The sequence below is a fragment of the Puma concolor genome, chromosome B4 (assembly GCF_028749965.1).
Source record: "Puma concolor isolate L17-30 chromosome B4, mPumCon1.1.hap2, whole genome shotgun sequence".
Classification (NCBI taxonomy): Eukaryota; Metazoa; Chordata; class Mammalia; order Carnivora; family Felidae; genus Puma; species Puma concolor.
The window spans coordinates 21,458,788-21,602,966 of record NC_141673.1 but is presented as its reverse complement, the minus strand read 5'-3'; the positions used below and the strand labels follow the sequence as shown (position 1 = coordinate 21,602,966).

The 144,179-nt window shown below is 36.7% G+C and overlaps 1 protein-coding gene and 1 pseudogene across 2 annotated transcripts; both read right to left on the bottom strand.

Moving 5' to 3' along the window:
- Positions 1-26,150: 26,150 nt before the first annotated feature.
- BLTP3B (bridge-like lipid transfer protein family member 3B) lies at positions 26,151-139,916 on the bottom strand. Its single transcript, XM_025926661.2, has 21 exons — positions 139,627-139,916; positions 95,194-95,356; positions 93,103-93,141; positions 91,895-91,986; positions 85,246-85,435; positions 84,532-84,672; positions 82,976-83,146; positions 77,891-78,071; positions 75,833-75,916; positions 66,779-66,961; positions 66,127-66,245; positions 62,708-62,849; positions 58,513-58,706; positions 55,404-56,902; positions 55,054-55,229; positions 54,214-54,353; positions 53,404-53,554; positions 49,408-49,661; positions 49,077-49,185; positions 31,463-31,656; positions 26,151-29,652 (listed from the first exon to the last, which is right to left on the bottom strand). The coding sequence occupies exons 1-21, from the start codon at positions 139,668-139,670 to the stop codon at positions 29,533-29,535; spliced, it is 4,386 nt and encodes a 1,461-aa protein (XP_025782446.1). The 5' UTR covers positions 139,671-139,916; the 3' UTR covers positions 26,151-29,532.
- On the bottom strand, positions 101,417-105,444 carry LOC147578955 (ubiquitin-ribosomal protein eS31 fusion protein pseudogene; annotated as a pseudogene). Its single transcript, XR_015253398.1, has 2 exons — positions 102,260-105,444; positions 101,417-102,029 (listed from the first exon to the last, which is right to left on the bottom strand). The product of XR_015253398.1 is annotated as a ubiquitin-ribosomal protein eS31 fusion protein pseudogene (transcript).
- Positions 139,917-144,179: the final 4,263 nt, after the last annotated feature.

The following is a 144,179-nucleotide window of genomic DNA, read 5'->3' as shown; positions in this document are numbered from 1 at the left end:
TTGAAGCTACTTTTTAAAAATTCAAATCCAAGTTAGTTAACATATGGTGTAACAATGATTTCAGGAATAGAATTTAGTGATTCATCACTTACTTATAACACCCAGTGCTCATCCCTACAAGTGTCCTCCTTAATGCCTCTCACCCCTTTAGCCCTTCTCCCCACCCAACACCCTGCTGGCAACCCTCAGTTTGTTCTCTGTATGTAAGAGTGTCTTATGGTTTGTCTGCCTCTCTGTTTTTATATTGTTTTTGCTTCCCTTCCCTTATGTTCATCTGTTTTGTATCTTAAATTCCACATATGAGTGAAATCAGATATTTGCCTTTCTCTGACTGACTTATTTTACTTAGCATAATACACTCTAGTTCCATCTATGTTGTTGCAAATGACAAGATTTCATTCTTCTGAATGCTGAGTAATATTCCATTGTGTGTGTGTGTGTGTGTGTGTGTATACACCACGTCTTCTTTATCCACTCATCTGTCAGTGGACATTTGGGCTCTTTCCATACTATTTTTGATAGTGCTGCTATAAACATTGGGGTGCATGGGTCCCTTCGAAACAGCATACCTGTATCCCTTGGATAAATACTTACTAGTGCAATTGTTGGGTCGTGGGGTAGTTCTATTTTTAATTTTTTGAGGGACCTCCATACTGTTTTCCAGAGTGGCTGCACCAGTTTGCATTCCCACCAGCAGTGCAAAAGTGTTTCTCTTTCTCCACATCCTTGCCAACATCTGTCATTGCCTGAATTATTAATTTTAGCCATTCTGACAGGTGGGAGGTGGTATCTCATTGTGATTTTGATTTGTATTTCCCTAATGATGAGTGACGTTGAGCATTTTTCATGTGTCTGTTAGCCATCTGGATGTCTTCTTTAGAAAAGTAAGACTTTTTTTTTTTAAGATTTTATTTCTTGGGGCACCTGGGTGGCTCAGTCGGTTAAGTGTCCAACTTCGGCTCAGGTCATGATCTCACAGTTTGTGAGTTCAAGCCCCGCGTCGGGCTCTGTGCTGACAGCTCAGAGCCTGGAGCCTGCTTCACATTCTGTGTCTCCCTCTCTCTCTGCCCCTTCCCTGCTCATGCTCTGTCTCTGTCTCAAAAAAAATAAACATTAAAAAAAAAGATTTTATTTCTTAAGTAATCTCTGCACCCAAAGTGGGCCTTGAACTCACAACTCTGAGAGAGTTGCACACTCTCGGAGATCTTGGAGGGCTCAGTGGACTGAGCATCTGATCTTGATTTCAGCTCAGATCATGATCATCATCCCACAGTTCGTGGGATCAAGCCCCACATTGGGCTCCATGCTGGGTGTAGAGCCTGCTTTGGATTTTCTCTCTCTGCCCCTCCCCCACTCAAACGTGTGCACACACTCTCTCCCTCTCTCTCAAAATAAATAAACTTAAAAAACAAACAAAACACACACACACACAAAAAAAAAAACCAGATCTCCTGACCAAGCCAGCCAGGCACCCAAACTGGTTCAAGTCTTTAACCACAGATGAATTACATCCATGGATATAAAACAATACTAGATGATGTAATGAATCATTGTCAGTAATTTTGAGAAATGGAGAACAAAAGAATTGCCAGAATACTGAAGATGCACAGATGTTTCCATTTTCAAAACATAAAAAAATAGATTCCAGAAACAAAATGCTAATGAGCATGATATTGAAAGCTGGAAAAATTATAGAACAGATGAAGCGTATAGTTTATCCACATTTTTTCAAGTAATCACTAGAAAATAAAATAGGTTTTACACCAGCCTAAGTTATTTAAATTGCACACTGAAAATGGCTAACACGGATCCTGAATTATTGTAAACGGGTATTAAATATCTTTTTTAAAATAAAGCAACACTTGGGGTGCCTGGGTGGCTCAGTTGGTTGAGCGCCTGACTTCGGCTCAGGTCATGATCTCGCAGTTTGTGGGTTGGAGCCCGTGTCAGGCAGCTCGGAGCCTGGAGCCTGCTTCCGATTCTGTGTATCGCTCTCTCTCTGCCCCTCCCCTGCTCACGCTCTGTCTCTTTCTGTCTCAAAAATAAATAAAACATTAAAAAAAATTTTTTTAATAAAATAAAATAAAGCAACACTAAACTTTTTCTGATAACTCATATAATGGAAAGAAATGAAGTAAAAAAAAAAAACAGAACCTAAGAAAAATTATTTTCAAAATATGTGTAATTCTACACTTAAGAAACAGAAAATCTGAAGGTGCCTGGTGGCTCAGTTGGTTAAGCATCTGACTTCAACTCAGGTCATGATCTCATGGTCCGTGAGTTTGAGCCCCACATCAGGCTCTGTGCTGACAGCTCGGAGCATGGAGCTTGCTTCGGATTCTTTGTCTCCCTCTCTCTCTACCCCTCCCTGCCTCACGTTCTGTCTCTATCAAAAAATTAATAAACGTTAAAAAATTAAAAAAAAAAAAACAGAAAATCTGGATGACATGGACTTTCTCAAATTATTGGAATTAATGCTCCCTACTCTGTGCATGATAGGACTAATGACACTAAGTATAAATGGAGACATACTCACGTGGAAGTTGAATATATGAGTTTGAAGTCCAGGGGTAAAGACAGGGCTAAAAATATGAATTTGGGAATAGTCCATGCATTTGTGGTATTTAAATCCATGAGACTGGAAGAGATCACCTAGAAAGTGAGTATGGACAGGGAAGACCAATGACTGAGTCTTGGGATTTTTAGAAATATAAGCAAAATTCATTAAATAAGATTGAGGACTGGCAGCCAGTGAGGTGAAGGCAAAGACATAAAGAGGGTGGGTCCTGAAAGCTACCTAAAGCAAGTGTTTCAAAAGGAAGAAATAACGGACTGTGTCAAATGCTTCTGAGAGACCAGACAAGGACTGAGACCGGAAGCAAAGTGGAAATAGGACAAGAATAGGTTCAGTGGGACAAAGCCTAATTGGAATTCAAGATAAAATGGGAAGGGAAGAAAAAGAGACAATATTTTAAATAGTCTTCTATAGAAAGGAGCAGAAAAAATTAGCATAGGCTAAGGGAATGTATGGCCAAAGAAAGTCTTTCGTTTGTTTTTTAGATTTACATGTTTGCATGCTAATTAATATAGAAAGAAAAAGTGATGATGTAGGAGAAAGATGAAAACATTTCAAAAGAAAAAGTTTTGAATGGTAATAGTATCCAGTGCACAAATTAATAATTTAGCCAAAGTTGGCAACCTGCATGATTCACTCAGACAAGGTAGTGTATATAGGCACAGATATTGTTCGAGTCATAGATTTAGGGGGCTTTCAGGTTCAGAGGGTATTTGGTTTTTTCTGAAAGCAGACATTGAGACAGAATGAGGAACCTAAGGTGACAATTGGAGAGCGAATCCTTTTTTTTTTAAGTATATTTATTTTGAGAGAGAGAGAGCATGAGTTGGGGACGGGCAGAGAGAGATGGAGAAAGAGAATCCCAAGCAGGCTCTGCACTGGCAGCACAGAGCCTGATGCAGGGCTCGAACCCATGAACTGTGAGATCATGACCTGAGCAGAAACCAAGAGTCAGATAACCAACTGAGCCACCCAGGTACCCCACGGAGTGACTCCTATGAAAGGAAAAGACATGGGTCAGGGGGGAGCCTTCAGATGTGATGTAGGCTTCTGTGATGCTGTCCTGACAATCTCTGTCAGCCTCACTCTAGAGTCAAGATTGCTCATTAGAGGAGTCCCACCTTGGATGGAAATGGGTAGATCCTTGCATACTGTCTTTCTCTATCACTAGCTAGGGGCCACTCAAAAAGCCCATGGCCTCAAGTTGAAAGCTGAAGTGGACACTGAAGTCATTAGTAGCTGGAAGCTATCAGCCAAAGACATCCCTAGAAACTGGGTAACATGTTCTTTCTTGAAGGGGGATCTGAGTGAGTACATGACACAGAATAAGACAATATAGAAATTCTCTTTTGATTACCTTGATCTTCACAGTGAAATAATAAGCAAAGACATGGGCTTCAGTGGGAGAAGAGGAGAAGGAGTGTTGCAGTTTTGTGGAAAGAAGAGGAAGCATGAAATAGTTGAAGAGCAAAACTATGAATATGCAGGAATTAGTAAGCAGCACTGACGATCTAGTGGTGTTTGGTGGCTATAAATTTGCTTCAGGAAAAGAAGCAAGAATTATTGAAATAATTGGAGAAAACGTTTAGTATTAGACTTGAATCTGCCAAGTTAAAAAGCCAAATGTCAAGAAAAATAGAAACCAATGATTACACATGCTGTAGAGGCTTTTTTTTAATTTTAAATATTTTTAAGAAGAATTTTAACAATCAAGAAAAACAAGTTATATGTAAAGAAACAAGCATCATTCTGACCTCTTATTTCCCTGAAGAAGCAATGAATCAACATCTAAAGTTAAAAGTTGTGTGCCAGGAAAAATAGAAAACCCAGCATGATCAGTATAAACAATAAAGCAGATTTGTTATCTCACATATGAATTTCTAAGTTGGCTCTGAGGTTGGCTAATTTAGTGACTCAAGGACCTAGGTTCCTTCCATGATTCTGCTTTGCCAGTCTCAGGGAATCAGTCTTGTCCTGGGTTACTCATATTCTTGTTGATAAGATGGTCCTGAAGATCCAGGCATTACAAGTACACATGACAATACCAAGCAGAGGAAGAAAGATCTCACTGGCTAGAGTTGTGTCACATGCCTATTCTTAAACCATTCATTTTAAGGAGAATGCGATTGGCTTAGTAAAGTGCACAGCTGGGTGAAGAGTAGATTACAAACAAAACCAGAGTTCTCTTAATAAGGAAAAAGGGGAAACAGCTGTTGGGTAGGTAACCAACAGTGCCTCCTTCATGAGAGAAACAAAACATTGTAACTTGAAATTAAAAACCCAGTCAACTATCATTTTTTTATGAGAGCACACCACCCCATGCCCTTGCTGAAAAATTTTTCTGAAAATATTACAGATGATTGAAAGAAGAATAAAAACTCAAAAAGGGAAATCATGTTATGAAAGAGCTAGCAGTAATTATATAATCTGGTAAAACGAAGCTTAAGTCTAATTATTTGTTTTTAATAAGTATCTCTGCGAATTATATTGAAAAAATGAACACTTAAATTATATTTAAGCTAGGGCTTGAAAACAGAAGTGTTTAGATCAGTGAAGAATTGGGGGAAAAAACATTGTGGACAGAAGGAACAATATGTGAGCATTTCCTAAGGCTAGAGGGGAGATAAGCACAAGATAGTTTAGGCAGGAGTCAAATCATGCTAAGGCTTGGAGCCATGTTAAGGATTTGCAGTTTTATTCTAAGTATATTGAAAATCAATGATGTATTTTAAATAGAAGAGTGACATATCTGCTTTATTTTAGGATCCAAAATTACAGATTAGTGTGGGACAAGAATGGAAGTTGAGAGGCTATTATAGACAAGAAATTATGTTGCTTGGCTTGGGAAGGAGTGTGAAAATGATGACTAATTGATAAATTGAAAATATGTGTACAGAGTCAATAGGACAAACTGATGGAATGCATGTATATGAAGATACGTAGAGGGAAATTGTAGAAACAATTCAAAGTTTTGGCTGTGTGGGTGGTAATGCCATTAACTACAATGAGAACTACTAAAAGTTTAACATGTTACATGTTAACATGGGAAAAGAAGGGGAGAGGGGAACCAAAAGCTCTATTTTGAACATTTTAAGTGTGAGATGCCTGTGAAACATCCAAGTGAAGATGTTAAGTATGTAGTTGAAGTTCAGAATAGCGGTCTGAGCTGAGATATATTTTTGGAAGTCTTGGCACATATATAGAAGATACTTAAAACTACATGAAATGAAGGGTGCCTGAGTGGCTCAGTCAGTTAAGTGTCTGACTCTTGGTTTCTGCTCAGGTTATAATCTCTCAGTTTGTGAGTTCAAGCTCCACATCAAACTTTCAGTGCAGAGCCTGCTTGGGATTTCTCTCTCCTCTCTCTCTCTTTCTCTCTCTCTCTCTCTCAAAAAAAAAAAAGGATTAATTAACATAAAAAGAAACTACATGAAATGAAAAAGTATCTAAGGAAAAAAAGGAAAAGAAATCCCAGCATATATATGAGGTTGTATCAAGAAGAAGAAAATAAAAGAGATGAAAAAGGAACAGGCGATGAATAAAGAGGAAGACCAAGAAAGCGTTGGCATCATAGAAACCAAAAATAAGGACAGAGTATCCAATTGTGTCAAAAACTCAGAAAGTCTAATTAGGTGAGGCTATGCACATTTTCGTTACATATAGCAACATAGACGTTGATGGTCACAAAAGCAGTTTCAAATGAGAGTTGGTGGCAGAGGTGGAACTTCAGGTTACAATGGAACTGAGAATAAAAAGAATGTGAGGGAGTGGAGATAGCTTGTTTTAAACAGCTCTTCTGAGAAGTTTGGCCATGCAGAAGATTGGAGCAATATCTGGAAAGAGATGGGGCTCAAGGTGTTTTTGGAGACACTAGGGGTGCATGGCTGGCTCAGTGAGTAGAGCATGCAACTCTTTATCTCGAGGTAGTAAGTTTGAGCCCCATGTTGGGCATAGAGTTTACTTTAAAAAATAAAAATAAAGATGGAAGATACTAGTATATATTTAAATCCTGATAAATGATCTGATAGTGAGAGGTTGAAGATATGAGGGAGATGAGGTTTAATTGAACGAGTGTCTTCAGAAGGCTTTAAACCCTTAAACAGATTGAGAGAATGGAATCTTGATGTATTCATCCCTCAATATAGTTACAGTAGTCCCGCCTTAGCTGATGTGGATATGTTCCAAGATTCTAGTGGATGCCTGAAACCTAAGATAGCACTGAACCCTATATATCCTGTTTTTCCTATACATATATACCTATAATAAAGTTTAATTTATAAGTTAGGCACAGTAAAAGATTAACAACAATAACCCATAATAGAATAGTTGTAACAGTATACTCTAATAAAAGTTATGTGAATGTGGTCTCTCTCTCTCAAAATATCTTACTGTACTGCACTCACCCTTCTTATGATGATGTGAGATGATAAAATGTCTACATGAAGTGAAGTGAGGTGAATGATGCAGACATTGTGACAGTGTTAGACTGCTTTGGCCTTTTTTTTAAAGTTTATTTATTTATTTTGAGGGGGGGTGGAGAAGGCACAGAGAGAGAGGCGACAGAGGATCCAAAGCAGGCTATGTGCTGATAGCAGAGAACCCATCGTGGGACTGGAACTCATAAATCAGAAGATCATGACATGAGGCAAAATCAAGAGTCAGACACTTAACCAACTGAGGCACCCCAGTGCCTCTATTGGCCTTCTGATGATATGAGGAGGATCATCTGCTTCAGGACTGTGGTTGACCTAGGGTAACTGAAACCATAGAAAACAAAACTGCAGATAAGGGAAGACTACTGAATTGAGTGCTATATGTCAAGCTCAGTTCTAGGCACCAGTGTTATAAGAATTAAGAAGACAGCCAATACAACTGCCCTCAAAAACTGTGTTTTCTAAAGTGGAAGAAATAAAACATGGAAACAAGTAAACAAATGCACAAGATCATTTTGAATACTCATAATTGCTATAAAGTAGTCAACAGTAAGTCCGTGTGCTGAGAGTGAAACCATCCTCTGCAAGCATCCATCTGATGGACAGGTTTCCATCAGTGGAAACCAAATGGGAACTTCCAAATCATATGCAACCCAGGCAAGACCCCACTTTTCCTTCTCTTAAAACTCAGTCTTCACCACTATCTTCATTTCTGGGACCAAAAGAACAAATATCAAACATTCAATCCTAATTTATGCCATTCATCAGAAACCACATGCTCCTGACACATCCTTCACTCTCTAGCCATTAATCCCTATACTGTTCTATACATCACTTTTCCTGATCCCATCTTCCACCCCTCTCCAGGATCCAAAATCTTTCCACCGTTAGTCCCTCTGGAACTCAAAGTCAGTCTTCAGCAAAATCACAATTTCTTTAACATCTTCTTTATTTCTTTTACCTACTTTATCTGAAACCTGTGTCTCCCTTAAGGGCTCTGCTTCTTCTACAGCTCTTTAAACTAGTTTTACCTCCCACAGCCTTAAGATCACAGGGCCTGAAGTTGGGGGTAGGTGTTTTTCTTGCCCTTTCATAATGCTTCCAGAACGTTTTCCCTTCCTTCTCTCCTCAAAAACAGTCATCTTTAAATCTGGTACCATCTAGACTATAGCACCTATTACATATTCTTGTTGAAATTCTCTTCCAATGCCACAATTTACTTGTCTTTGGTCCTTGAATCTTTTAGCTCCTGGATCACTTCATCCTCTCTAATACTTTTCCTGTCACTATTCTTAGGGGTTTTGAGATCCTCACTGATGACCCATCTAACACCTGGCCTCTATTGTTGGTTTCCCCTCCTCAATGACATTCCTCACTTTTTGTTAGCTACTCACTCCTAAAATCATACTAGATCTTTCATCACCACTAACCCCTACACAATCTCAATTTCAAACATCCCATCCTCCAATCTCCACCTAATTTCTAGAATTGCAATGCCAACCACACTTCAATACCATTGGTATCTATAATCCATTGATTCCACCACTATTTCATTGTCTCTTATGCCCCTCTTGTCTCACTTCTCTCCACTCAGGTGTTATGTGTTGAATTGTGTCCTCCTAAAATGAATTCATTAGTGTGGGTCTTAATCCAATAGGATTGGTGTCCTTACAAAAAGAAAAATTGGAACACAAAGGGAAGACAACCATTTGAAGATAGAGGTAAAGATTCAAATTATGCTACCACAAGCCAAGGGATACCTGAAGCTGTATCAGGGTGGAAGAGGCAAGAAAGGATACATATGGAGGGGAGGAGCCAAGACAGAACAGCATGGAAGTTTTTTGTGTGTCTCGCGTCCATGAAATACAGCCAGACCAACACTAAACCATCCTACACACCTAGAAAACTGGAGGATTAACACAACAATCTGCACAACCTGAACCACAGAATTGAGCAGGTACACTGCGCAGAGAGGTGAACTTGGGGAGCGAAAAGGCACAGGAAGGGAGGTGCTTTTGTGAGTGGAGAGAGGACAGAGACGGGGGGGGGGGGGGAATACGGGAAAAGCACCCCTCCCCAAAAGCAGCTGGAGAGAAAGTGGAAAATTGGAAACAGCCACAGGGACTAAACTAAAAAGGGAAAAGGGAAAATGGAGAAAGGAGAAAGGAGAGGGTTTAAATTCCATTAAGACTGTAAACAAGGGAAGCACAAAGTCTGCAACTCCTCAGCTCAATACCTGGCAGTGCTCTGGTGGGAAGGGGGAATCCCCAGGAACAGAGTGGGGTCCAGGAGGTTCTCAGGCCACACGGGGAAAATCGGTTCCACTGCTGGAAGGACATTTGGTAGAGACTGTTGAAGCCACCTGGTCCCAGCAGACCCCAGAGAATGGCCACATTCACTGATGCTGGAACAAGGTCATTAGGAATGAAGCCTGGTGCCAGATGTGTGTTGTGATTTTCCATAATCCCTGACGCGCTGCTGCTACACTATCTCGCGAATGTTTTCTGGGACGGGCTGGCACGTGGCTGCAGTCTTAGGGCACTGGCAGCAGCAGGGGCCAGCAAGCGTTCCTGGGTGCAGCCGACATTCGGCCATCGCTTGGTGAGATCCTTCTTAGAGGGGCAGAATGGGTGAAAGACGCAGTCCTTCAGAAGTAAGGGGCTGGGGAAAACAGCCGGAAGTGAGACAAAACTTGGGTGAGAGGTACTGCCTGGGGCCGTCACAGACAGTGGAAAAGCAGGGAGTGGATGAGAGCTGAAGACAGAGGACCAGTGCGTGATTGCTGATCCGGGAGAACAGATGGGGTGGCTGGGTGGCGCCATTTTTCACCGCCCCCGCGCATGCACATGCACACCGGAGATCACTACAACAATCCACCCCAGCAGGCTAGCAGCGCCATCTAGAGGAGAGTGGAGCCGTTACACTGAGCCCCGCCTGGGCCAACTTCCCTCTTCAAGAACACAAGTCTCACTGCCGGCTTAATTTATGGACTATAAAGAGCTACATGGACTGACCTCTAGGGGAGAACGAAGCAATTTCAGTCCTACTTCAATCTGTTAGCAGGTTCATCTATTCAATTTTTTTTTCTCTTTTTCCTTTTTCTCTTTTACAATTCTTTTTCTTGAATACAGAAAGAGAAAAAACTCATTTTTATTTTCAATTTTTGTTGAAAATATCTGTCTTTAATTTTTATTACTATATTTTTACTTTTGTGTAAATCTTTTCAAATTCTACTTCCGTCATTTTATTTTAGTCTACTTCAGTGTACTCACCTTTTCAAATTTTCAAACAATTTCCTTTTTTTCTTTTTCTTTTTTTCTCTTTTTAATTTCTTTTCTTTTTCTTGAATGCAGAAAGGGAAAAACTTCATTTTTACTTTCAATTTCTTTAAAAAATATTTTTATTTACTTTTTATTACTATATTTTTTGCTTTTAGGTAAATTTTTTCAACTTCTGTCTTACTCCCATCATTTTATTTCAGTCTACTACAGAGTATTCACTTTTCAAATTTTCAAACGATTTCTTTTGTCTTTTTCTTTTTTTATCTTTTTCCTCTTTTTCATTTTTCTTTTTTCTTAAATACAAAAAACTAAAAAATTCATCTTTTTAATTTTTATTAAAAATATTTTTCTATAATTTTTTTTTCAACGTTTATTTATTTTTGGGACAGAGAGAGACAGAGCATGAATGGGGGAGGGGCAGAGAGAGAGGGAGACACAGAATCGGAAACAGGCTCCAGGCTCTGAGCCATCAGCCCAGAGCCCGACGCGGGGCTCGAACTCACGGACCGCGAGATCGTGACCTGGCTGAAGTCGGACGCTTAACCGACTGCGCCACCCAGGCGCCCCTCTATAATTTTTTTCTACTATCTTGTCTACTTTTGTGTATTTTAGTCTACTTTAGTGTATTCATTTTTTCAAATCCTCAGTTTTCTTTTTTTCTCTCTCCCCCCTTTTTTTGTTTGTTTCTCTAGTCTGTCAAACCACTTTCTACACCCAGACCAAAACACACCTAGGATCTAGCATCATCTATTCGATTTGTGTGTGTGTGTGTGTGTGTGTGTGTGTGTGTGTGTGTGTTTTTAATTTTTAATTTTAATATTTTTTTAATTTTAATTTTTTTAATTTCAATTTTTCTACCTCATTAATTCCTTTTCTCCTTTCAAAATGACAAAACAACGGAATTCACCCCAAAAGAAAGAGCATGAAGAAACGACAGCCAGGGATTTAACCAACACAGACACAAGCAAGATGTCTGAACCAGAATTTAGAATCACGATAATAAGAATACTAGCTGGAGTCAAAAATAGATTAGAATCCCTTCCTACAGAGATAAAAGAAGTAAAAAATAGCCAGAATGAAATTAAAAATGCTATGACTGAGCTGCAATCACAGATGGATGCAGCGGCGGGAGGATGGACGAGGCAGAACAGAGAATCAGCGATATAGAGGACAAACTTATAGAGAATAACAAAGCAGAAAAAAGAGGGAGATTAAGGCAAAAGAGCATTATTTAAGAAATTAGAGAAATCAGTGACTCATTAAAAAGGAACAACATCAGAATCATAGGGGTCCCAGAGGAGGAAGAGAGGGAAATAGGGGTAGAAGGGTTATGTGAGCAAATCATAGCGGAAAACTTTCCTAACCTGGGGAAAGACACAGACATCAAAATCCAGGAAGCACAGAGGACCCCCATTAGATTCAACAAAACAGACCATCAACAAGCCATATCATAGTCAAAATCACACAATATTCAGTCAAGGAGAGAATCATGAAAGCAGCAAGGGAAAAACAGTCCCTAACCTACAAGGGAAGAAAGATCAGGTTTGCAGCAGACCTATCCACAGAAACTTGGCAGGCCAGAAAGGAGTGGCAAGATATATTCAATGTGCTGAATCAGAAAAATATGCAGCCAAGAATTCTTTATCCAGCAAAGCTGTTATTCAAAATAGAAGGAGAGATAAAAAGTTTCCCAAACAAAAATTAAAGGAGTTTGTGACCACAAAACCAGCCCTGCAAGAAATTTTAAGGGGGATATGTATGTGTGTGTGTGTGTGTGTATATATATATATATATATATATATATATATCTCAAAAGCAATAAAGATTAGAAAGGACCAGAGAACACCACCAGAAATTCCAAGATGCTCTACAAGCATCATAATGGCAATAAATTCATATCTTTCCATACTCACTCTAAACGTCAATGCACTCAATGCTCCAATCAAAAGACATAGGGTAACAGAATGGATAAGAAAACAAGATCCACCTACATGCTGTTTACAAGAGACCCACTTTAGACCTAAAGACACCTTCAGATTGAAAATAAGGGGATGGAGAGCCATCTATCATGCTAATAGTCAACAAAAGAAAGCCGGAGTAGCCATACTTATACAGACAATCTAGACTTTAAAATAAAGACTGTATCAAGAGATGCAGAAGGGCATTATATCATAATCAAGGGGGTCTATCCACCAAGAAGACCTAACAATTGTAAACATTTATGCGCCAAATGTGAGAGCACCCAAATATATAAATTAATCACAAACATAAAGAAACTCATCGATAGTAATACCATAATAGGCGACTTCAACACCCCACTCACAGCAATGGACAGATCATCTAATCAAAAAACCAACAAGGAAACAATGGCTGTGAATGACACTCAGGACCAGATGGACTTAACAGATATAATCAGAACATTTCATCCTAAAGCAGCAGAATATACATTCTTCTCCAGTGCACATGAAACGTTCTCCAGAATAGACCACATAATGGGACACAAATCAGCCCTATGTAAGTACAAAAAGATCGAGATCACACCGTGCATATTTTCAGAACACAAGGCTATGAAACTCGAAATCAACCACAAGAAAAAATTTGGAAAGGTAACAAATACTTGGAGACTGAAGAACATCCTACTAAAAAATGAATGGGCTAGCCAAGAAGTTAAAGAGGAAATTAAAAAGTATATGGAAGTCAATGAAAATGATAACACCACAACCCAAAACCTCTAGGACGCAGCAAAGGTGGTCATAAGAGGAACGTATATAGCAATCCAGGTTTTCCTAAAGAAGGAAGAAAGGTCTCAGGTACACAACCTAACCTTACGCCTTAACGAGCTGGAAAAAAAAACAGCAAATAAATCCCAAAACCAGCAGAAGACAGGAAATAACAAAGATTAGAGGAGAAATTTATGCTATCAAAACAAAAAAAAACACAGTAGAATCAATGAAACCAGAGGCTGGTTCTTTGAAAGAATTAACAAAATTGATAAACCACTAGCCGGTTTGATCAAAAAGAAAAAGGAAAGGACCCAAATAAACAAAATCAAGAATGAAAGAGGAGAGATCACAACCAACACAGCAGAAATAAAAACAATAATAAGAGAATATTGTGAGCAATTATATGCCAATAAAATGGGCAATTTGGAAGAAATGGACAAATTCATAGAAGCATATACACTACCAAAACTGAAACAGGAAGAAATAGAAAATTTGAACAGATCCATAACCAGTAAATCAAATTAGTAATCAAAAATCTCCCAAAAAACAAGAGTCCAAGATGGCTTTCCAGGGGAATTCTACCAAACATTTAAGGAAGCATTAACACCTATTCTCTTGAAGCTGTTGTTCGAAAAAGAAAAGAAAAGAAAAGAAAAGAAAAGAAAAGAAAAGAAAAGAAAAGAAAAGAAATGGAAGGAAAACTTCCAAACTCTTTCTATGAAGCCAGCATTACCTTGATTCCAAAACCAGACAGAGACCCCACTAAAAAAGGAGAACTATAGACCAATTTCCCTGATGAACATGGATGCAAAAATCCTCAACAAGATATTAGCCAACTGGCTCCAGCAATACACTGAAAAAATTATTCACCACGACCAAGTGGGATTTATAACTGGGATGCAGGGCTGGTTCAATATCTGCAAAATAATTAACATGATTCATCACATCAATAAAAGAAAGGACAAGAACCATATGATCCTCTCAATAGATGCAGAGAAAGCATTTGACAAAATACAGCATCCTTTCTTGATAAAAACCTTCAAGAAAGTAGGAATAGAAGGATCATACCTCGAGATCATAACAGCCATATATGAAAGACCCTACGCTAATAACATCCTCAATGGGGAAAAACTGAGAGCTTTCCCCCTAAGGTCAGGGACAAGACAGGGATGTCCATTCTCACCACTGTTATTCAACATAGTATTGGAAGTCTTAGCCTCTGCAATCAGACAACACAAAGAAATAAAAGGCATCCAAATCGTCAAGGAGGAGGTCAAACTTTCACTCTTTGCAGATGACATGATACTCTATATGGAAAACCCAAGAGATTCCACCAAAAAACTGCTAGATTGATTCATGAATTCATCAAAGTTGCAGGATGTAAAATCAATGCACAGAAATCGGTTGCATTCCTGTACACCAACAATGAAGCAACAGAAAGAGAAATCAAGGAAATCGATCCCATTTACAGTTGCACCAAAAACCATAAAATACCTAGGAATAAACCTAACCAAAGAGGTGAAAAATCTATACACTGAAAACTATAGAAAGCTTATGAAAGAAATTGAAGAAGACACAAAAAAATGGAAAAAGATTCCATGCTCCTGGATAGGAAGAAAAAATACTGTGAAAATGTTGATACTACCCAAAGCAATCTACATATTCAATGCAATCCCTATCCAAGTAACACCAGCATTCTTCAGAGAGCTAGAACAAATAATCCTAAAATTTGTAGGGAACCAGAAAAGACTCCAAATAGCCAAAGCAATCTTGAAAAAGAAAACCAAAGCAGGAGGCATCACAATACCTTCAAAGACTTCAAGCTATACTACAAAGCTGTAATCATCAAGACAGTATGGTACTAGCACAAGAACAGACACCCCGATAACGGAACAGAATAGAGAATCCAGAAATGGACCCACAAGCGTATGGCCAACTAATCTTTGACAAAGCAGGAAAGAATATCCAATGGAATAAAGACAGTCTCTTCAGCAAGTGGTGCTGGGAAAACTGGACAGCGACATGCAGAAGAATGAACCTGGACCACTTTCTTACACCAGACACAAAAATAAACTCAAAATGGATGAAAGACCTCAATGTAAGACAGGAAGCCATCTAAATCCTTGAGGAGAAAGCAGGCAAAAACCTCTTTAATCTTGCCTGCAGCAACTTCTTACTCAACACGTCTCCAGAGGCAAGGGAAACAAAAACAAAAATGAACTATTGGGACCTCATCAAAATAAAAACTTCTGCACAGAGAAGGAACATCAGAAAAACTAAAAGGCAACCGATGGAATGGGAGAAGATATTTGCAAATGACATATCAGATAAAGGGTTAGTATCCAAAATCTATAAAGAACTTATCAAACTCAACACCCAAAAAACAAATAATCCAGTGAAGAAATGGGCAAAAGACATGAATAGACACTTCTCCAAGGAAGACATCCAGATGGCCAACTGACACATGAAAATATGCTCAACATCATCATCAGGGAGATACAAATCAAAACTACATTGAGATACCACCTTACACCTGTCAGAATGGCTAACATTAACAACTCAGGCAACAACAGATGTTGGCGAGGATGTGGAGAAAGAGGATCTCTTTTGCATTGTTGGTGGCAATGAAAGCTGGTGCAGCCACTCTGGAAAACAGTATGGAAAAACTTAAAAAACTTAAAAACTTAAAAAACTAAAAATAGAACTACCCTATGACCCAGCAATTGCACTACTAGGCATTTATCCACAGGATACAGGTGTGCTGTTTCAAAGGGACACATGCACCCCCATGTTTACAGCAACACTATCAACAATAGCCAAAGTATGGAAAGATCCCAAATGTCCATCGATGGATGAATGGATAAAGAAGATGTGGTATATACATACAATGGAGTATTACTCACCAATCCAAAAGAATGAAATCTTGCCATTTGCAACTACATGGATGGAACTGGAGGGTATTCTGCTAAGTGAAATTAGTCAGAGAAAGACAAAAATCATATGACTTCACTCATATGAGGACTTTAAGAGACAAAACAGATAAACATAAGGGAAGGAAAACAAAAATGATATAAAAACAGGGAGGGGAACAAAACAGAAGAGACTCATAAATTTGGAGAACAAACTGAGGGTTACTGGAGAGGTTGTGGGTGGGGGAATGGGCTAAATGGGTAAGGGGCACTAAGGAAACCACTCCTGAAATCATTTTTGCACTATATGCTAACTAATTTGGATGTAAATTTAAAAAAATAAATAAATAAAATTTAAATTTAAAAAAAGGATACATATGCCCCTAGAAGCTTTAAAGGGAGCACAGCCCTGCAAAACACATTGATTAAAGACTTCTAGATTCCATAACTGTGAGACAATAAATTTTTGTTTTAAACCACTCAATTTGTGGTAGTCTGTTATAGCAACCATATGAAACTAATATACCAGGTTAAATTATATATGGTCATATGATAAAAATTATTAAATGGTTGGGGGGGGGGGCTGAGTGGTTCAGTCGGTTATGCGCCTAATTCTTGATTTTGGCTCAGGTCATGATTTCATGGTCATGAGACTGAGACCCGTGTTGGGCTCCACGCTGGGTATGGAGCCTGTGTAAGATTCTCTCTCCCTCTCCCCTTGCCCCTTCCCCATTTGAGTGCACACATGCTCTCAAAAAGTTATTAAATGGTCAAATGATAAAATCATCCCCTTGTATACACTCTGAATTCTCTTGCTTTTCTTATTTTGTTGCACCTGGCTAAACAATAAGCCGTGATTAAATCTAATTTTTACCTCTCTCCATGACTATACCTGCATGGTAAAACCTGGCTTGAGTAAAATACACAACCTTTGGTCTCACTTAACATACATGACTATTAACTGTAATTGATCCCTAATGGTGTTTGGCAATCATATTGTATTTCTCTACTTCATTCATTCTTCCTTTCTCCTATAAAACTCATTATCTTCTCTCTCTTAACACCTCCAACTACACCTCCCTAATCCTCACTCTTAGCTAATGACCTCACTACCTATTTCAATGAGAAAATACAAACCTTCATAAGAAAATTTCCACAAGCTCCCACATCACCTCACCTACTTGCATTTGTCCCCATATTCTTTGCATTCTATCTGTGCTACTGGCTAAAACCAGTCCTTCTACTTGAGCACTAAATACTATCCTCTCTTGCCTACTCAAAGATATTGCTCCAAAAATGTCCTTTTTCTTCTCCATCATAAAAATTTCCCTCTTTACTAGATCATTCCTCATAGCTACTATTTCTCCTTTTCTAAAAAAAAACAAAAAAACCCAAAAAACTAACCAACCAACTCCCCTCCAGTTATAACCCTCTCTCCTTTCCTTCATGAAATGACATTTAATCATTTGTCATGACAGTTCTAGTTTATACTTGATTATTAATCAAATCTTGGCTTAATTATTAATGGTGCTCTTTTCAAATGTGTTCATTTGGAGTGCAATTCATATGGTCAGCTTATGTATTTTTTTAAATTTTTCTTCAGGTTTATTTATTGTTTGAGAGAGAGAGACAGAGTGTGAGTGGGAGAAGGGCAGAAAGAGAGAGGGAGACACAGAATCCGAGGCAGGCTCCAGGCTCCAAGCTGTCAGCACAGAGCCTGATGTGGGGCTTGAACTCATGATCTGTGAGATCAGGACCTGAGCCAAAGTCACACGCTTAACAGACTGAGCCACCCAGGTGCCCCAGGTCAGCTTATGTTTTAATGTAAAACTCCTTCAAAGAGTTATCTATGCTCATTGTCTCCAATTGCTCACCTTTTATCCTCTCCTGTGCACCACTGCAAATAGGTCTTGCCTCCACCACTCTATTGTCCATATTGTTCAACCTAATTGTCAATTTTCACTCCTCATCTTTTTGACCTTTGAGCAGCATTTAACATGGCCAATCATTGTCCCCTTCTTAAACAATTTCTTCACTTGGCTTTCAGGGCACCACACTGTCCCGATTTTCCTCCTGTCACTGCTTCAGGGTCTCCTGTCCTGGTTCTTCCTCACTTCTCTGGCCTCTGGACACTGGAGTGGCAAAGAGCTCAGTCTTTAAACCTCATCAGCTTTTTATTCCCTTCTCCTTTTACTTATTCCTTCCTTGTCATTCTACCAAGCTACTTAGGGAAGGAGCTAAAATCCATCATACCTTCCCCACAACACACACACACACACACAGAGGTGTGCTCAAATAACAGTAGATGGTTCCTAACTTTGTCTAAGGAAGAGGGTAATCTGTAGGGATTTCGTTTTGCTGAATGTGGGTGTGTGATCACAGATGAAATGTTCAGATCCAGAGAGGTCAAACACTCTGCTAGGCATTTCAGTAAATTGCTCAGGTCATAAAGCACAGACTCCTATTTCACTAACTGCATCCATTCCAATAGCAAATTCCCAATGGCTGCACCTTCAAATTATATTCAGTTTCCAACCACTTCTCACCGCTTCTGCTCTTTCAGCAGTTCTGTCCCTACTCCTTTCAGTTGATGTCACACAAAATTTCATCTTTATACACTGTGTCTCCAAAAATATTAACTAATAACTTAATGCATTAGTCTCTTAAATTATATAGATAAAAAATATGGAGTTACAAACCAAAATTACAATAATACTAGCTTTTAGACTGTTTTTAAAAATGTATTAGTCTCTTAAATTTTATGGAAAACAAAAAATAGAGCTACACAACATTGTTACAGTAATACTAGCTTTTATCATTGTCTATGTATTTACCCACAGAGCACAAGCAGAAGAGGGGCAGAGAGAGAGAGAGAGAGAGAATCCGAAGCAGGCTTCAGGCTCTGAGCTATCAGCACAAAGCCCGACGCGGGGCTTTAACTCACCAACAGGGAGATCATGACCTGGGTCGAAGTCAGACACTTAACCAACTGAGTCAGCCAGGGGCCCCTGTAATGTCCTTTCGTTTCAATTCTGTTTGCTTTGTTTTTAATGATGACATTCAAACAGGTAAAAGTGCTTCTGAGGATACAAACTTTGTTTAAACCTTTTGGAAACTAGTTTCTATCATGAGAAATCCATGGCCTTCGATGCAGTTATTCTACTTTTGAGAATCTATCCTAAGAAATTAATCCAACATATAGATAATTTTTGGGCACAAAAAATGTTCATTATAGAGTTATTCATAACAGTGAAATACTGGGAAAAATCCAAGTAATTAACAATGGAGCAACTGTTAAATAAATTTTAGTATATCTACTCAATGAAGTATTATATAATAATTAAAATTATAAAGAACTGAGTGACATGGGAGAAAATTTTATGATATATTAAGGAGTAAAACTATTTCGTGATTACATAAATGTAAATGCCAAGTAATCTGTACAATTGAAAAATAAAATGATGAGAACATTTTAAAAATAGCACGCTCAGAAAATATACTAAGAAGGTTATTTTAGAACTAAGTGAACAATCCAAGCAATTATGCTTAAACAACAACAGCAACAACAAACAAAGTACAAGGTTGTGATAGTTCGGATAATGACGCCCAAAGATTCACCTCCCTCCCCAGAACTTTATATTGTTTTCCATGGCAAAAGGGAGGGGCTCTGCAGACATAATTAAGGTTACAGACCTTTAAACTGAGTGACTATCCTGGATTATCCAAGTGAGCCCAAACTAATTGTAGGAGCCCTTACAAGCAGTGAACTTTCTGTAGTAGAAGCAGAATGGGGAGGTCAGGAGATGTGAAGTATGAGACGGGCCCAAGCTGCTGTCACAGAGTTTGAAGATGGAGAAAGGGTGTCTCAAGCTCATGAATGTGGGTAACTTCTAGAAGCAGAGAACAATTCTCAGATGAGAAAGATAGCCAGCAAGGAACTGGGACGGCAGCCCTAAAAGTACAAGGAACTAATCTTGGCTCACAAACTGTGCTTGGAAGCAGATTCACCCGAGACCCCAGCAAGGAATGCAGCCTTGCCGACACCATGACTTCAGCCTTGTGTGGCCCTAAGAAGTGGGCCCAGCTGAACCACACCGTTCCTAGAATTCTGACCCACTGCACTGTGAAATAATAACTCTGGTATTTTGTTATGACAGCAATAGGAAACTAACACAGAGGGTGAAATGTAGGAGATCAGTTAAAAAACAAATGCCATGAGTGCCCTATGTTTTCATATATTTTTGATCATGGAGACAACATACATACTCTGGAAGAAAACTTAATAGTATCATAGTTATCACCAAGGAAGGGCTGGAAAGGGACAAAACAAGATTGTCAAAGGCACCAAACCACTCTTAATATAACGATATGATAATGAAAGGATAAAACTGTATGGCCATCCAAGAAGGCACCGCTTGGGAATGTGGGTGGAATGAAGAGAGATTACAAAGTAGTTGTAACATATAAATGTTGAACCAACTTGTGAGCTTGCCTATCTGGACATGTAGCTTTCTCTGATGGCTCTGATCAAGTCAGTATAGTTAATACCATCATTTAACTACAGATCCACATTGTCTCCATTCTTTCTCAGGTCAGCATCCCTGTGGAAGACTTACTAGGAAGACATATGGAATCTCCCTTTCCTGGTGCTGCGTTTAAGTTATCCTGGGACTAGATTAATACAGGCAGTCTAGTTTAGATCAGGGTCGACACACGAAGGCCAAGTGCCTATTTCTGTAAAGATTTGCTGGAGTATAGCCACATCCACTCCTTTACATATTGCCTGTGGCTGCCTTCCCTCTACAGTGGCAGAGTTGAGTAGCTGTAACAGAGACCACATGATCCACAAAAAACTATCGCTAGATAGAAAAAAAATTTTATAGAAAAAAATTTTGTGGACTCCTGGCCTAATATATATTGGGCTTAAATGAATGAAGTAAATGGGAAGACTTACACTCAAGTTTAAGAAATAAATTGCAAATATACAAGATAGGAGACCTGAATCAGCAGTAATGTACTTGAATGGAAAAGTCCTGATGGTTACAAATCAGCAAAATTATATATGGAAGGGGAAAGTGCTTTAAAAACCAAGTAAATATACTCTTGGACTCCCCTAAAAAGACACATCTAAACCAGTAGTGCGGTTCTCCTGAAAGCAACCATGCTCCAATATACATACTCTTGTCTCCAAACTGTTCGCTGCCTAGAAACTTCTCTCTAGTCAATTGACACGTCTTTCAGACTTTGGCTTAGATGACATCTCCTCTCGGAATTACTCTGATTCCCCAAGGCTGGGTTACATGCACTTATCATAGCACTTAACACATCATATTGAAACTGAAATTTACTTGCCCATCTCCCTGACCAGATTGAATCTATGGGAATAGTGATTAGGAATAGGTAGCTGGTATGCTAACATCAGACCTGCTGCCTGCCATTTACTAGCTTTTAAATATGTTTTGTGTTAGTAAATCCCACTGTATTTCTCGTCAGACCACGTGGTGTTAAGTATTCAGTGTTGGTGATTTGCACTGTTGATTTCCTACTCAAATCCATCTGCTTCCCACCCTTCTGGTAGGTAGAGACCCTTTTAACCAGGTTCTCACCTTTGAGTGACCACATACTCAGGGAAGCATCCACTGGAAGTGATTAATTTTAACCAATGGTGGTTTTGACAGGAATGCGATGTATTTCAAAACAAGATATAAGGGCGCATCTGCTGAGGAATTTGGGGAGGTTTTATTTAAAAAGAAGATGAGGGAAAACACTTTTTTTCTTTCCCCCTGCCTGTGGATGAAGCTGTGTAAAGAGATTTTGCTTGGAGCTTGCTGTGGTTAACTCGTAACCATGAGAGAAGTATGAAGCTAAAATGCCCTGAAATGAAGAAGACAGAAAGATGGAAAGAATTTAATCCGTGATAACATCAATGAGCATCAGTAACCACTCATCTCTAGATGTATTGTTTTGTAATATGAAACATTAAACCACTTCTACTTAAAACTTTTAGGGAATCACTACCTTTAAAGTCGGTTTTCTTTTAAATTGTAGACAGAGACATCCAAATTTATTTAAATGTTTTAAGAGGGACTTTAGCAAACTGGGGTACATCCAAATGACAAATAATGGTAAAGTCTTTGAACAAACTGTCTTTTGAAAAATAAGGGATTATGGATGCTAAGCCTAGAAAAGAGACTTGGCAGGAGATATAATCATTTTTGTATGTGAATAAAAAATGTAGGACCAACATGTAGTACAAAGGAGATGTTCTAATTCACTAATAGGAAAAAAAATGGCCAATTAGAACTACTTAAAACAGGAAGGTTTGTCTGGTAGAATGTTTTCTCATTAGGAATTTCAGCTGTAATTTGGTGACTCCATGTTGGAAACTCTGGATTTTTTTTTTTTTAATGTTTATTTTTGAGAGAGAGAGAGAGAGAGCACCCACAAGCTGGGGACGGGAGGAGAGAGAGGGGAACAGAGGATCTGAAGCAGGTTTGGCACTGACAGCAGAGACCCCCATGTGGGGCTCAAACTCACGAACCGGGAGATCATGACCCAAGCCAAAGTCGGACACTCAACTGACTGAGCCATCCAGGCAACCCTCTGGACTGGTTTTGAGTGGGAGGCTGAACTAGAGGACTTCTAAATTTCCTTCCAACTCTTCTGCAATTTTATTCTTTGACTTAATGATATATTGCAATATTGACTGTACAAACAGGAAGGAAAAAATGAATATAAAACCACCAGTGTATATTATTTTTATTATTTGTGCTTCAATTTCTAAATTTGGTCACATACTAAAATGGTCTCTGGGCATACTAATGAAGCTACACAAAAAGTCGATCGAAACAAAATCAAGCTAAATCCTCCCTAACAAAACATATTTACAAGAAATTGAATTCTGAAGGCAAAAAGTGGGGGAGGAGACTAAAAGATACATGTAAAAATTGCAAAGTATTAACTGTACCCCCACTAAAATTATAGAAAAGGCTCATATACATTTACAGTATTTCTCAAATATCTGTACTAATGTAGCAAAAACCTATCACTTTTCATAAAGATATTCTTGGCCTGGGCATATTTTTATTGATATAAGAATTCTTTAAATTATGGAAATTTATAGAAATGGGATATGAAAAAGTTGCTGAACTTGCTCATTCCATATGCCTATTCAGACTCTTACCTTCATAACTTTTGTTTTGCACAAAAAAATCTCGTTCAATTGCAAGGGATGAAGAAAGTAAAAATAAATCAGAGTAAAGAAAGCAGCAAATGAGCACACGCACCCCAATGTTTACAGCAGCGCTATCGACAATAGCCAAAGTATGGAAAGAGCCCAAATGTCCATCGACGGACGGATGGATAAAGATGTGGTTTCTAGATACAGTGGAGTATTACTCAGCAATCAAAAAGAATGAAATCTTGCCATTTGCAACAACATGGATGGAACTAGAGTGTATTATGCTAAGCAAAATTGGCCAGAGAAAGACAAATATACGACTTCACTCATATGAGGAATTTAAAATACAAAACAGATGAACATAAATACGGGAAGGGAAGCAAAAATAATATAAAATCAGGGAGAGGGACAAAACATAAAAGACTCTTAAATATACAGAACAAACTGAGGATTGCTGGAGGGGCTTTGGGTGGGGGAATTGGCTAATTGGGCGAGGGGCACTGAGGAGGACACTTGTTGAGACGAGCACTGGGTATTATATGTAGAGGATGAATCACTGGATTCTAGTCCTGAAATCATTATTGTACTATATGCTAACTAACTTGGATATAAATTAAAAATTTTTTAAAGAGCAGCAAATGATTATCATACCTGTCTGTGCTAATTATGCTAATAAGTATTATGAAGCAAATATCTTGAATTTGGACAAAATGCTAAGTAAGATGTCATATTATTGCTATACCAATAAAATGTCTCCACTAGCAGTGAATTTCCTCACTTTCCATGTTGAAATTAGAATCTTAACAGTTGTGGGCATATCATTTAGTGAAGAATTGAATTTCTGCATTTGCCAATTTTTCACATTACATTTAAGAATTTTCATTATCAGGTGCGCCTGGGTGGCTCAGTCGGTTGAGCATCTGACTCTTGAATTCAGCTCAGGCCATGATCCCAGGGTTGTAGATCAAGCCCTACATCACTCAGTGTGGAGCCTGCGTGGGATTCTGTCTCTCTCCCTCTGCCCTCTCCCCAACTTGCGCGTTCTCTCAAATCAAAATAAATAAATAAACATTAAAAAAAACAGAATTTCCATACCAATTTTTTGCTTTGGGTTTTAACTGAAGTGAATTCCTTCCCACAAATCTTTTTCAAGTGCTTTATTATTGGAATATTGTCCACCATATTCCTTACACCGTATTTGTTTACTATGGTTACTTTAAAAATTTCCTGCTCTGATTATACTATATACCTATTTTAATTGGAATGATTTTAAATATTGGGAATGATAGGCTTTGATCATACCCCTGTATTTATTTCACTCATATCCTTCAGAGATACTTCTGATCTCTATTTATTTAAGCTTTCATTCATATACCTATTTTTTATTCTCATTTATTCTTAGTGGCATTTGTGATTCAGTATTTGAGTGTTTTGTCATATCGGCCAAAACAATTCTGCCAAATGGCTGCAAGAAAAAGACTAAATCACCTCACTGTGCTCTCCTAATCTCCATCACGCTCAAGTATTTCTTCACTAACTGAGCAAATATTTTTTCATATAAACGGTGAAGAGTTAAGAATGAGTATTGTACTTAACATTCAGTTTAGTATAACTTGTAAAGAAGGAATTGACTTTTGATAGATGACACAAGCAAATTGAAGATAAAATCTAATTTATAATAAAGTACTGCCTTTTTGTCTAAATGGTTTCAAATCTTTTAAAACCCAGTTTACTCTTCTTTTGATTTAGTGATATGTTTTCTTCTAAGAACAAAACATTATCACATATGTTTTATTACACAAGTAGGAAAAAAAGACATTAAGTTCATTTCATATTTCTTAAAATTTTTCTGAGTTTCAAATTCTCAAACCTGCCAAGACTACACAATAGTGTTAGCAACATATATGCTACATTTCAATACTGTAACAGTAACGTGAGTTTCCTCCACTCTACAAGAATTCATCAGACATCTAATATTTGGTAAAAACAATCATGCTTACATTTTTGCTTCCTTTTACCTTTGTATTTCTCAAATAAAGGTGGCAAAAAATTAAAAAAAAAACTTATTGAGTAGTATAATTTAATGAAGAAATGAGTGTTTTAAAAACATTATTTGTTTCTATATCCTGTGTTAAGTCTAGCTTTTAGTATTTCACATTTTTAAAAATAAACTGAAGCTTAGCTCAAAATTTACTTTTTTCACCATCTCTAGGAACAAGTGAGTACCAAAATGAGATTTTTGTACTTTAAGGAATTAGGCACTACTGATCCTGTGTACTAGTCAATTTGTCAAAAATCGAAAACTATTTCAGCCAGTACTCTTTTGGCCTTGTTTCCATTTTGTTTGGCTGATAGGACTGTCAGATCTTCACAGCCACAACACCATATGTTACAATCAAAGCCAGATGACATTATGGCACTCTAGCAGTTTCATGAAGTGATGTGCTAATTTTCTGTTTTGTGATGGTTTGTGATAAATCAACTACAAGTTCAGAGACTAAAAATTCTGAAGAAAACACTATCGCAAATTTCTCCATTGCCCACCTTTTTCTTTCCCTAAGGACTCAAAGTGTCTGTTCCTTTAAATAACTACCACTATTTACTTTCTACCAGTGTTCCATCTCTCCTCAATCCAACGTAGAGGAAAAACTTAATACCTAAAAAACACCCTTGATACCTCATCCACTCATTTTATTCTTTCAACAGATTTATTGAGCACCTACTATGTGCCAGCCACTGTATGAGGCATAAGGAATACAAAGTTGAACATTGACAACAAAAACACGGTTCCTGTCCTCATGGGGGTTTACAGTCTAGAGGGTCTACATTAATCAAATAAATACATATAAAATTACAAAAATGTTCAACGCTAAGTAGAGGTATGTGTTCATGTGATAACAGACAACAGTGGTTCTTACTGTGTGACCGGAATTAAGGAATGCTTCCCTGAGGAAGTGATGAATAAGTGAGATCTGAAAGACAAGTAAGAATTAAACTAGGCAATGCAACGGGAAGAGGTATTTCAAGACAAAGGAACACAAACAAAGGCTCCTGTGGTGGAAGAAGCACTTTAATTCCCACTCATTCCAGATACCTGAAGTGCAACGAAGTAACAAAGTAACTGAAACACGATGTACAATTATGTGCCAGCCACCGTTTTAATGGTTTGGACATTAACTCTTTTAATGCTCAGAATTATACCCTAAATAGTGGCTCTAACTTAAATATTTTTGTTTTCATCTTAAGAGCAAGAAAAAGCCATTAAAGTGGGTAAGAATAGGGATGGGGGGGGGGTTGCCTTGATTAAAACTGCACTTCAAAAGAGAATTTTGCCTGCAGTAGAGTGAATCAGAGGAGGGCCAGAGGAGCTGTAGGAAGACCAGTCAGGAGGCAACTGCAGTAAAGCAGGCAAAAGGTGCTGATGGTGGCTAGGGAGGCGATGAGAGGTGGAGAGAAGCCGACAAATACGAGAGATGACAGGACCTGGTAAAGAGCTGACGGTGGGGGGCAGGTAGGGAGAGGAAAGTGTCTAAGAGTAGTTCAGGGTTTCCAGTTTGGGAACCAGGGTGATGGTGGTACCATTCACTGAAATAGGAAATGTCTTGAGTAGAGTGGAGATTAATAAAAACTTGTTAAAGTGGAAGTTATTATAACTCCTTGTGACAAATACCAAATAACTACAACAAATCCAGAAAGGAGTTTCTGGTTAATTTTTCTACATATATTTTCATGCAATCACACCTAGCCATTCTTATGTGGCTTAAATAAAAATAACATTTCATCACAATTAATGTCACAGGGTGGTCTTTTGAAATTCTAGGACAAAATGAGATAAGAAAAAAAAATACAAGATACTAAGAAAATGTTTTTGATGTACATAAAATTAAAAGGCAAAACACAATTACCATTTCAGCCCGTGATCACTAACATCTCTGGCTAGAGACTCAGTGCAAATAACGTAAAAGTAAAAATAAAAAATATGGCAACTTTTTTTTTCTACTTTATGATCATTAAAAAATTCTGGTAAGTTTATCATAGGTTTACTCCTGTATTTCTCACACTGTGAAAAGGTTGGGGTTAACTTAAACAAAGGTTCTCCCACTATCTTCTAAGTAGTTTGAAAAATATACACACATCACACTTGCACAATTAAAAGTATTATATTTATCTTATAAAAAAAAAACAGATAAAAGTAAGTAAATGACTCCTTTCCCTACCTCTGGCAAAATCTGTAAATTAATGACAAAGGTAAAATAAAAACATATAATTGGGATTTAAGTCAAAAGGGCAAGTTATTGATTGTGATTTCAGTCAAGTCACTTGTTCTTTTTTAAGCCACAGGGTTTGTTTGTTTGGTAAAAGTTATAAAATGTGAGTAATACCTACCTCCCAGATTTGTTGTGAGAATTACATGAGATAATGTTTTTCAAAGTGCTTTACGAATTTTAAATCTCTATAAAAATAGTACTCACTATAAATTTAAAAAGTCCAACAAAGCATATAAGAATGCTCAAATCAATATTAATTATCATCTCTACTGTTTATATGCTTCTTGAGAAGGCCAAGTAAACTAAAAAGGAAAAAGGAAAACATCCAGCTTCTGTAACACTAAACAATTACACCACAAATTTAAAACTTCTATGGAGCAAATAAGGCAGTCCTGAGAAACTGTCAGCTCTGAAGAAGTTAATGTCCCATCAGTCCTGCTTTTGTGTAAGAGACTGCTTTTGTTGAATACCTACAAATCAACAGTACTCTAAACTAAGGATATAAGCTGTATGTTTTAAATCTTTAATTAGACCTTTGCTTTTAGTCTAAGACTACTATATAGTTTTAGATTAACATGGTTTAAAGGTGATTTTTAAAATACTCTGAGGTAAAAAATTAACAATTTAATTTGTTCTTTGCTATATCCTCAGCTCCCACAACAGGCCTGTATTTTTAAATAATGTCAATGAAAATGGATGTTACAGAAGGAAAAAAAAGGCCAGTATTGTTTTCAGTGAAATCTAAATCACTCCAACACTTAATGTAAATGAAACATGTATTTTCCTCCAAGTATTCCGATATAGGGATGGCTATGGAAGTCATGCCAAACAAAGCACCATAAGTGTTGTAATGTCATTTAAAATCTTCAAGTATCTTAAAGAAAGAGTACTCTGAGCTGTTTCATGTTATAGCTTGGATATATTTATGTTTAAGAATGTGAATTTTAAAATAGACCCTACTTAGTTTAATTCTATCAGAAATATATTTTAAATCTTTAAAAACATCTGTTTCTTAAACACTCATAAACTTTTATAATGCATGATTTTCTCTCTCATGTTGGTTTCAATCTTAACAATCCCTAGAAAATAGAATTCAAAATGTACCATTATTCTTATTATAGAAGATAATATTTATATCACAGAGACCTTTAATCAAAACTAGCTTTATAAATACAATATGTGTAAACATCTACCTAATATGTTACTACAAGAATGGTATGAAATTTTATGTATATGAAAAGAAAATTCTCTGCAAACATTCCCCTCCTTAAATAGAGAAAAGATAAAGGTAAAGAAATAATATAAATAGTATTAATTAAAATTCTTGTAGTTACAAATGCTACCAAATGTAGGGATAGTTAAATTACTCTTTTACTTCTAACATAAACTGTTTAAGGAATGTACAAGTAATGCTTTCTAAATCAGTTGGCCATATACTGTAATGCTTTGCTTTTTTACAGTTTGTGCTTTTTATTTTTACATTTGTACGATCTTTTAGTTGAAAATTATAGCTTTAACTTATACAGTTTATTAATCATTTTAAATGATTTGTTTTTCACATTTTCAAATTACTTTGTAAGTTCAGTAGGGTGATGATTTTCCAGAATTTTCAAACCCAGTCAATATAATTTATTAACTTGATTGGACTTTTCCACAGTAATTAAATAATTATAGATTTTAAGTACATAATTTTAATAACATTTAAAAGGTAAGCCTCCTTTTAATTACACTAGCCCTAAAAGCATTTGAATCTTTGTAAATAAATTATTAACAAATAGTGATAAATAAAACCAGCAATCTGTGGGAACACAATAGCTTTCCAATTTTCTTTTTAAAAAGTGCCTATAATGTGATATCAAAATTAGGAAATGACACCTTCTTTCCATTAGGCATGTAATTATTTTACAGTATGTGCTGACTTCCCCCTATCATACCAGTTTAAAAGAGGGTTAAACCCCAAAACACAAAACAACCAAAAGATTGTAATGCCCGTACCTAATACTTTCTAAACTGGCTTTGGAACAGTCACCACTTCATCACATTCTACTTCATTTTATTGTCATTTCATGAAAAGGAAAGTCTTCTGCTATTGGTAACATAACATTATAAATACAACCTCCCTACTCCACAGCTATTAATTTTAATTTTTGATTGCCATTCCTGTTATTCAACTGTCATCTTCTTTATATGATGAAGAAGAGCATCTTTTTCCAAGTGAGCCTCTGCAAGAGCCATTTTAGCTTTGGCCAATTCCTGTTTAAGAAATTCATTCTCTTCCATGAGCTGAAATGATAAATTTGGGAAGTAAGAGAATTTAATCATTTTCAGAATATACAGACTATTTACACAGTATCTAAAGGTGTGACACTTGGGATAGTAAAAACACCCAGTGCTGGTGAGAGTGGACTTAAGATGAAGCACTTTATAAATCTAATAGTGATTTTGTTTAATTTCAAATCCCCTCAACCTCTCTGTGGTTTTACACACTGCTGACCTTGCTCTTCCTTCCTAAGCCTCTCTCTTTTACCTTTTATGCCTCAGTTCTTTCATGTTTATCTCTGCTCACCCACAGGCTTTTCTTCCTTTCCTCTGCTGTTTAAGAACCCTTAAATGTTACTACTCTGTTAGATTCTGTAATTGGTCATCTTATAACTTGAGTCACTCACTCTCTTAGATGATCTCATCTATTCCTATGGGTCTATCACATAACTTGATCTAGCACGAAACTTTGTCTTGAGCCACAGGCCCATATTCTGAATATCTCATTAAACATTTCATCCAGATGGCCAATAGGTCTCCCCTCCCACATTAAGACTCAGTTGAAGTACTTTTTCCTCTTCGAACTATTCCCTAACCCCTAACTATGAAGATTTAATGATAAAACTCAGTAAGACCTTTCTCTCCTCCAAAACACATTTACACAGATACATTAATATATACATGTTTAATTTCAAAAAGTTCTCAAGACTTCTTTGGGTCCAGCTTAAGAATTCCTGCCTTAAACCAAGTTGGGTATTCCCTATACTTCTCCAATCTCCAGCATTGCACTTGCATTGCAGTATGTTATGACCATCAATTACACACTTCTATCTTTCCCACTAGACTTCAAGTTTCTTGATGGGGATGATATATTGTTCAATTTTCTATTGCTAGCTCAAAGGTGACATCCAAAAAATTCTGGTGAACAGATAAGTGAACTCATTCTTTGGTTCTAGCATAGAGAATTAAAATTCTGCTGGATATTTTATTTATAATAACAAAAATAAGAAGCAACTCAAATGTTAACAAATATTAAGAGGAAGAATTAGAAGTGATAGCACGGGGTACCTGGGTGGCTCAGTTGGTTGAGCATCCAACTCCTGACTTTGGCTCAGGTCATGATCTCACAGTTTCATGAGTTCGAGCCAGCCCATGTCAGGCTCTGTGCACAGAGCCTGCTTGAGATTCTCCCTCTCTCTCTGCCCCTCCCCTGCTTGCACTTTTTCTGTCTCTCTCAAATAAATAAATAAACTTAAAAAAAAGTGATAGTACATTCACATCCATATTACTCTGCCATTAAAATAAATATGAAGCATATGTAGCAATATGGAAAAATATTTGTTAAACCATGTTAAGTAAAAAATATATATAGTATATACATTAGAAAAATAATTATTTTGAAAAATTATGGAAAAGAGTCTGAGAGGAAAATTTTTAAAATATATATTGATAGCACTGCAGACAGTTAGAATGCATTAAAGTTGTTTAAAAATATTTTTCCAATGTTCTGAAATATTATAATACTTTCACAAACTTAAAATGAAGACATCAAAAAGAACCTATCCTCCAGGATTCTTTTCTAGATTCCAGGAACTGGTACTCTCCCACATTTACTCCTCTACCTTCTCATTAGACTACAACCTTTGTGAAGGCTGGGAATGTTCCAATCTTGCTCAACACTATATCCATGGCATCTAACACAGTGCCTGGGCACATAATAAGCACTCAATAAACATTATTTAAATGAATAAATGAATAATGTTTTGACTTTTTAGTATCTAGTATTTGTTTCAATTGCCCAAATTGAATGAGAATAAATTAGTTTTCCAATTACCTGTTCCCTAGTAAAATCAAAGGAGCACCCAGGAAAGTTAACCAACTGAGAAGGCCAAGGAACCTCTGGACTTGTCTGAGTGGCTTGAGTGATGCTGTGCTGTTCCTTCACATCATACTCTTCACTGGTAAGCAGGACTGAGTCACTTTTGACTTTGTTTTTCAAATCATTTCCAGTGTTAAGCATCTGAGAATCTGATCGGACAAATAAAATGCTCAGGTAACATTGCAAAATATGTGATATATATTAAGTTCTATTGTGAAAAACTAATTTTAGGAAATACATCTCTATTAGTATGAAAACATTATAATTAAATAGAAACACAAGTTAAGTCAATAAAGCCAAAAGCTCGTTCACTGAAAAGGTGAACAAAATCAACAAAAGTCTAGTTACACTGACAAAAACAAAAAAAAAAAAAAAAGAAATTACTAGAATCCGAAATTAAGAAGGTGACATTACTATCAACCTGACATAAATAAAAATTAAAAGGAATACTATGAACAACTATACACCAATAAATTAGATTAACCTACATGAAACAGAATAATTCCCCAAAACCCAAAATACTAAAATAGACTTAAAGAAGAAATAGACAATGCAAATACACATATAGCCGGTAAAGAGTCTGATCAAGAATCAAAAAACCTACCCACAAATAAAAAGCCCAGGCCCATATGGCTTCAATGGTGAATTATATCAAACATGGAAAGATTTAACTACAAATCTTTACAAACTCTTTCAAAAATTGAGGAGCATTTCTCAATTCATTATATAAAGCCAGACAAAGAAACCACATGAAAACTAAAATGAATATGCTTATATAAATATGAAAATAAAAATATTCAACAAAACATTAGTAAACTGAACCTCATAGTATGTATAAATAATTATACACCATGACCAAGTGCGATTTATCCCAGGAATGCAAGGTTAATTTAATATCCGAAAATCAATTAATGTAATACATCACATCAATACAACAAAAGCCACATGATCATCTCAATAGATGGAGAAAACGTCTGAAAAAATCAACACTTCCATGAAAAAAATACTCTGCAGACTAGGAACAAAAGGAAACTTCCTCAATTTGATAAAGGGCATCTATTGAGTTAATATCATACTTAATGGTAAGAGACCAGACATTTTCCCCCTAAGATCAGGAATAAGACAGGATATTTGTTCTCACCACTTTCACTCAACATTATCCTAGAGGTTCTAGCCAATGCAATTAGGCAAACAAACAAACAAACAAAAAAGTAAAAGGAATCCAGATTAGAAAGGAAAAAAATAGGGCACCTGTGTGGCTCAGTCAGTTAAGTGTCTGAGTCTTGATTTCAGCTCACGTCATAATCTCACAGTTGTGAGACTGAGCTGGGCATGGAGCCATTCTAAGATTCCCAATCTCCCTTGCCCCCTCCCCTGTTTGTGTGCACACATGCACTCTCCTTTGGGGGGGGGGGGGAGAAAAAGAAAGAAAGAAAATAAAAGAAAAGAAAGACAGACAGACAGACAGACAGAAAGAAAAAGGAAGGAAGGAAGGAAGGAAGGAAGGAAGGAAGGAAGGAAGGGGAACAAACTATCTCTATTCACAGATGACATGATCTTATATATAGAAAAAAACCCTAAAGAATCCACTAAAACACTCTTAGAACTAATGAATAATCTCAGCAAGGTTGAAGAAAGAAAGAAAGAAAGAAAGAAAGAAAGAAAGAAAGAAAGAAAGAAAGAAAGAAAGAAAGAAAGAAAGAAAGAAAGAAAGAAAGAAAAAGGAAGGAAGGAAGGAAGGAAGGAAGGGAAGGGAACAAACTATCTCTATTCACAGATGACATGATCTTGTATATAGGAAAAAACCCTAAAGAATCCACTAAAACACTTAGAACTAATGAATGATCTCAGCAATGTTGCAGGATATAAGGTCAGTATACAAAAATCAGTTGTTATTCTAAACACTTGTAATGAACAATCACAACTAAAATGAAAACAATTCTATTTAAAATGTCACCAAAAAAATAAAATACTTAAAATTTAACAAAAAATATGCAAAACTTATGCTCAGAAAATTCTAAGCTTTCAGTAATCTCTTTGACATCAGCTGTAGCAACAATTTTCTAGATAGGTCTCCTTAGGCAAGGTAAATAAAAGTAAAAATAAACTATTGGGACTATATCAAAATATAAAGTTTCTGTACAGCAAAGGAAATAATCAACAAAACTAAAAGGCAACCTATTGAATGGGAGAAGTTATTTGCAAATGACATATCTGATAAAGGGTTAGTATCCAAAATCTATAAAGAACTGATACAACTGATTACCCACCCCCCAAAACACAAATAACCCAATTAAAAATTAAAAAAAAATCCAATTAAAAAATCCATAAAAATCCAGACATTTCTCCAAAGAAAACATCCAGATGGCCTGTTCAAAAGACACATGAAAAGATGCCCAACATCATTCATTCATTAATATCTGGGAAATGCAAATCAAAACTACAATGAGACATCATCTCACACCTGTCAGAATGGCTAAAATCAAACAAAGAAGAAACAACCAGTGTTGGCAAGGATGTGGAGAAAAAGTAACCCTTACACACTATTGGTGGAGATGCAAACCAGTGCAACCACTGTAAAAAACAGTATGGAAATTCCTCAGAAAGTTAAAAATAGGACTACCCTATGACCTAGTAATTGCACTACTGGGTATTTACCCCCCCCAAAATACAAAAACACTAATCTGAAGGGATACATACACCCCTACATTTATTGCGGCATCATTTACAATAGCCAAACTATGGAAGCAGCCCATGTGTCATGGATAAATGAGTGAATAAAGTAAGATGTATACATACATGGAATATTATGAGCCATCAAAAAGAATGAAATCTTGCCATTTGCAGCAACACGGACAAGGAAGAGAATGTAATTGCTAAGCAAAATAAGTCAGAGAAAGACAAATACCATATGATCTCACCCACATGTGGAATTTACAAAAACAAATGAGCAAAGAAAAAAGAGAGAGAGACAAACCAAGAAAAAGACTCCTAACTATAGGGAACAAACTGATGGTTACCAGAGGATGGTTGGGGGGAGGGGAGCGGGAAGGAGATGTAATAGGTGAAATAGGTGATGGGGATTAAAGAGTACACTTATCATGATGAATAAACAAACAAACCCAAAACTACAACGGTAAACCATTTCATACTAAGATGCCTATAATAAAAAAGTCAGGTATTAATGAGTATTGGCAAACAAGTGAAGTTGGAACTCTTATACGCTGCTACTGGTAAATATGTAGAATGGTGCAACCACTATGGATAACAGTCTGGCAGTTCCTCAAATGGTTAAAAACAGTTACATGTCCCAATAATTCTATACTTAAAATGTATACCCAGAAGAAAAACTTATACATACATGTTTATAGCAGTATAATTCATAATAGCCCAAAAGTAGAAACAATCCAAATGTCCATCATGCAATGGATGGATAAACAATATTTAGTAAATCCATATAATAAATATTATTTGGCCTTACAAAGGGATGGAGTACTAATATATGGAACGACATTAATGAACTTTGAAAATATCTAGCGCAAGAAGTTAGTAATAAAAGGCCATAATACTACATGATTTCACTTATATGAAATGTCCAGAATAGATAGGTAAATCTACAGAGACAAAAAGTAAATCAGTGGTTGTCTAGGGGTGGAGGAGGAACGGGGAGAGCCTGCACCATTTCTGAACATATTAAATATGACTGAATTGTATACTTAAATTGGGTGAATGGTATGGTATGTAAATTATATCTCAAAAATGTTTTTATTTTATTATTTTTTTTTTAAATTTTTTTTTCAACGTTTATTTATTTTTGGGACAGAGAGAGACAGAGCATGAACAGGGGAGGGGCAGAGAGAGAGGGAGACACAGAATCGGAAACAGGCTCCAGGCTCCGAGCCATCAGCCCAGAGCCCGACGCGGGGCTCGAACTCCCGGACCGCGAGATCGTGACCTGGCTGAAGTCGGACGCTTAACCGACTGCGCCACCCAGGCGCCCCCAAAAATGTTTTCATTAAAAATTAATTTTTAATAAAAAAATTAGGCAGGAAGTATCTACGTCAACATTTTTTCTTCCTTTTTGGATCATATATAGTCAGAGCACTTTAGGTTGCATGTGAACTGAAGCCCAAATCACAACTTGCTTTTTTTTTTTTTTTTTTTTAATTTTCTTTTTTTTTTGAACGTTTATTTATTTTTGGGACAGAGAGAGACAGAGCATGAACGGGGGTGGGGCAGAGAGAGAGGGAGACACAGAATCGGAAACAGGCTCCAGGCTCTGAGCCATCAGCCCAGAGCCTGACACGGGGCTCGAACTCACGGACCGCGAGATCGTGACCTGGCTGAAGTCGGACGCTTAACCGACTGCGCCACCCAGGCGCCCCAAAACTTGCTTTTAAAAAAGAAAATGTACCTAAAACTTATATAACATTGTGAGTCAACCATACTTCAATAAAAAAATAATAAAATTTTTTGTAATAAAAAAGGAAATGTATTTGACTCTAACAGGGAGTCCAAATGATGGTGCTTCAGTCCATTACTGATAGTGGATATTGGGTTCATATGATGTCTTCAGGAGTGTCATTTTAGGAACCTGATTTTATATTTCTAAAGTCCATTTTTCTTTTCCTTTGTGTTGAACCAGTCATATGATGGCAAAGGTGGTCTCTAATGACCCCAAACAAGTTTTACAGCCTGTGACCCTTTCTCTCTTAGTGTCCTTATCAATTCACAAAACCTCAATACTTGGATCATAGTCAACTCATGTACCACTCACTGTGTCCCAAAGGCTGGTCTTTTTTTTTTTTTTTTTTTTTTTTTTGAGTGAGAGTGTGTGCACACATGCACAAGCGTAAGTGGGGGAGGGGCAGAGGGAGAGGGAGAGAGCCTCAAGCAGGCTCCATGCCCAACGCAGAGCTGGATTTCAAGATCATGGGATCCGGACCTGAGTCAAAGACTCTTAACTGACTGAGCCACCCAGCCCCCCCATCCAAAGGTGGTAGTCTTTTGATTGGTCAGGCTGGGACCTATTCCCACTTTTGTGATAGGGTCACATGATTGTCAGGTCCACCAAAATAACATGAAATGAGAGAATGGCAGTTTGCCAAATCAAATTGTATTGAGTGGACTAAGGAGTAATATCTGCTCAATATAATTTTCCCCTTAAAAAGATTCCAAGAAGAAATAATTGCCAAATTATTCTCCATGATGATTCCATCAATTTTACCCCTACTCTCTCTATATATATAAATGGAATAGTTCTATTTACATGGTTAAATGACATCAAGTTGAGTTTTGGTCCGTTCTATGCTTCATTTTATTATAGTGGTCCCAAATCAGAAACTACTTTTTATAATAATGGCTTGCATCAGTTATGTTTTTAGTAATATAACTAGAAAAAAACTACAAAAACTGTTGTGTTGGTTCAGACTTGCATACCACTCAGCTTGGTACTGACTGTAAGAGAAACTTACAGAAACTGTAAGAAAATACTATGCCACAGGAAAGCCAAGTTCTATACTCTCTAATAACACCTCTACTTGATTAGCAACTTATACTTTCATTTTCAGACTTTAAAAGGAGCAAAACTTCTTTTAAATGAAACTTGTCACAGAATGCTAATAAAGACTAAAAATAAGAGCTGAGGTACACTGACTATAGTTAGGATAATAGAGGACCCAGGACTTCCTCTATTTAGCTTATATCTCACTTCTCATGGGATCCTAAGAATAATGAAAAAACACTGACTAAACAATTCTGAAATCCATTTATTTCAATCATTGGGAGATGGATGAGGAGAAAAAAGGGGAGGAGACAGAAGGGAAGAGAAAGACATATGGGGAGAGGGAATGAAGGAATGAGGCAGAGAAGGAGGGAGAAGAAAGATGGAGAATGGAAGAGTGGGGAGGATGGGAGGAGAGGAAGAGCCATGTACAGGGTAAGGGGAGATGAAGAGGGAGAGGTAAGTGAGGAGGAGGAGGTAGGAAGTGAAAAGGAAGAAATAAAAAGGAAGAGAATGGGAGGGAAGGGGCAGGAGGAAGAAGGTAAAAAGATGAGAGGGAATGCGAAGAGAGAGAACCTGTGAATGATAGAGGTGATTGGAATCTGTTAGAGTAGAAAGATCTGTTTCCTTTTATACACTTTAAAGAGCTTCTTTCAAGTTTTTTGGACAAATTATGATGAAAAAATCCATGCCTCTCATGGATGAAATGGGCAGCTTCTTACAGTGACATACTTTTTCCCTTAGCACAGGCTCTTTCAACTTGAAGAAGCCACTCGATGTGTCTAAACTTACATTTCTTGGGGCGCCTGGGTGGCGCAGTCGGTTAAGCGTCCGACTTCAGCCAGGTCACGATCTTGCGGTCCGTGAGTTCGAGCCCCGCGTCGGGCTCTGGGCTGATGGCTCAGAGCCTGGAGCCTGTTTCTGATTCTGTGTCTCCCTCTCTCTCTGCCCCTCCCCCGTTCATGCTCTCTCTCCCAAAAATAAATAAAAACGTTGAAAAAAAAATTTAAAAAAAATAAATAAATAAATAAACTTACATTTCTTCGTTTGCAAAATGGAGGTGATAAGAATACTTGCCTTAATTATCTCAAAGGGTTCTGGTAAGAATTAGTAGATATTTAATGTAAAATAACTTTATAAATTGGCAAGCATTACCCAAATATTAATTGTTATCAGTACTACAGAAGGTATTGATAAATTTCTGACTTTAAATATAGACTTTACTAGTTATTTGTTTATTCCAATAAGAAATTTCTATTCATTTTTCTTCTCTGGTCATACAGACTCTTCAGAGTTTAGGCTTTACACCAACCACTAGGTTTCATTACTAAAAAAATCTTCCCACATTCCCAGTTAGGAACCATTACAGCAATGATTCTAGGAGTGTGTATGGAAGAGCTGCTTATCACAGACCTTTAAATATACATTGCCCCTCCCCCATTACGTTCTGATATAATCTATTGGGAGGTAGTCCCTCCATCACAATCGTTTGGGTTGAGAATCAATGCCACAATAGCCATTGCTCCAGATGGGAGACTGTTTTGATACTTTGATGCCTTAAATTTGATGCTTCTGAGTTTAGATATTTTTAAAAATCTAGCATATGCCTTTTCCTCTAATATGCCCTCACTACCTAAAGTGCTCTGCTGAAAAGACCCAATTAAATATCATTTTAAAGACAAGAAAAAATATATTCTTAAAATGTAGTACATTTAATAAGGATCAGCTTCTAGTTTTCCCAGATGTAAGAAATTAAGTACATAATATGTGAGACATGCCTTAATGAGAAAATAAAAATAGTTATTACCTTGCTTTCATTAGGGTAGACTAGTAACTAAGACGTGATTTTTTTTTTTTTTTAAATTCACACAACTTTAAAGACAAATGCAAACAGAATTTCCATATTGAACCAATCTTCATGCATATACCTTTGCCTGACCGGTGATTTACTTTGGCCTTTAGCTACTGCATTAAAATACAGCTCACAGGGTGCCTGGGTTACTTAGTCCCATGAGCATCGGACCCTTGATTTTGGCTCAGGACAGGATCTCACGATTCCAAATGTTGCAAAGGCCTCCCTGAATGGGATTTTCTCACGCCTCTCTCTGCCCCTCCCCCACTCATGCTCCCTCTCTCTCTCAAAATAAATAAAAATCTAAAAAAATTAATAAAATACAGTTCACAATTGGTAAAATATATACGTACCTAACTGTAAAATACAGATAAGAAATGTTGGGGAGAACACTCAAGGAGGAGAAATTTCCAAGCACCTTGGTTTTTTTTTTATGTTTAAATTTTTTTATTTTTTTAAGCCAACTCTACACCCATCATGGTGCTTGAACTCACAACCCTGAGATCAGGAGCCATAAAGCCCCTGGATTTTTAAATTAGTTTTTTACTCATTTTAATGTTTAATCCTATTTCTCTAATATGTGTATGCAAGTGGATTTTTTCAGATATTACAAACCTCTCATTTAAAAACAATATTGCTTTTGTCTTCTTTAGCAAAGAGTACTTATTTGGTAAGTTAGGTTCTGCATTTAGGGAATGTGAGAAATGCCAGGAATCAATCTTGAATGATAGCATTTTAGAGTGGGGAAGCATTAAAAATAATCTAATCTCACTTCATTGCCAATAATTCCCCAAGAATTACTTTAAGGATGTTTTAAAATTTATCAAGCATAAATATTTTATTTTCTGCTATACTTTTGTGTTAATGACAAACCTTATTTCACTGAAATGAGAGAAGCAGTCTGCATGAACTGTAAGGTTTGGAATCAGGTGCTATTTCTTTGAGATTCAATAAATAGAAGTTTCATGGGTATTTAAATTTTCCTGTTTTTTGAATCCATATATATATACATATACATATACATATACATATACATATACATATGTATATGTATATGTATATGTATATGTATATGTATATGTATATGTATATATATCTCCACATTACTCAAATTCTCCATAATTGATTTTTATGTACTCACTTTTAAAAAATATTTTAAAATGTACTCTGAAGCAGGTTTTCTCAGTATGGTTATACTTTTTTTTTTTTTTTTTTTTTACTGTTTATTTATTTTGAGAGAGAGAGACAACAAGAACAGGGAAGAAGGATCCCCAAAACTCCAAGATCATGACCTGAGCCAAAAGCAAGAACCAGATGCTTAACTGACTGAGCCACCCAGGCACCTCAGTATGGTTAGTATCTTAATATGGTACGATTACAAATAGGGTTGCTTTATATTTTTCAGTTATGTTGTTAGATAGATAAAAGTTTAGATAAAAGAAGTTTAGATAAAAGTTAGATAGATAGACTTGTGTTTTGGGAGGTCTTTTATCAATGAAATCTTTCTTTGGGGTCAAAAAATTTAACAGGCACTTCACCAAAGAAGATAAACAGATGGCAAATGGCATATGAAAACATACTCTGCATCATATGTCATCAGGGAAATGCAAATTAAAACAACTTATGACTAAACAGTGATTTAGAATGGTCAAAATCCAGAACAGACAATAAATGCAAGGAAGGATGTGGAGCAGCAGGAACTCTCATTCACTGCTGGTGAGAAATGGTACAACCACTTTCTTACAAAATAAACCATATATTTACCGTAAGACCCAGCAATCATGTTCCTTGGTATTTACTCAAAGGAGCTGAAAAATTATGTCCACACAAAAGCCTGCGCATGGATGTTTTGTGATAGTTTTTTTATTTATAACTACCAAAAAGTGGAAGAAACCACAATGTCCCTCAGTAGGTGAATGGATAAATAAACTGTGGTACATACAATGTAATATTATTCAGCTCTAAAAAGAAATCAGCTATTAAACCTTGGTGGGGGGGGGGGGGACAAACAGAGAGGAATCTTTAATGTATATTACTAAATGAAAAAGACCAATCTAGTAAGACTACATACTATATGATTCCAACTACATGACATTCTGGAAAAGGTAAAACTATGGAGACAGTAATAAGATTGGGGCTGCAGTGGGGAGGGAGGATAAACAGAGTACAGAGGATTTTTAGGGCAGCAAGACTGCTCTGTAAGTTATTACTAAACTGATGGATATATGTCATTATATGTTTGCCCAAACATACAGAATGTATGACACCAAGAATAACTCTAATGTAAACTATGGGCTTTGAGTGATAATGATGTGTCAATGTAGGTTCATCAACTGTAACAAAAGTATCACTCAGGTGGAAGATGTTTATGACAGGAGAGGCTATGAGGTTATGCACCTGTGGTAGCAGTGGGTATATGGGAAATTTCTGTGCCTCTGCTCAATTTTGCTGTAAACCTAAAAATGCTCTAAAACTCTTTTAAAAAACTGTCCCATTTCCCACTGTTAGTTTTAAATTTAATGTTATCTCTCATTTCCTTTTTGTTAGCTTTTGTCTGGTATATATTTTTGTTCCATCACATATTTTCAGTGTCTCTGTGTCATTTTATTTTGAAGGAATATTTTTGAAATTTGAAGGAATATGTCCTGCCGCACATACCTTGATTTTTCCCCTAACACTATCTTAGTGCCTCTGCCTTTTAACAAGGGAATTTAAACAATTCATATTTACCACAATGACTTAACTGTTACATTCTAATTTAATGTTTTCTATTTATCATGCTTCCTTTTTATTCCATTTTTAATTTTTTACCTTTTGTTAGATTAATTGGATATTGTCATCCAAGTTTCTCCTCAGTCCTAATGGTTTAAAGATTATTATCTTTAGTAATCTAAGGTTATATATACAATATTAGCACATATTATTTAAACACACATTGTTCTATCAAAGTCTAGTGTAACTGCCCTCTTAAAAGGACAAAAAAAACAAAAACAAGACAAAAACTTAAGCACAATTTTATTAACCTATTTCCCTTCCTTTTCCCCCCAGTGCAACCTCTCATACAAACGTCATATAGAATTTTAGTTACACATTAAAAACAATTTTCCTTATAGAAATGAACAAAAATTTAGGTTTAACACCAAGTTTTACTAGTTTCTTATTACTGTTCCTTACTAATTTTTCATTTTAATTAATTCTATTAAAAAAAGCTGTTCTTATTTTTGCCTTTACTTTTTAAAATTTTTATACTTAAATATTTATTTAAGTAATCTCTACATCCAACATGGGGTTTGAACTTACAACCCGAGATCAAGGGTTACATGCTCCTCCAACTGAGTCAGCCAGGCACCCCCTTATTTTTGCCTTTAAAATAAAAGTTAAGGTTTGGGGCACCTAGGTGGCTCAGTAGGTTGAGTGTCTGACCTCGGCTCAGGTCATGATTTCGCAATTCGTGAGTTCAAGCCCCGCGCTGGGCTGTCCTGACAGGTCAGGGCCTAGAGCCTGCTTCCAATTCTGTGTCTCCCTCTCTTTCTGCCCCTTGCCTGCCCATTCTCATTCTCTCATTCATTCTCTCTCTCTCTCTCTCTCTCTCTCTCCTTCCCTCCACTCTCAAAAATAAACAGTAAAAAAATTAAAAGTTAAGGTTCAAATTATTGTCCCACAGAATTTTGAAGATATTACTTAACTATCTTTTAGCATCCAATGTTGCCAATGGAGAGTATGATGCAAATAAACCTGATTTTCATCCTTTTGCTTTTCTCTCTAAAAGAGTTTAAGACTTTTCTCTTTGTCTTCAGTATTACGAAATGTCACCAATATGTCTAGGTAAGATTTGTCTTTCACTCACTTTGCTCGGCATTTAGTTGGCTCTATCAACTTGAAGGCTTGTTTCTTCCTTCAAATTTGAGACATTTCATTACTTTTTAAATTATGTTTCCTAATTCCTTTTTTCCTGTTCTGTCTTTCTGGAACTCTCTTTAGATACATGCTCTCCTTCGTGTATGTGTGGCCACCTGAACACCACTGGTCAAAAGAAATGTGTTTCTCCTACCCGATGCCCTCCCACCCTATGAATATACCTCAACATCTTTAAATATTTCTTTCCCCTAGACTTCTTTCCCTATTCCCATGGCCCAGATACCCCCTGCACAATGAACTGCGCTTTGCTAGAGCTACAGCTCCTTGCAGCTCCTTTGCCGCTCTATTTTTCTTTCACTCTTTCCCTATTGTGTGTCTTTCTTAATGGTTATCTCAATGATTTTACCATACTTTTTAAACTTGTTTTTCCTCCCCTCTCCCTTTTTTAGAATACCCTTTGTTCAGTCTTTGCTATCTGTGCTATACAAAATAGCAGCCATTTAGCAACACATGGCTATTAAAATTTAAATTGATTAAATATATGGGGCGCCTGGGTGGCGCAGTCGGTTAAGCGTCCGACTTCAGCCAGGTCACGATCTCACGGTCCGTGAATTCGAGCCCCGCATCAGGCTCTGGGCTGATGGCTCAGAGCCTGGAGCCTGTTTCCGATTCTGTGTCTCCCTCTCTCTCTGCCCCTCCCCCATTCATGCTCTGTCTCTCTCTGTCCCAAAAAAATAAATAAACGTTGAAAAAAAAAAATTAAAAAAAAAAATAAATTGATTAAATATAAATAAAATTAAAATTCACTTCCTTAATTGCACTAGCCACATTTCAAGTGCTCAATAGCCACTTCATTATAGATTATAGAACATTTCCATAAGCAGGAAGTTATACTGCACATTGTTGTCATAGACATATTCAACTTTAGCTGTGTCCAGTGTTTTTAAGCTGTCTTTATTCACCCAGACATCACAAAAGTATGTTTTTTGAATATCTACTAGGCAAGACAGTATTTTAGGAGATAGGGATAGCAATGTATCAAATGAATTCCTGCACTCATGTAACTTACATGCTACTCAACAAATAAGAAAGAATATAGTATATCAAAAGGTTCTAAATGTTCACTGAGACCAGTAAGTAGGGCTAGGGAGAAAAGGAGTGACAGGAATGGGAGAAGGATAGATGGACAGAAATCTCTAAAAGGGGGGATGTGACCAGAGACCTGCGAAAAGTAATGAACTGAGGCATGGGGATATCTGAGGTAAGAGAATTCCAGGCAAAAGTACTGCCAAGTACAAACGCCCTGAGACAGGAGTCAGACTAACAGGAATGAATGGTGCAGAGGGGGAAAACAGCAGGGGATAACAATGGAGAAAAGCAAAGAACAAGATCATGTTGGATTTCGAAAGCCACTGGAAGGACCTCAGTAATTTTAATTGGATTGCAAAAGGAAGCCAGTGGAGGGTCTTTAGTTGAGAAGTTATTTGATACAAATTAAATTTTAACAATGGTACTCTGGTTGGTGGGTTGGTAATAGTGCAGGCAAACAAAGGCAGAAGAAGAAATACAACTTAGGAATTAACCAGAATAATTCAAGCAGATTTGGAAGTGCTAGTGTTATAGATGGTAGGAAAAGGTCCAATTCTGGTTGTTTCTTAAAGCTGGTGGTTTTAGGGAGGCTATTGTTTTTATTTCAAAGATAAGACTTTTAATTTTCAAAGATTTTTAACCGATTATTTTCCATAAGAGCTTGTTCTTATTCTAGGAGTTCAAAATCCTATCACGTGTTTATAAAAGTCTCTACTTTTCTTTGGCATTAACTGTATTATTCATTTATTTCTTGCCTCTTAATTGGTTTTTGAAATAGGCATTTTGTCATTTATTTCACCCATCCAACATTAGAATTCCTTTCTTAATGTGAAGAATTTCATTGGGGGAGTAAAATTTGCTTCCTTCAATAAATGTTGGAAAAGACTACTGAAACTTCCTGATTCCTTTCCATGAGTGTGACACAGATGTTGCCTCAAATTGTACTCACCTTAGATTTCCCTCAGATACTAAAGAAGGGAAGGGAGAGAACTTTCTCTTTCTGGGGGCAACAGCGGTGACAGTAGGGGCAAGGTCAAGTACCTAAGAATAAAAGTTCAAACAGGGCTGACTGCAGAAGTTGCCGTAAGGATGAATACACAGACCAATAATGACAGTAGTAGGGGCGCCTGGGTGGCGCAGTCGGTTAAGCGTCCGACTTCAGCCAGGTCACGATCTCGCGGTCCGTGAGTTCGAGCCCCGCGTCGGGCTCTGGGCTGATGGCTCAGAGCCCGGAGCCTGTTTCCGATTCTGTGTCTCCCTCTCTCTCTGCCCCTCCCCCGTTCATGCTCTGTCTCTCTCTGTCCCAAAAAAAATAAACGTTGGAAAAAAAAAAATTTTTAAAAAAATAATGACAGTAGTGCAAAATGAAAAATCAAGCGTCCAATGTCAGGCAGTAGTGTGTCCCATCACACTAGATTACAATGTAGTTGTGGTTTGGGGGTATGGATCTGACAGGTAAATCTTGAGCCTGGTTCCCCAGATCGCCCATGATTCTAAAACATATATATTTAAGAGCTTTGTTAAATGATTCATATGTCCCATTTACCCATTTAAAGTGTGTGGTCCAGGGGAGCCTGGGTGGCTGAGTTGGTTAAGCATCTGACTTCAGCTCAGGTCATGATCTCGTGGTTCATGGGTTCGAGCCCCATGTTGGGCTCTGTGCTGATAGCTCGGAGCCTGGAGCCTGGAGCCTGCTTTGGATTCTGTGTCTCCCTCTCTTTCTGCCCCTCCCGTCTTGCACTCTGTCTCTCTCTCTCTCTCTCAAAGGTAAACATTACAAAATTTAAAAAAAAATTAATGAAGTGCGTGGTCCATAGGTTTTTAGTACGCTCTCCAATGGTACAACCATCACCACAATCACTTTTAGAACATTTTCATCACCCTGAAATTCCACTGTACCTATTAGCAGTCTCTCCCCATTTCCTTCCAATCCTGCCTCCAGCCCTAGGTACCCACTAATTTACTTTGTCTTTACAGATCTGCCTTTCCTGGAAATTTCATGTAAATGAAATCATACAGTATGTGGTCTTTCATAACTGGCCTCTTTCATTTAGCATAACATTTTCAAAGCTTCCCTGCTGTGACATGTATTAGTGCTTCATTCTTTTTATTGCTGAATAATAATCCATTGTATGAATATATCACAGTTTCCTTGTCCACTCATACCATGATGACATTTGGGTTGTTTCCACTTCTGGGCTATTATGAATATTGTTCTTGTCAACATCAACATTTGTGTACAAGTTTTTGAGTGGACCTCTGTTTTTACTTCTCTTGAGTGGAACTTCTGGGTCATAAGTAATTCTGTTTAACTTTCAGAGTTACTGCCAAATTGTTTCTCAAGCACCCACACCATTTTACAAGCCCAGCTATGTAGGAGGGTTCCAATTTCTGCACATCCTCCCACCACTTGTTATCATCTGTCTTTTTGATTAGTCACCTTAGTAAGTCTGAAGTGTTATCTCATTGTGGTTTTGATTTACATTTCCATAATGGCTAATGACTTCAAGCATATTTTCATGTGCTCATTGGCCATTTTTATATCTTCATCAGAGAAGTATCTGTTCAAATCTTTGCCTATTTTTAAATTGGGTTATGTATCTTTTTTAGTTTTGAGTTCTTTATATAGCCTGGATACCAGCCCCTTACCAAATAAATGACTTATGAATATTTCTTCCATCCTGTGGGCTGTCTTTTTACTTTGCTGACAGTATCATTTGAGGCATAAAAGTTTTAAATTTTCATGAAGGCCAATTCATCTACATTTTTCTTTTGTCATTTACACTTTTGGTGTGGTATCTGAGAAGGCTTCTTAACCCAGGGTCATTAAGATTCATTCCTATATTTTCTTTTAAAGAGTTTCAACAGGGCGCCTGGGTGGCGCAGTCGGTTAAGCATCCGGCTTCAGCCAGGTCACGATCTCGCGGACCGTGAGTTCAATCCCCGCGTCAGGCTCTGGGCTGATGGCTCGGAGCCTGGAGGCTGTTTCCGATTCTGTGTCTCCCTCTCTCTCTGCCCCTCCCCTGTTCATGCTCTGTCTCTCTCTGTCCCAAAAATAAATAAAAACGTTGAAAAAAAAATTAAAAAAAAAAAAAAAGAGTTTCAACATAGTTTTACCTCTTACTTTAAACTCTGACCCATGAAGAGTACATTTTTGTGGATGATACAGGGAAGAGGTCTAGGCTCCTTCTTGTGGTATGTTTCAGCACCATTTGTAGAAAAGGCTAGTCTTTCCCACATTGAATGGTCTTGGCACCATTGTCAAAACTCAGTTCATCATAAATTTAAGAGTGTATTTCTGGTGTCTTAATTCTATTCCATTCCAATAATCTTTGTTAAACTCCTTCTCTACTCAATTAGCTAGAGAATATTTCTTGCTTACAATCATGACTACTGCCTATTTACAATCAATCAAATGTTTGAGAATTCTTGGGTGTTTGCTTATCCCATTTTCTTGACTATGGATGTTGTTTCTATGTGCCATAGCTGACATCCAGTGATGGGGTGGAGGGAAGGGAGAGATACCAAGTTCATCAACTGGATATAAAATCATTCCCTTCCTGGGGCCTGGCAGCTGTAGAATTTACCCTCCATGTTTTAGTCTATATGCAAACCCCACTGAAGTGTGCTATTTGGTAGAAGCGCAGGAAATGGTCTCAAAAAGAAGTGTCTAGATTGTTCACCTATTGCCTCAGGGGATCTATTCTAATTTCAACATTCTGTTGGGATGCTTTTTGAGGAGAAAAATCTCCTATACTCTCTTGACACCATTTGAGTGATGAGTTTAGAAAAAGGAACTCTGTGTGAGATTCAGTCTCTCCTTTCTTTGGTCTAAGCGTTGCCCACAAAAAGGATGCATTCTATTCTGCTTTATCTACAAGACAGACCTGCCTGTTTTGGGATCTAAAGTATTTAGGGGGAAAGAGACGTAAAGCAAACTTATCTTCTTACACCTAAGCTATTTGCTCCATGTGAGCTATTTCAGAAAAGAAACTGACTTTTTTTTCCTTTATTGACCTGATGTCTTTGCTCTGGTTCCCAAATTCCAGAAGGGGTAGATTGTTAGTTAAGAGTTGCCCATGAACTGATCCTACCTTAGCAACAGTCCTCTTTTAGATGGGATTATGGCTCCAGATTCTTCTGGTTTTGCCTATTTGGCAAAGTACTCTGATTTTGTGCACTTACAAGGATTTTTTTTTTTTTTAATTTTTAACAGTTATTTATTTTTGAGAGACAGAGGCAGAGTGTGAGTGAGGGAGGAGCAGATAGAGAGGGAGACACAGAATCTAAAGCAGGTTCCAGGACCTGAGCTGTCAGCACAGAGCCTGACATGGGGCTTGAACTCACGAACCATAAGATCATGACCTGAGCCAAAGTCAGATGCTTACCCAACTGAGCCACCCACGTGTCCCAAGGATTTCTGATCCTCTGATGGCACTTACTTTTCTTACTGTATGACTTTATTCTTCTTTTAACATATGTCATTTCATGAGGTCTGATAGATGAAATAGATGCATATAACAGCTCCTCATATTTCACTCTCAAGAAACTACTAATAAAGTGAGACCGGAATACCTAAGTCAACCAAGCCAAGCTCTTTCCTCTACTCTACATCACCTTGTAAGATATAGCCCTTACACTAGAGACCTTAACAATCTTGTTACAATGGAGACACTAATTCTTACATTGAGATAAAAGTAAAACTAAATACATAGCAATATATTATAAGTAATTAATGTATAGAGAATAAGTAAGTACCCAAGAATTATAAGAAGTTACACCAGGTTATAAAGAACAATTGATTGAAAAGGAGGAGCTTGAGACAAACTTGAAAGGAAACATACAATTCTAATGAGAAATAAGAAGGCAAATAAGAACATGGAGATGGAAAAGTGCACAAAAAATTCTGTTACAGGAAGTACACCAAGTTGGTTGAGTTATATATAAAAGAATAGTGGGAGATAAACCTAAGAAAGAGATCAAGAAGCCCAAGTAAGCTTAAGAGCCATGTAAGACCATAAAAACCTGTGTCACTTTCATTCAAAATACATTTGTAGAACAGGTATTAAAGCCACTGTAGATGAGTTATTTTTGAGGTAAAAGGTCCATACATAGATGATATTCTATTCTAAGGTAGTGAAATTGTCCCCCAATCATCTACTACCACATATTTCATATCTATAAACAGGAAGTACAAGTAAACAAATCAGCATATCAATAACTTTAAATCTCAGTAGGTGTTCAATAACAATGTTTTTCATATATACCTCTGATATGAAAAGAACCATCATCATTTCTCTCTACCACAAGATGGTCAATATGAACAGTTACAGGAGCTGGCTCAAGGGATATTGTACTACTACGAGGACTGTCGTCCTGTAAAAAAGAGAAGCGGTATCAGCATGTTGTTATTAAAGTAAATGATTTCTAATTTCTATGATTCTTTTCATTATTCCCCCACAAAGACCAAAAACTCATATCAATAAATGCTAATAAGCACATATTATAGAGAAGACACATTCTTAAGCATGAATTAAAGTCCCAGTCGGCAAAGTGAACATTCACAACACGAAAATATATAAATACTTATTAACATACTTTTAAATTTATTTTTGTGTTAGAAACTTGTATCTTCATTGGCATCACGGTTGCAACAGTTTCATCTTCCAAAAAATGTTGAATATTAGTAAGCGAAGATGTAAAAAACTCTGTGCTAAAGTTTTCTATATGGCATTGCAAAAATCCATTTTTTTCTGCAAGCAAAGAGTGTATTACAGCACCAGGCCCACTCTCAAATCTCAGAGTAATCTCAGGAGAGGATTTGGAATGAATTACAGATTTATGATCCGAACCTATGGAAAAAGAACACATGAAAATCATAACTTGTAGCACTATTCAAAAACTCTCAATTATTTGTCATCAGACATTATTGTCACTTTGTATAATGTTAAAGCAATAATATCTTAAAGTTTTAATATTTATCTTTCATTTACATGATATTTACAGTACATATACAATATACCATACACAGCCCTTCAATTTTTATAGACCTTCCATGGCACTTCTGTTGACCTATCTATATTTTCTAATGTTTTGGTGCCATGAAAACATATACCATGATATAAATCTGATATGATGCACACCTAAGATACTTAAAATGTCTGAGTGTGTACCTATCTATTCATTTATAATGTAACAGACAAATGTGATAAACAGTCATGACACTTAAAGCGACACTTAAGCCATTTCTTAAGAAATAACAAAAACGTGAAGTTCTGTACCTTCCTCATTAAAATTGGGTCCTTATATAATTAGAAAAGTAAGTAGACAAGACCTCAATAAAATGTCTCTATTAGAAAACAATTTTAAAACTGAAATTAAAGCAAGGGAGATATATATTACATTTATGTTTATACTGATTTATACATATATATAAACATAGTATACATGTATTTATGCCTTGGCCTTGTTCCAAAAAAGACTTTGAGTTGGCTGAGATAAATACTAAATTCAAAAACAAATTTTATCATTTCAATAAAGACTCATAGAAAATCTGATTTTAAAAAACAAAAGTTTTCAGTATGACCACTTAAGTGAACCTACCCTCACAGCAACTATTTTGTTTGTATTACGCTACCTAGCTCCAAAAAGAGTAAGAGGCAAAACGTTCATGGTATAATCATATGAAAAATAAGTAAGCAATGGAAAAGGACAGAAGGAAAAAGGTAAGGATGGGCAGTAAGATTAATGACTCCAAACACATTATTTACTTTTTCTGTGCCACAGGTGAACCAAAAATGAACTTTCTAGCAGCAAAGAGAAAAATGTGATCAGTTTCACAATTTACAGAATCGATGAATTAAAAAAAAAACAACTAACTGTTCTGGAAAAGTCAGACTATTGAAATATCAAAGTCACCAGTCTCATGGGTCCTTGTAGGAAGACCTACTAATTAAATTCATGATGGAGTGTTTATTTTCCCTCAGCATGGATGTGAATCCTTTAGTCCTATAAAGGCCAAATTTATACATATTTGTGAGGGGGAGGGGATGTAAGAAAATAAACATACCCATATTTATACATCAAGGATAGATCTCCATACACAATTCAAAGTGGAGAGTTGTTTCTGTAACTTTATTTCAGGTACAGGATAACGTTTAATTAATGTTAGTACTACAAATCGACATTCAAAATAAATAAATAATATACAGGAAGAGTTCAAATAAAATTCTAAAGCATTCTTTAAATAATTAAGAAGATTTTCTTTTTAAATAAAAGGCAAAAGCCACAAATTGATAATGGTCAGTGTTCTTTCCTATATCAAGAAAAATAAGAGTTTATTAACGTCTATTTAATAATAAGGACAATTAGAAACAACTTTGTAAATGTGACTTTGTTTTGCCTTTCATCTGTTTATCCACGTATCTACACACACACACACACACACACACACACACACACACAGAATGAGAGAGAGATTACCTACTCAGTCTAAGGAGCTGAGAGCCAGAAATAATTTCAAACAAAAAGAATATTTATTTGGAGCAGAGATAAAACAAAATCTTCACTAGTCAAAACTCACTCCTCTCTTCTACCTCTTATGCCATGAAATTATTATATTAAGGTCTTCCTACTAAAGGACTCCAAAATCCACACATTATAGAAAAACAAAAACAAAATCAAAAACAACTTTGCAATTTTAACTGGTCATGTCAGAGTGACAGCAGATACAAACTGTAGGTCAATCTTTATTCGCATGGTTTATTAATGTTTTAAATGTTCAAGCTAAACTAGTTGTTTCTCCTTTTCCTTTTATTTCATTTCCCCTTGCCCCTTTCTTTTCCTTTGCTTTCTTCCTTCTTGTTTTTTAGAAAAAAAATTTTTTTAATGTTTATATATTTTTGAGACAGAGAGAGACAGAGCATGAACAGGGGAGGGTCAGAGAGAGAGGGAGACACAGAATCTGAAGCAGGCTGCAGGCTCCAAGCTGTCAGCACAGAGCCCGACATGGGGCTCGAACTCACAAACCCTGAGATCATGACCTGAGCTGAAGTCGGAAGCTCAACCAACTAAGCCACCCAGGCGCCCTGCTTCCTTCTTGTTTTTTATCTTTAAACAACTGAGGCAGTTGAGAAAAATAAGGTATTAGCACTGACTATATGATCCATACATACAGGACATTTCAAAATGATTTCAGTAAGGAACAACATGAAACAAATTAATAGGACATGGTACTAACTGACCCATAAAAATAAGTAAAAACAATTGAGCAACTGGAAATAATTTTAAGAGTGTACAATTTGAAAACTGTTTTGGATTTGGGAATAGAACAGGATCTAAGTTTTGAAATTTTGGTTTTTTGCCCACTATGAAACCTTTCCAATTGTATATTTAGCTTCCACTAGTTTGCATGCTTTTGGGATTGATACTTGCCAACAGGAAATTCTTGAAATTTCTTAACAGCTACATTGTAAACTGCAAGGCCTATACATAGAAAAATGCCTGGAGACAATTTTTTTTCTATGATGCTGATTTAAAGACAAATGGCACATTTACCTGCAATTCCCAGGATGTGAGGTGATAGTATACTTATTTGATACCATGCAGGACTATGTATTTCAACAATATATGTATCAGATACAGCATTCTATATATATAGCAAAGAAAAATATTTACAGCTCAGTGGCTTTTTAAAAGAATTAAAAATTTGAGCAATGTCATTTTATTTTATTTAAATTTTTTTAACGCTTTTTTATTTATTTTTGAGACAGAGAGAGACAGAGCGTGAACGGGGGAGGGCCAGAGAGAGAGGGAGACACAGAATCTGAAACAGGCTCCAGGCTCTGAGCTGTCAGCACAGAGCCCGACGCGGGGCTTGAACTCACAGACCGTGAGATCATGACCTGAGCCGAAGTCGGACGCTCAACCGACTGAGCCACCCAGGCGCCCCTGAACAATGTCATTTTAAATGCTTAATAGAACTATTCTAATAAGTTAATTTCTTCAAATGACTGAAAACCATGAGTGGTAACTCCATATAAACTTTGAAAAAGGGATAGTTTTATGTGGTTTCCTCTTTATACACTGCATGTTTTGTTGTTCCTATCCCCCTACGTTCAGATGAATGTGTTGATGTTAGAATGAAGGACCGTAAGAACATGACATACGATTTTGCCAAACACCAGGTATCATGTCAGACTCAGGAAATGTTTGCTTACAAGCAAGATAATGGAATGTAAAAATTGACATTTATTCTAGCATAGAGCTAAGTTTGACATTCTAGGATTACTTTATTATTCTTTTCATACAGAAAAGACCTGTTTTCTTAAACCAATTATCTCAAAGAATGAGAAGACTAAAAACGATGGCACTTAACAAAAGAAACAAAAAGAAATTAGAGAATACATCCTCAACACATTACATCTCTAATAACAATCAAAATACTTTATGAAAATAAGGTAAGCTAAGAAAACAAATCTCTCACATTATTATAAATAAATGTAATTTTCCTTGAATTTATTTATACCAAAGACAGAACTGCTGAGGAGTTATATGTAAAAAACACAACAAATTTAAATCATATTAAAGTCTTACCTATTGGACGATTACAGAGGTAATGTCGAAGACTGATATTGCCTAACTGATCTGGTGTCACTTGGTCCACTTGAAGACAGATTTCCATATCTTCCCCTCGGATGTCAATTTCCCCATTAACACCAGTAATTTTAAACACCACAACTGACATCTAATAATGATTGCATAAATAATATTAGCATACCAAGTAATTCAAAACAAAATTTAAGAAATAACACAGGAAACTACTAAAATCTCTAAAAATACAATAGTGACCTAATAAAACCAATAATATACTTGTGATCAACAAAACCTGGTTATTACATTACAGTGACAAACTTCAGCTTCCTTTCTTCCTATTCAGTCAAGAGATGAATTTTTTTAGGTCACACAGATAACATTTCTGTGTGAAATTATTTTCATTGAAAGCTGAACATATTTTCTAAGTCATCTGTAAGAATATTTCACTGGGTGGAAAGGACTTATAACAAACCAGTAACATATTTCTTTTGTAGAAAGTTCCTCAGAAGGACTGACTACCATCAACCATCAAACTTGTTTTCAAAGTGTATTTAAATGCAACTACATAAAGGTCAAAAGGTAAAAACCTCCCCTCCACAGTACGAAAAAAAACAGATTTAGAAGAATGAAATTCAGAGAAAAACAATTCAGTAAGAGGGAAGGGAGAAGTGTCAAGAGTAGAACGAGCAAAGTGAGTCACTCACTACTATGGCAATTCACTTTACATAATTATGTCATAAAATCTGTACATATTTATCTGAAATAAAAGTGGTGGCATTTCTCTTCATAGAATCTCTGTGAAATGATTACCAGGTCTTGATTTTCTTGAGCACCCTCTGAATTTGTACTGATGGCATCTGGAGAGGTTTCACCAAAATTCTGTAGATTTGCACTGGCATTTGCACTCTCCGTTAGGCTCTGGTAATTCATAGTTGAGTTCTTTTTAATACCTGAAATAATAAAAAAGTTAACTAACAAATTAAAATCAGTCTTATACAAACGATCCGACAATGTTAAATTTAACCAAAAAGGGCTATCCTTCAAATCTTTCTTAAGCAAAGGCTTGTTTAAAAGACAATAAGCAAAGAAAAATTAAATTGTAGTTAGTTTAGCAAATAATAAGAAATAACGTCCACAATAAAATGTTAGAGATACTAAAGCCTTAAATGTAGTATGAAAAGAACTCAAAAACACTGAGCACAGCCTTCACATTGCTGGTGTGGTGCTGGCATAGCGGGTTCCTGGTCAGCCAGCTATGCCTCCCTCTCTGCCGTCCTACTTTGAATAACCCCGGTCCAACCACTTCATTTCCCCTTTCAGTACCACTTCTAATTATCTCCTACCTGAAGTTAATGTCACTACAATCAATGTGATCACCCTCTGTTCTTACCTACCTGCCTTAATTTTTCAGTGTGCTGTATTTCATTATTTCTCAAACTCTGTGGAAAAAGACAATCTTAAAAAAATTTTGTGCCCATCATAGATCAGTATCTTTTAAAAATACCATAAAAGTGAATTATTAGAAACAGTGGATTAGAAAAGCCCAAGTCATACAAAACACAGTTTGTTTTAAGTTATTACACAGTTAACCCTTGAACGCTTCTAAGATTTGATTATTTAATATGAATTATTAAACTTGTATTGCTTTACCTTTTTCCAAAAATATATGAGTATCACTTCCATCACTTTCTAACAACTGTTCTTCCAATATCATACTGTCAAGTGAAATGGTGTCCAATGAGGTCTGTGAGGGGCTTCTTTTCATGTTCTTATAAGAAACACAGAGTGGAGCCAGGTTGGGTGGAATCCGTTCCTTAGGCTTTCCACTGCTGACAAAATTATTAGAAAAACATCACATAAAACCCATTCTTCTATGTGTTAACTCTAATGTCATATTTTGTCAGGAGGTTTTCTGTCCAAAAACAAAATATGCCCCCCACCACATACATACATACGCCCAGAAAATCAAAAACCCCCAAATTCCAATAGTATGTTGTTACCTGAAAGATGACTGTGATTTAAGTGTTCTAACCGTGGGTGCTTCTTCTTGATTGATTTCTAGGTTCTCAGAGAGTGAAACTGTTTCTGGAAGCAAATCTTCAGCTTTAAAGACTGACTCTATGGTTTCATGTCCTTTAGTAGTTAAATTATTTGAAAGTATGTTTTGATTACCATCATTATCAAAGGACAGCAAACTTGAATCTTCTCTGTAGTTTAAGACACTATTTGAATCTGTATACAAAGAATCCTTTTTGTCACTTGTTTCTGATCCAATTTCTCCTGATCCACTTTTGCACACAATTCCACTACTTTCATCTTCACTTATTTTCCCTAAATTTTTATCTGATAAATAATCAAGAAAAGAAATACCTTTTTGCAGATTTGTATCACTAGCTGATTTAAAAAGCAAGGGATCCTTTGAAGGGACATGGCTAAGGTCAACACTCATAGATCTGTTGTCTGACATGTGATTAACAGTTACACTTCTGATTTGATTTATACCACTACTAACTTGCCTCCTTTTTGAAGACAAACATTCTCCATTTTCTGTAGGCAAATAATCAGGAACCATTGGGCTCACACTTTCAGTGACAGGAGACTTAAGAGTATTTCCTTGATCCACTGGATGTAGCAAAAGAGCCACTTCTGCACTTTTAAGTAAAATTCCAATGCAAATGGATGTCTGACTAGGAGGAGCGCCAGTCACAGCTTCTACATCTTTTCTTAAGTTCTCCAAAAGCAAAATGAGTGACTCGTGGAGGAAAAGCAAGAGCAGATACTGGTAGTGATTGATCTGCATACTGACATGTTTATGAATGTGAACCAGGACATGAACATCTGCATCTGATGATGAAGAGGAAAATCTTAAAAATGTATCTGAAGATTTTGGACTACCATTTGTCAAGGGCTCAGATTCTGTACTATAATACTCTTTCAAGAGCTTCTTCCGCTTCAATCGTCCAGTCAGATCACTAGATTCACTTTGTGATGTATTTAGAGATACCTGATTACAAGTCTGCAGCTCTTTTTGTGACAGGGCATACCTTGTTGGTTGGCAAATCCAGATGGAAAGAGGGAAAGAGTCTATAAAATTTATTGGCCGCCCTTTTCCACTTTTCATCCCTTCATAATCTATCCAAAATTGAGAAAAGTACACAGCCCAAACATCTGTGGCAGCAGAAGTTTTGAGAGTGTGTTTATTCAACTTGGGAATAATATTTCCTTTATAAACTTCATGCATTTTAGTATCTTGTTCATGAGCATGTCTCTGGAAGATTGGATGCAACAGATTAAAATTGTCACCAGATTTGGGAAAGCTGGTATATGCTTTACTGAAAAAATCACAATCTTTAAAGTCTTGAAACAAAGCTTCTAGATCAGAATGTCGACAGTTTGGACAGTGCCTTGTATTTGTGGCAATCATTTCAGAACTCTGAATAGAAACTGCACGTGGTTGATCTTGATGACATTCAGATTTCATTTCAGAAGGAATGACAAACTATAAGAGAAAAAACATTAATCTAGTCTAACTTACAATTCCATACATCTTGAAGATAAAATAATCAAGAACATAACTTAGCTCAGGAATTCTTTTTGGTATATCCCACCAAAACACTACTTTCTTATCCAAACATAATATATGAACTTTCTCCCCACAAATCTTTTTATTAAACCAAGTAAAAAGGACTTAACTAACCACTAAGAAAAGAACAACTTTAAACAAAATTAAAACTAAATCAATATTACTAAAAGCTTACTATGCCTTGAGAATTAAGTGTTAAGTTTGGAAAAAAGAACTTTTTGTTAAGATATTTTAAATTTTTTTTTTTAACGTTTATTTATTTTTGAGAGAGAGAGAGACAGAGCATGAATGGGGGAGGGTCAGAGAGAGGGAGACATAGAATCTGAAACAAAGATATTTTAAATCCAGGAGATGTGGGGGATAACTGGATGGAATGACTGGATAGATGCCATTAGAATCACTTTTCTCAGATAAAACTATTAAGAAAATAAACTTAAGCATACAGGTCAAACTATTTACTAATTTTTCAGAAATAGTTACTCTCAGTCCTTAAAATATGTTTTTTTTGTCCTTAAAATACTGGTTTTAAAACTGTGCATATTGAGAAAATATAGAGATTACACAACTGTCTTAAAGTATAATTGTGATTTTATAAAATTCATCTTTTTATAATTGAACATAGTAAGACTTTTAAGAAAATCTTTAAAACATTTCTGCAATGAAATTTTAACATTTATGAATAACCCCATTTTACAGAGAAGAAATTAAAGGTATAGAAATTTAGAGTATCACCAACAGATCCAGAAACTGAAATTTTTCATCCAAGTCTTACTCTATTTACTACACTATAGTAGCTGTTGTTTTTTTAAAAAACAAAACGAGAGGTTAGAGTGGGAGAGAGCCAAAGCATAAGAGAGTCTTAAAAACTGAGAACAAACTGAGGGTTGATGGGGGGTGGGAGGGAGAGGAGGGTGGGTGATGGGTATTGAAGAGGGCATTTTTTGGGATGAGCACTGGGTGTTGTATGGAAACCAATTTGACAATAAATTTCATAAAAATGAATAAATAAATAAAGTGTGCATAAAAAACAAAACAAAAAACCTCGCTCCTTTAAAGTTTAAATATCCCTGGGATTCAGATTATCAACTACTTGGTTGTAATACAAAGCAAATTTCTATTATCTTTGGATATCAATAACAGAATAACTGTGAACAAATAAAACCCAGATCTAATTTATAAGTTTCACTGTATTAATTTCCACTTTAAAAGAAAAATTTTATAGCTCCGGTAGGAAGTAGGGGAAAAAATACTGAGATTTAAATGTTATTTCTGCTTACCTCCAAATGGATGAGCAGTGACAAAATGAAACAGGTTAAATGGAAGATAGAGAAAGAAGGGGGAAAAATGGTCTCTTAAGGCTTTTTAAACTGAAAATCAAAATTAAAATTAAAATTTCAAAATCAAAATTAAGATTACAATAAAGTTGATTTATATTTGAACACCCATCTTAAATCCTGGAAATTACGACGTTAACTTTTCTTCTCTAAAAATGGTTTTGTTATCACAGTCACTTGTGTATATGGTACCTTTAGCATTAAGCCATCAATTCGAATATCAACATGCTCATCAGATTTTGAATTGTCATTCAACTTGTATACAGCCATAAATTGATTAAGACTCTGTTTTAAATCCAAGAGAAATTGATTTAACCATAGAATACTTCTTTCATCCACGGTAAACTGTAGTGCATTCAGTTGGCTATAAAGGTTGGGAGATGGAACTGTGGAGAAAAAAAAATTTAAAGATTTTTAATGAACAGATAGTCTAAATCTTCCCTGAGAAAAAACATTTTTAACTTTTATTCTTTTTAAATTAAGATAATAAGTTTTGAAATTTTATTTACAAAATTAAAGTGACACATGTGGATGATAATGAATACATTTAGACAGACAAAAAACATTTTTCTATGCTTCACTAACTGAAAAATATATTGTTTATTCTAAAACTATCTATAAATAGGAAACAACGTTTAGATCTCTCTTCCTAGTATCTGTAAGGACTTTTCCTACCTGAATGATAATCTGAATCCTCTAAAATAAGAGAACCGAGTCTAATGACTAATTTCTTACGAAAGTGGTGAACAGGCAGGTCTCCTTTGGGAGGAGGGGCCATGCAGTTTTATTCTCCACTTAATCCTAAGCCTAGAATACCGCTTGGTGCAAAGTAAAAATTCAAGTATCTACTAGATATAAAAGGAATATACTCCTTTTTCATAGCTCTCCTCAAATATTAGAATGCCTGGGGGTTGGATAAGTGTTTTAGTGCTAGTTTATATTAAACTAATATTCACAATTAGAGTATACACCTCTTTCTTCAATCCTTTTGTTTATACTATAAAAGCCATTATTGTTTTCAGAGCATCTTGATAAAAAATCTTCTATCCCAAACATTCAAACCTACTCACTTCTAGTAAAGCAAATAGCATGTATATCTAGATTTTTTAGACAACAATAATTTAAGGAAAATAAATCCAAGGTATAGGATATCATTAAAAAGACAGCATAATAACTATGTCCTAAATAGGATGTTTTTTTGCACTCATTCATTCATTTTCTTCCAGGAAAGATTCACTGAATGCCAACAATATTTTGTGTATGGTGTTAAGCACGAAAATAATAAAATGTCTGTAGATTTTTACTCAACACAGACACAAAGGTAGAAAAATGTAATTCAAGTCTAACAGAGACATCCAATTGGGATGTGGCAGTGCTTATATTTGGAAATTGAAAGGAAGTGGGGTGTCGAAGAGATCACATCATACTCTGGAAGGAAGGAAAAAGAAGGCCTTTCAAGTATAAAATGAGTAATGATGACAGCTACAGAGAGGACTAGAGAGCACATGTAGTCCCCAAAGCTATAACACAGAAGGAAAGAAGAATCCGGGCTGTGGAGATCTGGGACAGAGGAAGAAACTGGTACACTAAGCACGAGAAAAATCTACACATAGTAGTACAAGTACTACAAGTAGTTTCCAACAGGGGTCTACTTATGAAATAGATTATTATATGGTTATTAAAGATACTTAAATAAACCTGTAGAAACCTGGAATATGCTCATATCATCAAAGGGAAAGGATGTAGGGGCGTATAGGTGGCTCAGTTGGTTAAGTGTCCAAACTCTTGATCTTGGCTCAGGTCATGATCTACTGATTTATGGGATAGAGCTCTGTGTCAGCTCCCGCTGACCGCACAGAGGCTGCTTTAGATTCTCTGCCTCTCTCTCTGCCCCTCCCCCACTTATTCTCTCTCACTCACACTTGCTCTCTCTCAAACTTTAAAAAAAAAAAAAAAAAGAACTTAAAAGAAGGGTACGGGGGGGCGCCTGGGTGGCGCAGTCGGTTGAGCGTCCGACTTCAGCCAGGTCACGATCTCGCGGTCCGTGAGTTCGAGCCCCGCGTCGGGCTCTGGGCTGATGGCTCAGAGCCTGGAGCCTGTTTCCGATTCTGTGTCTCCCTCTCTCTCTGCCCCTCCCCCCGTTCATGCTCTGTCTCTCTCTGTCCCAAAAATGAATAAAAAACGTTGAAAAAAAAATTAAAAAAAAAAAAAAAAAAGAAGGGTACAGGATGTAAATCAAATATGCAAAAGAAACACATACATTAAAAACAGGACGAGCAATACTATACTTACTGTATGGTCTCAACTGTCCCCTCAAAACTGGTATGCTAACCCAGGGTACCTCAGAATATGACTGTATTTGAAGACAGTTTTAAACAGGCAGTTTAAAACAGTTTTAAACAGGCAATTATAGTAAAAATGAGTTCATATGGATGGGCTCTAGTATATATAGTACAATCAGCATCATTAGGAAACACACACAGAGCAAAGACCATGTGAACAGACAGCCATCCACAAGCCAATAAGAATTCTCTGAAGAGGGGCGCCTGGGTGGTTCAGTCGGTTGAGCGTCCGACTTCAGCTCAGGTCATGATCTCACACTCCGTGAGTTCGAGCCCCGCGTCGGGCTCTGTGCTGACGGCTCAGAGCCTGGAGCCCGCTTCAGATTCTGTGTCTCCCCCTCTCTTTGCCCCTCCCCTGCTCATGCTCTGTCTCACTCTGTCTCAAAAATAAGTAAAAACAAAAAAAAGAATTCTCTGAAGAAACAACCCTGCTGACACTTGATCTAGAACTTCCAACCTCCAAAATTATGAAGAAATGAATGTCTTTTGTTTAAATCACCCAGTCGGTGGTGCTTTGTTATGGCAGCCCTAACAAATTCATACATTTATGTTTTAGCAGAAGTTGTCTCTAAACTGTAGACTCGTGGCCAGTTTTTTATTTTTGGTATATTCTTTTTTTAAATAACATAACATATATTACATTTACAATTATTTTAAAAGTTATATTTTTATAAAGTTGGGTTGCTTAACAAAGAGATGAAATATAAGTACTGAAAATGGATCCCTGTACCTTTGTATATGTTTGAAAATTTTCATAGTGAAAAGTTAAATTAAACACAGTTAAACATAACCTAGCAATTCCATTCCTAAGTATCTAGGGGGCTAGGCTTTAAATTGCTGTAAGGAATTTAATGTTTTTATCAGAAAAAATATATATTATAGAATAAGATTACAATTCCTATGGCACGTGTTAATAAAAATGATAGAAATAAATAAACCTAGGTTAGAAATCAGAAATCTTGGAAACTAGTCTTCACTCTGAAGAATTACTAACTCAGTGATGCATTACTTAAGGAAAACACTTGTTTGTAAGGAGCAAGGAGGACTGGAAACAATGGGATTCTCCAGTTACAGACAAATGGTTGTGAATATTATGGGAAGGCAGTGTAATATAGCTGCAGCCTGGGGGGAAGACACATGAATTCTGATTTAGAAGACCCACATCTCAGCTGTGCCATTTTACTAAGGTGCTAAGCAAATGTCTTAACCTTTTTTAATTTTCTCACTGTTTTGGTCAGGAAGGTAGAAAGGATAAACAAGAAATACACAAAAGACTGCTGAAAAGCATCAAGATGGTGAGAATTAGATCCCAAAACTTTGGCACAAACAAGGATTAAATAATTAAACAGTTGAAGAAAAGATACCATATAAACAATGGCCAATTTTATTTTGAAAAACTATGAGATGAACTCAGATAATCGCATAGAAATTTAGCATTCAAAGAACACAAATGCATAATCATTTTCACTTTAGGACCCCAAAATAGCTTACAAATCAAAATTCATGTAATTCAATGCTCAAAGTAAAGACAAGTGCCAAAAGTTGTCCAAAATATACATTTGTGCATAAAACAGCCAAAAAATTCTCTATAGCTAAAAGAATAAATGCATTATTAATTTTTCAAAGAAATATAGAGTTTTATATAGCTGAAATATAAATAGGTTATGACTAATGGAAAAAAAATGACCTTATTCTACAAATAAACTAACTTTCATAAATTCTTTCATTTAACAAACAGCTACTAGTAAAGAAATGAGTCAAGCCTCAGGGATAAAATGAAGCATGACTACTACATGATTCCCAACATTAAGGATGCTACAAGCTAGTGAGAGAAAAAAAAATATGAACAAACAGTAAGAACATGTAAGAAATGCTATATAGAGTTATATACTAAAAACAATGAGAACAAGTGTAAAGAACAATGGGCTTTTGTTTCTTTTTTTCACATTTATAAAAGTTGAAAACTTAGCAAAACAAAAAACAAAAAACAAAAAACAACTTCCCAAGTAATGGACAAATAATAACAAAACAGGAAACTCTCTTACTTGGAAAATCCTTTCCGTCTGGATAGTAATATTCTGTGAATTCTATATAAACAGCTGACATTTCTTGTGGAAGATACAGGGATTTCTTATTGCAAGAAATCATACTTTTGGGGGAAGAACGACACTGTTCTGCTGTAGAGACCTGAAAAAATAATTAAGTATATTGAAGTAACACTGAATAAAGCTCTTTCCAAACAATTTATGCCACATGGGCATCACTTCAAACTCCTAAAAGTACTTCAAATAATTAATTAATAGTTAATTTCCAATGCAAACTTTATTATATATTTAACTTCAAATTAAATTATTTTTAATAACACCAATCAACTATTCAGAAAACCTATAGCCCCTTTGAAGTATTATCAGTTACAAAATCAACTCTTTAGTAAGGTCCTTGCAAACTTATTATTGTAAGCCTTAAAATATCAGAGTATTTCTGTTACAGAAGTAAGTAAATGGGAGAGTCAGGACACAGATCCAAGTCCTCAAGAATAGACTGCTTCCCTGGTAGGTATTTTACAGTAATTTGTTACCATAATTTATTATCATGAAAAAGTTAGCTATATACAGAGTTTTAGTCTGGGATAATAAAAAAATTACAGAAATAGATAATGGTGATGGTTATACAACTATGTGAATAAACAATGAGAATGAATGCACAATTAAAAATAGCTAAAATGTTATCAAGTCATTACATTGTATGCTTGAAACTAATAATGTTACATGTCAATTATACTTCAATTTTAAAAAATGGCTGAAATGGTAAATTTCATGTTATGCATATTTTACATTAAAGATTAACCTAAAAATAACTACAAATTCTTCTGTCAAATAGTTTGATCACTTGTTTTTTTTTAATGTTTGTTTGTTAATTTATTTATGAGAGACACAGAGCATGAGTGGGGGAGAGGCAGAGAGAAAGGGGACTTCAGGTTCTGAGCTGTCAGCACAGAACCTGATGCGGGGCTCAAACTCATGGACGGAAAGATCATAACCTGACCTGAAGTCGGACACCCAACCAACTGAGCCACCCAGGCACCCCTCACTTACTGTCTTCTAAAAAGACTATGAGTTTTAAGGTTCTTGTTACACTTTTTCACTCTCCCCTGAAAATGGTGAATTTACATAAAAAATGTATATACTAATTTCCCCCAAAGTTCAACCAATAGTTTTATCAATTTCATTTATTTGTACTTATTTAGTATATATTCAGGTATGTATCTCAAGGTTAACTTTTTTCATTCATTCAACAAACATGTATATTTCTCATATGAAGTAGACTATTTCTCTTGTATAAATTGCTAATAAAACCTTTGAAACCTTGTATAGACTTTACAAATTTAAGTCAGTTCCTTGCATTATCTAATTAAGAAGTTTTTCTTTGCATATATGGAAACAAATCCTTTTCACCTCAAAGTATCAACTTATTTTAATAGACAATAGCTTACTTCCTTTTTCCTTCAATAGTTAAAAGGTTATTAAAATTGATATAAACATACTATTTTCTTTCAGTTATTTTTATTTGTTTTGTTCTGGTGTATTTGTATATGTGGGATTTCTTTTTTTTTTTTTTTTAATATTTATTTACTTTTGAGAGAGAAAAGAGACAGAATGTGAGTGGGGGGGGGGGGGGGGGGGCGAGCAGACATAAAATCTGAAGCAGGCTCCAGGCTCTGAACGGATAGCACAGAGCCCAACACAGGGCTCGAACTCACAAACTGTGAGATCATGACCTGAGCTGAAGTCAGACACTCAACCGACTGAGCCACCAAAGTGCCCTGTGTATGTGGGATTTCTTTACTTTATTTCACCCTCAACTACTTGGGATTATGGGTGATTCACCTCTGCTATTTCTATATGAATTTATTTACATCTTCTAGCTTCAAATAAGATGCATTATATATGGAATGTAAAACAGGAAGACATTGAACAATAAGAAAATAATGCATAATCAAGGTTTCTCAAAATTGGCATTACTGACATTTGGGGCCAGATGATTCTTGGTTTTGGCACTGCTAACAATGTGCAGTGCATTGTCACAATGTTTAGCAGCATCACTGGTCTCTACCCACTACTTGTCAGCATTCTGACAACTGTCACAACTCCAGTTGTGACAACCAAAGATGTCATCAGACATTGGCAAATGTCCCCTAGGGTATAAAATCAACCCCAGTTGAAAACCACTGAGTAAAATAAAAAAAAATTCAGATAAAACTAAGTCTCAAAGCCATAGACTCATCAAAATAAACCAGAACAATTCATAAATGATAACATGTTATCTGAAATTGTTTATTTTTAAAGAATGTTATAGTCTATTATGTTGGTCTCAAGGACTGTAATATTATATCATATTGTATGATTACAGCCTGAACAATATAAATGGACAGAATTCTTAGCCATGAAATTATGTTCACAAGATAGCCAATACTCAGTTCAATAAGGCAAAAAAATATTTTAGTTTCTTCCACTAAGAGCATTGTGTAATAAGGAATGTGATCTCCTAAGAGAGGTCTGGCCCTTGTTCCTGCTTCTGGAAAGTAATTCTAAATTCTTAGAATTCCCTATTCATGGTAGATCCCTGGGACAACTGACAGTTTATGCTTACAGTGATGACTAAGAGTGAGGTTGGCCATACTTAATAGTCTTAGTAGTCTTCAGACACTGGAGGCTTTGGGTCACCTGGTATCTAACAACAACTGAGTTCATCTATGAGGGTAATACTTCATGTATATTGTTATGTATACTTCATGTATATTGTTCCTTGTGCCCTGAGGACAAGGAAGTTCCACATTTGGAACCCTCTTAGCCCAATCCAGGTTCTCTTCCTATGGCTGAATCCAATTTATATCCTTCCCTGTAATATATGTAATTCTTAGTATAAATGTGCTTCTTAGCATAACTTATTTCAGTGAATTCTATTATTTATTCCAATGAATTCTTGAATCTGAAGGTGGCTTAGGGGAGACTCCCAAACAGTTGCTGTGAGAAGTCTTGTGCAGATTTGGCAGACTGGAGGACTATGCTCTTGACCTCACAGTTTGGTTAATTCTGTATAACCATATAAACAAAAATTAATGAATGGATATCTTCTATCCTGTCTAATTTAGCCATTTCACAAAACTGGCCAAGATGTTTTTAAATAAAAGAGTGGCAGTAGTTTATAAGAGTTGCTTGCAGGGGCATCTGGGTGGCTTAGTCATTTAAGAGTTTGGCTCAGGTCATGATCTCACAGTTGTGGGATTAAGCCTCACCTCAGTCTCTGTGCTGACAGCACGAAGCCTACTTGGGATGCTCTCTCTCCCTCTCTCTCTGCCCCTGCCCCACTGTCTCTCAAAATAAATAAATAAACATTTAAAACAAAATATGAGTTGCTTGCAGAAGATGTTTTATCATGAGATTTAATTAAAAATGAATCATACCTGGTATATATTGAAATCTGCAAGTCTAACCACAACAGAACTAGACATTAACTTAGCTTTGGACTGCTGAGATAATACTGAAGGTGATCTGGAAGTCCCTTTCAGAGCCGAGTCTTTCTCTGTGGGAAAGAAGAAAAAAACTTTCAATTTATGGCAAATGATTTTTAACAATCACTTTTTTGTTAAGACAGCTACTAGAAATACACATGAACTCTAATTTGTCAAACAAAATAATATATGTGAAAATACTTTATATATAAACTGATGCAGGAATTTGTTATTATAATGATTATTCTTTTGTGTGATTATTCTTTAAACATGAGTCATACACCACATTTAAGATATTCTTATACAATAACTTTTACCAGAAATTCTTGTTAAAAAGAGAGACCTATCAGCCATTTAACAATCTCAAACATTCTAACGGGGTATTACTCTTATTGGTCATGTCAATTTAAAAAGTGCTTTTGGTCCATAAGCTTATGGTCTGAAGAAGGTGCAGAATTTTTAGACATTAATTAAATTTTACAGAAAATTTACAGAAAATATCCTATCATGATCTCACACACACACACACACACACACACACACACACACACACACACACACACACTATCAGGGGAATGCCATAATGTTGTTATAGGTAAAATACCTGTTTGTGTGTGCTGGGGAGAGGCATGTGTTGGGGATTTAGGAGGTGAACCTACATTATGATCCTTTACAGCCTGCTTAAGCATTTCAACGTTGCACTCAAATTCATGTAACAATTCGTTGGCCCATCCATTTTTTGTTTTGGTTGCATCACTAAAATACATCCAATGGTTACAACTATCTCCTGTAAAATGAATGACAGGTATTTAACTGAAAAATGCACAATTTTCATTTATTTTATTGTAGCAATGCTTCTAATGAGATTTATTTATTTCCCAAGGGTTTTTTTCTCAAGGGAGCAGTCTTCACCTACAAGAGATTTTAATCTTCCTAGAAAATTTGAGCAAAACATTTAGAATACATGCAAAGAGTGTCAAAAGGAAGTTATCTAGAGGTTTCTATCAGAAATCAACCATTGGTAGAACATGACTCAAAATTTCAATTACAAACAGTACTGCTGGTCAACCTTCACTGAATGCTCAAGTATCAAACATACCTCCATTAGAAAGAAAATACTACAGAAAATACTACCAGAAAAAAGTCCTTTCATCAAAGATTTGTTGTAAAGTGACAAATAAAACCTATCCTTAAAATGATGAGGATTATTAAAACACTTAAGAAACCAATGAAATTTCTCAAGATGGACATCAAGTCATAAAGATATAGATATATCTATACCTACATAAAAATTTTTGGAAGGAAAATAAAAAATTAGGATTATTAGGTTTCTCTGTAGCAAAAACTGAGAAAAGTAGTATGTACATAAAAGGGTTCAGAAAATATTGTGCCCACCCAGAAACGCTATCTTTGGGTGGCACCTGGGTAGCTCAGTCAATTAAGGGTCTGATTCTTGATTTCGGCTCAGGTCATGATCTGCATCTTGAGATTCTCTCTCTCCACTCATCCCTCTCTCTCTGCCCCTCTCTCTGCTTCTCCCCTGCTCATGTGCACACACACTCTCTCAAAATAAATAAACTTAAAAAAAAAAAAATCTATGACTAAGTTTCACCTTCCAAAATATGAATTATTTCTATAGTTAAAAAAACTTTACATATGTGTAAGTAACTTACAAATCAGGAATATAGAATATACAACAAAGACTTCAAACAAAAATCAAATAGTATAACCTTTAAATTCGTCAAGCACACACACAGAAATAACAAACAGAAGAAGGATAAATTTGTGAACAGAAAAATTTTATCACTTCCTTAAAGTCCTGGAAAATTCCTTAAACTTGTTTTTCTTATTTTTGTTAATTAAAAAAAAAAAAAATCCATACATCACCAAAATGCAGAGATGGGCATAAGGTCAAATTACTTAATTTGGCCATAAGCTTATATATTTTGTTTTTTATTATTTGGGAGGAAAAAACCTATCAATATTTAATTATTAAAAAGTCTATTAATGTATCACTGCTCTGCCTTTTGGCTAAGATCACATGTAAAAAGTCTATTAATGAAATTTAGAAAACACAGAAAAGTTTTTTAAAAAGTTCCTGGAATCCTACAACATGGCTGAAATCATTGTTATCCTTTTACTTTATTTCCTTTCTTGAGTTTTTAATATTAAAATATACTAATAATATACTGATTTTTAAAATTCAAAACATATTACTAACTTTTGTCACAATTAACAAAATAAAATAGCATAAAATATGTCCTCCAAATTCTGATTTTAACATTTAAATCAATAGAGTACTGCCAATTGCTAACAATTGTACTTCCTAATAATCTACATAAAACTCTATATAAAAATGCATAAATATTTTCTATGGCAATTATATCTTCTTGGTGAAATACTACTGGGGAAAAATAACAAATATTTTGGTCTCTTTTTTTCCTTAAAAAGTTAAAGAGAAAAGAAAAATGCCAGTGGAGTATGACTATGCTCACCTCATCCCATGAATATAACTAGATTACCATCAAATCACCCTAAATATCCCAGAAATTGACCTGAAGACTGGCAGAACAAATGCCACAACTAAAGGTAGAGAAAAGGCCACAACAAGGAAGCTACGAAGTGCAGTGACAGGGTTTGGGAGAGAAATGGATTGGATGGTGGCTGCTATGTTGGGGAGGGAGCCACAGTTGCTAAGAAGGGCTAGAGACAAACTCACACACAGAGGAGTGCATGGGGAAAATGAATCCCCACAGTAGTTGACTTGGAAAGCAAAAGGGACCCAATTTCATGGCTTTTGCCAACCAGCAGGGCTTAAAGCCTGGAATTTTAAAGGTCAGCGTGCTTAGCTCTTGGAGAGCTCAGAAGGTACTGGAGCACCTCTTGTGAAGAAGTCAGGCAAACAACCCGCAAACATATAGCATGGAAACAGTAATCTGAAGAGCACCTGGAGCACACGCCGGGGAAGGTATTTGCTCATCTTGTATTGTGTACCAGAGAGATAGCGTTCACAGAGAAACCCCTCTGGGAAGAAAGGAATAAGCCAGCACCATTTCCCTTCCCCATCCCTCAGAATAAGCACGGGGTAACTGGTGGGAATTAGTTTAGTGCAGACATTCGCTACCTAACTCACTTACACCAAGCCACACTCCATGCACTCCAGTGGAATTTGCCTCAGCCCCAGCAGAGCAGACCCTCTCCCCCAAAAGACCAACCCAAACCCCTGCTCACACTGTGTCTCCCTATGTGGGAGTTTTGCAGAGCCTCGGTGCCAGCTGCAATGGCGACAGGCTTCATTTCACAAGCAGACCAGAACACACTTAGTTAAAATGTGCCATATTCAGGCCAGGGACCAAACACCGCCAGTGAGAGGCAAACAGAGCCCCTGCATACGACTGGCCTGATGGATAAAGTGGCTAGGAAACAACAGCAAAGCACATGCAGCACATATTGGAGACACTCCCAGAAGCACCAGAACCTGGGGAACAGGGGACACGACAAAACAGGGCACTCCATGACCTCTGCTTCATAAGGCCATTACCCTCAATAACAGGAGATGTAGCTGACTTTCCTAACACAGAGAAACAGGCACAGAGACTTAGACAAAATGAGAGAACAGGACAGGACACGACCAGAGATCTAAGAGAAACAGATACAAGTAACAAGCCAGATTGAGAATTTAAAGTAATGATTACAAGGATATTCACTGGACTTGAGAAAAAAGGAGGACATTCGTGAGACCCTTAACAAAGAGATATGGAATGACATAGCAGAGATAAAGGGCTCAATAAACAAAATGAGAAATACACTTGATGGAATAAGCAGCAGGATGGAAGAAGCAGGGGAAAAAAATTAGTGACCTAGAAGACAGATTAATGGAAAGTAATCAAGCATAACAAAAGAGAGAAAAAAGAATTATGCAAAATGAGAACAGACTTAGGAAACTCAGTGACTCAATTAAACATAATATTATAGAAGAGAGAGAGAATGGGGCAGAAAATTTATTTGAAGAAATAAAAGCTAAAAATTTCTCTAATCTAGGAAAGGAAACAGATATCCAGATCCAGCAGGCAAAGAGAACTCTCAAAATCAACAAAAGAGATCCACATCAAGACATATTTTTTTTTTAATTTTTTTTTTCAATGTTTATTTATTTTTGGGACAGAGAGAGACAGAGCATGAACGGGGGAGGGTCAGAGAGAGAGGGACACACAGAATCGGAAACAGGCTCCAGGCTCTGAGCCATCAGCCCAGAGCCTGACGCGAGGCTTGAACTCATGGACTGCGAGATCGTGACCTGGCTGAAGTCGGACGCTTAACCAACTGCGCCACCCAGGCGCCCCTAGACATATTTTAATTAAACTGACAAAATATAGTGATAAAGAAAAAATTTTTAAAGCAGCAAGACACAAGGAAACAGTAACTTACAAGGGAACACCTATAAGGCTACCAGGAGATTTTTCAGCAGAGGCTTTCCAAGCAAGATGTCAGTGGTATGATACATTCAAAGTGCCGAATTGGAAAAAATCTGCTGAGAATACTCTTAACTAAAGGAGCTCATGACCACTAAACCAGCCCGGCCAGAAATATTATAGGAAACACACTGAATGGAGAGGAAAAACCAAAAGTGACAGTCTGAAGGTAGAAAACACAAAAAAAGCAAAAATGAATGTTTTTGTAAAAAATTAGTCAAGGAACTCACAAAATAAAAGACTGTAAAATATAAAAACATATATGTAAAGCATGGGGAGGAGAGGAGTAAGAATGGGATCAAATCTAAATGACCAAATTAATATAGATTGCTATCTGCAAAAGAGGTTATATACAAAGCTAATGGTAACCATATCATAAACCAATAATAAATATGCAAAGAAAAAATAAAGAAATGCAAACATATCACTGAAGAAAATCAGGAAACCATGAAAGAGAAACAAAAAAAGATAGGAGAAAATCATCACAAATGACCACAAAAAAATAAAATGACAATGAATACACATCTGTAAATAATTACGTTGAAAGTAAATGCACTAAACACTTCCATCAAAAGCCACAGGGTGACAGAATGCACAAAAAGAACAAGATACATCTATATGCTGCCATCAAGACACTCATCTTACACCTAAGGACACCAGCAGATTCAAAGTGAAGAGATGGAAAAACACCTATCATGCAAATGGATGTCAAAAAAAGCCATAGGAGCAATACTTATATGACACAAATCAGAGTTTAACAAGAGACAAAGAAGGACACTATACAATCAAAAAGGGGACAATCTAACAAGAAGATATAACAATTATAAATATTTAGGCTGCCAACACAGTAGCACCCAAATACATAAAACAGTTAATTACAAAAATAAAGGAACTAATTGATAGTAATACAATAATACTAGGGGACTTTAACACCCCACTTACACATCAATGGACAGATCAAGTAAACAGAAAATCAATGAGAAATAATGGCTTTGAATGACAAACTGGAACAGATGGATTTAATAGATATATTCAGAAAATTCCATCCTAAAACAGCAGAATACACATTCTTTTCAAGTACACATGAAATACTGTCCAAAACAGATCTCAATGAATTCAAGAAGACTGAAGTCATACCATGAATCTTTTCTGACCACAAGGTTATGAAACTAGACGTCAACCACAAGAAAAAATCTGGAAAGAGCATAAAAATATGGAGGTTAAATAACATGCTACTGAACAATGAATGGGTCAACCAGAAAATAAAAGAAGAAATTAAAAAGTACATGGAAGCAAATGAAAATGAAAATACAACAGCCCAAAACCTTTGGGATGCAGCAAAAGCAGTTCTAAAAAGGGAAGTTTATTGACAAATAGATCATTCTCAAGAAGCAACAAAAATCTCAAATAGGCAACCTAACCTTACACCTAAAGGAGCTAGGAAAAAGAAGAAAAAACAAAACCCCAACCAGTAGAAGGAAGGACATAATAAAGATTAGAGCAGAAATAAGTGATACAGAAAAACAAAGGAAAGAACAAACAACAAAACCACAAAAGAACAGATCAATAAAACCAGGAGTTACTTCTTTAGAAAAAAAATCAATAGAATTGACAAATTTCTAGCCAGACTTATCAAGAAAAAAACAAACAAGACTCAAATAAATAAAATCACAAGTGAGAGAGTAGAAATAACCAAGACCACAGAACAACAAATATAAGAGATTATGAAACACTACATGCCAACAAATTGTGGACAACCTAAAAGAAATGGATAAATTCCTAGAAACATATAAACTAATAAAACTCAAGCAGGAAGAAATAGAAAATTTGGAAGCAGCAAAGAAATTGAATCAGTAATCAAAAAACTCCCAACAAACAAAAGTCCATGACAAGATGGCTTCACAGGTGAATTCTAACCAACATTAAAGAAGAGTTAATACCTATTCTTCCCAAACTATTCCCAAAAATAGAAAAGGAAGGAAAGTTCCAAATTCATTCTACAAGGCCAGCATTATCTTGATAACAAAACCAGATAAAGATACCAGTGAAAAAGAGAACTACAAACCAATATCCCTGATGAACACAGAGGTAAAAATCCTCAACCATATACTAGCAAACTGAATTCAACAATACATTAGAAAAACCATTCAGCACAATAAAGTAGGGACTTATTCCTGGGTTGCAAGGGTGGTTCAATATTTGCAAATCAATCAATGTGAAATATCACATTAATAAGAAAAAGGATAAAAACTATATGATCATTTCAATAGATGCAGAAAAAGCATTAGACACAGTACAACATCCATTCATTATAAAAAAGCCCTCATCAAAGTAGGTTTGGAGGGAACATACCTCAACATAATGAACATATATGAAACACCCACAGCAAACATTTTTAATGGGGAAAGGTCAGGAACAAAACAAGGATGTCAACTCTCACCATGTTTATTCAATATAGTACTGGAAGTATTAGCCATGCATCAGACAACAAAAAGAAATAAAGAGCATCCAAATATGTAAGGAAGATGTAAAACTTCCATTATTTGCAGAGGACATGATAATATATACAGAAAACCCAAAAGACTCCAGCAAAATCTGCTGTAACTGATAAACGAATCCAATAAAGTTTCAGGATAAAAAAATCAATGTACAGAAATCTCTTGTATTTCTATACACCAATAATGAATAGCAGGAAAAAAAGTCAAAGAATCAATCCCATTTACAACTGCACTAAAAACCGTAAGATCCCTAGGAATAAACTTAACCAAAGAGGTGAAGAACCTATACTCTGAAAACTATAAAACAATGATGAAAGAAATAGAAGATGACACAAAGAAATGGAAATACATTTCATGTTCATGGATTAGAAGAACAAATACTGTTAAAATGTCTATACTACCCAAAGCAATCTACACATTTAATACAATCCCTATCAAAAATACCAACAGTATTTTTCCCAGAACTAGAACAATCTTAAAATTTGTAGGGGACTACAGGAGACCTTGAATAGTCAAAGCAATCTTGAAAAAGCAAAGCAAAGCTAGAGAGATCACAACTCTGGACTTCCAAGTTATATTACAAAGCTGTGGTAATCAAAACAGTATGATACCAGCACAAAAATGGATGCACAGATATATGCAACAGAATAGAAAACCGTCAGTTTTGAATCCCAGCTGCACGCCAAAGGAAAAACACAAGAGAGTTTTGACACAGGGCTAACTGACTTCCCTCTCTACTTTGTGAGGGCTGCCTAAATAGCAGGGGTTGAGATCCCTAGTCCGGGAATGAGAGATTGGGTGGCTTCATTTTCCCCCCAAACACCAACACGGTGGGAATTCAGAGAGCAACACAGGAGTCCCCGGGGGAGGCAGGGACCAACCTACACGAACACCCTCCCACCCTATGCCTGGCAACTGCTTATCTTCTGGGGCAGGACTGACTCTGAGCCAAGGCAGCCACAGCTGGCCTCTCCTCCAGACCATCACAGCCACCATCTCCCAGGCACCAACAGACAACTCTTTTTTTTCTTTTGGAATCAGGATCATAGTTTCTGATTTCTTTTTTTTTTTTTTGGTCATTTCCTTTTATCTTTTTTTTTTTTTTAATTAGGCTTTTTTATTCTTTTCTTTCTTTTCTCTTCTTTCTTTTCTTCTTTCTTTCTTTTCTGTTGGAATCAGCTTTATAGTTTTTTGATTGTTTGTGGGGTTTGTTACCTTTCCTTTTCTCTTTTTATGGAATCAGGCTTCACCCAACCTCTTTTTTCCCAGGTTACTTCAACAAACAAATCAAAGCACACCTAGTTAAAGGTCTAAACGCTCCAACACTGCAAGCAAAGAGCTCTGCAAAGAAATGACCAGTGGGAAAGAGCTGCCAAAACACAACAGCAAAGTACACACAGCATATACCTGAAACACAATCTGGAGTACCAGGCCCTGGACAGTGTATGACCCCTTTTTAATATAGTAGTGCTCAGCTGCAGGAATCATAACAAGCTTTTACAACACGCAAAGATAGAAACTTAGCCCAAATGACACAATGGAGGAATTCTCCCCAAAAGAAAGGTCAAGAAGAAATCACAGCCCGGGGATTTGCTTAAAACAGATATAAACAAGGTACCTGAACAAGAATTTAGAACAAGTCATAAGACAACTAGCTGGGCTTTAAAAAAGCATAGAAGACACCAGAGAAACCCCTGCTGCAGAGATCAAAGACCTAACAACTAGTCATGATGAATTAAGAAATACTGTAACTGAGATGCAAAATAAACTAGACAGTGACAGCAAGGACTGAAGAAGCAGAGAACAGGCAAAGTAGAAGATAAAATTAGGAAAACAATGAAGCTGAAAAAAAGAGGGAAATTACTAGACACAAGGGGAGACTTAGAAAACCAAGTGTTTCCACGAAGCAAAACAAAATCTATACCATATGAGTGTCAGAAGAAGAGTGAGAGAAAGGGACAGAAGCTTTATATGAACAAATTATAGCTGAGAACTTCCCTAATCTGGGGAAAGAAAGGTATCCAAGTCCAAGAGGCATACAGAACTCCCTTCAAAATCAACAAAAACAGGTCAACACCATGACATACCATAGTGAAATTTGCAAAATACAAGGATAAAGCCAAGATACGGTAGCAGCCCAAGTATCCATCGATTGATGAATAAATAAAGGAACATGTAGTATCAATCCATAATGGAATATTATCAGCCATAAAAGAGAAAGAAATATTGTCATTTGCAAGGATATGGATGGAGCTAGAAAGTATAATGCTAAGCAAAGTAAGTCAGTCAGAGAAAGACAAATACCATATGGTTTCACTCATGTGAAATTTAAGAAAGAAAACATAGGAGCAAAGGGGGGAAAACAGAGCTAAATTAAGAAACAGACTCTTAATTATAGAGATGAGAGAGGGGGTGGATGGTGGTTGCATGAAATAAGTGATGGGGATTAAGGAGTGTACTTGTCCTAAGTACCAAGTAATATATGCAGCTGTTAAATCACTATATTGCACACCTGAAACTAATATGACACTGTATGTTACCTATTAAAATAATAAAAAATAAACATAAATTAAAATAAATACAAAATAAAATGAATTAAAAAATAATAAATACAAAAAGAAATGAGATAAATTGACTATATAACTTTAAGGCAAGATTTATGTCTGTTAAAGAAATTGTTATACATACCTGCTTTGTGATAAGGGTAATAATCTATAGTTAGCTGTGTAAAAGACAGTTGCATAGCCCCTCCAGTAATACGTCTGTTTGACTCTGGGAAAATTAAAAATTTGGCATTGAGAGAAAGAGAAAGAAACATTAGCAAATATCAGAAACACTTCATGTATTGTACTTGCAGTCTAAGCCATGATTGTCTCTCTATTGTCATGAACAATATACATTAAGGAATTCAGGAAATGCAATGCAATCTAATTAGTATTACTGAGCCCCTATCATTTGCATTGTACAAAGCTAGAAGATGAGGGTACAAAAAGAGTAGAACTTTTATATTTATAGCTCTAACCATATGCCAAATATTGTTTTGTTTTAAATACTTTAGTTATACTTATTGATTTGCTCTTCCTCACAACCCTGAGATAAATACTATTACTATTATTATTATTTTCTAGACAAGTAAATTGAGACACAAACAGGTTAATTAAACAGACCAAGGTCTTACCAGGCAATAAACACAGAGCTTATTTTGAACCCAAGAAATGTTAACCACTATACTATATCATCTTGTCTTTTATTGAAGAAGAACTTGAGTCTACTAGATTAGGTAGTTGTTCAAAGTCACATAGCTATATTAAGATTAGAAGCAGATCACAACTCAGTGTAACTCCAACATAAAAATCAAATTTTAACACAGCATGGATAAATCAACTGCAAGTACAGAAAATACAAATTAAGATACAACCAGGTATGAATGAATATGATTCATTTCAGACCTTTCTGGATTTTAGAACAAATCTGTACCATGAAGGAAATACTTTGGTGGAGTAGTTTTCCCCTTAAAAAACATAATTCAGCTTATTCTATGAGGGAGTATAAAGAGTGAGAAATGTAAAAAACAAAACAAAACAAAACAAAAACTTGGAAGACACTTGTCTCTATTCTTTTGCTGATTACTTAACCTTGACCCCCCTCATTTTGTTATGTTGGTTTATTTTAACTTTTTCATTTTCCTGTCAAATCAGTAAAGAAGATACCAACTTTAAGACAAATGACACAAAGGTAGACAAAAGAAAAGACAACAAATCCCTCTCTAAACTCCAAATCTTCCTCATCTTTTCCATTCCACCCTTTTATCTGGTCACTGGTACTTGGCTGCCTTATCTGATGAAGGCAGAGTAACTTCTGCTAAATATCCAAGGTCAGTCTCAGCTTTAAAAATACAGAGTAACAATTTTCACAGATGCAGACTGTGATTCAGATCTGAGGTAGAGAGGTCAGATACAGATATCTCTGTTTTAAAGAGATCCTCAAGCTCACCAAAGTTTGAGAACCACTGTCCTAGAAGTAGGACCAATCGCTAAACCCTTCCAACACTTATGGGCCGGGGACACTCTCCAACAGAGAAAGAAATGCAAGTACCTAGATTACAGAACCACAGATTTTCAAAGTGACCAAGAAGAGCTTCCTATTTCTCCATTACCTGTGTCTATTAAATTAAGAAAAGTAAGAGAAACAAAAGCGAAAAGTAAAGAAAACAAACTTAACTAACTGGAATTTGGCTTCCTAACCAAATTTTGGGAGCATTACTGGAGAAGAGACACAAGAAATGTTAAACAGCCACATAGTTGTGTTTACATGCAAATGGGGTCAGAAAAATGCAGATAGACCACCATGTGGAAACATATGTGCAAATAATTATGAATTGAGTATGGACTAAAATTTAATGTATACATAATTTCAAAATTATTAAAAAGTTAATTCAAAGGCAAGTCTAAGATTTCATCATCCTCTAAGGATGTCATCTATTCAGTCCTTGATTTTTTAAACTTAATTTTACTGTTAGCATCTGTAGCTAATAATTAATTGTGCTGAAATACTAACTACTAAAGCCAAAAAATTTCATACCAATATATATTGCTTAAAAGTACAACTTTCATCTATGCATCTCATATGAATGATAAAATTATGACCAGTCATTGTACAAGATATATTACAAATGATAAACAATCCAGTTTCGTAGGCAATCCTAAAAATAAATCAAAGTAGTTTGAAATAAGCAGCTTTTATTACCTTTTTCTTTAGCATGAATGTCATCACATATGTGTAGATCTAGATGAGAAATCACTAAATGATGAGACGTTTCTTTAACATCAAAGTCACTGAATAGTTTCACAATTGCATCATTTAGATCAGGAGCATTTGAAGTCTGTGGTGTCTTCACTTGTTGGGTAGATGGGGCTACTGCCGAGCTCTAAAAGATTCAAAACTGCCTTATCACTACAAGTTAAATATTTGAATTTCCACAAACAAGAAAACTTAAATAAATATCTTTAGTAGTAAAGTCATGAAAAATAAGCTAATATATCTCTATTCTATCAATGACTCAATTCCACCCCAAATATTTTCTGAATTATATGGGAATAAAATTAAATCTAAAAATTGGAAAACTATACACATTTGAATATGAAACCAATGTTTAAAATACTTGAATAATTATATCTATATATTTATAGCCCTTATTTTAGAAAATATATTTATTAACTATTAAAGCCAGCTTATTCAAATAGTATTAGCTCCACATATTAAAAAAGAAACAAACGTGAGCATTGTATATATCAGTTATATACACTATTATATATCCTGTAGAAATAAATCACTTCTTTGCAAAAGTGCTTGTGATATCGTGTAGTACTGTAAGTGCCCTGATACCTCTCCAAAGTGATGTGGCATGTCCTTTGAACTTGGAAGAAGCCAGAAAGTGGAAGAGATTTATAAGAGACTGTGAGTCAAGTTCTTTTCTCCCCAAAGTGAAAAAGTATAGAATAATGCTGAAGTGTAAAGACTTATGTGAACATAATAGCCTAAAATGATTCTATATAAGTATACGGTAAGATCATCTTATCTATAAGATACAAAACTGTACATGAAAATTTGGTAATAACAGAATGAAGACCAAATTTTTCATCAAGAAGTATTAAAAAGTTTCTAATTAAGAACAATTCACTAATAAAAGTGTAGTTAGTTATGTATGAAAAATTAAAGTACATTTTGTATGTATACATATTTATACATTATCTATTAAGAACTACCTGTAAATGAATTTCAAAGTATACTCAGTTAAATGAGAATCTCTCAAAGAAAATGATTAGGACCCACAGTAATTAAAGAAAAGGAAAGATGAAATATAATTGTGAAGCCTTAAATTCTAGGGGGCTCAAGAAAAATTCTTTCACTAATTAACTGTCAAACTAATTTCCATAAGAAAAATCACTTATGTTCTTCTACTTTCACAGCCTTAACAGACTACTATTTATGTATACAATTGTACTATTTTTGAAGGAAAACATTACCCTGTATTTAACCATGTTTTTTTATGTTCTTCATCAACATAAATACTGATATACACAAAACATAAACCTTAATCTCCATAGAAACCTTTCTCTTAATGTTGTGGTAGATTCAGTTTTTACATGCTGTTTGGGGTCGGGGGGTGAGTGGGCATTATAAACTCTTTTGCCTAATGAATAATCTTAACATTTCCTGGTTTCCTGTGTATTCTTCCCTTTTAGGGAAGAAAAGGATGAAGCTAATCAAGTATTTATGATAGAAGATGGCTGTCAAGTTGTCAGACTGAGCAAAGGAACACTGTCAACTACTTTACTCTCTAATCCACTCTCTTAGTCCTCAAATAATCAGGGCATTCTGTATGATACCTAAAGTAGTTAATGTGACAATGACCACCCAAGAAAGAAACTTGAAGGTAATTAGAATGATTAAGTAACTTTACTATGAAATATTAGGGAGCAACCAAAAATAAAAATTAAAGACTAACAATATGGAAGAAAATTGTATATATCCACTTACTACACACTTGCTAAAACTAAGAAAAATGCAGGTGCTGAGGCAAAAAAAAACCTTTAAGGAAATACTTCAAAATGCTAACACTGGTTTTATTATGGTGATTGGATTACAGAACTTTGTCCTTTTTCTAGTTTCCTAATCTGTGATAATCTATACAAATATATCCACATGTTGTATAAGTAAGACCCACAGTAACATCAAAACTTTGTCTATTAGCCTTTAATTTCAATTACCATCTCTGTTATTGACACCCTAAACTACATAAATCTTCATTGCAAACTTTGACAGACTAGTGTTCATGATGGTAACACTTAAAATATTACTTCCTGTACTTCTTTATGTTCTTTCAATTTCAAAATGGAACTCATTATTACCTTTTTTTAGCCTTATCTCCCTTAATCAAACCTGCTTCCTTCTTCTGCATTCCCTTTACTGGCTAATGGAACTACAAATTATCATTTGAAAATCCTCAATTTTGCTCTTCATCCTCAACTGATGAAACACTCAGATATCTCTCCCCAACTTGGTTTGTAGATTTCTTCTTTCAAACCATTACCAGAGGTTCAAGTTCACCCCTTCTTTAGACTGGTAATCTTTCTCTTCTTCAGTCCATCCACTATAATACCACCAAGCATTATTTGATTGTCCTTTTGTACTTAAAAACTTCCAGTGACTTCCATATGCCTACAGGAAAAAGTCCAAATTCTTCAACATATAATGAATGCCCTTTACATCTAGTCACCACATACTTCTGCCTGAACTCAGGCTACCTGCCCAAAAAATTACTCTGTGTTACAGTTCAGTGTTCTGTTCACTAAACTTAAAATTAGGTTCTCCCAGAGAATTATGAAGATATCTCACTGGATAAATATTACTTACTGGTAGAATGATAAAAGGGTCACCATCAATTCTTTATTTCTTTTTATGACTAAGAAAACTATTCATATAAATAGGTAGATTGCAATGAAAATGAGTTTTACTTTAGCAATATGGCACGACTCTTTGAACTCCTTCAAGTTACATGCCAGGATTCATGAAATGATCTTTAAAAAATTATTTTTAATAATCTAATAGGTAACATTTATAGATCCTACTTCAAATGTGTTGAAAGCAAAGAAGTGGGAGTGGAAATCACCTGACTTGTTACTTTGTTATTCATTAGTCATTCACTCCAACATGAGTAACAATAATTCAAATTACCTCTGTCCTGTCACCCCAAACTTTTTAAGTTTTTCCTTAAACTGGACAAATCCATCATAGTAAGAATGAGTAAGAAGTAAGAAGGTGGCCTTTCATTTGTCAAACAAGGTAAGAGTAGTTTGGGAAAGGGAGAAGGAATCCAACGTTTTAACATAAGCAGCAGATAAAGTTTAAGAAAGAACACAATACATCAAAGTGGTATATGTAGAAGCCAATTTCCTCAAAACCTGGACAGGTGTGTATCAGAGAGGCATGTGTACATAACTCTCAAAAACACTGCTCTAGTAACACCAAACTCCTTATTTTTATCAGGAAACACCATTCAAGACACTTTGGCAGATTCTATTCCCTCATCTGAAAGATCCTTTCCCTCACCTGTGAACTTCTAATTTTTAAGACTTAATTTCATTATCCTCTTTGTGAAGCCTTTCCAAACTATGCAAACAGTTGACCAAAACTTCTCTATGCCTCTATGGTTCCTTCACTCCAGCATTTAAGCTGCACTGCAATGACTTATTTTATACTTGACTTCCTGTTATACCTTATATCCTGAGTTCCTTGAGGACAGGGTCAGACAATATTCATTTTTACATTCACAGTGTCTAGCCCTGTTCCTTATGACATAGCAGGTAGATAGTAAATAATGCCAATTTGATAGTCATAGGTGTATGCCATTTCCATGTACCAAGTGAGATCACCAACAAGCTATTTCTTTAGAAATAGCTTCAAAGAAATAGGGTTTCACAATATCCCTTGTTTTTGTTAAGAATAGATACAACACTACAGTTTTGTGTTCAATTTCAGCATTTCCACAGGGTTTTACACTTGCTGCCCTGTTCTCGCATTTCTCCCTTGACTATACCCAGGTTTTTCCTGTCTGCCCTTTATTTTTTTTTTTTTTAAATGTTTATTTATTTTTGACAGAGAGACAGAGCATGAGTGTGGGAGGGTCAGAGAGAGAGGGAGACACAGAATCTGAAGCAGGCTCCAGGCACTAAGCTATCTGCACAGAGCCCGATGCAGGGCTCGAACTCATGGACGGCAAGATCGTTACCTGAGCTGAAGTCAGTCGCTCAAAGACTGAGCCACCCAGGCACCCCTGCCTTTACTTTAGTAATTAAGATGTATTTAACTTCCTGAAAAGAGGTGTTTATAATATCAAATAGTTTTATGTCATCATTAATTCTAGTGCCTAATACAGAGCTCCAAACAAAATAAGCACCCTATATATAGAAACACCTATCTTTCATAGAGATACCATGTGTAGAAATTATACAGTAAGATACCTAAATTTTTTTTTTTTTAATTTTTTTTTTTTTTTCAACGTTTATTTATTTTTGGGACAGAGAGAGACAGAGCGTGAACGGGGGAGGGGCAGAGAGAGAGGGAGACACAGAATCGGAAACAGGCTCCAGGCTCCGAGCCATCAGCCCAGAGCCCGACGCGGGGCTCGAACTCACGGACCGCGAGATCGTGACCTGGCTGAAGTCGGACACTTAACCGACTGCGCCACCCAGGCGCCCCCCTAAATTTTTTTTTTAATGTTTTATTTATTTTTGACAGAGAGAGAGAGAGAGACAGAGCATGAGCGGGGGAGGGTCAGAGAGAGAGGGAGACACAGAATCTGAAGCAGGTTCCAGGATCTGAGCCGTCAGAACAGAGCCTGATGCGGGGCTCGAACTCACAGACCGTGAGATCATGACCTGAGCCGAGGTTGGACGCTCAACCGACTGAGCCATCCAGGCGCCCAATAAGATATCTAGATAAAAGATTCTTGGACTATGGGGCACATGGGTGGTTCAGTCAGTTATGCATCTGACTCTTGATGTCAGCTGAGGATGTGATCTCAAGGTTCATGAGTTCAAGCCCCCTGTCAGGTTCTGCACTGACGGCACAGAGCCTGCTTGAAATTCTCTCTCTCCCTCTCTCACCATCCCTCCCTTCCTCCTCCCTCTCTCTTTCAAAATAAATAAATAAATAATAAACTTAAAAAAAAAAAAAAGATTCTCAGACTCAAAGTCTTACAATCTACTTCATATAAACAACTAACCATTTCGATTTACAGGTCAAGTGTTTTTCCTCTTAAGAGCTTACCTGTGTAGGTTCAGGAGCCATACTCTTCCTTTGTTCAGTTGATTTTTCTATTGCTTCACTAAGAGATTTTGCATATTGTACCATAGCCTTCAACTGGGAATCAGTTAAAACCCATAATAAGTCATCCAATATTAGAACTAACTTTGTTGCAATAACATTGCAGTCCTTTAACTGTAAGAAAAAAAAGATTCATAAAATTAAGCCAAGACATAAAACTTACAAATGCACAATGTTTTAAAAAATGCTTAAAATGTTTGAATGAAGTTAAATATGGATCCTTCCTTCATTGACCAAATATTTACTGGGTTCCTGTACTATAGAACAAATATCTCCTTGTACTGGAGATACAGTGGTAAAAAAGACTGACAAATTCCTATACCTTATCATGTTCTGCAAGTACAAGTACTTATATAATTTAATTTTTCATTTATAGCTAATAAGTCATATAATTACCTCCAATAATTGTGCTAATTCTAGTACAGAAAGGATTAAAATTAAACATGAAATGCTATGTTAACCACATTTCACATTTCAATTTTTTTTTTAATGTTTTATTTATTCTTGAGAGAAAGAGAGACAGAGCATGAATGAGGGAGGGGCACAGCAAGAGAGGGAGACACAGAATCTGAAGCAGACTCCAGGCTCTGAGCTGTCAGCACAGAGTCCGACGTGGGGCTCAAACTCATGAGCCGTGAGATCATGATCCAAGCTGAAGTTGGACACTCAACCAACTGAGCCACCCAGGTGCCCCCACATTTCACATTTCAGAATACTGTAGTAAGCACTGTACTCTGAAATTTTTTTGAACTTAATTTAGTATATTTATTTGTGTCTAATGATACAAAACATTTTGTTGAGAATTTAACTGAGCCATGTTTTAAAAAGTCATGACTCCTTCATTAAATTTCATCACAATCTATAGAGAACTCTCAACTTCTGATATCTTGAAGTCACTATCTTCCCTACTTACCTAAATTACCATTCATATGTTAATAACCTTCTAAGGCTAGTAGTTTTGGTGACTTTGGAGGCTTTGCAGTTTACCCACAGCAAGATTCAACAGAAGAAATGAAATTACAAGACAGTTGATAATGTTCAACAATATTTGGCAACGGAGAATCTATTCAATTTATCAAAAGTAAAAATCTAGGGGCTCCTGGGTGGCTTAGTCGGTTAAGAGTCTGACTTCGGCTCAGGTCATGATCTCACGGTCCGTGAGCTCGAGCCCAGCTGTGCTGACAGCTCAGAGCCTGGAGCCTGTTTCAGATTCTGTGTGTCCCTCTCTCTCTGACCCTCCACCGTTCATGCTCTGTCTCTCTCTGTCTCAAAAATAAATGTTAAAAAAAAATTTTTTTTTAAAGTAAAAATCTAAGTATCAAACGTAGATGACTGAAAAATGTTATTACACTAGATTTTTTCAAATACTGCTTAAGGCACTATATTTCCTTTTATTTTGCTTTTAAGTATTCCTATATTTCACTTAAAAACTTATTTAAAATTTCCTCTCAATTCCACTAGTTATCACATGAACCAAAAAGGTAACCCTATTGACTTACTCTTCTTTTAAGTGTGACTCTGATTTTTGATTGGTTGGTTATTAATCGAACAGGAGCACACATAATTTCAAGATGTGAACTTTGAGTAGCATCTGCCTCTATTCGAATCATCTGCCAATTTATTTCTTTAAACGTCAAAACCTAAGGAGAACAGAGATTAGCTTCACTTAGGCGACACAGAATGAGAAATGTGTAGATCTGTAAAAACAAAAAAGCTAAATAAAATTTATCTCTTTACTAATATTCTTACGACACTCTAGATATATTCACTATGCTTTTATTTTTAAAAATTGTATAGCTGCAACAAATTCAGTAACATATCTTCCTAATTATATTAATTATTTGTAAAGCTGTTAATATTTTACTCTGAATTTGATATAAAGCACAAAAAGCATGTGAATCATGTGACCAAGAAAAACTTAAATAGGAGTTTAGTTTTGTATATTTAAAATTCAATTCTGAGTAGCTGAGAACTTAAAATGAGGTTCATTAACTCCATAAGTTGAAAGATTTATTACATAAAAACACTAAAATATGCACATTTTAAATTAAATAACTAAGAGAAATACATAGAAAAGTAGAGTTAAAAGGCAAGAGTAAATGCAGTATGTGAATCTAGGATAACTATAAGAAGTCATTATTTTAAAATGCACTCTTTTATTTATCAGTGACTAAAAGATTTTTTAAACAAAGAATGAAAAAAAAAATGCTTACCTCTCCTCTCTGTGGATCTTGAATGCGAGTAAATCTTAAATCTCCATGTTCCCAGTTTGCATTTACACTATAGATTCGTAACTGGGAAAGTTCAAAGGATGCATTGAAAGCTTTTGCTCCAATGCGGATAACAATGGAGTTTACAGAAACAGTAATTCCCTCAACGACTTTTTCAGCAAAGCCATATTCACTGGAAAAATAAAGGAAAATATAATGCACTAAAGCCCATATAAATCATTGATAAGTTATCTGTTAATATTTTCACACAAGTGTATAAAAGGACCATAATATTATTCATTTTTATTTTTAAAAATTTTCAGTAAAAGCAATAATCTAGCCTGATTGTCAACCTCAAAGGGACCTAGGGTTTCCCACACCTGATTGCATGTAAATTATAAAAATGTTGTCAAAATGATAAAAATCTTTAAGATTTCACATTACTCTATACAAATTTTTTATTTTAATTCCAGTATGGTTAATACACAGTAATATATTCGTTTCAGGTGTACAATAGAGTGACTCAACAATTCTATACACTACTCAGTAGTCATGATAAATGTACTCTTTAATCTCCATCACCTATTTTACTCATCCTCCTCCCCACCCCTCTGGTAGCCATCAGTTTGTTCTCTATACTTATGAGTCTGGGAGCACCTGTGTGGCTCATTTGGTTAAGTGTCCAACTCTTGGTTTCGGCTCAGGTCATGAGCTCATGGTACATGGGTCTGAGCCCCACATCAGGCTCCACACTGATGCTGTGGAGCCTTATTAGGATTTTCTCTCTCCCTCTTTCTCTCTCAAAACAAACCTTAAAAGAAAGTATTAAAAAAGTGTTTCTTGGTTTGTCTTTTTTAGCCTTTGCTCGTTTGTTTTCTTTCTTAAATTTCACATATGAGTGAATGCGACATATGCGGTCTCTTAAATACCGCATATGGTATTTATCTTTCTCTGACTTATCTTGCTTAGTATTATACTCTCCAGATCCATCCATGCTGTTGCAAATGGCAAGATTTCATTCTTTTTTATGGCTGAATAATATTCCAATGTACATATACATATATCACTTTTTCTTTATTCATCAATTGATGGACATTTGGCTGCTCCCATATCTTGGCTATTGTAAATAATATGACAATAAGATAGGGGTGCATTTATCTTTTCAAATTATGTTTTTTTATTCTTTGGGTAAATACCCAATAGAATTACTGGATCATCTGGTAGTTCTAGTTCTAATTTTTTGAGGAACCTTCATGCTATTTTCCTGAGTGGCTGCACCAGTTTGCATTCCCACCAACACTACATGAGTGTTCCTTTTTCTCCACATCCTCACAAATACCTGTGTCTTGTGCTTCTGATTTTAGCCATTTTGACAGGTGTGAGTAAAGGTTACTCTTTAAATGAGGTTATTGTAATTATTATCCAAAGCTGCTTATTCTCAAGTTGCCAGATATCCAGACAACTGGGAATCTATAAATAAGAGAGCTAAATTCTTGACACAAAGAAGATTACAGACTATAACTACAATATAATCTCATAATTCAGGAATAAAGTCAGAAAAAGTTCACATTTTCTAATTCAATTCAGCAAATATTTGTTGAACATCTACCATGCGCACTACACTGGGAAATAAGGAAACCAAAATATAGTTGTGGTATTCTAGGGCTTGCAAGTTCCTTGGAGACGAAAAACACATATACCCTAAGAACTGAAACATTAAGGTAGTCTATAATTAAGTGCTTTAAAAATAGAATCATCACTACACTTGGTAGAAGAAATTGCTTCATAACTAGGGAGAAATCTATCCAGGAAAGGAAAATGTATTTCCCTCAGGGAGAGATGGGAGAAAGGGAAATCTTACATTAGGGAAAAGAATGAGCGAGTGCAAAAAAGTAGGAAAGTAGAGGTCACAATGAGAATAATGAGTAGACGGGGTGCCTGGGTTAAGTATCTAATGCTTGATCTCAGCTCAGGTAGTGATCTCACAGTTCATGGGATCAAGCTCCATATCCAGCTCCGTGCTGACAATGCAGGGCCTGCTTGGAATTCTCTCTCCCTCTCTCTCTGCCCCTCCCCTACTCACGCTCTCTCTCAAAATAAATAAACATTTAAAAAAAAGAAAAGAAAAAGGGAATAATGAGTAGGACAGTATGCTTGGAATGTAGATTATCAATATATTTTGGCAGGTGGGGTGGTGAAAATTTGCCCAAATGACATATTACTTCAATTATCATCACTATGACCATTATTCCTAAATCCATCTCTATCCAGATCTCTCACTAGAACTTCAGACTGTTATGGGAATGCAAGCTGGTGTAGCCACTCTGGAAAACAGTATGGAGGTTTCTCAAAAAACTAAAAATAGAACTACCCTACGACCCAGCAATTGCACTACTAGGCATTTATCCATGGGATACAGGGATGCTGTTTTGAAGGGACACATGCATGTTTATAGCAGCACTATCAACAATAGCCAAAGTATGGAAAGAGCCCAAATGTCCATTGATGGATGAAGAAGATGTGGTGTATAAATGTATACATATACGTACGTACACACACACACACACACACACACACACACACACACACACACAGGAGTATTACTCGGCAATCAAAAAGAATGAAATCTTGCCATTTGCAACTATGTGGATGGAGCTGGAGGGTATTATGCTAAGTGAATTTAGTCAGAGAAAGACAAAAATCATATGACTTCACTCATATGAGGACTTTAAGAGACAAAACAGATGAACATAAGGGAAGGGAAACAAAAATAATATAAAAACAGGGAGGGGGACAAAGCATAAGAGACTCATAAATATGGAGAACAAATTGAGGGTTACTAGAGGGGTTGTGGCAGGGGGGATGGGCTAAATGGGTAAGGGGCATTAAGGAATCTACTCCTGAAATCGTTGTTTCACTATATGCTAACTAATTTGGATGTAAATTTTAAAAAAGAAAAAAGAAAATTGAAACAAAGAAGAAAGAAAAAAATGAACTTCAGAAAAATTCAGATGTCCACCAAATATTTCCATCTGGATGCCTCTCACACATTTTAAAGCCAACATGCGTGAAAGTGAACCTATCATCTTTGTTGATCGTGCACTTCCTTCCCCTCTACCTGCTGCTAGGCTTCCTTATTTTCTATCTCATTGAGTAAGTAAATAAACTTCCTAATCCTCCAATGACTTATCTTTTAAATCAGGTAATACTTTGAGGTTACATGTGGGCTGCATGAAATAATGCATATGAACCAAACAGCCCATGTCTTGATTCATGATACTTTATGAAACACAACTATTATTTATAGTACTAACAGTATTATATTCTTATTAAATCTATGAAAAGTCTGGGTGAAAAAACATATGAAAAACTCAGCCTCAGTATCTTCATTTGTAAAATAAAAATAATACATATTTTGGGGCACCAGGTGGCTCAGTTGGTTAAGCATCCAACTTCATCTCAGGTCATGATCTCACTGCTAGTCAGCCCTGCGTGGGGCTCTGTGTTGACAGCTCACAACTCAAAGCCTGGAGCCTGCTTCAGATTCTGTCTCCGTCTCTCTGCCCCTCCCCTGCTTGTGCTCTCTTTTTCTCTCAAATATAAATAAATAAACATTAAAAATAATTATACACATTTTCAAAAGGTTGCTGTGGTCCTTAAGTAAAATGGTGTTTGTACAATAGTTTATATAGTCCTTAGCTTGCCTTAGGTAATTTTGGTTGTTTACCTTGGGCTTAGAAAATTGAGAACTAAAGAGGAAGAACTCATCAGCATCCTAGGGAGAAGTTGCTTTAATCCCACGGACAAATATTGGTCACTTAGACAGAAATATTCCTGGAGTTGGAATGAATATATCTATAATTATTTGGGAACACCCTCTGGAAAATCCAATGTCATCTGTTCTAACCTATGCACATTAAAAAGTGTTACAACTTTAGGGGCGCCTGGGTGGCGCAGTTGGTTAAGCGTCCGACTTCAGCCAGGTCACGATCTCGCGGTCCGTGAGTTCGAGCCCCGCGTCGGGCTCTGGGCTGATGGCTCAGAGCCTGGAGCCTGTTTCCGATTCTGTCTCCCTCTCTCTCTGCCCCTCCCCCGTTCATGCTCTGTCTCTCTCTGTCCCAAAAATAAATAAAAAACGTTGAAAAAAAAAATTAAAAAAAAAAAAAAAGTGTTACAACTTTGGGAAGCCAAAGTTGTTTGGCAAGCTGGTGCAGCCACTCTGGAAAACAGTATGGAGGTTCCTCAAAAAACTAAAAATAGAACTACCCTACAACCCAGCAATTGCACTACTAGGCATTTATCCAAGGGATACAGGTGTGCTGTTTTGAAGGGACACATGCACCCCAATGTCCACAGCAGCACTATCAACAACAGCCAAAGTATGGAAAGAGCCCAAATGTCCATCGATGGATGAATGGATAAAAATGATGTGGTGTGTGTGTGTGTGTGTGTGTGTGTGTGTGTGTACACACACACACACACACACACATATACATACAGTGGAGAATTACTCGAAATCAAAAAGAATGAAATCTTGCCATTTGCAATCACATGGATGGAACTGGAGGGTATTATGCTAAGTGAAATTAGAGAAAGACAAAAATCATATGACTTCACTCATATGAGGACTTTAAGAGACAAAACAGAGAACATAAGGGAAGGGAGAGAAAAAGAATATAAAAACAGGGAGGGGGACAAAGCATAAGAGACTCATAAATATGGAGAACAAACTGAGGGTTTACTGGAGGGGTTGTGGGAGGGGGGGATGGGCTAAATGGGTAAGGGGCACTAAGAAATCTACTCCTGAAATCATTGTTGCACTATATGCTAATTTGGATACAAATTTTAAAAATAAAATTAAAAAATAAATAAATAAAATAAAAAGTGTTACGACTTTACTGGAGGATTTACCATCAGAGGCATGAAGCCTGAATCTATGACTAAGGTAGACAAGTTTCTGGTTATGTCATCCATTGTAAATTTAAAAGGTGAAACTCCAGTTTTCAAGTAAGTTTCTTCTAAGTTTGATTTATCTTCACATAGAAGTACATCTCCTCTATATGACACGGTAAAATCAAATTTCTGAACTTACAAATTTGCTAGATCATTAATCTATAGGACTATTATCAGGGCACCTGGGTGGCTCAGTCTGTTGGGCATCCAACTTTGGCTCAGGTCATGATCCCACAATTCATGGGTTTGAGCACTGCATCGGGCTCTGTGCTGACAGCTTAGAGCCTGGAGCCTGCTTTGAATTCTGTGTCTCCCTCTCTCTCTGGTCCTCCCCTACTCATGCTCTGTCTCTCTCTCTCTCTTTCAAAAAAAATAAATAAATAAAAACATTAAAAAAAAATTTTTTTTTAATCTATAGGACTATTATCAACTCACCGGTCCTACACAGAAGGCCCTCCTGTTAAATATTAATTTCCCTGTATTTTAATCTCTTAGAGACAAAATCAAATAAATCAGTGTTTCCCCAAATCGTATAGGTATAAAGAATTGTTGAAAATATATAATCACAGTCTTGATAACCATTCTAAGACCTCAAGAATCATAATTTCAAAAAAAAAAAAAAAAAGGACCCTAAGAGACTATAGATTATTGATAAGCACCCAAAGTGATTGCTACCATCAGGCAAGTCTGGAAAATGTCAAAGTAGATTAACCATAAGCCAAAATTATAAAGTACTATAAAAACATGCTGAAAGAGGAAGGTGGAAATGTGTATGCATGTGTGTCTGTGTATCTGATGTGTATGTTCATTCTATTTTTTTTTTTATTTTATTTTTTTAAGATTTTATTTTTAATTAATCTCTACACCCAATGTAGGGCTCAAACTTATAACCCTGAGATCAAGAGTCGCATCTTCTACTAACTGAGCCAGCCAGGTACCCCGTATGCATCCATTCCAAAGAAGAGTTTAACACTGGTTTTACACAGAACCTGGCACACTATAAAATGTTTAAGGCTGCCATGTTGTATAACTTGAAGAGGCACTAATCAAATTAAAATCTATGTGAACATTTTATATGAATAGGTGCACAATCCCCAAATTAGTGGAGACATCCTGCCTTAAAGAAATGAAATACAGTATGAGATCCAAATTTAATGAATACAATAAATAAGAAATTTTTTAAAGATCTATTAAGATCTAACTTTTCAGCAAAACTTTGTGAAATGGCTCTCATGCTTCTACTTTATTAGCATCTGATTTTTTATTTATCAAATCCAATTTGTATAAAGTATGAGCATTCTATATTTAATGAGTTTTAGAATAACCCAAATGGCCTATAATTTTTTTAAGGCACCAACTTAACTCTTAAGAGTCATAAAAGTTCCACTGATGCACAGAATAAATAAATGATAGGCAAAAAAACTACTTAGAGACTAAGAGACTATCTCATTTATAGAAGCTTTTGGTTGATCATTACTATTTAATATCAAGGAAAGCAAAATAAACAAAAGAGGCTAAAAATAAATTCTACTATTTTGGCAGCACAATACCAAAACTGCAAATTGTTTGATGGGAAAGGTGACTGAAATAGAGATTGTCTGACATTAGGAAATTTTATGTCCCATCACTACAGATAACAGAGCTGACCAAAGAAAAGGACTCCCTTTGCCAGTCATGCAGATTAATGGAAATAGCTTACCTTTGTCCTGAAGCAGTTGCAATTGGTGATGGGCCATTAGGATTTCGTGGTTCTTCACATGTACTCATTTCCATTATTACTTTATCCAGGGACTAATAAAAATAACATCAAAAATGTAAAAAATTAGATACAGTATTTTATTTTATGTATGTTTTGAAATATTATGTAATGCTATTTTCTCTTTCATTTCTTTAGGAACAAAGTAAACAGTAAGTAAGCAGAGTCACTTTAAATGTCTTTTAAACAAATACCAAAACAGAAAACAATGTGCTCAGTCGTTTCTCAAGGAACTTATTACCTGATTTAAAAAAAAAAAAAAAAAAAAAAAAAAAAAAGGCTGTGGGCATATACGATTATGAAAGAAAAAAACTACAAGTAGCCATATGCTGGTGAAATCAATAGATTTTACAGGAGTGCAATCTCTAGTCCCAGAATGTATAACATTATTAATTGCTAAATGAGATTATGTATTAATGAATGGGACCTACCAATCTAAGACTTGAGATTTAAGACATATAACAATTAAAAATATGAAATATGAAAGAAATGTGGAAAGACATTCCCATAATGAAAAAATTTCTTTCAAGATAACAGTTTTTGTTGAAGATCAAATGTCTTTGGTAGTCATCACTAACAAAACTTAGTCATTCTTCATTCTCTATTTTAATATAGCATTTATTATCTGAAATTATCTTATTTGTTTACTTATTCATTGTCAGTCTCCTCTATAAAAATATTAAGCTCCCTCAGGAAATGGGGAAGGTGCTCAATAAATATTTGTGGAATAAATGAATCAATAAGTAACCAAATGACCAATCTTTCTTAAATTTTCTTTAAAAAAGAAAAGTATATTAATGTGCATATTATTTAATTTGCTAGATGATTAAAATCAGGAACACAGAAAGCATAAATTAAATGTTATTTACTGCCATATATACTGCCATAGTATATCAATAAAGAGCTAAATGATACAATAAAAATATACCAACTTACAACATAACACATGTGAAAATTTAAAGACCCTCCCATTTTAAGTTCAAACTTCTCATTTAAGGGCTGAGAAAACTAAGTACTATTCAAATAAAATGAAAGCTAATTAGTGGAAAAGCCAGAAGATCATATTTCTATGAAATAAAGCATTAATATTAGCAAAGTACTTAAATCATACCATATATAAATGTTTATTTCTGAGGTAAGTCAGAACTCACCAAACAGATGGGATGTGTTTTCAATTTTGTCCATGGGATCTACCAAAGAAAAATTAAAAAAACAAAAATTGTTTTCTTTAAAATCAATCACTAAAAAAATAGCAATCAACACAGATGTTCTCTCTTTAAAAAAAAAAAGTTTATTTACTTAGAGAGCACGCCCACGCTCCCACGCGTGAGCGGGGTGGGGCAGAGAGAAGCAGGCTCTGTCCTGTCAGCACAGAGCCGAACGTGGGGCTCAATATCAGGATCGTGAGATCATGACCTGAGCCAAAATCAAGAATCAGACACCTTAACTGACTATGCCACGCAGGCTCCCAAGATGCTCTCTTAATTTAGTGATAGACATACCAAATTTTATCAGATGGCTTTTTTCTCAAATTGCAAAATAATGAACTGAGAAATTCATTCAGACTCTTAAAATCAGATGTACCTGTTTTGTATACGAAAAGACTACTAATCATTATTTTCTTGGTTATCTTTTAAAATAAGAATTTCAGGTCCTCTTAAGTTTCTTTTTTTCCAGACCTTAAAAATATGTTAACTTCTTTCTTCCTTCCTTCCTCCCTCCCTCCGTCTTTCTTTCTTTTCCTTCCTTCCTTCCTTTCCCTTCCTTCCCCTTCCTTCCTCCCTCCCTTTCTTCCTTCCTCCCTCCCTCCCTTCCTTCCTTCCTTCCTTTCTTTCTCTCTCTTTCTTTCTTTCTTTTTCTTCTTTCTTTCAGGCTCCATACCCAATGTGGGACTTACAGTCATGACCCTGAGATTAAAAAATCACATGCTCTACAGACTGAGCCAGCCAGGCACCCCTTAACGTCATAATTTAAGATTTCCCAGCAAAGCATGATGGGTGTTTTGTTCATTTAACAGTTTTTTCAATTCTAAAAGTCTGACCATGGGGCACCTGGCTGGCTCAGTCAGAAAAGCATGTGACTTTTGATCTCAGAGTCATGAGTTCAAGCTCCATATGGTGTGTGGAGATTACTTAAAAATAAAATCTTTTTTAAAAATTAAAAATAAAAGAAAATAAAATTCTGACCAATATTTTTGTAGATATTCAAGAAAAATACACAAACGAGGCTATTTATGTAAAATGTAGGTAATATCAAATAACTAATGTCCAAGCCTGCCTTACACTGAAAAATCACATCTTTATAGATATTTGGGTTTATGGAGGATATAACAAAAATTAAAGGCGACCATCAAAGGATATAGGAACCTTTCCACACTCTTTTCTTTCGAGTCTAATTTTAATTTTATGAAACAGATTACTCATGCACTATTTCTACTGAGTAGACTCTCAAAACACCTGGTCTTTAAGAGCAAGAAGTGATATGACATACGATTAAATTCAAAGGTAAGTAGGAATAAATTTTAATAAGGAAAAATAACAATAATAATGAGGAGAAATAATAAACTTAAAAATCCTCAAGGAAGAAACAAATGAGTAAAAGAAAATTTCAAATAAAAGTATAATGTACAGAGTAAGATGTGTGTCTTCATGTCTTTATTTGAAATTGTGTTTACTTACTACAAATTTAAATTGTCCCAATTAACAAATATTATGAAAAAATATCTTTGAATATGTGCCAAATTTAGTCAATTATTTTATTAATAAACTACCAGTAATGGGGGCGCCTGGGTGACTCAGTTGGCTAAGCGTCCAACTTTGGCTCAGGTCATGATCTCACGGTTTGTGGGTTCAAGCCTCATGTTGGGCTCTGTGCTGACAGCTCAGAGCCTGAAGCCTGCTTCGGATTCTGTGTCTCCCTCTCTCTCTACCCCTACCCACTCACTCTCTGTCTCTCTCTCAAAACTAAAAAAATATTAAAAAATAAATTTAAAAAAAACTATCAGTAATGTTACTTAAATGTTAGGATTAAACTTTAAACTATAAATTACTATTATATTAGCATATGACTTCATTAAGTTCACCAGACACACATTCATGCAATTATTTAAACATAGTTATTTGTCTTTTTAAATTATATTAATAAAAATGCCTTTTTATAGATCTATAACAAAATACTTAAGAAATAGGAATGAAATAAAAACTGAAAATAGAAAATGCTTTCCACAGATATCAAAATCTCACCCTAATAGATGCTTTATTACAAAAAACTTTGTTGATAGCAAGCCATGTTGGCAAATCCAACATATTCTGGAGCACCTCTTCATCCAGCTCCAAATTCTTCAATTCACCTTCTCCTTTGAGGGTACTCAGATTTATCTTGTCAGGAGATAAATTCTTAGTAAATCTGAAAGAGAATATATATTGCATTTATTTTAGTGTCAGTTATTGTACCACAGTTATTCTTGCAAATATACAGAGCATTAAAAATGTAATAGCAGCACAAAGAAACACAAAACTGCAGTGACAAGCTCTACTTTAATCCATGTTTTTTGATGCATTTTTGTTATTACTGTTTTGATCTCTTATCCATAGCTCTCTTACATAAAGCCTGCAGTATTTTCAGCATACATTTGAATATCATATTCCCATATACAATCAAACTCTGGTTCTTACTGCCTTTCAAATTTATGAATATTTAAGTAGTGTCTACTATTTCCAGGTACTATGTGAGGCAGTGGGGATAGCTCAAAGCCATCCCACATCACATTATATTCACTTTGCTACAGACCACTTGGCAGAAAGAGATATTCTCTTTCTGGCAGAAAGAGACACTCTTCTATGAACCAACCTACAAAGAAGGTTAAGGGGACTCTTTAGAAGTAGCATCAGTGTTGCTACCATTTATCATTTCAAGAACAATATCAAAAGTTATCAGTACTCCTTTTAGAATCATCCAGAGATTCCCAGCTTTAAAAACCAACCCAGATCATTCAGGAATATATCAGAGTACACAAATCTTTCTCTAAAAGGTCTCTGACAAAGAGGATCATGCAACTCTACTTGGCAGCCAATTTCAGTGTTTCCTATGTGACATTTAAAGATACCAATTATTTATAATCCTAAATTGGCTGTGCAAATACCATTTACCCTTTCTGTAGTTCAACTAAATGAAGTATAGAGTGTTTAATGAAAGTGCCAAAAGTCACATGGGAGAGTGGACCCTAAATTCTAATCAAAGAACACAGATTCTCGATGATGAAAAATGAAAATTCTTAAACCTAAGAAAAAAGATTGCAAGTAACAATAAAATTTTAAATAATACTGGACATTTTCCAAGGGTTTACTACGTACCAGGTTCTTTGTTTGCAAGCATTATTACTTCATCTAATTCCCACGATAACCCATTAGGGTCAATACTATTTTTATTTCCACTGTTTAGATGAGTAAACATAATGAGAAACTAACATATTTGCCCAATATCTCAACTAATTATGATGATAAGAGTAATAATAAAAGAGCTGAGATGGAAGTACAATGTTCAATTCACGCCCATCTGAAAGGATGATGAACTACAGGTTGTGCACAGACACTACAAATGTCAGCAAATTGGCAAAGTACTCCAGGTCATCTACACTGAACAAGTACTGTGACAGAAGGCAAATGGCACAATTGTCCATGTGGGCATTCATCCTGGCAAGATGGCCATCACTAGACTAAAACTAGAAAAACACCACAAAAGGATCCTTGAACATAAAGCCAAATCTCGCCAAGTAGGAAAAGGGCAAATATAAGGAAGAAACAATTGAAAAGATGAAGGAATAAAGTAATCTTATATTCAACTTTAAATAAAAACTGTTCAAATGAAAAAGTAAATAAATCAAACAGCCCTAAAAAATGAAAAACTGCTAACTGCCCAGGAAGTGCTTTTTTCAAAAATGAAACTACTGATAAAATTAACTACCGGGTAACAAGAGTTATCAGCCAGTCTTCTACCATTTTTTGAAACTAAATATTAAAGGAATAAGATATACAGGTTATGCCCTATACATCAACAAGAATACCTACCAATATACACATGCTTCCCATTGACTCTAAACCAGAATTTTTTGAGCCATATTTTATCTGGATTCATATTTTTTCACAGAAGGTCAACTGAAAAATGCAGAATTCATATTTAACCCATATTTGACCAGTGATGCCAGGTTATATTATACTTACCACCAATCATGTTTGGTTTAATACTATGATGTTTCCTGATAGGTTCCCACCCCTAATCATATAGGAATGCCTTGCCACTACCTCAAGGCACACTATTAGAGCTAGAAGGGAGCATTCAATGCCTACTTACTGAGAATTCACTATTCATACACATATACTGACAAGCAGTACACTCAAGAAGTCCTTGCCTTTGTGCAGTTCTCAATTCAGCTGGTAGACAGAACACCAAAAAGCATGATTAAGAGAATACAGTACAGGGCTTTAATCTAGAGCTTCTCTGAAAACAGGGACTTTTGAGCTGATATCTAAGAATGAGTAGAAATTAACTGGGCAAGGAAAAGAAGGGAGTCAGGGAAGAAAGAGTGTTCCAAGTAGTGGGAATAAAACATACAAAGGAAGGTTCTCAGGAAGGAGGGAGCATGGTATAAAATAGAACGGAAAAAAGATCAGCATCTACAATGTAAGAAGAGGGCCAGAAGAGTAGAAGATAAATCTGAAAGGACAATGAAGGGACTTGATTCTACAAGGCCTTAACCATTACATTCATTCGTTCATTCAATAAATTTTAATTGATACCTATAAATTAACAGACAATGGATATATGACAATGAACAAAACAGATAAAAATCTCTGCCTTCATGGAACTTAAGGGGGCTGGGTTCTGAAAAGAATGAAAAAAATAAGTTAAATATATAGTAAGCCAGATTCTGACTATGGAGGAAAAAAAACAAAGCAATATAGTAATAAGATAGCAGGCGCAAGCAGAGGACCTTTTAATTTTTAAAGGGATGGACAGGAAAATCCTCAGTGAAAAGATGACACGTGGGCAAAAAGATCTGAAGGAAGTGAAGGAGGTAGCTATATAAATATCTAATGAAAAGAAAGCTCTAGGCCAAGGAGAAGCAAAGGTAAAAAAGTTGAGGTGGGAACATGCTTGGCATGTCTGAGAAATAGCAAGAAGGTTAATGTGGCTACAGGAAATGAACAAAAAGGCAAGACTAAAAGCAGATGGAGTAAGTTAGAGAAATAAGAGGGGACAAATCATGTGGGACCTTTAAAGCCACTCTAAGGACTCTGGTTTTTACTATGAGTAAAAATGAAAGTGATTGGTGATTGGAGATGGTTTTAACTAGAATAGGAAACTTCAACTTTTAACGGTCACTCCACTGAGAATATATGAAAGGGTGGACATGGACAGAAGCAGGCAGCCCAGACAGGAGGTTATTGCGATACTCCAGGTAAGAGAAGATGTTGCCTTCTTCAAAAATATATGTCTTGGGGCGCCTGGGTGGCGCAGTCGGTTAAGCGTCCGACTTCAGCCAGGTCGCGATCTCGCGGTCCGTGAGTTCGAGCCCCGCGTCGGGCTCTGGGCTGATGGCTCAGAGCCTGGAGCCTGTTTCCGATTCTGTGTCTCCCTCTCTCTCTGCCCCTCGCCCGTTCATGCTCTGTCTCTCTCTGTCCCAAAAATAAATAAACGTTGAAAAAAAAAATTAAAAAAAAAAAGAATATATGTCTTGAATCAAGAAGGAAAAGTAGGAAGTGGCAGAAAGGGAACAATCTAGATATATCCTAAAGGTAAAGCCAACAGGAGCTGATTAAACAGAATGAAGTCAAGGATGACTCAAGGTTTTTACTCTGAGTAAATGGAAGGATAGAGTTGCCATTTTTCAGGGTAAAGAAAAAGAGGGAAAAATAAGTTTGGGATTAAGGATCAGAATTTAGGCTTTGAACAGTTTAATTAAGAGATGACTATTAGATAATCCAAGAAGAGATGCCAATTAGGTAGTCAGATATTGAAATCTCATTCTGTAGCTGCAGATACAAATTTGGTAATCACCAATGTTATAGATATTTGTGGTTGCAAGATGAAGACAGAAAATCAAATGGCTCAAAGACTATGGTCAGAGACCACTAAGAAGACAAGGAAATGTAAAAGAAACCAATAAAGGAGATTAAAAAGAAGAACCACTGAGGTAGGAAAGAAACCAGGTTGTAACCAGGTTTTGTTTTTTTATTAAGGTAAGAGAAAACTCAGCAAGCTTATCCACTAGTGACAATAACGCAGAAAAAAGAAAACTACTGATGGTGCAGTAAGGACAGACAATTGCTAGAGCAGAATCCTGAGAAGATGAAAGCAGATGTGGTACACAAGAGGAGGGGTTGGCTTTGAATAGTTTTGACTTTGGAAAGCATGTTAATACTCTACATACATAAAAAACAAAATGAGAAAGAATGAGAAAAGGGGAAGCATCTAAAATTGAAAGGAAACTTAAACAAATGAACCTAATTGTACTTTAAAAATACTGTAAGCATATTCAAGTGGAAGATAGGAAGAAAAGAAGGACAAAGGGACAAAGACTATCTGAGTAACTCATAAACACAAATTTGACTCTATGTCCTTATTGGTGGGCAGGATGGGATGCGTGGGTGTGTGTGTGTGCATGTGGGAAGGGTTAGTGGAGAAATCAAGGAACATCCTGACTGGTTATGTACAAGAATGTTCTTGATCTCAATGGTATTTGCAAAAGGAAAAAAGTAAAAGCACTTAAATGCCCAAGGGGAAATAATCCCTTGACTTATGATATATCATGCTACATACGTATCAGGTAATATGTGTTGCCAACCATATAAAGAAAATGCCTATATTATCATGGTGAAAATTCAAGGTTCAAAATTACAATATGATTTCAATTATGTAAAAAATGCATTAGAAAATGTCAAATATCAAGAGTACCTTTGGTTGGTAAGATTTTAGATTTCTTCATCTTTATACTTTTCCATATGTTTAAATGTTCTAATAAGTATATGCCATTTTTATAAAAACAAAAGTTCATCAGAAACCCAAAAGATAGGCCTGACAAGAGTAAAAGTGAAAGATGAAAAGATTAAAATACATGTCATTAACAAGAAATTATACCTTCAATTTAGTACGTACTAAAAGGACAACATCTGCAAAGAGCATGAGCCTTAAAGTCAGACAAGTAAGTCTGAATTCTTGTTTAGCTACTTACTGTGATACCTCTCTGCCTCAGTTTGCTCATCTATAAAATGGGGAAAATAACATGACCTCACACAATTTTAGTGAGGACTAAAGATAATATGGAAAGCATCAGGTACAAAACAGATATCCAAATAACAGTTCTCTTTTTCCTTCCCTCTTTCTATTTAGATTAAATCATGAACACATTGATTATAGTTTTAACTGAACCAATATCAAAAGTTCATGTTTATCCAAATAATACTTCAAAATAGCCAAGGTATAGAGTTAATCTTGAAAACATATTAATATTGCTCATCTATTAAACTGTTTTAAATAGAAATCAGAAGACATATTGGTAACTTACATTCACAGCTATTAAAAAGCTGATTCCCTATACTGGGTAAGCAGTGTGTATATATCAAATTATTTATCTTCAATTATTCATATTAGGCATTAATTTACATATATTTCAGTTTTGTACAACTGTTTCTCAATCATTTATTAATACGTTTCTTCCAAAAACAGAAACAGGAGAATGATTCTTCAGCAACATTTGTCATAATTTAATTGACAAAGGAAAAGAAGACCTTCATTACATGTATATACTAGGCAAACAAAGGGATGAAAACTCACAAAAGAGTATTAAGGCGTGGAAGAGGTATTTTTCTACCTATGCTTTTTCCAAGTGTTGCTACAGCTCTTTGAACTAAATTGCCATCTGAGATCCCCAGATAATTGTATTACTCTACTGAATAGTATAATTGAGAAGGGCCTGATCCTAAAGAGAATAATCTGTTATATGAAATAAACCACTACTGCTCACTAAAGAACAATTTAAAGCTCTAAACAGTTATATAAACATTTTAAAACTGAACTTTAAAAATATGGTAGAAATTTAAGTCAATGAATTAAACTTCTGAATAATTATTTATTGACTGAAAATGGAGGGGTAGGAGAAATGAAACATAACATATATATAAAACCAACATAGATGTTAACAAAGACTCAAAACAAGGATAAAGAAGAAAGCTGATTGACCTGAATATATCAAAGCCGTATAACAGCACAGAACAAAATCATAAAAATTTTAGGGCACAATTCTTACTGATTTTTTTATTTTCAAAATTCAGAAACACAGCTTCATTACTATCTACACTATTATGCCAGGCAAAGTGGTTTATTTTAAAATAAACATGTGTCCTCAACTCTTACATCAATATCCTATGAAATAAATCGTCAAAATAAATAAGTGTTTATTTATTTTCAGAGACAGAGTGTGTGTGTGAGTGGAGCAGGGGCAGAGAAAGAGAATTCCAAACAGGCTCCACGCAGTCAGTGAAGAGCCTGATGCCAGGCTCGATCCCACAAACTGTGAGACCATGATGTGAGCCAAAATCAAGAGTTGGACCCTCAACCCTAGCATGAAATAAATTTTAATATGAATGTATATATTTTATTGGTTAATTTTATGGTTTATTTTTAACAATGTAACAATTTTAAAACATACTTAAAACATGAAAACAGGCTTCTACTTCATCCAAAATTTTCTTTAATTACACATAACACGTGAAAATACATTTACTAGTTTTTTCAGTAGAAACAACAAAAATAGCTAACTAGAAAAATAAAATTTCCAAATGGAAAGAATGTGTTTGACTTAGATTATACATTTATTACATGCAAAGCACTGTGCTAAACAGACATTTATGGCAAAACAAAGTTAAGTCCATAATCAAAGATTTATAATTTGCTTAAAGTAACAGGCGATAACGCCCAAAAAGTCAAGATTTCCAGCTTTGTAACAAAAATGCCATTTACTACACAACCTCTCTCTGTTTTAGTTTCCCTATCTGTAGAATGGAGATAATAATAATACGTGCTTGGGGCGCCTGGGTGGCGCAGTCGGTTAAGCGTCCGACTTCAGCCAGGTCACGATCTCGCGGTCCGTGGGTTCGAGCCCCGCGTCGGGCTCTGGGCTGATGGCTCAGAGCCTGGAGCCTGTTTCTGATTCTGTGTCTCCCTCTCTCTCTGACCCTCCCCCGTTCATGCTCTGTCTCTCTCTGTCCCAAAAATAAATAAACTTTGAAAAAAAAAAAATAATAATAATACGTGCTTTCATGGGGCTGTTCTGAGGATTAACTGAGTTAGAACATGTAAAATGCTAGGAAATGTCCCTAATACATAGGAAAACTCAGGGAGTGTTAGTTATTACTAATACAAAGACACAGGTTAAATAAAATTATGAACACAGAAACCTTATATAACGAGTGGTGAAAATTTTTCAAAAAACTTTTTTTTGGCTTGATAAAACATGAGGTATGCAACAGATCATAAATCAAAAAGCATAAATTTGCTATAAAAGCATAAATGTTACTATAAATTTTAGTTGTGATTTATTTGAACTTTCATCAGATCCATTTTACAGCTACATCATAAAAACAAAGATCATAAAGTTTTATTAGCTAAAGCAACCTGAAACAGATTTCTGAAAAGTACCATCTCCAAGTTAAATATAGTACTTGGGGGGTAGAATCAAACACGTACAGCTCACAAGAATCTCATCATAGTTTATAAACTCTTTTCTGACCCACTTACCTACATTCTTCTACACCTACCTCTTTGCAATCATGTAATAAAACCCTGGGACATTCTTTTCAAACCTCATCAGTAAATCTGCATTTCTTGAGTTATTTACTTTGTCCTGAAATTGTTTATGGTTCCTGTTATTGTACATGTTATTAAAGATTCACATCAATTTCTACCATTCTTCTAGACTTAGTAATTGGCTGTACTACTTGACAATTATTTTCTCAAATTACAGTTTTAACTAGAAATAATCGTTAAAAAAATTTTTTTAATGTTTATTTTTGAGACAGAGAGAGAGAAAGGGAGGGAGGGAGGGAGGGGGAGAGAGAGAGAGAGGGAGGGAGGGAGGGAGGGAGAAAGAGACGAAACAAGCAGGAAGAGCAGAGAAAGAGGGAGACACAGAATCTAAAGCAAGCTCTAGGCTCTGAGCTGTCAGCACAGAGCCCAACGTGGGTCACACACCCACGAGCCACGAGATCATTGACCTGAGCCGAAGTCAGACGCTTAACTAAATGAGCCCCGTAGGTGCTTCCCCCCCTTTTCTGTCTTTTCTTTTCTTTCCTTTTCTTTCTTTCTCTTTCTTTTCTTTCTTCCTTCCTTCCTTTCTTTCTTTCTTAACTTCTGAATGGTTTAATTGCCAAATAGTTGGAAATGATTATTGGTTAAGGAAAGGTCCAAATCAATACAGCTTTTTTTTTTTAGTTCATATATTAATCCATATACAATTCCTTGTCTTATGGTTTGTTAAAGCAATAGGTCAGACAACATTTGCCACAATAATGTCTGTCAAAGTGTCTGATATTAAGAATTCCAGTACATTCATCTGAAGGGCACTCCTGATGAAGGCTACTGATTTTGCCATTTTCATCCACCTTATAGTACTTCAGGACAACCAGCTTAACTTTATGTTTTTTCTTCTTGGGAGTGGTGAAAGACTTCTCTTCCTTTTCTCAGCAACACCAAGTCTCAACACAAGATGAAGAATGGACTACTTTTGAATGTTGTAGTCAAAGTACATCCATCTTCCAGTTGCTTCCCAGGCAAGATCAGTCTCTGATGATCAAGAGGAATTCCTTCCTTATCTTGGATCTTGGCCTTTACATTTTCTATTATATCCAAGGGTTCAATCTCGAGAGTGATAATCTTCCCCATAAAAGTTTTCATGGAAATCTGCATCTTGCCAGCGGTTCCACCTGGCGGTGCTCTCGTGGGAAGGGCGAATCCCCAGGAACAGAGTGGGGTCCGGGAGGTTCTCGGGCCACATGGGGAAAAGCGGTTCCACTGCTGGAAGGACACCTGGCAGAGACTGTTGAAGCCACCCAGTCCCAGCAGACCCCAGAAGGTGGCCACATTCGCTGGTGCTGTGGCAAGGTCGTTAAGGGTGAAGCCTGATGCCGGATGTGTGTTGTGATTTTTCATAATCCCTGAAACGCTGCTGCTACACTGTCTCGCGAACTTTTTCTGGGGCGGGCTGGCACCTGGCCACAGTCTTGGGGCACCGGCAGCAGCAGGGTCCAGCAGGCGTTCCTGGGTGCAGCCGACATTCGGCCATCACTCATTCGGCCATTGCTCAGTGAGCCAAATCAAAACAACATTTATTACATCTTTAAAATATCACAAATAAGGAGCACCTGGGTGGCTCAGTCAGTTAAGCATCCGACTTCAGCTCAGGTCATGATCTCATGGTCCATAAGTTTGAGCCCTGCATTGGGCTTTGCACTGACAGCTCGGAGCCTGGAGTCTGCTTTGGATTCTGTGTCTCCCTCTCTCACTGCCCCTCCCCCACTCACTCTCTGTCTCTCAAAAGTGAATAAACGCTAAAAAAAATTTTTAAATAAAATATCACAAAAGTCTGAAAAATCATCCAGAATCTTGTTGTTTCTGTAGCTGGACAACTTAAACCTTATTCATCAGGCTGCTGAACTGTCCCTTTTTCAGAAACATAGATACTATCCAAAAATTTTCTGATATCCTTATTGTGTAACCATCGCTTGCTGAATCAGAGCAGCTGAGTTTGATACAAGTCAATGTCATTTCCTTCAAGAATTAACTCATTGTTCTGGGCTTGTGATACAGCACAAGCAACACCTGGCCTCACCTGTAGAAGTATTTTTCACCCAAGAAATTTTGGATTTCGACAAGAGAACCATTCTCCTGAATAACAACACTAATGGGGAAGTGAACACAGACATCTTGTAATGGAAGCCCAGTGTAACGCCCTTGATCATGTTCTGTACATGACTATAGATGGTGCAAACAATAGCCAGTTCTTCTCTATTTCCCCACCATTTGTCAACTCAGAGCCTCTTCTTTTACTTTCCAAGACCGAGTTCTACATTGATGTGACTGAAAAGTCCCTTCACAGGGTTCCTCTGGAGCCCTTTACAATAACAGTGCATCCCTTCAGAGTGATGTTGACATTTTCTGGAATGTCTGCGGTCTGATTGCTAGAATGGTCTTCATTCTCGCAGTAGATGTGGCAAAGAGAACAGAAATAATCATTTCCATTCTGTGATATTTCATGCTATAGCATGAACAACTAGATTTTACAAGGAATTTAACAATGCATGTTAAATTGTTTGATTATGAAACTTGTAATCTGAAGCTCTTGGGAGGACTTCAAGGGGTCCAAGATATTTTATCATATTTTCAAAGGAGACTTTTAGAGCCAAAGAAAAGATAATCAAAACCACTGCCTTAAAGAAAAAGGATTAGGGGGCGCCTGGGTGGCGCAGTCGGTTAAGCGTCCGACTTCAGCCAGGTCACGATCTCGCGGTCCGTGAGTTCGAGCCCCGCGTCAGGTTCTGGGCTGATGGCTCAGAGCCTGGAGCCTGTTTCCGATTCTGTGTCTCCCTCTCTCTCTGCCCCTCCCCCGTTCATGCTCTGTCTCTCTCTGTCCCAAAAGTGAATAAACGTTGAAAAAAAAAAAATTTTAAAAAAAAAAAAAGAAAAAGGATTAATTGTAACCATCCAGAAAATAAACTTCAATATTATAATTTGATTTTTCAATACTGTTATTTAATATAATTAACTTGTTATTAATAAACAAACACTGCTTAGGGTGGCTGTCCAGCTACCAGTGATTCTATCTTCCCAGAGAAAGGCTATAAATACAGGAGAAAGGTGCATACCTAAGACATTTTAACATACCCTGGGTACAGCTAATTGATCTAGAAGTTGAAAAGGCATCTAGGCTGTTTAATCAGATTGTTTCCTTCAGAAATTTGAAACTAAAATACTATTTTAGTATCAAGGTGATAAATAACAAAGGAGTATGACTGACAGAAAACATAGATCCAATATTTTAGAACGTAAAGGCACCATAAGGGTGCCTGGGTGGCTCAGTTGGTAAAGCATCCAACTTTGGCTCTGGTCATGATGTCAAGGTTTGTGAGTTTGAACTTGCATCAGGCTCTCTGCCGTCAGCACACAGCCCACTTTGGATCGTGTCTCCCTCTCACTCTGCCCACCCCATCCCACCCCCCACTCTCGTGCACACACTCTCTCTCAAAAATAAATAGTTAAAAAAATATATTCAAAAAAAAGTACGTAAAGGTACCATTAAAGATTCTTCTCCCATCATTGTTCCATTCTCCTAAATTGGGCCCAACTCAGACCTATGAAATAAACTAGTAAGTGAAATCACTAGCTGGTATCTCAAAACTGTGCTTCCCTACAAGGATTAAATTTTCATTGTATATGAAGACCTATTATAAAAACCAGTATCTATGTTTAAGCAAATTTAGTAGCTTTTGCTTGATTTTATTCAAAACAGTATTTCTAGAAGAGAACAAAGTACCTTAAGACTACATGTTAAGATCATACAAGAGAAGATATTCCTGGAGAGACTTCCCAAAATCTGATAGACTATCAAGTCCTTTGGATAGGAACAGTAAGTTATTAATCTGCAACTAATTACATCCTTCCATAGTCCATGGACTTCATCATGCAGACATAAAGATAACTCTACTCAAAACTAAGAAAAACAGATGAAGCTTTTCTAAGGAAACCCATATTTCCTCATTTTCTCCATTATCTAACCCCATTTTTTCACCCCAGTTACACCTTTTAATCTGGCACTCTCCTCTTAGAGTTACTTGCTTTCTTGCCCTACTCTATGCCTTATTATCTTCAGGCTCAAAAAGTGAACTAGTTATTTTCAAAAATGTTGACATAAGGTAGGTCAAGGAATACACTTTATTTCTTTTAGTACTTACAGAAACACCCACACAATTAAAATGAAAATTTCACAGAGCAATAGTTTAATACAGTCTGATATTTTCTATTCTATTTCATTCTTTCAAAAGTCATTACAACCTGCCACAGAGATTTCACAAGGCAAGTATAACTCACAGTTTAACAGAAATATATAAGAAGTACATCATGACTAAGTATGAAGATTGGTTTAACATTCAAAAATCAACCAGCATAATTTACCATATTAAAAAGTAAAATCACATGATGATCTCAATGAGACATAAAAAAGCACTGGACAAAAGTCAATAGCATGCATGGAAAAATAACTCTCAACAAACTAGGAACAGAAGAGAACTTCCTCCAAACTACAGAGGACATCTATGAAAATCCTACAGCTAAAATCATACTTAAATATGAAAGATTAAAATGTTTTGTCCCTAAAACACAGACAAGGCAAAGATATTTGCTCCTACCACTTCTATTCAGGTTCTCGCCAAAAAATGAGGCAAGAAAAAAATAAAAGACATTCTGTTTGAAAAATAAAACTGTCTTTTTTCTTCAGACGACATGATCATCTGCATAGAAAACCATACAGAATCTTTTTAAAAGGCTACAAAAACTAATAAATGAGTTGAGCAAGGTTACAGAATATAAGAGCAGTAGAAAAAAAATAAAATTAATTGAAGGGACACAGGAAACAAGTGAAAGAACTCCCAATGGCTAAAGCTGGAACAATTTGATCAATAAATTATTAGATTATAACTCAAAATATAAAATAAATATACATGAGTCCACATAGATATAAATACATGATTGAGTAAATAACTGGGAGATAAGAGTAAATCTCCCATTTGAAAATTTCCAAATAACTTATGTTTTCTCTATTTCAATCTCAGGGAAGTGGAACATAACCCTTCACTCCTTTTGTGTATGGCTGCTTTTCTTTCCAAAGTATACAGTATGGAAGTGAGCAAAAGAGTAACTTTATGGTGGAGAATCTGACAAAGGCCAACATGGACAATGTGACATGTTGATAGTAGGTACTTTTGATATGACATAATAAAAATGGCATTTTTCCTCTGTGATCTTTTTGCCAAAAACCCATAACCCATTCTAATCATGAGAAAAAACATTACACAATAATTGATTGAGAGACACTCAACAAAATATCTAACCAATCTTACTGAAAACTCTCAAGACCATCAAAATGAAGGAAAGTGTGAGAAACACCCAGGAGGAGTCTAAAAAACATGATCACTAAATATAATGTGATATTCACAATGAGACGTTAGGTAAAAAAGGAACTTAAAAAAAGGACGTTAGGTAAAACTTAAGGAAATTCAAATGAAGTATAGGCTATACTTAATAAGAATTTATAGGGGCGCCTGGGTGGCTCAGTCGGTTAAGCGTCCGACTTCGGCTCGGGTCATGATCTTGCGGTTTGTGAGTTTCTGCCCCGCGTCAGGCTCTGTGCTGACGGCTCGGAGCCTGCAGCCTGCTTTGAATTCTATGTCTCCCTCTCTCTCTGCCCTGACCCTGCTCATATTCTGTGTCTGTCTCTCAAAAATAAATAAATGTTAAAAAAAAATTTTAAGGGGCGCCTGAGTGGCGCAGTCGGTTAAGCGTCCGACTTCAGCCAGGTCACGATCTCGCGGTCCGTGAGTTCGAGCCCCGCGTCAGGCTCTGGGCTGATGGCTCAGAGCCTGGAGCCTGTTTCCGATTCTGTGTCTCCCTCTCTCTCTGCCCCTCCCCCGTTCATGCTCTGTCTCTCTCTGTCCCAAAATAAATAAATAAACGTTGAAAAAAAAATTTTTTTTAATTTTTAATAAAAATAATAATTTATAAATATTGGCTCATTAGTTGAGACAAATGTACCATACTAATATAAAATATTAATAATAAAAGAGATGGACTCCAATGCTATTGAATCCTGTCCTTTTCATTTTTTTAAATAGGCCATGAATAGCTAATTCTTAAAATCTTGTTTTTCTCAACCATAGAAAAATCTGTCATGTATACCTTATATCAAAGGGGTAAATGAAAAGTTCTAATGACTCATGAAAATTGTTTGAGAGCATAAACCCAAAGCATAACACAGAAAAATTCTTATTAAAACTATGAGAAGCCTAATAAATATCTTTGCTATAGGTCTCTCAACCGATATTACTTCTTAAATAATAAAATTTTCCAGCAATTCTTATATGCAGATTTTTGTTATTAGTAACTTAGCAGAGAACATTGTGCAGGGGAATAAACGGCTGCCTCAGAACTGCTGCTCAGAATAAATATTTACAAACCTGCCAACCTGGCACTGATTTTTTATAGAATGAATGCAAGCAAGAAATCCAAAGCTTATTTTTTTTTCACAGAAAAATATTTTTAATACAGACTTTCAGCAGAGAAGTTGACGAGTATATCCTAGTAAAATGAGATAAATGCACAGTGTTTCACTGCACTATATGGTAATCCCTCCACAAAAATAAAAATAACTGCAACAGAAGGGAGTCTGGGTGGCTCAGTCAGTTAAGCTTCTGACTTCAGCTCAGGTCATGATCTCACAGTACGTGGGTTCGAGCTCCACTTCGAGCTCCGTGCTGACAGCTCAGAGCCTGGAGCCTGCTTCGGATTCTGTGTCTCCCTCTCACTCTGCCCCTCCCCTGTTCATGCTCTGTCTCTCTTTCTCTCTCTCAAGAATAAATAATAACTACAATAGAGGAAATCACACACATAAACAATTGGGGAGATGGGATGTGAGGTATATGAAAACTCTCTGTATTATCTTTACCACTTTCCTATAAACCTGAAAGTATTCCAAAATAAAAACCTTATTTTAAAAGGTCATTTAAGGGGCGCCTGGGTGGCGCAGTCGGTTAAGCGTCGGACTTCAGCCAGGTCACGATCTCGCGGTCCGTGAGTTCGAGCCCCGCGTCGGGCTCTGGGCTGATGGCTCAGAGCCTGGAGCCTGTTTCCGATTCTGTGTCTCCCTCTCTCTCTGCCCCTCCCCCCGTTCATGCTCTGTCTCTCTGTCCCAAAAATAAATAAAAAAATAAAAAATAAATAAATAAAAATAAAAGGTCATTTAAGTTGCATATAGAAAGTTTATCTATTTTGTTGTATGTAAATTCCACTAAAAAAAATCATAATTTCCATGTGCTAGCAGCAATTGGAAACTGAAAATTTTAAAGTACCACTTACATTAATATGACAAGCATGAAATTTTTAGGGATAAATCTGATAAAGGTATATAAGACCTATATACTGTAATTTTAAAAGACATAAATAAAGGGAGAAATAACACATAGGTAGATCAGAGGACTCAGTATTTTAAAGATGTCAAGTTTCCTCAAATAGAATTATAGACCCTAAGCAAATGCCCAGCAGACTTTTTGGTAGAAACAGGCTGATTCTGAAATTTATGTAAATATATAAGACGTAGAATGTCTAACTTTAAAAAAGATGAACAGAGTTGGAGGCCTTGTACTACCAATTTCAAGACTTCTTAAAAAGCTACACTGGGGCACATCACTGGCTCAGTCAGTACAGCATGCAACTCTCAGGGGTCATGAGTTCAAGTCCTACATTGGGCAAAGAGCTTACTTATTAAACAAACAAAAAAAACCCACAACAAAACAAAACAAAACCCTACAGCATTCAAAATAGTCTGAGACTGGTGTAAAGATAGATAAATGAACAACAGAGCAAAATAGAGCGTCCTGAAATAGAACCAAATTTATAGTAAGGGAATTTTCAACAAACGTGCAAAAGCAAATCAATAAGAAAAAGCATTTTTAATAAACTGTGGGAACAACTATATAGCCACTGCCAAAAGAAAAAGAAAAAAAAAAACCTTGATACTTACCTCACATCATAAACAAACATTTAAATATAACTAGATCACAGACCAAAATCCAATAACTGAATCTATAAAATTGCTGTAAGAAAATAAAGTAGAAAATCTTGGTGATATTGGGCCTGGCAAAGATTTCTTTAACATAACAAAAACATGCACAAATCATAAAAGCGAAAACCAATACTTTAAGTTTTATCAAAATTAAAAACCCACCTATCAAAAACACTGTTACTAAAGAAGAAACCACAGAGGGAGAGAAAATATTTATGAAACGTGTTTGAAAAAGGACTTGTGTCTACAGTACATAAAGAACTCTTGCAATTCAAAAGTAAGACAACTCATTAATTAAATAGACAAAAGATTTAAACAGACCCGCAAACCAAAGAAGACATACAGATGGCAGATAAGCAGATGAAAAGATGTACAATACAGCCAGTCAACTGGGAATTGCAAATTAAAAACCACAGTAACACACCATTACTTACCACTAAAATGAGAAAATTAAAAAGACTGACAATAATGAGTATTGTTGAAGATGCGGAGCAACTGGAACTCTAATCTTACATATTTGCTGGTGAGAACATAACATGTACACTTTGGAAAGCTGTTTACCAGTTCCTTAAAAATTTATGTATATACCTATCTATAACCCAACCATTCTACTCCTAGGCATTTACCCAAGGGAAATAAAAAGCATGTATCCTCACAAAGACTTCTACATGAATGTTTACAGTAGCTTCATTTGTAATAGTAGAAAACTGGAAACAAACTAAATGATCATCAGTAGGTAAATAGATAAACACCTTGTGACATATTCAAAATGGAATATATTCAGCAGTAAGAGAGGATGCATAAAACAGATTAATTGTAAAATAATTATGCCGAGGGCAAGAGGTCAAAAAAAGGTATACTATATGATTCACTTATACAAAATTCTAGAAAATGCAAATTAATCTACATGAAATAGATTATACAATAATAAAAGATGAGGCAGGAGGAGAGGAAGGAGAAAATTACCAAGGGGCATGAGGAAACTTAAGGGCATATGTCAAAATTTATCAAGCTGTATACCTTAAATATGTGCAGTTTAATTGCATGTAAATCAATTATATTTCAATAAATCTGTTTAAGTCATATATACTTTTTTAAATGTTTATTTATTTTTGAGAGAGTCAGAGATTGCATGCATGCACACAATCAGTGGCAGGGGAGGGGCAAAGAGGAAGACAAAGATTCCCAAGTAGGATCCACACTGCAAGCAGAGCCCAACACAGGGCTCAAACCCATGAACTGTGAGATCATGACCTGAGCTAAAACCAAGTTGGATGCTCAACCAACTGAGCCACCAAGCTTCCCCACTTTTTTTTTTAAATGTTTATTTATTCGGGGGCGGTGGGGAGTGTTGGTGTGTGCAAGTGGAGTAGAGGCAGGGAGACAGGATCCCCTTTATTGCATATTACAAAAATAATCAAGATAAACTATAAATTGAGAATGCTCAAAAATGAAAGTAATTTATAATGAACACACCTTCACACACACACACACACACACACACACACACACAAACCTATGTGTACAGGTGTATACATACTTCCTAATAAAAAAGAAAATGGACTAGTTAACTTAATGAAATACAAGGAAATAAGAATTTTTAAGGGGCACCTGGTTGGCTCAGTTGGTTAAGCATCCAACTCTTGGTTTCAACTTAGGTCATGACCTCACAGTGGTAAGACTGAGCCCCATGTCAGGTTCTACACCAATCGTGGAGCCTGCTTGGGATTCTCTCTGTGTCCCTTCCTGGCTTATACATGTGCATGCTTTCTCTCAAAATAAACATTTTTTTTTTTTTAAGAATTTTTAAGGGGCTCCTGAGTGGCTCAGTCGGTTAAGTGTCTGACTTCAGCTCAGGTTATGATCTCACGGTTTGGGAGGCTCTGTGCTGACAGCTCGGAAGCCTGGAGCCTGCTTCAGATTCTGTCTCCCTCTCTGCCCCTCCCATGCTCATGCTCTCTCTCTCAATAATAAATAAACATTAAAAAAATAAAAATGAAAAAAAAAGAATTTTTAAGATATTTGAGTCACAGCTTTTTGAAAAGCATACTACTCATCATCTGAAGATATGGGCAGTTTTAAGCCAAGTTAAAAAAAAAACAAAACTGAGTAGATCCATAAGCAGCCTTCATACTATCAAAGAATATCAAATAATTTTAGAATTTTAGCACCTGAAAAGTTCCTCTAATCCAACATCTTCATTTTACAGTATAAAATGTGAAGCCCAGAAGGGTTTAAGTCAACTGCTAAGGTCACATCAAGGCAGAGCCAAGACTATAATCAAATTTGTATAATTTTAATTTAAAAGGTATTTCAAGATCAATCATCATTTCATTATCATACTGACCAATTTTCAATTCAACAATATTTAATGAACATTTCTTAGGCATTGTAGGAGTATATGGCAATTCTTACCTTCAAGTTTTCAATGTCAATTTGAGGCCTATTAAATATTTCAGTCATAAGTGCTATTTTCTTTAAAGAAACCTCTGGCGTTAATAGAAGGATCAAGTTATGCTCATAATAAATTCTCTCTTTTTTTTTAAGTATTCTCAATTTACAGAGTTTGTTTGGCTTGGTTATTTTTATAATACACATATAAAGGAAATCAACCAATCTTGTCTAGCCAATTTTTTCACATTTAAAGAATTGAACACTTTTAAAGAATGGAAAGGTTGCAAAGTTGGCAGCCTGTGAGCTATGTTTTACCCACAAGTACATTTTGTCTGTCTGCATAGTGTTTTAAAAAACCTAAATGTGTGGCTAACATTTACAATTAGCACACCTTGTATTAAAATCTGGGTTTCCTAATTTTGTTGAAATACTGGAAGATCTGACACAACGAGACATGCATCCTTCATGGCAAAAACAGAGCAATGATTATACTCTTGGATACCTTAGACAAGACATAATTACAACTTTCAAAAACCTCACAGTTTACTATTAGAGACAAGCACATAAGCAAGTCATGGCAGTCTGTTACAGTTTTACTATGTGCCAAACACTGTGTGACAGATATTACACTAAAAATGAAAATAGGGGCACCTGGGTGGCTCAGTCAGTTAAGCGTCCGACTTCAGCTCAGGTCATGATCTCACGGCTGGTGAGTTCAAGCCCTGCGTCGGGCTCTGTGCTGACAGCCCAGAGCCTGGAGCCTGCTTTGGATTCTGTGACTCCCTCTCTCTCTCTCTCTCTGCCCCTCCCCTGCTCATGCTCTGTCTCTCTCTGTCTCTCAAAAAATAAATACATGTTAAAAAAAATTGTTTAAAAAAATGAAAATAGAATAAGATGGAGGTACCAAAGAAGTGATAATCATTTGCTAAAAATACTGTTTTGGGAAGGCTTCATGGAGAAGAAAGAACTTGAGCTGTGTTTTTTAAGAGTAATGTTTCTTCCAGGTGAACAGGAGAGAAGAGGACATTTTAGGAACAGCCAACTGCCATGTTCACGGTTATAGGATCACATAAGTAGGCATGGTTGAAATACGAGGCATCATGCAGTTTGTGAAGAAATAGTATGCCTTTGAAAGATGGACTGAAGGCCAGATCAAGAAGGACTCTTGTATCCGATGCTGAGGAATGTGAGTTTCATCCTATACATCAGTATTGTTCTCACAGTGCTAAGGAGATTACTCATGATTCAACATAGCTGTGAAAACAAATAAAAAGGGAAAAGGTATAATAGCTAATTGCCCTAGTTACTGATTCAACAAAATTACTAAAAGATAATTTATGAGCTTAGCCTGATCCTTGTTCTGTTAACAGAACAAGTGGAGCCCTACTTTGCCTACCTTATGTAGTTGTTCTATTTTAAAATTTCTTTGAACAAAAAAATTCTGTTATAAACAAATTTATTTTTTAAAAAGCTTGAACATGAGCCATTAAAAATATTTTACCAATCTTTACCCATACACTACATTAACAAAACAAAGGATAAAAATCATATGATCATCTAAATAGATGCAGAAAAAGCATTTGACAAAATTCAACATCTATTTATGATAAAAACCCTCAACAAAGTGGTTATAGAAGAAATCTACCCCTCAACATAATACAGGCCCTATGACAAATCCACAGCTAACATCATACTTAAAAGTGAAAAGCTGAAGGAATTTCCTCTAAGACAATGATGCCCACTCTCACCACTTTTATTCAACATAGTATTCAAAGTCCTAGCCATAGTAGTTAGTCAAGAATTGGAAAGGAAGAAATAAAATTGTCAATTTGTAGATGACATAATACAATATATAGAAAACCCTACAGATTCCACAAAAAAAAAAAAACCTACTAATACAAACTAATAAATGAAAATTAACATACAGAAATAGGTTGCACTAATAATGAACTATCAGAAAGAAATTAAGAAAACAATCCCATTTACAACTGCACCAAAAAGAATAAAATATCTAGGAATAAATTTTATTAGGGAATGAAAGACCTACATTCTGTAAAACATTGATGAAAGAAATTGAAGACAGCAAAAATAAATGGAAAGATATTCTGTGCTCATGGAATGGAAGAATTAATAGTGTTTACATGTCCATATTACCCAAAGCAATCTATAGATTCAACACAATCCCCATCAAAACACCAATGGAATTCTTCATAGAACTAAAACAAAGAATCCCAAAACTTGCATGGATCCACGAAAAGACCCTGAACAGCCAAAACAATCTTGAGAAAAAACAAAGCTGGAGATTATCACACTTCCTGATTTCAAATACTACAAAGCTGCAGTAATCAAAACAGTATGGTACTGGCATTAAAACGCAGACACATATATCAGTGAAACAGAAAAGAGAGCTCAGAAATAAACCCACACGTACATGTTCAATCTATCTATAACAAAGAAAGCAAGAATATACAATGGGGAAAAATAGTCTCTTCAATAAATGGTATTGGGAAAATTGGACAGCCATGTGCAAAAAAATTAAACTGGACCACAAAAACAAACTCAAAATGAATTAAGGATTTGAATGTGAGGCCAGAAACCATGAAATCCCTAGGGGTGGGGGGAAAGAAAACAGATGATAAGCCTTTTAACATTGGTCTTACTCATATTTTTTTGAACCAGTCTTCTCAGGCAAGGGCAACAAAAGGTAAAATGAATATATGGCATCATATCAAGCTACCAGCTTTTGCACAGCAGAAGAAACCCTAAACAAAATAAAAAACAACCTAACTGAATGGAAGAAGACATTTACAAATTATACATCTGATAAGGGATTAATATCCAAAATATACAATGAACTTACACAACTTAATACATATATTTAAAAAAAAAACCTACTTAAAAATGAGGAAAGGATCTGAATATTCTCCTAAGGAAGACATACAAATGGCCAACAGACACATGAAAAGATGCTCAACATCACTAATCATCAGGGAAATACAGAGCAAAAGCACAAGGAGATATCACTTCATACCAGTCAGAATGGCTATTATCAAAAGGACAAAAAATAACAGGTGTTGGCAAGGATGTGAAGAAAAGGGAACCTTCATACACTGTTGGTAGGAATGTAAAGTGGTGCAGCCACTATGTAAAACAATATGGAGGCACCTCAAAAAATTAAAATTAGAGCTACCACACAATCCATCAATTAAATTTCTAGGTATTTATCCAAGAAAACCAACAACCACCAATTCAAAGAGATATATGCACATCTATGTTCACTGTAGCATTAGCCAAGGGAAGGAAGCAATCTAACTGTCCATCAATAGATGAATGGATAAACAAGATGTGGTGTATATATACACAATGGAATATTACTCAGCCATAAAAAAGAATGAAATCTTGACATTTAAAACATGGATAGACCTAGAGGGTTTTATGTTACAAGAAGTCAAAGACAAACACCATAGGACTTGACTTATATGTAGAATCTAAAAAGCAAAGCAAACGAACAAACAAAAAAGAAAGAGACTCACAGATGTAGGAAGCAAGCTATCAGACTGGAGAGGGGTTGGGGGCTGGGCAAAATAGGTGAAGGATTTTAAGAGGTACATATTTCCAGTTACAACATAAGTAAGCCATGGGGATGTAACGCACACCATAAGTACTATAGCCAACAATATTGTAACAATTTTGTATGGTGACAGATGATGACTTATTGTGGAATCGTTTTAAAATGAACTGTATAAAATTTCACTGTGATGTACACCTAAAATTAATGGAATATTGTGTGTCAATTATATTTCAATTAAAAAAATGAAAGACTTTGAGGAGAAAGTTAAGATTGTGGAGGAGTAGAGTGACCCTAAGCTTGCCTCCTACCTTGAACACAGCTAGATAAATATCAAATCATTCTGAATACCCAAGAAATCAATCAGAGGTCTTAGAGAACAAAGTTGCAAGTCTACAAGCAGAAAAAATGACCCATGGAAGGTAGGCGTTGCAGAGAGTTGATTTGGGGGAGAAAAGTGCCACAGCCGCAGCAGAGGAGACAGCCCAGATCGCAGAGGAGTGAGAGAGAATAAGAGAGAAAAAGCAAAAAAAATAAAAATAAAAAAGTGAAAACATGCACAGGGACCTGCACACGAAAACTGTTCCCCAAAACCATCGACTGGGAAAAAGGGGAGGGTTAAAATACTACCAATTTTTATAAACAGTCGAGCGCAGAGTATGAAGTTTGAGAAGTTAGTGCTGTTGCCAGGGTCACACCTAACACTGCTTGGGGGAAAGAGGGTGGAGCCCTAGAAGCTGGCTAGGCAGTCTCAGGATCTCCTGAGTGCAGGAGAAGCAGCGGTTCCCCTGCTTAGAGTGCATTTGGTAGAGGTGATACAGCCTCTCCGCACTCAAAGGACCCTGCTGGCACCATCAAGCTACCCCATTTACTGGCATGGGAACAAAGACACAGGTTGAGAGCAGCAAACCCTGGCACTGGCTGTGTTTTACAAGTTACCATAAAATCCAAACACTGTGCTGTGGCACAACTGTTTTCTGGGATAAGCCAGCACAGGATACATGGCCGCAAAACCCTCCCCCAAAGGATCAGCATGGGTCTGTTCCACTGGATTCACTGAAGTGTAGTTTTGAAACCCAGCCTCACAGGATATAAAACACAGGAGTGCTGACAGGTGGACAGCTCAGACAAAAGGTGAGGGCAGAAATCTGATGGAAGCCGGGGACACAGGGGGGCAATAATTTGTTCATCTGTGAAGGCTTCCTAGGGAGTGCCAGGCATGGGCTTCCTTATCTAAAGATGGTAGAGTGGGGCGAAGCAATATTTACCCCTCGTCAACCAGCAGTGGTGGGCCTCAGTGAGACAAAAACAGCACCACCGAATGAAGACCAGAACCACTTACACCAAGCTCTGCCCACCTGCACCCTGCAGACCCCATCTCCACTTGGGCAAGTGCACCAGAGAATCAGAGCAGCAGGCTCCTTCCCTCAGATGACCAGCACAAGCCTCTCAGAGGCACCAAGCCTACTGATCATAGAGTGCTGCAAAGCGTCAGCTCTTGGGGAAACTGGATCTAACTTCCTTTGAGTTTGTTTTATTTTTGTTTTTTGTTTTTTGTTTTGTATACAGAAAGAGTAATTTTAATTTTAATTACTTTAAATTTTATTATCCTTTTTGGGTTTTTTTTCCTATCAAGCTTCTCTTAACAAGAAGACCAAAACACATCCAGGATCTACTTCCTTTATGCTTTTTTAATTTTTAAATTTATTTTACTTTTTATTTTATTTTTTTGACCTCCAAAATAACAAGATGGAGGAATTCACCACAAAAGAAAGAACAGGAAGAAATGGCAGCCAGAGATTTAATCAGTAGAAATGTAAGTAAGATGTCTGAACTAGAATAAAACAATAATTATAAGGATTCTAGCTGGGCTTGGAAAAAAGCATAGGAGACACTAGAGAATCCCTTACTGCAAACATAAAAAAACTAAAATCTAGTCAATTAAAAATGTTATAACTGAGATGCAAACTCGAATAGATGCCACAAGAACAAAGACGGATGAAGCAGAGGAATAAATCAGTGATAAAAATAAAACTATGGAAAATAATGAAGCTGGAAATACGAGAGAAACAAAGGTAATAGATTACAAAGGTGAATTTAGAGAACTCAGCAACTTATAAAACATAATTAATATTTGCATCTTAAGAGTCCCAGAAAATGAAGAGAGAGAGAAAAAGGGGCAGAAGGTTTATTTGAACAAATTATAGCTGAAAACATCCATAATCTGGGGAAAGACAAAGACATCAAAATCCAAGAAGCACAGAGTACTCCCATTAAATTCAATAAAAGCCAGCCAAGGCCAAGGCATATCATAGTCAAATTCATAAAATACAGAGAAGGAAGAAATCCTGACAGCAGCAAGGGAAAAATAAGTCCTTCACCTACAAATGAAGACAGATCAGGTCAGCAGATCTGTCCACAGAAACTTGGCAAGCCAGAAGAGAAAGGCAGGATATATTCAACTGCTGAATGGGAATAATATGCAGCCAAGAATACCTTATCCAACAAGGCATAGAAATCAGAATAGAAAGAGAGATGAAGAGTTTACCAGACAAACAACAAAAAAAAACCTAAAAGAGTTCATGACCACTAAACCAGCCCTGCAAGAAATATTAAAGGAGACTTTAAGGGGGACACTTTGAGTTGGGGGGAAAAAAGACCAAAAGGAACAAAGATTAGAAAGGAACAGAGAACATCACCAGAACCAACTTTACAGGTAACACAATAGCACTAAATTCATATCTTTAAATTATCACTCTGAATGTAAATGGGCTAAATGCTCCAATCAAAAAACACAGGGTGTCAGAATGGATTAAAAAAAAAAAAAAAAAAAAAACAAGATCTATCTATACGCTGCCTACAAAACTCATTTATTTTTTTAACGTTTATTTATTTTTGAGAGAGAGAAAGACAGAGTGCAAGTGGGGGAGGGGCAAATAGAGAAGGAGAATCTGAAGCAGGCTCCAGGCTCTGAGCTGTCAGCATAGAGCCCAACGCGGGGCTCAAACTCATGGACTGAGAGATCATGGCCTGAGGTGAAGTCAGATGCTTAACCGACTGAGCCACCCAGGTGCCCCTACAAAACTCATTTTGGATCCAAAGACACCTGCAGATGGAAAGTGAGGGATGAAGAACCATCTATCATGATAATGGACATCAAAAGAAATCTGGAATAGCCATCTTATGTCAGAAAAATGAGATTTTAAACCAATGATTATAACAAGAGATGAAGAAGGGCATTACATCATAAATAAGGGGTCTATCCATCAAGAAGATCTAATGATTGTAAATATTTATGCCCCCAACTTGGAAGTACCCAAATATATAAATCAATTAATAACAAACATAAACTAACTCATTGTTAATAATACAATAATAGTAAGGGACTTTAATACCCCACTTATAGATCATCTAAGCAGAAAATCAACAAGGAAGCAATGGCTCTGAATGACACATTGGACTAGATGGACTTAACAGATATATTCAGAACATTTCATCCTAAAGCAGAATATACATTCTTCTCAAATGCACATGGACCATTACCCAGAATATATCACATACTGTGTCACAAATCAGGTCTCAACACGTACAAAAAGATTGAGCTCATACCGTGCATATTTTCAGACCACAACACTATGAAACTTGAACTCAAGCACAAGAAAAAATTTGGAAAGACCATAAATACATGGAGATTAAAGAACATACTACTAAAGAATGAGCGGATTAACCAGGAAATTAAAAAAGAAATATAAAATAGATGGAAGCATATGAAAATGAAAACAAGATGGTCCAAAACCTTTGGGATGCAGCAAAGGCTGCTTCCCCCTAAGGGGAAAGTATATTGCAATATAGGCAAGAAAAGTCTCAAATACACAAACTGACCTTACACCTAAAGGAGCTAGAAAAGGAAAGCAAATAAAGCATAAAGCTAGCAGAAGAAGGGGAATAATAAAGATTAGAGCAGAAATAAATGATATAAAAACAAACAAACAAAAACAGTATAAGAGATCAACAAAACTAAGAGCTGGTTCTTCAAAAGAGTTAATAAAATTGGTAAACCCCTAGCCAGACTTATCAAAAAAGAAAAGAGAAAGGACCCAAATAATTAAAACCATGAATGAAAGGGGAGATAACAACCAACACCACAGAAATATAGTTATTATAAGAGAACACTATGAAAAGTTATATGCCAACAAACTGGACAATCTGGAAGAAATGGACAAATTCCTAGACACTTAAACACTACCAAACTGAAACAGGAAGAAATAAAAACTTTGAACAGATAACCAGCAAAGAAACTGAGTCAATATTCAAAAATCTCCCAACAAACAAAAACCCTGGGACCGAAGGCTTCCCAGGGGAATTTTGCCAGACATTTAAAGAAGAGTTAATACCTATTCTTCTCAAACTGTCTCAAAAAATAGAAATGGAAGGAAAACGTCCAAACTCATTCTACGAGATCAGCATTACCTTGATTCCAAAATCAGACAAAGAACCAACTAAAACAGAGAATTACAGGCCAATATCCCTGATGAACATGGATGCAAAAATTCTCAACAAGATACTAGCAAATCAAATTCAAAAGTACATTAAAAGTATTCACCAAAATCAAGTGGAATTTATTCCTGGGCTGCAGAGCTGGTTCAATATCTGCAAATCAATCAACTGATACACCACATTAATAAAAGAAAGGATAAGAACCATTGATCCTGTCAACAGATGGATAAAAAGATTCTGACAAAATACAGCATCCATTCTTGACAAAAACCATCAACAAAGTAGGGATAGATGGAACATACCTCAACATCATAAAGGCCACATATGAAAGAGCCACAGCTAATATCCTCAATGGGGAAAAACTGAGAGCCTTTCCTCTATGGTCAAAAACAAGACGAGGATGTCCACTCTCACCATTACTATTTATTATAGTACTGAAAGTCTTAGCCTCAGCAATCAGACAACTAAAAGAAATAAAAGGCATCCACAATGGCAAGGAAGAAGTCAAACTTTCACCATTTGCAGATGAAATGATACTCTATATGGAAAACTCAAAAAAATTGCTAGAATACATGAATTCAGCAAAGTCACAGGATATAAAATCAATGTACAGAAATCAGTTACATTTCTGTACACCAATAACAAAGCAGCAGAAAAAGAAATCAAGGAATTGATCACATTTGCAATTGCACCAAAAACAATAAGATACCCTGCAATAAACCTAACCAAAAAGGTGAAAGACCTGATACCTAAAAACTACAGAACACTCAGGAAAGAAATTAAAGAGGACACTAAGAAATGGAAAAACATTCCATGCTTATGAATTGGAAGAACAAACATTATTAAAATGTCTATACTACCCCAAACAATCTACACATTTAATGCAGTCCCTATCAAAATACCACCAGCAGTTTTCACAGAGCCAGAACAAACAATCCTAAAATTGGTGTAGAACCAAAAAAGACCCTGAATAGCCAAAATGATCCTGAAAAAGAAAAACAAAACTGGAGGCTTCATGATTCCAGATTTCAAGCTATATTACAAACTGTAGTAATCAAGACAGTATGGTACTGCCACAGAAACAGACACACAGATCAATGGAACAGAACAGAAAACCCAGAAATGGACCCACGATTAACTACATGGTCAACTATTCTTCAACAAAGCAGGAAAGAATAGCCAATGAAAAACAGACAGTCTCTTCAACAAATATTGTTGGGAAAACTGGACAGTGACACGCAGACAAATGAAACTGGACCACTTTCTTACACCATACACAAAAATAAATTCAAGGGGCACCTGGGTGGCTCAGTCGGTTAAGCATCCAACTTCCGCTCAGGTCATGATCTCACAGTTCCTGAGTTCGAATACCATGTCAGGCTCTGTGCAGACAGTTCAGAGTCTGGAGCCTGATTCAGATTCTGTGTCTCCCTCTCTCTCTGCCCCTCCCCACTCATGTTCTCTCTCTCTCTCTCAAAAATAAACATTAAAAAAATTTTTTTTATAAAATAAAATAAATTCAAAATGGATTGAAGACCTAAATGTGAGCCAGGAAACCAATAAATCCTATAGAACACAGGCAGCAACCTCTTTGACATTGGCCACAGAAACTTCTTACTAGACAAGTGGCCAGAGGCAAAGGAAACAAAAGCAAAAATAAACTATTGGGACTTCATCAAGATAAAAAGTTTCTGCACAGTGAAGGAAACAATCAACAAAACTAAAAGGCAGCCTGCAGAATGGAAGAACATATTTGCAAATGACATAGCTGATAAAGGTTAGTATCCAAAATCTATAAAAACTTCAAACTCAAAACCCAAAAAACCCAAATGATCCAGGGACAAATGGGCAGAAGACATGAATAGACACTTTCTAAAGAAAACATTGAAAAGATGCTCAACATCACTCATTATCAGGGAAATACAAATCAAAATCACAATGAGATACCACCTCACACCTGCCAGAATTGTTAACATTAACAGTACAAGAAACAACAGGTATTGGTAAGGATGTGGAAAAAGGGGAACCCTCTTGCACTGTTGGTAGGAATGCAAACTGGTGTAGCCACTCTGGAAAACAGTATGAACATTCCTCAAAAAGCTAAAATAGAACTACACTATGACACATCAATTACACTACTAGGTATTTACCAAAAAGGTACAAAAATACAGATTTGAAGGGGTACGTGCCCCTTAATGTTTACAGCAGCATTAATAACAACAGCCAGATAATGGCAAGAGCCCAAATGTCCATCAACTGCTGAATGGATAAAGAAGACATGGTGTGTGTGTGTGTGTGTGTGTGTGTGTGTGTGTGTGTATAATAGAACATTAGTCATCAAAAAGAATGAAATCTTGGGGCACATTGGTGGTTCAGTCGGTGGAGGGTCTGACTCTTGATTTTGGCTCAGGTCATGACCTCCCAGTTTGTACGATCATGATCCAAGTCAGGCTCTGCACTGATAATACAGAGATTGCTTGGGATTGTCTCTCTCCCAGCCACCTCTCTGCCCCTCCCCCCCTTCAAATAAATAAATAAACATTAAAAAAAAAAAAAAAAAAGAATGAAATCTTGCCATTTCCAAGGATAGGAATGGAGCTAGAGTGTACTACTATGCAAAGCAAAATAAGTCAATCAGAGAAAGACAAATACCATATGATTTCACTCATATGTGGAATTTAAGAAACAAAGCAGATGAACATATGGGAAGGGGGAATAAAAGAAAAAAAGAGAGGGTAACAAACCATAAGAGACTCTTAAGAATTGAGAATAAACTGAGGGTTGATGGAGACAAGCAGGTGGGGGATGGGCTAGATGGGTGATGGGTATTAAGGAGGGCACATGTTGTGATGAGCACTGGGTGTTATATATAAGTGATGAATCAGTGAATTCGACTCCTGAAACCAATATTGCACTATATATTAACCAACTAGAATTCAAATAAATATTTTTTAAAAATTTAACAAGAAATTAAATAATAAAATTAGTGTTTTGGAAAGGTATGTCTAGTAACATTGCCAAGTATGGAATAAAGAAGTATTAGACCAGAAGTATTACTCTTATTTACAAGAGTAATGCAAGAAATGCTGAGTTAAATCTGGGTCATAACAAAAGAGACATTCGAGTCTTACTGGTATCTACTTTGTGCCAATTAGTCTACTATGTACTAGATTCAGGATAAGGAAGATAAATCTATGAGTTATTTAAATAAAAAGGCATCATAAATGATTAAAATAAGAATATAAAGAGAAAAAAGGAATTAAGTTTGGTAGGTGACTTGAATAAACAATGTGGTGTAAATCGTAACACCTCATCTTCAATAAGCTAAGCACAAATCAGGCCAAAAAAGGTATGTTAAAGTGTAATCTAAGAAAAGCAAAGGGGGTGTGTGAGTGGCTCAGTTAGTTAAGCGTCTGACTCTTGACTTCAGCTCAAGTCACGATCTCAAGATTTATGAGTTGGAGGACGCCTGAGTCGCTCAGTCAGTTAAGCATCCGACTTTGGCTCTGGTTATCATCTCATGGTTCGTGAGCTTAAGCCCTGCATTGGGCTCTATGCTGACAGCTCAGAGCCTGGAGACTGCTTCAGATTCTGTGTCTCCCTCTTTCTCTGCCCCTCCCTGGCTTGTGCTCTCTCTCTCAAAAATAAATAAACATTAAAAAAAAAAAAGATTCATGAGTTCAAGTCCAATGTTGGGGTCTGCACTGACAGCGTACAGCCTTCTTGGGATTCTCTCTCTACCTCTGCCCTTCTTCTGCTCTCGCAGGCTCTCTCTCTCAAAATAAATAAACTTAAAAAAAATCATTATTAAAAAAAGCAAAGGACTACAGCTATGACTATACTTCAGTAACAAAGGTCTTAGGGGATTTACTAGAACTATATACAAAATCAGAACCATCTTTGAATGCCTTTATAAACAATATCCTTAACTATCAATATCCTAGAGATAATCACAAAGGTTTCCGTAACAGTCTATCTAAGGTTAAAGCTTGACATCTTTCCCTTGGCAATTTTGGTTTAGATCCAGATACCTATATGATAGCATAGAATCAAGGTAAACAAGAATATTAGAAAACAATATTTAATTGATCATATCCATACAATTGCCAACATATGGCCAGTAAATTTATCAAATGTCACATTACTCCTAGGTAACTAGGTAATTCTGCTTATGGTTAATCTTTTTTTTAAGGATTTTTTTAATGTTTATTTACTTTTAAGAGAGAGAGAAGAGAGAACGAGTGGGGGAGGAGCACAGAGAGAGACACAGAATCTGAAGCAGGCTCCAGGCTCTGAGCGGTCAGTACAAAGCCTGATGTAGGGCTCAAACTTGCGACCAGGAGATCATGGCTTGAGCCGAAGTTGGACACAACCGACTGAGACACCCAGGAGCCCCAAGGATTTTTTGTTTATTTTTAAGTAATCTCTACACCTACCGTGGGGCTCAAACTCACAACCCTGAGATCAAGAATCACGTGTTCCACTGACTGAGCCAGCCAGGAGCCTCAATCATGGTTAATCTCTAATTACTAATTTCTTACTAGACTTTTAGAATAGGTTCAAATTATTTCTGTGGATAAATTTCCCAGGCACTAAAAGTGTTCAATGATATGTTTCTAGGTTTTTCATTGAGTCCAACTTGAAAGAAATTCAGTGCCATTTCCATGTATCTGGTTTTACAACATACTTCCCCTGATAATAAATTTTTAAAACGGGTAGGTGAGAAGAGAAGGAATATATGGGGTGACAAGCCCTTACATTCCTCAGAAATGAATTCTATTTTCACTGCTATTCCTGAGACTTACTTAAACCTGTTTGATAAAGATTACAATTAACATTAAGTACACAAAATAAACTCTTAAGTTCTTCAATAAGAAAAGTGATGAAAACATTCTCTTTATCAAAAGAGCCTTCATACCTCATTAATTACATTAGACTATGAAATCTCACCCATGAAAGACTACATCAAATGCTAATTACTATTTCCAAATAGCTAACTCTAAGTTATAAAACTTTCTTTTAACAACAAAGATTTGGTTATAACTCTAAGTGCATTGCTAAACCTCATGTATTAGAAAAGACATTCTAAGAGAGGAATTGCATGAGCCTGCAGCTACACGGTGGGGGGGGGGGGGGGGGGATCAGTATGACTAATACAGTAAGAATTAGAAAATACTCTCAAAGTATCTTTATGTGGGGCATAATAAGCGCTTGCATTTATAAAAAGAAAAAGAAACCCAAAATGATGGGGAATAGAGGTATTACCTGAGGGCAGGAAATTCAGACAAAAGGTCCCTATTCCTGGTGAAAGCAAGTAGTCAGTTGCCAGGGTTTCTTAGATTCCTTGATTAGGAAATTCACAGCACACCAATCTCCACCACAGCCAGCAGGGATCGCTGTAGGGAATGGGTACACAGGGGACATAGGAGGGAGCAAGTTTAAGGGAAGGAAGAGGAAAGGAATGATATGATAAAAATATTTAGCTGTGATGCACTTTTAAAAAATACAGTTGTATTTCACACTGGAATAATACTACTGCTTAAATTCTAAGATAAATTAACCATTTATGATTTCCTTCATTCTCTCTACCACTGGTATTACTACTACTCTAATAAATATTTTTAAATTTTTTTATATTAAAAATATTAACAAAAATGAGATAGCTCTATTGTACAAAATTTATACAAGACTGAACTGTATAATTAAACATCAAATGAAACCAATTAGGACAAGCACTCTAAAAGACAAGCGATTTACAAATTTATCCAAATTAGTTTAACTGCCAAAAAACCCACTTAAAATTGTAATCCTCAATCCATTTAATGGAGAATACCAAAGAGAAAAGTTAGCTATGAAAAGTAACCCACAAACCAAAGAGACATCTGGCAATAAATTATATCTATATATACTAAAAAGCATATCAGAGAACTACCGTATTTATCAGAAAAAAAGTTTTTACTTTAAATTTTTGGGGTGTGAGTCATCTGCCAAAAGTGTATTTGGGGCAACCTATATATCCTGTGTATTCTATGAAGGCCAAAGTAATATAAATCTCTTCTCCAGTCAGCTGAAAATGTTTCTGAACAACTACTACATACAACAGTACTGTGGCAGATGCTAAAGGTACAACAGCGAATAAGAGAAGTATAATCACTGCGTTCAGAATTCAGTCTATCAGGGTGATTCTGTGCTTAAAGAGAGGACAATCTAGGGGGCACCTGCATGCTACTCCTGAGGTCAGCCCTTTGTTAGGCATGGAGTCTACTTTGAAAAAAGTAATAATAATTAATTAAAAATAAACAGAGATGACAATCTGTAGAACTAAAGGCATAAAACTTTTATTGTAATCAAACAATATATTTTAAGACCTAAAGGAGTTAAAAAATGAAAAAGACCAGGGAAGACTAGCCTAGTTAAAGCTGCCTGTGTAAGATGTACATGTAAAATGAAGCACAAGAGGGTGACCTGTCAGGAAGGAATGTAGACAATCTGGCTGCAGTAAATAAGACAACAAAAGATGGGTGTAAAACAAAAAAAGGGAGAAAAAGTGTAGTACTGAAAAATAGTGGGAAAAAATTGCAGTCAAGTTTCTAAGGTCTAAAGTATCCTTAACTTCTCTAAATGATTGCTTTAAATATTCCCTTGGTATACATGCCACTGTCCAAGCAAACAGATTTAATAACTATCCATTTTATATCACATATGATATGCTGTTGTTTGTGTGCTTTTATTTCTTTATTTCTTTATTTCTTTATAAGTTTCTCTGGACTTAGACCACCTCTGTCTGTCTCAATGTCTATATTTCTGTTAAAGTTGCATATAGTATTTTGTGCCTCTCTCTTAAGACTCACTTTTTACCTTGATTTCTATTTGCTCATCTACCATACTGTTTTCAGAAGGCATTTCTAGATTCTTAATTTTAATTATATATCTAATAGATCCTCTTTAAGTATTGGTAGAAAGAATAAATAAATGACTTATCAGTGGGAATAATTATACCTATAATCTTAAAAATAATCGGGGCGCCTGGGTGGCGCAGTCGGTTAAGCGTCCGACTTCAGCCAGGTCACGATCTCGCGGTCCGTGAGTTCGAGCCCCGCGTCAGGCTCTGGGCTGATGGCTCAGAGCCTGGAGCCTGTTTCCGATTCTGTGTCTTCCTCTCTCTCTGCCCCTCCCCCGTTCATGCTCTGTCTCTCTCTGTCCCCAAAATAAATAAACGTTGAAAAAAAAAATTTTTTTTTTAAAAATAATAATATAAATCATATTTTACAATGCCCCTTTTTTATAGTGTAGCTTATATATGAAGTTGCATCATAGCAGAAGAAAACTTAGGAACAGAAACTGAATTTAACATCTAACAGTACAGTTTTACCAAATTTAAAAATGACTGAGTTTTTCTGGTATTTCTGAATTTTCTGGTAATTTTCTGGTATTTCTCTAAATATTAATTCCTAACAATAAAATTACAAAAACAAAAGGTTTACAAAGACATGAGAGTAGAGGAAAACAACACTTGATGCTATGCTAGCAGTGGCAAAAAGAAGCCAGAGAGCTCTCTCTTAATGGTATTTTTGGATAGAAAAGAGTACATAAACATAGAGCTAAAATTAAGTCTTAAAGAATAGACTAATCTAGAGATTCAAAATTTATATATAACATTCATTTTGGCTTGGAGAAACCTCAAAATAAATCAACAGACAGACTAACAGTAAATCTAATGTCTGGAAAAAATAAACAATAATTATTATATCCTGAATCATATTTGCTGCAGCTCTCAATTTTGTTGTTTGTTTTTTTTTTTTAATTTTTTTTTCAACGTTTTTATTTATTTTTGGGACAGAGAGAGACAGAGCATGAACGGGGGAGGGGCAGAGAGAGAGGGAGACACAGAATCGGAAACAGGCTCCAGGCTCCGAGCCATCAGCCCAGAGCCCGACGCGGGGCTCGAACTCCCGGACCGCGAGATCGTGACCTGGCTGAAGTCGGACGCTTAACCGACTGCGCCACCCAGGCGCCCCTCTCAATTTTGTTTTAATAACTTGGTCTTGATGTGATAACTGCTCATATTTCACTCATGGAAATACTCATGAAGTCTTCCACCTGTTACTTACGTTCATCTGAGCTCAGTCACTAATACCAACTGGTTAAATACCAATATTTAACAGAAATATCAAATTATTCATCCTAATATATGCAATATAATATGCAGACTATAGTACATATAGAACTCATAAGAGATCAACTTATTAGGGAAATGTTTAGATTGGAAACTGCAGTATTAAGGCAAAGTGTAATATTGCAAAAAGAAATATTGCAAAAAAATTATGCAAGTATAAAGAAATGGAGAAATTGTGCTTTCCCAATGTCACAGAATTGCTAAGTCAAAAGACTATGTTTCCCAAGCTTCAAAGGACTACAGAGTCAAAAAATTCCCAAATAATAAAAGAATCTCCTAAAGGATACTGCAACAGGATGGTGAAACACCACAAAATACTAAGATTGAAATTTTACAATAAATAAATGCTGAGAGGCGCCTGGGTGGCTCAGTCGGGTGAGTGTTGGACTTCAGCTCAGGTCATGATCTCACGGTTCATGAGTTTGAGCCCTGCTTTGGGCTCTGCGCTGATAGCTCTGAGCCTGAAGCCTGTTTCAAATTGTGTGTGTCTCCCTCTCTGTGTCCCCCTCCCCCGCTCAAGCTTTGTCTGTCTCTCTCTCAAAAAGGAATAAACATTAAAAAAATTATTTATTTAAAAATAAGTAAATAAATGCTGAAAATTGAGTAAAAGAAAAGCAAACTGTTAGGTAGGAACATCAGCCTGAGCAGGCAGCATAGAATAATCAAATTCAAAGGCTACTGGATCAGTGACTTAACCAGTCAACACTACCCTGTCAAACCTTGGGCAAATCACAAATCTCAGCATTTTAATAATTTGTCTCAGGGAATGGAACAAACCCATTCTGATTCTAGAATGGTAATATTACAACATCCAATGGACCAGGCATCCACGTCCCCTTTCAACTAATGTTTGCAAATCAATCTCTTGAAACTAACTTTCGAAGAATATCTGGTTTTAGTTGGAAATTAGTGTGAAAGAAATGGGCACCTGCTCAGTACCTCTACATAGTGTGCTTAACAACAAAAAATACAACATAATAAAGTCTACCCCTTAAAATTCATTTCACAATTCACTTCGCTGTAATTATGCACGGTATGAATCAAAGCACAACCACACACAAAACACTTGGCGTTGGTGCCGCTAGCCATGTAAACCATACTGATACCATGATGACTGCTCTGTGATCTGAAGCCTTCTTGATAATAGGCCCCACCCTCATTCTTTCCTTTTGTTTGACAGCACCCTTAAGTACATCCTTCAGATACACAACATTTTTTTTATCTGCTCTGGAAGTTTGACTATATCACATACCCATTCTCTCAGTTTCCTCCCTGGTGGTCTCCTAGTATGTACTCCCCTGCCTCTAGAGCTATAAAAGCAGGTTTTACAGGAAGTGGGGTGTGGAGATCTACCCGCCTTGCAGCCACCCAAGACATGCTTCTGTCCATAAGTCCCCTTAATAAAACTATTTCCCATCAAACTGAACTTGCGGTGTTTTTCTTGGTCTTATGGCTCCTTGGGTCTTTGAAGGTCATTCTGCATAAACTTCCATTTTACGGAAGAGCAGACTAAAATAAAATGTGTAGTCTTAAATCAGTTCGCAAATAAAAGGGATCTCCATTCAGATATCTAACAGGCATTCAAATTGATACATCCAAAACCAAACTCTTCAGCCCTCTACCATAAGTCTGCCCCTCCTGCAGTCTTCTACTTAGGTAACAGCAACTCCATCTTGTCAGTTGTTTATGTCATGACCACTCTTTCTCTCTCAAGCCACATCTTATCTGTCAGAAAATCCTGTGGCTCTACCTTTGAAATACATCTAGAACCTTACTATATCTCAATAAGTCCACTGCATTGACCTAGGTCCAAGCCAAACCCTTTCTCACCTGGATAGTTAACACATTTATTTATTTTTAATGTTTATTTTTGAGAAAGAGAGACAAAGCACGAGTGGGGGAGGGGCAGAGAGAGAGGGAAACAGAATCTGAGGTAGGTTCCAGGCTTTGAGCTGTCAGCACAGAGCCCGATGAGGGGCTCAAACCCACGAACCTTGAGATTATGACCTGAGCTGAAGTCGGATACTTAACCGACTGAGCCACCCAGGCGCCCCTTGTTAACACTATTAATTGGACTCCTGCTTCTGCCCTTGTCCTCCTATTATTTATTTCCCACATAGCTGCAGAGTGATCCTTGGCTCAAAGCCTTCCAGCGGCTTCCAACCTCACTCAGGGTAAAAGCCAAAGTCATTACAAGGCCCCACAAGGTCTGGCCCTATTTCCTCTTTGACCTCATCTTCCTTCACTCCTCACTCTACTTCACTCATGTTGGTGGCCTATATTTCAAAAGTGACAAGCAAGCTTCCACATTTGGATCTTTGCATTTGCTTCCACCACCTCTTTCATATCTTTTCTCAAATACCACCTTCTCAATTAGGACTTCTTGATCACCAGATTTAAAACTGCAAACTCCAGGCACCTAGGTGGCTCAGTCAAGTAAGCGTCCGACTTTGGCTCAGGTCATGATCTCACACACGGTTCGTGAGTTCGAGCCCTGCGTTGGGCTCTGTGTTGGCAGCAGCCTGCTTCAGATTCTGTGTCTGCCTCTCTCTCTCTGCCCCTCTCACGTGCACACACACTCTATCTCAAAAATAAACATTAAAAATAAATAAAATTGCAAACTCCATCCCTACCTCCCTGCACTTCCTATCCACTTTCCCTGTGTTATCTAAAAAAAAATTTTAAGTTATTTATTTATTTATTTTGACAAAGAGACAGAATATGAGTGGGGGAGGGACAGAAAGAGGGGGGACAGAGGATATGAAGTGGGCTCCACACTGACAGCAGAAGGCTGATGCAGCACTCGAACACATGGAACTGTGAGATTATGACCTGATCTGACGTTGGAAGCTTAACTGACTAAACCACCCAAGGCACCCTCTGTTATTTTTTTTAATTTTTTTTTTTTTCCAAACGTTTTTTATTTATTTTTGGAACAGAGAGAGACAGAGCATGAACGGGGGAGGGGCAGAGAGAGAGGGAGACACAGAATCGGAAACAGGCTCCAGGCTCTGAGCCATCAGCCCAGAGCCCGACACGGGGCTCGAACTCACGGACCGCGAGATCGTGACCTGGCTGAAGTCGGACGCTTAACCGACTGCGCCACCCAGGCGCCCCTGTTATTTTTTTTTAGACTGAACCACCCAGGCACCCCCCCACCCCCCACTGTGTTATTTTTTAAAATAGCACTTGCCACAAACTGATACAATGTCCTTCACTTTTTTATTATCAGCCTCCTCTGATTAAAATGTAAACTCTACTGAGGGCAGGGATTCTTGCCACAGCAGTATGGACTAGTACCTGGTACAAAGTAGCACTTAGTAAATATTTGTTAAATAAACAACTGTTACATATCTAGTGTCAAAATCAACAGTATTGGAGGTTATTTTTTTTTTTAAATACTGTCAACTTAAGTAACTAAAAATTACTTTTAAAAACGTCACCAAACTGGGGCGCCTGGGTGGCTCAGTCGGTCAAGCATCTGACTTCAGCTCAGGTCATGATCTCACAGTTTGTGAGTTTGAGCCCCGCATTGGGCTCTGTGCTGACAGCTCGGAGCCTAGAGCCTGCTTCAGATTCTGTGTCTCCCTCCCTCTGTTCCTCCCCCCACTCACACTCTGTCTCTGTCTCTCTCCAAAAATAAATAAAGATTAAAAAAAATTTTTTTTAATCAAAAATAAAAAAAAAATCACCAAACTTACAAAGTAAATTTATTTCTAATCCTAAAAGGTAATAACTAACTCTATTTTTTCTCAGTTGACCAATCCAAGTAAATCAAACCTCGCAAATTTCATATGGCAGTAAAATTCTAGAAATCAGCTATATTCAGTGATCCTATACCCAGATAGGAATTGCTGAAGATTCCTAGGAGGTGAGACCGTGTCATACCCATCTTTGTATCTCCAATGCCTAGCATTCAAGGATCTGATAAACATAAACTCTCAAAATTATTTATTGAGTTTTGCCATAAAAGTGAACGATGTAATTACCCCATCAATAAGTATACAAAATTATCATTCGAAAAATAATATGATAGTCTAAATAATGTTGTGTTTCCTCTTAAGAATGTTTAATTCAGGAATGATTCCAGACCTAGCAGTAATCATCTCCAATTATATGCACCTTAACTTCTCTTCAGCAATTCAGTTCCATGGCCTTAATGAATACCTTGCCCTAAACTAGGTCTTAATCCTCCTCTAAAATTTTGAACTTTAATATGACACTTTCAGACAAAATCCCCAATCCTTCCAGTTCTCACATTTGTTTTCCTCAACTGCTCTCCCACCAGATAAAATTTCCAATCCTTTGATGGTTCTTTCCAGACTATCAGCTACTGCTCCCCCCTTTTCTCCCCCACATAGTTTAAGCTAGTCCACGAATACACTGTGAGGCACCCTAAACTCTCTATCACCTTGCCATTCAGTCACAAGATCTGGCAAGTGTTCGACTATTCCTAATCTCCCTAACAAATATTCCAAATATTCAACAATCTTCTCAAACCACTCTATTTGCTCCTTCCCCTTAGTTTAGGGAACATATCTTGTTGAGACTATCCAGTGGGTTCTCCTACCTAGATCCTTGGAACTGGTCTGGATTTAATCCCTTTCCAAGTATGGCCCATAAATTCTGCGGGTACTGATATCCTTCTAATACATTACTTTTCCACTTAAACAGAGACCCTCTACAGACTCTATATTTCCACCCCAGTTGACTGCTCCTGAACCCTGGACTGCAAAAACCAAACTGATAACCAAGCATTTTTAATAATCATGTCCCTCTTTTGTCCGGAATTCTTTATTAGCAGTCACCTCCTGGGATGAAGTTCAATTTCTTTTATATAGCAAATAAGACCCTCTGAAATCTAATTTAGTTCAGTGCCTATTAAAGACACCAAATGGAACTGCAAACCTGACTCAAAATAGGTCTCCCTATGACTGTATCTTTGCTTTATGACCCTTTATCTTTGTTACTGATCCACGGGCAAGTAGAAGTGGGCCAAACAAATTCTCTCCCCCAAGAATCTAAAACTTGACACGAAAGATCACAGATTAGGAGTTGTGAGAGGTGGAAGCAGTAGTTTTCAACTGAGAGAGATTTTACTCTCAGGAGACAATTGGCAATGCCTGGAGAATTTTTCATTGTCAAGGCTGTGAGTGCTACTGGCATCTGGTAGAGACCAGAGATGCTGTTAAGCATCCTACAAAAACAGGAAAGCAATTCACAACAAAGAATTATCTTGTCCAATGAGGTTTCAGGAGCCGGTTAAGGTCCTGCCTTTCCCACACTTTGTGACCCATGCCTGAAGCTTTCTGTTACATTTCCCTTATTACCTAAGTTGGAGGTTTTTGCTGTTTGCAGACAAAATAACCTTAAGCAGCACAGTACCTTAGTTCAATCATCTGACACATCTGTATACTTCAAACCAGTTTCTCAACCTCAAAACTATTGACATTTGGGACAAATAATTATTTGTTGTGGGGACTGTGCTATGCACTACAGGATGTTTAACAGCATCCTTGGCCTCTACACCCCCCCAAAAAAAGTTGTGACAATAGGAAATGTCTCCAGACATTGCCAAATGTCCCTTAAGGGGCAAAATCACCTCTAATTGAAAACCACAGCTTTAAACTTTATACAAAGACTCCACCCATGTGTGGTCAAAGTCCGTCTTCCGAGCTCTCACGTCCAGTAAACCTTGTGTCCAGCACAAGTTGGTATAAGCCAAAGGGAAAGCATGGGGGGGGGGGGGGGAGGGAGAAGGGAAAAGGGAGCATTTTAAGTTTGTTTATTTTGAGGGAAAAAGAGAGCTCAAGCAGGGGAGGGGCAGAGAGAGGGAGAGAATCCCAAGCTCTATCAGTGCAGAGCCCAGCCAGGGCTCAAACCCACAAATTCCAAGATCATGACCTGAGTCTAAACCAAGAGTCAGAAGCTTAACTGACCCCCAAAAAAGGTGGGGGGGGGCGCCTGGGTGGCTCAGTCGGTTGAGTATCTGACTTCAGCTCAGGTCATGATCTAGGTTCGTGAGTTCAAGCCCCACATCAGGTTCTGTGCTGGTAGCTCAGAGCCTGGAGACTATTTCATATTCTGTGTCTTCCTCTCTCTGCCCCTGCCCTACTCATGCTCGCTCTCTCTCTCTCTCTCTCTCTCAAAAATAAGTAATGAAAAAAATTTTTCTTTTTAAAAAAAAGAAGCTTAACTGACTGAGCCACCCAGGCACCCCAGGAGAAGGAGCATTTGTATCTGAATCTTCCCTACTCCTTTTCAGGTCCTGGCTTAAATATACTATTCTCCATCTTCCAGCTTCTATGTTCCTCCTCTTCTCCTTTTCTCTAGCATACAAGTACAAATGCCACATTAACAGATAATGAGGCCTTGAAAGGTAGCTTTTGTTCTTATTTCCTTTCTTATATTTGTTATAACTTTTCTTTAGAACTCTCCGTTCCCTTGGGGGAAAAATCCTCTCCTGGAAAAGACTCCAAAATATATTCTGTGCTTGTTATAGTATGAAAGATCACTGTAATTTCTCTTCAAAGACTTTTCCTGTTTCACTTCTCTTAAAATGTAACTAGTTCAACCCCCCCTCCCCACATACTCCTTGCCCTCTCGGCCTTGCCCTTGTGCATGGGCGCTCTCTCTCTCTCTCTCTGTTCAGTTTCAGATCAGTTCCAAGTACATAACCAATTTCATTAAGAATGCAACACATGGTTGGTTTACAAACAATTAGGCAGGGACAAGTATACAGACTTACACTTCTCAAATAGTTTAGCATTTTCTTAAAGCATTTATTAATCTCTTAAGAATTTCTCTTCTAGGGGCGCCTGGGTGGCTCAGTCGGTTGAGCATCCAACTTCGGCTCAGGTCATGATCTGGCAGTGAGTTCGAGCCCCACAATGGGCTCTATGCTGACAGCTCAGAGCCTGGAACCTGCTTCCAGATTCTGTGTCTCCCTCTCTCTTGGCCCCTCACCCACTCACGCTTCGTGTCTCTCTCTCAAAGTTCCTATATCTGGGTAACACTTTTTTTTTTTTAAACATTATTTTACTTTTTAAGTTTATTTTTTGAGAGAGAGAACCTGTGTGCACAAGTGGGGAAGGGGCAGAGAGAGAGAGGAAGACAGAGGATCCAGAGCAGGCTCCCAGATGACACCAGAGAGCCCAATGCAGGGCTTGAACTCACAAACTGTGAGATCATGACCTGAGCACACCAACACTGGTTTTACTGTTAAAATTTCACCATACTTCAATCTCAAGGCTCAGAGTAAGTATTCTCTTTTTCCTGTTGGTTTCTATATAGTCTTTTTCCTTATTAGAAGACCCCATATAGAAAGGGTCATTTTCCTAGTCCTTCCTTTCCAGGACAACAAAGGCATATTTATTCAATGATTCAATTACCCAATGCTTCCTCAAACCACAAGGAAAGTGGTCATACTCAATACCTGTGATAATATTGGTGGCATATAGTCTTAGTTAAGAAAATGTGAGGGAAAGTCAATGCTTTGGTGCCATTTATTTAAAAAAAAAAAAAAAAATTGTTGAGTGCCTATGTTATGCTAGACTTAAACTCCCTGCCACCATGTAGTTTTACATTCAAGTGGAGAAGACAAAGACCAAGCATATATATGGGCAGAGAAGAATGGGAAGGGTGGTCACATAAGGCCTCCTTTGAGAAGATGTCATGAGGGGCATCCACTGGCCATAAGCAATGTCTATTATTGGAAGGTAATGTGTTGTTCTATTTCCTGTTAAACATTATTAAACTGTCCACCGATGATTATATCAATATAGAGACATCTTTATTACTGAATAAGTTGCAAAATTAAGCTTGACCCAAGTAATTTCAAAAGTTCATCACTACTTGAATAACTGTAATTTATTATAATATCCATCTCGTTTCACCTATTGTCCTTTAAATTCATAAGAAACTTTATTTTTCTTAAGAGTTAACAGTAATAGCAGTAAGATTAATACATTAACCAAGAATATGAATTTGACACTCTTCATTTATCTCAGTTAAGTTTTGAAATATGAAATAACTAAAAAATCAAGTGTTTCAAAAACTCATCTCTGTACTCAGCCATAAAAAAGAATGAGATCCTGCCATTTGCAACAACACGGACCTAGAAGGTTTTATGCTAAGTGGAATAAGTCACCCAGAGAAAAACAAGTAACATATGATTTCACTTATATGTGTAATCTAAAGAAGAAAACAAACAAAAAGCAGAACCAGATCCATAAATACAAAGAACAAACTGATGGTTGCCAAAGTAAAGGCTGGGGGATGGGCAAAATAGGTGAAGGGAAGTGGGAGGTACAAGCTTCCAGCATGTAATGAATAAATCACAGAGATGAAAGGCACAACATAGGGAATTCGGTCAATGGTACTGTGATAACGCTGGATGGTGACAGATGGTGGCTACGCTTGTGGTAAGCATACCATAACCGATAGAGTTGTCAAATTACTATGCTATACACCTGAAACTAATTTTCACATTGTGTGTCAACTCGAAGTCGAAAGAGAAAGAAAAAAGAAGGAAAAGCCAAAGGTGCAAAAACAAAAACCCTCACCTCTGAAAATATCATTACTATTTACTGCACAGCTATTAGAAATCATACAGATTAAAAAGGACTAAGAACCTAATTCTGAACGTGTATTCGTGGTCTCTTTTGTGAAGTAAGCCATCACTGTTGCTATTAATTTTTAAGAGTCTTTCTCAACTAGAGCTCTACAAGAGAATTAAACTAACGCCCTAAGCCACTCACTGACTGAATTAACTTTTCTCCGATGCACCTGGAATGAAACTAGCTATGTACCCTCATCCTTGGAAGAGGAAGAGGACAGTCAAATCATTTTCTGTAGTTCTGAATTTTCTCGTGAAACAGAGTATGACAAAGGCTGAAGGACATCTGATAAGTCAGACGTTACCTAAATAATAATTAAAAGGTAAAGATAAAACTTTTCCAAAACAAGGTAATTCAGTACCGGACCATAAGGTACAATATAAAAACTTTCCAATTAATGCTAATATTCAGAAATGTATATTCATAAATGCTGCTATAATTTGCTATATTTTAAAAAACGATGTTACATTCTATTCAATGTTTTAAGTAAAGGAAACATTTGCTGATTCACAGAAATATTGATTTTATTCCCCCAAATACAACCTGTGGTACTCAATGATCTGGAGAATCAAGAATTGTCTTTACCATATAAACATACCAGTATACCCAAGTTCTCTCCTAATATCATTAACTTACTAATAACAGATTAAAGGGCCATAACCAAGTGCTTTGAATTCGCTGTTAACAAGTTGGAAACAAGATCCCACATTTAGCCTGTGTCTTGAGACAAATATGGAGAAGCCAGAAGTAACAAACTGCCAGCTTTACTGAGTCATGTTTCTGACTAAAACCGCGTTATGAAATGGAAAGAATGACAAGTATTGTGTTTATCACCGCAGATGTTGAATCCCTGAATTCACAGACCTCAAATTTTAAAAAGCAAAAAACTGTTTTTGCAAGAATGATGTGGAGCTAAAACGATTCCAGAAAGAACTCGCCAAAGCTGAAAACTCTGGCTATTTACCTAAAACAAATCCTAACTGTGCAAACAGGCACACCCTCTAATGCATCAGAGCGGGCCGGCGAGGTGGGGGTGAATTCAGAAAATAACAAGGTTAACATTTCACGGATAAGACAAGCCTCATGAGGCCCAAAGAGTCCACACTGCTCCAGACGCCCTCGGTTAACGGAACCGCTCTGCCCCGAAGGGAGCCGAGCACCGAGCTCGGGTTCACGCTGCCACAAAAGTCAACCCCAGCCTCCGCACAGGACCACCCAAGCGGGGTCCCCGGGACGCCCCCAGACGCCGCGTGGGGGAGCGATCTCAGCCCGATGCCTCCCCCGGCCGCCCTCCACGCTCCTCTGCGAGCGGGGTGGGGGAGAAGCCGTCCAAGGGGCCGACTCGTGAGGCCGGCGCCGGACGCCGCAGGCGACGGGAGATCGGGGCGGAGAACCCAGCCTCGGCTGGATCCGGGAGCTCAAGAGTCACCTCCCACACGGCTGCCAGTCCCCGCCGCCCCCGAGGCTGCAAGCAACCTCCGGTGCCGGCTAGGGCGGAGGCGGACTGGCCCCCACCCGACACCCGAAGCTCTTGCTGACCTGGAGAGGTGCTTCAGGATCTGTTTCTTGATGAGCCCAGCCATGGTGCCGGGGCAGGAGGCGCCGCTCTCTTTCTGCGGTTCTCACTGCCTCCTCTCTTCGTGGCTGCCTCTTCGTTACCCGGGCTAACCCGGCCGGAGGAGAGTCGCCTGAGCGCTCACGCCCGGGAGAGACCGGACGCCCCGGCCGAGGCCACAGCCGCCGCCGCTGCTGCGGAAGACCGGGAGCATCGCGCTCAAGCCTCCGTGGCTGCCGCCGGCGCCATCTTGGCTGCAGCATCACCTAAGCGACCTGGGGGAGGGCGGGGCGGCGCGGTCTCCGCGCGGGGCGGAGCTAGGCGGGCTCTGGCAGGCGCAGGAGGGGTGCTGCCCCGCCACCCTTGCCCGGGGCTGGGCGTGCGTCCTCCGCTCCCTTGACGCCACTGGGTGTTTCGACTCCCAGTCCCGGAACCTTCTTGCGCTTTAGAGTCCTCCCTCTCCACTCTCTGGTCTTGTTCCGGTCTCCATCACCAAGTGTTCCTTCCACATCCTACTCGTCTTTCATTTTTCATAATTTACTCCACAAACTGCCCTGCATGCATTGCTCTCTACCTGCTCTACTCAGCTTTCTTCATATTCTTGCCTCAGTTTCTTCCCCTTTGCTAAGATATACTGCTCCCTCCTTCCCCCCACCCCTCAATGCTGTAATTTAATGTTTCCTCTGGTGATTCCAATCCTAAGGGAAGTAAAAGTTGACAACTTATCTTAAAAGATTCCAGGACCTAGGAATTAGGAGTCCTAAATTCAAGTCCTAGCTATATTTTATTCTAGCCGCATTAGGGTGGAGAAAATAATTTCCTTACTTTTCGCTTTGGTTTAATCATCTATAAAATAGGTTAATAATGTATTCCTTACTCATCTCTTTAGGTTGTTGTACCTAAGGAAATCAGAATGTAAAATTTCACTTGAAAATTTCTATAAAAAGAAAGGAAATTCCTGAAATAGGGAGAACTATTACAGCTCTGAACTCCATCCTTCCTCCCCCTCAGCCTTAAACCAACATTTTCTGAGGTGAAAATGATCACCCAGTGATGTCTAAAGGAGGGAAAGAAATTAGACTACCTCTCAGGAATCTATCAGGAAGAATGTGGTTATGTATGGAGGAGTGGGGATAGTTCTCACCTAGTCTAACAACCTGGCCTTTTTTAAAGAGGAAAGGAGATAGTGGGTTGACTATCATGCACTATAACCTAAGCACTATTCAAGTATCTAGGATTACCTAAACAAAACCCCCCCAAAAAACTATTGGCGGGAGGGGGGGGGGAGACAAAAAAACCTGTTCTGTCATGAAAGAGTTAACAGCCTAGCAAGGTCTTAGTGCTAAGACCTTGAGCTATGTCATTAGTCTATGGGCCAAGTGGTATCTCAGCCGTTTTGTAGCTATGTAAACTTGCGGAAATCATTTAATCTGTCAGCCTCAGTTATCTCATCTATTGGAAATACTATTAAAACTTTCTAACTCAGAACTTTATGAGGTCTAAATGAGATTATGCATATAAAGTTTTCAGCAAAGTGCTCCGCACATGACAAGCTCTTAATAATGTCATTGTTATCATTAGCGTTGTTGAAAACAGAAGCAAAGTGTGTGAGAACACAAAGGAAGAAATGATTCCTTCAACCTTGAGTCATTGACGGATTTACAGTGGAGATGTTATTTCAAAAATGAGACTAAATCAGCCCAATGTGTTACCAGAACAGACCTTGAAGTCCAAGATTTGTATATAAAACCTAACCTTGCAGATTTTTAGCTATGTGATTGTAGAAGTATGGAAACTCTCAGGCTCCATGATAGTTGCTGTGAAGATTAAACCAAGCTAATGAAGGTTGAGTACTTAAGATGAGTGCCCGACACAATAGAATGGAAGCTATTATTATTAATTCACTACCTAGAAGAGGATGTTTCAAGCAGGTGGGAGTGTCAAAATTCATGGTTTATAAATGGCAAGTGGCTTACTGTTGTGGCTAGAACAAAACCTGGAATCCTTTTCAAAGTAATACGAGGGGCACCTGGGTGGCTCAGTTGGCTAAGCGTCCAACTTTTGATCTCAGCTCAGTTCTTGATCTCAGGGTCGTGAGTTCAGGCCCCATGATGGTCTCTGCACTGGGTATGAATCCTACTTATAAATACGTAAATAAATAAAAAACCTGAAAGTAATAAGTGTCAAAGAATCTCACAGCTTAATAACTCTAGTTATAGTATTTTTTAAGAAGTTCAACTGAGCAAATCTGAGAATTTAATTGGCTTTATTAAGCAATTCATGAATGGAGGATCATCCCACATAGCAAGTAGAAGGAAGATCCCAGGAGAGGAGTTATACAAAATGGGAAGTATTTATAGGAAGGAAGGTGAGGCAGAAAGCTATTAGCAAGAAAAGAGAGAAAGAAAGGGAGAAAGAAAGAAAAGATTGTTTCAGTCAAGATCACCTTTCCTTAGAGGGAAAGGCAGAGAGTCCTATTAGGTGGATTACTTTATCTTGGGGGAGGGGAGTGGCAGGTGGAAGGACCTCCTGAGTAACAGATTACCTCATTGGTGCAGACCAGAAAATTCCAGGCTAATTGGCTTAAAATTCCACACCTAGAGAGGTTGAAACTGCAATTAGGTCTTGGTTTGCTGTGGGCAACTGACTCTACCTTGAGCCTGTGGTTTTCTTTTCAATAATATCTTTTTACTGAGAAAATGCATCTTCAATTTTTCTCTCCCTGGATTGAGAGAACATATAATGTCACAAAACCACTACAAATTCAGTGTTTTATATTAGTTTACATTTCTCTTAATTGCTTTTTAATTATTAAAGTATAATTTCTAGAAAGTTAAACACATGACCGTCAGACAACTATATAATCAAGGTGCACCAAAGATTTATTAACTCATATTAACTCAAAAGCCAACAAAATAGGATATAGAGCTAGTTCATTCACTAACATGACTTAAATTCATCTGCTGCACCTGTTTATTATGTAGCTATAGCAAAGTCATATTTTTAACTCTTTTATTTTATTTTTTTAATGTTTATTTATTTTTGAGAAAGAGAGAGACAGAGCACGAGCCAGGGAGGGGCAGAGAGAGAGGGAGACACAGAATCCGAAGCAAACTCCAGGCTAAGAGCTGTCAGCACAGAGCCACATACGGGACTCAAAATCATGAACCGTGAGATCATGACCTGAGCCGAAGTCGGACGCTTAACTGACTGAGCCACCCAGATGCCCCTTAAGTCTTTTAAGATTATGTAAGCAGAAAGAGGAGTGTCTCGAAAAAGACAGACATAACTTCCTTCACATAAATCATTTTAGCCTCCCAGCCATCTTCTGAAAGAATATAACAGACACCATAAGGCCAGGAGATAGCCTAATCACATTCACAAGTGAAGCCTGACCTGACTCACACACTTGAGTTACCTACAAGATCTAAGCTCCTTTGAGCACCCAGATACCAAGCCAACTAGAGCCAGAGAATTGATGATGCTAACCCTTGCCGCCCTTCCAACTTTGACCTGGTCACCTTAAAAGAACTTTTGCTCCAGTTCTATGCTGTATTCCCCATTGCACAAGCCCCTTCATGAATATCTATGCACTCTTAAGTTATAACTCCCCCAGTTTTGTTGTTCAGGAGACACTGCTTTGGGAAAGATCCTTGGTGGTCTTCTTCACTTCTTGCAAGTAAAACCTTTCCTTTTCTTATTTTTTGTATTGGTTGTGTCTTTTGGCTCACTGCCCACCAAGAGGTGGACACAGTTCCAGGTAACAATTATACATTGCCAAAATATACATGTACATGAAAAGTGTTAAAAAGGAAACCATAGAGGGGCACCTGGGTGGCTCGGTTGAGCATCCGTCTGGCTCTTGATTTCAGCTCAGTCACGATCTCACCATCGTGAGACTGAGCTCCACTTTGGGCTCTGTGATGGAGCCTACTTGGGATTCTCTCTCTCTCTCTCTCTCTCTCTCTCTCTCTCTGCCCCTCCCCTGCATGTCTTCTCTCTCTCTCTCTCTCTCTCTCTCTCTCTCTCTCTGCCCCTCCCCTGCATGTCTTCTCTCTCTCTCTCTCTCTCTCTCTCTCTCAAAATAAACAAATAAACATTTAAAAAAAGAAAAGAAAAAAGACATATGCCCAAAATGAAATCATTTGTGCTACGCCATGTCATAAAACCAATGCTTAATAACTAACCTAATTAAAGTTTAAAACTCCCTCGGGAAATATAGTCTTAACTGATCAGTCAGGAATTTTCTGATCAGCACCAAAGAGGTAATCTGTCACATGGACCCTCCATCCCCCACCCCCCCACAAAGGAAGATGACGTAATCCACCTAATAAGACCCCATGCCCTTCACCTTCAGGGAACATGACCTTGCCTGAAACAATCCTTTCTTGTCCTTTGACAATATCTTCTTGCCCCACCCTCCTTCCTTTTTTTTTTTTATTAACTTGTTTTATTTTTTATTTTTTTAAATTTACATCCAGGGGCGCCTGGGTGGCGCAGTCGGTTAAGCGTCCGACTTCAGCCAGGTCACGATCTC

Coding starts and splice junctions, on each gene's coding strand:
- BLTP3B (XM_025926661.2), bottom strand. CDS start 139,670: ATGGCTGGGCTCATCAAGAAACAGATCCTGAAGCACCTCTCCAG. Junction 75,917..77,890: donor CATTCATGCTAAAGAAAAAG/GTAATAAAAGCT, acceptor TAATTTTCCCAG/AGTCAAACAGACGTATTACT. Junction 29,653..31,462: donor TTGATTTTACTAGGGAACAG/GTAATTGGAAAA, acceptor TTATCATTTCAG/CTCATGGAAGAGAATGAATT.